At 42.0% G+C, this 144,179-nt stretch overlaps 1 protein-coding gene and 1 pseudogene across 5 annotated transcripts; one reads left to right on the top strand and one right to left on the bottom strand.

The window, feature by feature from the left end:
• LOC148357380 (general transcription factor II-I repeat domain-containing protein 2A-like) overlaps positions 1-541 on the top strand; it is a 578-nt pseudogene extending 37 nt beyond the window's left edge.
• A 26,370-nt stretch (positions 542-26,911) lies between these two features.
• LOC148357379 (chemokine-like protein TAFA-2) lies at positions 26,912-141,140 on the bottom strand. 5 transcript variants are annotated; one of them, XR_015852049.1, is made up of 7 exons: positions 140,823-141,140; positions 85,318-85,412; positions 69,707-69,862; positions 50,594-50,718; positions 50,067-50,123; positions 36,773-39,100; positions 26,912-27,592 (listed from the first exon to the last, which is right to left on the bottom strand). XR_015852049.1 is itself a non-coding variant. In XM_088347842.1 (6 exons), the coding sequence occupies exons 1-5, from the start codon at positions 140,840-140,842 to the stop codon at positions 50,094-50,096; spliced, it is 426 nt and encodes a 141-aa protein (XP_088203968.1). In that variant the 5' UTR covers positions 140,843-141,140; the 3' UTR covers positions 26,912-27,592; positions 50,067-50,093. The 5 variants fall into 5 exon arrangements, 3 of the variants coding, with proteins under 3 accessions (XP_088203968.1, XP_088203967.1, XP_088203966.1); XR_015852050.1 differs by having other exon boundaries at positions 36,773-37,330; XM_088347842.1 differs by lacking the exon at positions 36,773-39,100.
• Positions 141,141-144,179: the final 3,039 nt, after the last annotated feature.

Genomic DNA, 144,179 nt, shown 5'->3' with positions numbered 1-144,179 from the left:
AAGGCAAGTTAAAAATGCTGCCTGACCTCGTGCAATGTGTGTTTGCGTTTATCAACAAACTGAAACTGTTCAAGACGCAAATTCAAAAAAAAGATTTAACGCATTTTCCCACTCTTCTGAAAGCCAGTGAACATGTCACCAGTGCCGCCCTGAAAAAGAAAAGAGACAGGTATGCAACGCTGATTGAAAACTTGCACGAAAACTTTGTGACCCGCTTCCGTGATCTACAACTGAAAAGACCACATATTACGTTCCTTGTCGACCCATTTAATGCGGAAATGGACTGTTTGAAAATCCCGCTCGTCACAGATGAGGCTGCGGCGGAGTTGGAGATGATTGATCTTTGTGAAGAGGATCAACTGAAAGCTGTTTTCAGGGAAGGGACCATTGAGTTCTGGAAACGTGTGCCAATGGAAAAATACCCCAACATCAAACGGGCTGCGCTAAAGATCCTGTCGATGTTTGGGTCAACGTACGTCTGCGAGTCTGTGTTTTCCACCCTGAAACATGTGAAATCAAAGCATCGATCTGTTTTGACTGACACCCATGTGAAAGAGTTGCTTCGAGTGGCAACAACGGAATACAAGCCAAATTTGAGGAGGATCACCCAACTGATGTGTTGCAACATCTCATTAGGTGTCATTGGGTGAAAGATTCAGTGAAAGAAATGTACCTTGGCTCAAACAAGTTTGAAAAACACTGCATTGGTAAGTACATTTTGAGTGCTGCCTAAATAATTAGCTCAGATGACGCATCCCTTTCAAACTCGCACCGGCCACCCTAACATTAAGTTTTCATATTATGTCAGGGTCCCCAAACTACCTTGAGGGCCGCTAATGGCTCACGGGCTGCGAGTTTGAGACTTTTGCTGTATTTGGTCACTTCAATAAATGTCAACACTTGATGAATAACTTTCTTAAGTATGTGTTTTTTCCTTTTTAATATATTTTTATATATACAGCATTTTTAGTGTTTTTTTTAACCTAGACTGGCAAGTGACTACATTTTGTTATGGAAATGGTTATGTGTGCATATATGTAAGGTTAGTCATTTAACTTATCTATCGACCGACCGACCGACCGACCGACCGACCGACCGATCGATCGATCGATCGATCGATCGATCTATCTATCTATCTATCTATCTATCTATCTATCTATCTATCTATCTATCTATCTATCTATCTATCTATCTATCTATCTATCTATCTATCTATCTATCTATCTATCTATCTATCTATCTATCTATCTATCTATCTATCTATCTATCTATCTATCTATCTATCTATCTATCTATCTATCTATCTATCTATCTATCTATCTATCTATCTATCTATCTATCTATCTATCTATCTATCTATCTATCTATCTATCTATCTGATCTGCATGCATTTGATTGCAAAAAAAGGCAAGATTCAAAACCTTCAATCTCGTGTGTTTCAACCTCAGGTTACTCAATTTTAGTAGCACTTGCAGTGATCATTTCAGTTTTGGAAAAAACATCAGAGTGTTACTTTTCAAAAGAGACCAAAACCGTCCATATTCTTCAAACGGTTCAGGAACAGAATTCAATTTTCTTTGGCAGTGTCTAAAACTCATGACAAAAAGTTACCGGACACCAGGGCAGACAACTATGAAAAGTGGCCTGCCCAGCCATAAAGTTCCCTGCCCCATAACAACTTGTAACACAATAAGACGACTAGTCGCAGGAATAAACATTGTTACAAAGTATTGGAAAGGATTGATAATCAGAATATATAACAGAGCAACACTTTAAAATTAAGTTTATTATAAATCTACATGTACCGGTATTTACTCATCTTCATTCATGCAATGTTTGCGTTGCGTCGTCTGCTACAAGCCACGTAAACTCCTCTTTCCTCGATGCTTTTAATGTACGTTTACATTTTGTATCGTCATGAATCTTTTGAGCTTCTTTTGAATATTTCTTCTGGGGCTGAGGTTTTGGCTTGATTTCTAATCACCTATCCATTTTTCTTGTGTTCTCTGTGCGTCTTCTTTGGAAAATGATATGCAAATGCATGACCTTATAACGCTCGGGAAAGTCCAGAAGCAGGAAGTAATTCGATGCAGGCTTCTGATTGGCTGCCGAGTATGCAAAATGCCAAACGAAGTGAAATTTCAAACCGAACGAAGATTTCGAAATCGGGATAAAGCAAACGTTTGATTTGAAGGAAAAATCTGTCGTTCATTTTTTTTTTCCTTAAAAAAGTTGTCCGCCTGGCAGAGACGTTTTGTAAGTTGTATGCCCAACGTAAAAGATGCACACACCGGGCGTCCGGGCAGACGTTTTTTCAGACACTGACTTTGGATACATCTTGGATTGGCATTTTAGGCAAATTTTACTGGAACATTAGGGGTTTTAAACACTATTATTTTTTCTGTGCAGACCCCGTCTTCTTTTATCCACTTTAATTTGTTATTGCATTCAAATGGTAAATCACCTCGCAGTCACAATTTGTTTCAATATTTTCAGTCAGCGGATTGACCTATCATTTAGTCAAAGAAACTCTAATGTAATTTTACTCAATTTTACAAGGGATCGACTTCTAGAAAGAGAAATCAAACATTTACAACAAAAATTGGCCAGAGTAAAATACACGTTTGCAAATATTTGAGGGCTGTTAAATGTCTCATAATGGCTACTTTTGGAAACACCTAGAACTACCATTAGAAAAATATACATAATATGTTTAGTTTATCAAATTGAAATCAAATTTGACAAGGCTTCAAGCGATTGTCTTACCTGTTTTCTAGCTAAAATGCACATGCTACACGCATCTGCAGGCATTTAGTTGGAAAAAACCCCCCAAAAAAAACAGGCAAGATTCAAAACCTTCAATTTCTGTGTGTTTAAATGTCAGATTACTCAATGTTAGTAGTATTTGCAGTGATCATTTTAGTTTGGGACAAAACATCAGAGTGTTACTTTTCAAAAGAGAACAAAACCGTCCAGATTCTCCAAGCATTCAATTTACTTTGCATACGTCTTGGATTGGAATTTTAGTTGAATTTTACAGGAACATGAAGGGATTTTAAACACCGTTTTTATAGCACCCCTGGCCTGGTTCAGGCTTCTCTGCAGTTTGGTCGAAACGTGACAAAAATCTCTTCCAAAGTTGAAGATCTTTCAATCGATCTGTTATATTGCCTGCGCAGAAACTATTACCATGTCTTCTTCTATCCACCTTTAATGTGTTATCGCATTCAAATGGTAAATAACCTCACAGTCAGAATTTGCTTAAACATTTTCAGTCACCAATTTGCTGGCGTGCTCAAATCCATCTGACAGACGCCTTCAGGACATAAAAAAAACTGGCAGAAGTGATAAGACATATTTGTTCAATTGTGACACGCCTTAAAAACGTGCCAGCTATTAAAATGACGGGCTTTCATGGATAAGACTTTTTTCTCTCTGGCACTTTAGAGAGAAAAGGGGGTCTCAAACTCACGGCAATTGCTGCCCCCAGGATGTCAGTTTGAAGCCCCCACCTTAATGTAAAAGTTAAAGGGACAATGTGTTTTATTTGCCTGCTAGATGTTGTGGGGATTGTGATGTCCCGCTCACTACAGGAAAGAGTGAAGCACAACTCGATCACCTCTCAATTTCAGATGTAGTGATTGCCGCATGGCTGTTGCCTGGCTTGCCAGTCAGTAGGTCATCGCATATGGCCTCTCCTACGTTACTGTGTCTATAGCAAGGCCTTCCCGTGGCGTCCCTGTTTACACTGAGTTTTGTATGGGTGCGACTGACTTCCCGGTGGTATAACCAGATGGGCAGGCTGAGCCTGCAACATGAGTTGCAAATACGTTTAGGAGAGGAAAAACTCTCATTTCAAGTAAACTCAGTAAATCCGGAGTGGGGCCCCTAAGGCAGCTAGGACGACTACATGTCGCCCTTCTGGCAGCTTCTGCTGACAACCTTGTGCAAAATGTAGTGCTCTGCATTCCTTTGGACCACACCAGTAAGGCGGAGAGGGGCATTTTGGAGTCTGGGCAGCCCTGAGTCACCTTGCCAGGTTACTGCGCCCCAAAGAGGCCACTTCTGTGCCGCTGGAAGCGGCAAAATCAACACGGGAGGCAAACACTTACGAGTGATAAGTCCAATCCAATTGGCGTGAGGATACAGACGCTACTGGTTCGCCTCTGTCGGTGGAAGAACTTTTTTAATCCCATTGGTCAGCTAGCACCCACCTCAAGCCGGACAGCCCCTGGCTAGTGGGGTGCCGATTCGCCACAGTCCGCCTGCTCCAATCAGTGCTTGGTGCTTCGAGCAAATATCGACAAGCGGAGTGAAATATAGCACCAACTGGACCTGACCATCACAAGAAACGCCCAGCTGAAGAGCATACTCACCATACGCAACTTTCACAGTGCAGACTGCGATACGGACCACACCTAGGTTTGCAGCAAAGTGAGATTCATGCCGAAAAAGCTTCACAAGTGTACAGCACAAAATGTAACAATGCTGCACTAAAGTCTGACCCGGAGGTCTGCAGCTAGTCTGTCGACTCTTGCGAACAGGCCCTGAGGCACCAGCCAACAGCTGAGACTGCTCAAGAGATATGGAACTTTCTGCGTGGCACCGTTTACAGAACAGCTTTGTCTACATTAGGCAAGAAAAATTGATGCAACCCTGACTGGTTTGGGGAAAGCCTCCCTGTGATGGAACCAGCCATCAAGGCCAAGCACAATGATCAACTACAAAAAGGAGCTGTCAGCCAGCAATCTTGCCGCCTTGAACACAGCAAAGAACAACGCCCAGAGGACCATAAGACATTGCGCCAGCAAGTACTGGCTAAACTTGTGCAGCAACATCCAACAAGCTGCCGACAGTGGGAATACTCGAGGCATGCAATTTAGCAAGGGTAGCGATTTTTGATGTAAATTCATGATGTCATATTGTGGGGAAAATGCCATAGAGGGACTGAAAAAACATTATATTCCACAACGTAAACCAAAAACGCCATAAGGCGGGGTCACCATATCCCATAGGTATACAGTACTTTATTCTCGAAAGGTAATGGAAGTAAAGGATAAAACAAAATGTCAATAAAAAACCTTTACCAATTCAGATGAATTAAAATCATGTTACCTGGATAAAAAGAAAAACATTAAAGTTTGAAGGAATCCTCGATCAGCATCGCATGAGTTGCCCTCGCTATCCATAAAAACTCCTATTGTTGGGTATAGCAATTACCTGAAATGAAACTAGCAAGCGTTCAAGACTTGACAGCATGTCTGTAATGGAATTTCTATTCCCAGAGAATCGATGAGCTCCTCTCCCCCGGTACACTTTGTAATTACCAAAGCCTCATTAGATTATAGGCGCCATGGAACATATGGTAAGGAAGAAATTCTTTTGTTGTTCCTTTCTAATGACTGCACAGGGGATTTAAAAAAATAAGACAGCGATAGAGAGAGATTTTTACATTTACCTAAGATGAACGTTAACCAACGATGTTTGTCTAGGGCATTTTTGCCACTATTGTTTGAACTACATTTCTGAAATATTCACTTATCTTGTACAACTTACTATGTTGTTACTATGTCATTACTAGGTAATTATGGCAAATAGAAAGAAGAGAAAAAAGCAAACAGATGAGACACAAGGAAAACTCGTCCACTCTGAAGAAGAAAACGAAAAAGGCCGCTAAGCACTCATTGCCTTTTGAAGACTCTGAGGATAAGTTCGAGCCCTCTCCAAGTAAACGGGATTTGCGCGAAGCCCTCACCACAGCTGAAAGTGAGAAGCAGACCCAAGCGAAACTCTTAAAAGACGCTTCTGCAAAAATTAACCAATTGAAGTTGGAAAACACCAAATTGGCTGAGCGGCCCTCGATGGAAGATCTACACTCAATTTAAAGTAAACTCCACCAAACCAAGGTCCAGTTGACTATTGTCCTCTCAGAAGCAGGGCGTATCCGACATCATATATATATATATATATATATATATATATAACTATATATATATATATATATATATATATATATATATATATATATATATATATATATATATATATATATATATATATATATCGACTTACGTACACTAGCTGCCCAAAGTCACTGGAATGAGGAGGTGCTGGTCGACGCCTACCTCCACAGTTTGGCCGGTTACCTCAAGGATGAATTAGTATCCCACGCTCCTCCGGCAACGCTTGACGTAGCTATTGACTTGACCGCCCGGATCGACCGTAGGGTTCAGGCGAGACGCCAGGAGAGGGGAAGTCCCAGCCGATTCGTCACCAGGCCAGCTCAAGAAGCTGGTAATGTACCGAACCCCTCAACCGCATCCACCACCCCCTATGAGATGATGGAGGTGGATCGTACTTCCTTCTCGGTCGAAGAACGCCAGCGAAGGCGTTCCGAACAGCTATGTTTTTACTGCAGCGGCGAAGGTCATAGAGTGGTCAATTGTCCCTTAAAAGGCCAACGCTCGTCGGACATAGGGGACGTCCGATTGAGCTCGGCTTTAGTTTCGTGCCCCAAGACTGATAGACCGGTCCTCCAGGCCCATCTCCTTCTTCCCGGTTCACCTCAGACTTTACCTGCCCTGATCAATTCTGGCGCTGAAGCTAATATCCTTGATCTGTCCCTCATACGCAAACTAGGGATACCCCTGAAACCCCTTCCTAATCTGGTGTCAGCCCGAGCTTTAGATGGTCGCCTCTTGGGCACCGTATCTTAAATAACGGGACCCATAGAATTAAAGTTGTCTGGAAATCACCGAGAGAAGATCCGTTTCCATTTACTTCACTCCCCGAGCCAACCCCTTGTTCTGGGCCACCCATTGTTGGTCCAACACAACCCCCACTTTGACTGGCGTACTGGGTCAATACTGGAATGGGGCATGGACTGTCACCAAACCTGTCTGCGAGCCGCTCCTAATCCTGACCGTTCCACTTCCCCAAAGGCTCCATGCGATCTGTCCAAAGTCCCAGTTTGCTACCACCACCTACGGGAAGTGTTCAGTAAAGCTAAGGCCTCTTCCCTACCGCCTCATAGACCTTACGACTCCGCAATTGGCCTTCTGTCAGGGTCCGCTCCTCCTCGGGGCCGCCTCTACTCCTTGTCAGTTCCCGAGAGAGAGGCAATGGAGGAGTACATTTCCGATGCCTTGGCGGCTGGTATTATTCGGCCCTCCTCTTCTCCAGCGGGGGCGGGGTTCTTCTTTGTCGGAAACAAGGACGGGTCGCTCCAGCCCTCTATAGACTATCGAGGGCTTAATGACATCATGGTTAAGAATCGTTACCCATTGCCACTGCTTGCCTCTGCTTTTGAACTTCTACATGGGGCCACGATCTTCACTAAGCTTGACCTGCGAAATGCCTACCATTTGGTCCGAATCCGGGAGGGGGATGAGTGGAAAACAGCGTTCAACACACCCACCGGCCACTACGAGTACCTGGTAATGCCATTCGGGTTAACCAACGCCCCCGCTGTTTTCCAATCCTTGATTAATGACATTTTACGTGATGTGCTCAATCGCTTTGTATGTGTGTACCTGGATGATATTTTGTTTTTTTCGAAGTCCCTCGAGGAGCACCAAAAACATGTCCAGCTCGTTCTCCGTCGTCTCCTGGAGAACTCTCTATTTGTTAAGGCGGAGAAATGCGAGTTCCATGCTGAGACTGTTTCATTCCTGGGCTATATTGTGTCGGAGGGGAGCCTTCAGATGGACCCTGCCAAAGTATCAGCAGTTACCTCTTGGCCTGTCCCGGAGTCTCGCAAGAAACTTCAACAATTCCTAGGATTCGCCAACTTTTACTGGAGATTCATCAGGAGCTACAGCTCTGTGGCAGCTCCCCTCACGGTCCTCACCAGCCCAAAGGAGCCGTTCCGGTGGTCCCCCGCAGCCGATGAGGCTTTCAACTGTCTAAAGAACCATTTCTCTACGGCTCCTATACTCCAGGTACCTGACCCTGCACGCCAACTCGTAGTGGAAGTGGACGCCCCAGATATGGGAGTTGGTGCTGTCCTGTTCCAGCGGTCAGACAAGGACCAGAAGATGCACCTGTGCGTCTTCTTTTTCCGGCGGTTATCCCCGGCCGAACGCAACTACGATGTGGGGGATCGTGAGTTGTTGGCCGTCACGCTAGCGCTGGAAGAATGGCGGCATTGGTTGGAGGGGGTAACGGTGCCATTCTTAGTTCGGACAGATCACAAAAATTTGGAATACATTAGATCGGCTAAGCGACTAAGCCCACGTCAGTCACGTTGGTCCCTGTTCTTTACCCGTTTCAATTTTACCCTGTCCTACAGACCCGGGTCCCGCAACGTGAAGCCCGACGCCCTCTGCTGGCAATTCCAGAAGCCCGACGAGCTACCTCAGGGTCCTGCAACGGTTCTCCCGGCTTCCCGCATGGTAGCGGCTGTTTTCTGGGATATTGAAGCCCGAGTCAGAGAGACGCTACCAGATCAAGCCGGTCCCAGCTCCAGTCCCGTGGGCCGACTATTCGTCCCCGAACCCTTACGGTCTGAGGTCCTTCAATGGGGGCACAATTCTCGCCTGTCTTGCCACCCGGGGTCGGCTCGGACCCACAGTTTCTTGGCCCGACGTTTCTGGTGGCCTTCCATGGCCAAAGATGTACAAGGATACGTATCAGCCTGTCAAGTATGTGCCCAGAACAAAGCCTCTCACCAACGCCCGGCCGCCTATTACATCCTCTGCCGGTTCCCCGCCGGCTGTGGTCCCATATCGCCATGGACTTTGTGACAGGATTGCCAGTATCTGAGATGATGACGACCGTACTTACCATTGTGGATCGGTTCAGCAAGATGGTCCATTTAGTGGCACTACCCAAACTCCCCTCCGCCAAAGAAACTGCGCTGGCAGTTCAGCAACACGAGTTTCGCCTACATAGCATCCCTCAGGACATTGTCTCAGACCGGGGTCCCCAGTTTTCGTCCGGTTTTTGAAAGGAGTTCTACCATCTGCTGGGAGCCTCGGTTAGCCTCTCACTGGGTTTCCACCCTCAGTCCAACGGCCAGTCAGGGCGAGTTAACCAGGACCTGGAGACAGCGCTGCATGGTCTCTCGTGAACCGTTGTCTTGGGCTCGGCAATTGACATGGGTGGAGTATGCCCACAACTCCCTGGTTAGCTCCTCCACGGGAATGTCCCCCTTCCAGTGCGTATATGGCTACTAACCCCCTATGTTCCCTAGCGAGGAAGGGAAGGCTCCTGCCCGTCCGCTACTGCTAACGCCCGCCGCTGTCGACGAACCTGGGCTCGGGCCCGGTCCGCACTCCTTTGGGCAGGCAAGTCTCATTCAGTCGGGGCTAATCGACGGAGGAATCCTGCTCCGAACTACTATGTGGGCCAGAGTGTTCGGCTTTCATCCGCTGATCTGCCACTGAGGGTTGAGTCAAGGAAACTGGCTCCTCGATTTCTAGGCCCGTTTCCCATAGAAAAAAATTATCAACCCCTCAGCGGTCCGTCTCCGCCTGCCAAGGTCTAAGAGGGTGCACCCCACGTTCCATGTCTCCCGGATCAAGCCCTTTGGCCAGAGCCCGTTGGGCCCCGTAACGCCTCCACCCCCGGCTCCATGCCTTCTGGAAGTGGAACCTGTCTACACTGTGCGTCGCCTGCTCCGCTCCAGACGCAGGGGTCGGGGATTCCAGTACTTGTTCGACTGGGAGGGATACGGTCCGGAGGAGAGGTCATGGGTCCCCACCCGGCAGATCCTGGACCGTTCTCTCGTGGCGGAGTTCCATCAACTACATCCAGACCAACCAGCACCACGCCGTGGTCGTCCCCGAGGGTCCGATACCGCAACCCTTCCGCTTGCGGACCCACCCTCTGCCGCCCCTTCGGATGCCGACGATGGGGGAATTCTGAGAGGTACTGTAATGTGACATTTTTTCCTTTTTTCCTGTGGATTTTTTTTTTCTGTTCTGACCGGTGGATTGTTTATCCGTGCCTAGGGATCGCCGGTGGTGTACCTGTGGACGTTCTGTGGTTTGTCGGTGGACTACTGGACACTCATTTTTGGATTATCGGTGACATATTTTTTTGGGATTACTTGTGACTTGCCTGTGTTTGCCTGTGACTTCTTTTCCTTGGGTTACCTGTGTTTCCCTGTGACGTGTCTTGGATTAATTTTTTGGGGGGGGACTTCTGGAGCCGCCCCTTGAGGGGGGGTTCTGTCGTGATTGCCTAAGTGAAGTCACCTTGGGCAATCGTTTGGCACGCTTGAACGCACTTCCTGAATAGCTGACGTTCTCCACTTAAGCGGTCTGCGTCCAGAGATGGACGTCCGGGTATACTCTTTGTATCCATGAGTGTTTCTCCAGACTACAAGGTACCCATGACTCCTCTTGCCTGATTCATGCCTGCCTTCCGTTTTTGACCTGTTTCCGTTTCACGTTTTTCGACATACTCTCCCGCCCCGGTCATCGACTTACCTGCTAAGCTGTACAGTCTGTCCACCCGTCACGGAGCTGCCATTCCACCCGAAGAGGCTGACGACCGACAAGCGCCGACGTCCCAAGCCAGCTCCAACAACTCTTTCAAATAAAAGCACTTTTGAAACTATCCGAGAGTCCGTTTTTGTTCATGACATTCAGATGGATGCTGGGTGACCTCTCACAGCGCCACTCACCGGTAGCAGCAAAAGGAAGCACTACAGTTGTGTTCTGTACTCTGAAAAAGGTGGACACAATCCAAAATCTTACTTACAGCAAAGTCTGGATATTTTTCGACATCCCAGAATTTTTTGTTGTTGTATTGTAAGTCGAATGGTCATAAGTAGGGGAGCGTCTGTAGTTCAAGTGAGATCTTTCTGGGCCGAATAAGCTTTGATTGCTTCCTGTGAAATGTCAACTACAACGACAATCCTGTAGGTTCTCCTTACAGAATCTTCAATCTTTGTCGGAGTGAGTAAAGGGGGACTGGCTAAGCCATACGTCAGTTCTTGTGAGCCCCTTTCATTCTTTTCACTGAAGTCAAGTACACAATTACTAAATTTCAAATAATATAACTTTACTCAAACAGAATGAAAAATACATATTGTTGTTTTTCTTTTTATTATGTCAGATTAAAGAAAAGTCATTATATAGTCCAAGTATAAATATAATTATTGTGTAGTTTTGAAAGTTAATATTTGGGGGCGGCAGTAGCTCAGGAGGTAGAGCGATCGTTTTAGGATCAAGGGATCCCAGTTCAAATCCCGGCTTGTCCGTGTTACATGTCGAAGTGTCCTTGGGTAAGACATTGAACCCCCAATTACCCCCAATAAGCAGGTTAGCGCCTTACATGGCTGCACAGATCACGGCCGCTATTGGGAAATGTGAAGCACAATGTAAAGCGCTTTGGGAAGTCATGCAGATCATTTCATTTATTTTTATTTTAAAAATTCCAGTATGTAAACAATATTGTGATTTTTGTCACATATTATTGTGAAAAGTGTTTAAACCAGGGGTCTCTAATCAGGGCTGTTGATAGCCATTTAGGTGCCCTAAGCACATTGCTTTATGGTCCAATAGGCCAGTACGTCAAATGAGGCGACAAAATATAATTCAAACTAAGGAGAGCGCGCCCTTTAAAACAGTGCGCCAAATGGGTGTGGAAATACAGTATTATCATGAGCTTTTTAATTTTAAAATTGACTCAGCAAGCGACAGATGAGCGTCCTCTCCTTTTTTTTTTCATTTCTCTGCTCCAGACTTTTGTTTTGAGGCCATGTTCGCACCGGTTTTCACCAAATTACGAATGAGGCATAATCGAACATACCAATAGGAGGGGATGGGTGCACCAAGAGACTGGAGATAGGCCTGGACACAAAGCAGATTCACCCCTTTTCTCTGGAAATTTGGTTTATGCTGCTTCTGTGTTGTTTAACCATGTGCATTTTATTAACACTTTTAACACTTTAAACTTTTTTTTTTCCACGACCCTGATTCCATTTGGTTCCCTCCTGGGCACTTGATGCCATACGCAGTGCGTGTTATGTGCGTTTGCGGGGTTACGGCCCTGTCTCTAACCCTGTTCAAGCGTCGAGCTACTTTTTATAACTAATTAGCACAAAATGCGCTTAACGCAAAATTCGGACTATAAGCCGCGACATTTTTTCCCAAGCTTTCAACCCTGCGGGTTATGCAATGATGCAGCCAATTTATGGAGTAAAGGTAAGAGTGAGACAGGTTAAATGGATGTGTCAAGGGAGATGCTAATTAAATGTAGCTTTGTGCTTTTTGCATGAAAAAAATTAGAATGAACAGACCCTCATCATGGAAAAAAAGGATCATTCGAAAGCGGAGGGCTAACTACCATATCGGGAATAATTTTACCAGTCGGTTTATCCGTAAAGGGGAGTTTTGGAGCGAAACAAAAAAATTAGAAGAAGCAAAGAAACAGAAATTTCATGTGTTTTTGAGTAAATATTTTACATGGATGAATTCTATGGATTGTCCTTGATGTAAAAAAGCCATTTTCAGGGACATTCAAACAAGTTGAAGACGGCCAAGAGGATGTACTTGTGAGTTACCGCGGCTTTATAGCTGTCGGGTATCTTGTTTCACAGTAATCATGATGTTCCTCTGATGAGTATATTTTGAAATGGCCATATCTTGAATCCCAAGAGTTTAAGCTTTCCAATGATATGTGGCATGACATATTTCAGTGACTCGAGACATCGTAGAAACACGTATTTATTTATCAAAAGTCCGGCGGCCCACCAGCAGGCCGTCGGAACGATAAGGGGTTAAGGTACTGTATATGATTAAAACTCTTTCTGTGTGCCGTCTTCCTTTGTGAATATCTCATTTCTAATGTAGGCACATGCGGCTTTTAGTTAGTCGAAGGGCACACAGAGACAGACAACTCACTCGCTCATTCACACCTAATTTGAACTGGCCGATTAACCTGAAATGCATGCATTTGGAATTTGGGAGGAAACCGGAGTGCCCGGAGGAAACCAACGCAAGCACGGGGAGAACATGCAAACTCCACACAGGAAAGTTCGATCTCATGACCTCAGAAATGTGCCGCAAATGCGCTAAACACTGCGCTGTCGTGCTGCCCACTACAGTAATAACATGATACCAAAATATGATTACAGAAATATTTAAAAAATACCAGAAGAATACCAGTACAATAATATCTTTTTTTAAAAACTTTTTAAAGAAATACTACAAAGATACTAGTATGGACATACTTCAAACTACTTCTACAAAAAAATGACTTAAGTACCACTACAGTAAGACTCAAATATACTGCTACATAAATATTGTGACTGAAATACTACAAATATAATTCTACAAAAATATTACAAGAGAATACTACGCAATACAACTACAGTAATACTACAAAAATACTACAGTCATACTACTAAAAATATATTACCGTAAAACCTAAAGAATAAAAATGTATAAATACTACAGAATACGCCTAACTGAAAGTACTAAAAGTAATAAAAAGTATACTATGGAAAAATACTAGCAAATAAAAGAACATAAAATAAAATAAAATAAGAATAAATAAAATAAATACATAAGAAATTCTACAGAAATACTACACAATTCTGACTGCAGAAATACTACTAAATTACCACATAAATACAACTCAAGTAATATTACAAAAATACTACAGATACCCTACAAAGATTATACTTTAGAAACACTACAGGAATATAACTGCAAAAATTCTACGAAAATACTACAAAATTAAATTTAAAGCAATACCACATCTTTATAACAGAAATACTAAAAAAAAAACTTCAAAAGTACAACTCAAGTCAAATTACAAAAATACTACAGCTATATACAAAGATTTTACGATGGAAAAACTACGAAAATAGCTCTGCGGAAAAACTACAATGATACTACAGCAATACTACAAGATAATAACTACAGAAATACTACACAATTATACAAACATACAACTACAGTAATGCTACAGATATTTCAAAAATGAACCATTCCAAGGAACTGGAGTATTTTGGATGCTGCATTGTTTACATTTTGTTTTTGTTTGTTTTTTAGCTAGCGTTTTTCCTTTCGTTTAAGTCTATCCTGTCCTTTATTATGGAAAAAAAGTTTTTAAAATGCTATAATTTTTGGGGGTGCTTGGGTTGAATTTTGGCTGCATGAGCACCCCCCAAAACACCCTAGTTGTGCTAGTTCTGGGCTGTGCTTACGCTGGTTAAAATGTTCTAAAAACGTATGTGGTGCTCCAAAAAGGCGAGATAAGTTTTGAAATGAATAAACTCGACTCTTTAATTAAAGTATTTTTTTAAATACTTTAAAGTATTGTTAATATAATTTATTGACCACCCAAAATAAGCGACAAACTTGTTAATGTGTTACTATTATGTTTTTAAGGGCTGACGGATCCCTTAACCACCTAGCTGCAGGCTAACACAGACAACTCGAGTGTGACCCTCATTATAATTTATCCAAATTTCATGACAATTTGTGTGCTTATGCATATACAGTATAGCAGGAGTCTGAAACAACGGTAAGTAGCCGCAGACTCGATATTCCTCTGTAGAAGAAGTAGCGTGCGGTGCATTTTGGGATATGTATACCGACGTTTCATTTCGATTTGTGTGTTTTTGTAAAGGCCCTTTGTAAATTCCTGGGCTGATGTATCAGTCACAAGCTTTCAGTCGGAGCTTTCAGGAAGGTAGGAATATTCACTGAACTGCCAGACAACAACAGCAACACTGCCCCTATTAATGACGACTTTGAAGAGACGGAGCGTTTTGGATGCAGCATTCGCCCAGCTCTTAAATTCGGGCAGGGAAGAAGATTCAAGGGATTCTAGATGAAGAACTGCGAAAGCTAGATTTACATGTTTGTTTTGTGTGGTCACAACTTATAGTTTAAAGCTATTATTCTATTAGTTTAGAGTTATTACTGTTCTTGTTATTGCTTTGCACTATTACGTGTGTTACTATACTGGCATTGCTCTAATGCTTAATTTAACGTAACAGTATTAAGTGTTTACTAAAAGGAGGAAAAGTTAAATGTTATACCTTGCCGCCAATATTCCCTCTAATTTTCCACGTTTCTGAGCGTTCACACAAAGTCGGTGAGCAGCGCTTGAAACAACAGTGAGCAACTATAATCCCAAGTGTGGCAAGATAATTAATTATCAGACATGTCCAAAACTTGACATCAAGTTACATTTTGCTGAGTTTCTGGCAATGAAAAATTATTTTTCTCTTGTGAATGAATTGACTCATGTACTATTGCAAAGGTTGTACGGCCTACAACCGTCATTTGTTCTTACAATTCGTTCACAAGATATCCATTTGTTTTTATTTCCTGATATATTTTGTCGCAAAATATTAACATTTTTGGGGGCTTATTTAGTCGGTTGTAAGATACAGAACTGTACTTAATCACATTTTTTAGTGGAAGTACAATGCTGGCAACAAGATTCGCTTGATATAATTGGAAATTATTTGAATGCAACACAAACTTTTTCTTATTTTTTTTTCTACTTTTTTTTTAATTCCTTTAAAAAAATTCTCATTGTTTTTATTTTTTCCGAGCTGTTACTTTTTTCTTTTTGTTCTCTATTTACTGTTTTCCTACATTTCTTTCTTTCCTTTTTTTCTGGCTTTTTTCTAAATTTTTCCTTCTTTTTTCTCTTCCTTTTGTTTCTTTTTTTCTCAGCTTTTCACTACTTTTTCATTTTGGTATTTTTTTCTTTTTTGTTCTATTCCCCCCTTCCTTTAAGTCATTTTGTGCATAATTTTACATAATATTTGGTCATGTTGGGATTAAAGAAGCAAAAACAACCCAAAGAGCCGTTAAGGACCCGAAAGAGACGGTTCCTTTTAGTGAGCCGAGCCGAAGAAGCCGGTTCCCTGACAAACTCTACTAACTTTACTCAACTTCGTTTTCCTTCGACTCGACTTCAAAATACGGCATTTAGGACACAACGTCAAGGGAACCCGTGTATTTTTACCTTCATGCACTGTAACTTTGACTTGAGTCGCTTCTTAATTAGTAATTTTGAGCGCTGGCTAGATTTTCTTGTGCGCTGAGAATGTGCGAGCAGTGCGCAATTGCGCACGTGCGCAACTTAGAGGGAACACTGCTTGCCGCTGTTAAAAGATAGTTAAATGATGTTAAAGATGTGTCACAAAAATATTAATGCTTTACCTCGGAGAAAATAATGAAACAGCTTTTTATTCATTTAAGAGTGAAATGAGTTGTCAGAAAGCTGGTATGTAATCTATAAAATGTGACTGACCTTTTTGACTTTTTTGTTGAAGTTCTCTTTAGCACCGCACCATCTAACGAATGCGGTAACCCCAGGCTCTCGAATGTAGCGCTTTAAAGAGCGGAAAATATGGTACAGTATTTAAATCAATATTATTTTAGACTTTTTCATATTAGGTGTCATGTCGGGCGCGGTTGCCATGGCGCCCCGTCGGTCCCAGTCAGGTGGCGCTGGATTCTGGGGCGGTTGCCGCGGCGCCCAATTGGCCCCGCCCATGGACACCGGCTGAAGCGCATTGACTGATTGCTTGTTGGAGTACTTAAATGCGTTCCTTCTAACTGTGCTTTGCCTGAGCATTTGTTATACTTGTTTAACTTTTTGAACCTTCTGTGAGATTTCTGCAAGTTCTGTTTGACTCTGAGATATGCCTAGTCTGTAAATTTGCCAGCGTTTGATCCTGTTTTGTTTTTGGTCTGATCCGTTTGTTTGTTTTTGACAACTTTTCTTTTGTTTGGATGTGCGCACCCTCCTCATCCTCCCCTAATAAATTTTGAGTACGTCTACGAGAATGGGTCCTCATTTCCTGTTTCCCGCTCCGCTGCGTGACATTAGAAGGCACTGAATGTCACACACTTTACCGTTAAACTCAGCCCTAATGGATTATGGATTAATTTTCTTTTTTTTCTTTTTGATTTTAAGATCTTAGATTTTGTAAGGAATTTTAATGAATGATCTTTTGAAATAGTGGGATGTTTTTATAAAAGTTTTGGGCCCAACCCATAACTGACCACCGGCAGCTCCCAAATCAATTGAGTTTAAGACCCCTGTTATAAAAGTTGCTGTTAAGTTAGCTTTAAATTCATAGAGATAAAAAACAGGGTTCTTCCACATTTTTCATGGCCAAATTCAAGCACTTTTTAGACTTTCAAAGACAATTTCTGCATGACCAATGAAAAAAGAAATTAAGTGTAATTTGCAGAGCCATGAATATATGTGCAAATTACATATTTGACTTTTAATTTTGCGTTTGTATTTATCAGGACATGTTATTTTTTTAATCTTGAGTACATCGCAAATATATTTGTTTTTTGATGTGTTGGGTAATATGTGGCTTACATTTTCCGTTGCAGGAAGTTTTTCCCACCACATTTTAACACTGAGAATGCCACCTTATCTTTTTTTTTTGCATGGCCAATGATAAATGTACACAGTTGATACGTAATCGTTGCACAAATACACATTTAATAGTGCCCTATTTAGGTATAGGATGCACTGGTCAACTTTAACCAAGAGAACAATGTACTCCCAGGAGGTGACGCGTTTTCAAGGATTTTAAGCACCCGTACCAACCCTGAACCATTCAAGCCACCCTTCAAAAATGTAATGCAGCTTCGAGGAAAGTACCCTGCCATGGTTAAAATAGAAAGCCCCTTGTTCTTTAGATGCAAGATGGCGGCGCACATGATGGATCTCCAGCTAATCTTCTATTTATTACCGTTCTCTTGTCTTTTTTGCTTTCTTTTTTGGACACATGCGTGGCCAATAAGACTTATAGTCGGGAGGAACTTATTCAATTGGGTGGGCGTCTAAATTTTGACTTTTTGGGCACTTTTTATACCGCCTTTGATATCCCAAACGAGCTACAAAGGGTTCCGGGATCTCTGTGGTCAGCCACTCCACCTACGAAGCGACGAAGGCGCCGTAAAGACAGAAAGCAGAAGCGGGGTTGTCGTGCGGGGAAGTGTGTGAAGCGTGCGAAGTCGAAGGAGCTCCTGCGAATAATGGCGAGCCGAGTTTGTGGGTCTAGCGGGGCGGCAGGTTGAGGGAGGGCAGAGCCTAATTTAGCCTGCTCGTCTGCAAGGTCGTTACCCGGGAGGTTGCAGTGACCCGGGACCCAGATAAGTCGGATGCTCTTGGATGGGGAGAAAGCCGCAATTGAGGAGTTAAGGGACAGGAGGGAGGGGTCCGTTATATTAGGGTTGGAGAGAGGGACTTGCAATCCGTGATGATGGAGGCTTGAGGACCAGTCGTTATTGTGGTCTAGCCAGGCGATTGCAGCGATCATGGCAGACTTTGCGGCCTGAAAAGAACTGCTAAAAGCCCCGGTTGGCGCCTGCCAGGAGTGGATTAGTGTGTTGCCTTTAAAGATGAACCAGGGTCTCTAATCAGGGCTGTTGATAGCCATTTAGGTGCTATCAGGTGTTTCAGCACAGGCTGACAGAGGCACTTGAGGGGTTACCAGGCGTACCGTTGAGGGTGGAACCATCGGTGAAAATATACAAGTCGGTTGGGCCCAGATCCGCAAGTGTTTCCTCTGCAGTGGCAAGTTGTTGGGCAGGGGATGCGGACTATGGGACGGGGGTGAAATGGATGGGTGGTGGGGGCGCCAGAGGCCACGGAATATTAGGGTCATGTACAGACTCCGAGTCAACTGGCGTGAGGTTGAGAGAGGATAAAATGGGGGTTGTGGAATTACCCCAGTCCTCTCTCTTGAGGCGTTTAGGACCGTGCTTTTGGAGGAGTACTCTCCTGTGATCGTTGGGAGGGAGGTGGAACCATTCATCAGCTTTCCTAAGGCTGGCAAGCTGAAGTCGGGAGGAGAGCGGTGGGAGCTGGGCTTCATGGAGGACAGCGTCGATGGGAGTAGATCGAAGTTGGCCCGTAATTGCTCGAGCCGCGTCCGATTGTGCCCTCTCCAGTTTCTGGATATTGGTGTTGGAGGCCCAGGGTGCCAAGGCAGGAGCTGCATATTCAGCAAGCGATCTGACGGTGGCAATGTAGATCGTCCGCATCTCCAAGGGCCGCCATCCCCAAGACGTGCCGGTCAGTTGTCGCAGGAGATTGGATCGTTGCTTCATGACTTGGCTCAAGTGCCGGACATGCTCATTGAAGGTCAGTCGGCTATCGTATCCAACCCCCAGGAATGTAGGAGTAGGATTCATCTTGAGTCTCGAATCCCCTACAGTGATGTTTGGGCACCAAGAGGATTTCGCAGCGTCCATGGAAAAGAAGGCGACTTCTGACTTCGCCGTGTTGAGCGTGAGATGATTAATAGTGGACCATTGGTTGACTTTGGCCACCTCTGACTCTAGTCTCATCGCCACTTCTTCTTTATTACGGCCGCTACAGACCAGCGCCAAGTCATCAGCATAGCTGGAGACGAGGGTGGAGGATTCGGAAGAATCTAGAAGGTCGTTGATGTAGATGGTAAAGAGGAGTGGAGATAAAACCGAGCCTTGGGGGAGGCCTTCTTTGAACGTCCGGCAGCGTCCCGTAGTCCCATTAACCCTCACACGTGCCGTACGATTGGTGAACCAGGTCTTAGTCCACTCAACAAACCGGAGAGGTATGCCAATGTTCAGCATCTTTTGGAGGAGATTGGCACGCCACACTTGGTCATATGCCTTGCTGAAATCGAAGAAGGCAGCAATAGAGCGCAGACGTTGTTTTGACTGGAACCCATCCATGATGAATTGAGACAATCTGAGGCATTGGTCAGTGGTGCAGCGGCCTTTCCGGAAGCCTGCCTGCCATGGGCTCAGAATCCCATGATCCTCATGCCATTTTGACAGGCGGTTCACGATGAGTCGTTCCATAGTTTTGCTGATTGTTGAAAAGAGGGCGATTGGACGGTAACCCCCGATGAGTTGAGGGTCTTTGCCTTTTTTGTGGTACGGGATTATCTCCGCTGTGCGCCAGGACTGGGGGCACCACTGTGTGGTCCAGCTGGTGTTGATAAGTTGGAGAAGGATGGGGAGTGCAGCTGGGGGCAGATATTTTAGCATCTCAGGGGCAATTCCATCCGGGCCAGCAGCTTTTCCTGGTTTGAGTTGGTGGAGTACACGGCGTAGCTCATCAAGAGTAAATGGGCACTTGAGCCATTGCCGAGGGGAACCCTGTAGTCCACACGCATCTCTTCAAAGCCCTCGTACGGTCCTCCTACTCGACTTATCACTCTTGCGCCCACTCACTCTTGCGTATTCGATGACGAAAGCCGTCGCCTTGGCCTTGTCTGAGGCATATTCACGGTTGTTATACTTGAGCGATTTATTGGTTTGTCGTGATGGGAGACTGGATAGTGACTTCACCACGGCCCAAGCTTGTTTGGAGTCCTTGGTCTCCGAAATCTTTTGGAGGTGGAGATGCCAAGCAGTGCGTTTAGCCTCGATAGTTTTCTCTGCTACTTCTCTGCATTTCTGCAGGTAGGTCTTTCTGGTAGCCGCATTCAGGTTGTGTCTTAGCCGATTCCTTTCCTTGATGAGTTGTTTTAATTCCCCATTCATCCAAGGAATGTTGTTTGGGCTGAAGACTTGTTATGGAAAAGAGACGTGCTGACATCAGACTTTAAGGGAAAAGTCTTGGCAGACGAATTAAGTACAGCATTTGACCTGACAAGACTTTCAGAGAAAACTGAGGAAAAAACATTTCTGAAGAAAGATACGAAACACCTTTCTTAAGGGAAGCATTTTGCCCGCCAAGACTTTCTGAGAAAACTGAGGCGAAAACATTTCCGAAGAAGTTACGTAAGCCCTCTCGCGGGGCTGAACCCCCCTTTCAGTTTTACTCCTTTGAAGCTATAAAAGCTCTGTTATGTCTAAGATTCTCTGAGTTTTCTTGTAACGTGGAAGATGCAAAAAAAAGCAAAAAACTCCCTCTTACGTAATCTGCATTCCTGCATTTCTTTGAACGCATACGAGAAGAATTAATTAATTCTCGAACCTGTATTTCTCCAACAGACTTTTTTGGGGACAGCTTCTTCCGCTGCATTTTTGAGGAGGTCGGTGAATGCGTTGAGGAAGTCTTTTGGGGGCGCAGAGAGACCAATGTTGGGAAGGTCTCGAAGAATAGCTCCTTTGTACTTCCCCCAATCCCCTTTCTTGAAGTTAGGTGTGACTTGGCGCCTTTCCGGCTCGGTTTTGAACTTCTCTTTCCATTTAACCAGGAGCGGCAGGTGGTCAGAGGAGAGCTCGACGAGTGGGGTCCAGCTGCAGGATTCCGCGGTAAGCGGATCCGCGATTGTTAAGTCTGGGGCGCTTAGATTACTTCTCTCCAGGTGATGGGAGTAGCGTGTTGGGGAGCCATCATTCAGGAGATACTGATCTTTGTCTTCCAGCCAGTCGTAGATGGCTTGCCCTCTGGTATCGGCTTGTAAAAGGTCGTCCCAGGAAAGATGGTGGGCGTTGAAGTCTCCGCATATTAGGCCCCGGACCGTGGGTAGACAAGGTAGCCACGCCGCGTGGCTGTTCGGTGGGCCCGCGTAAGAGGATGAGGCAGGGGGGGGCATAAATATTGGTAAGGGAGAGTTGGGACCTCCTTGCAGTGGGTATGAGGATTTGTTGCATTTCAGCAGGACCGGAGTTGGCTGGTGGGGCTACAGAATATGGGATACCATGGAGAATGTACGTAAGGAGGCCACCTCCTCTGTGGTTTTTGGTTCCACTGAAGGGGCGGTCAAGGCGGATGGCATTATAGCCCGGGAGGAATGGGGTGGGATCCTCACAGCCAAGTTTTGTTTCTTGTAGTAGCAGGACATCGCAGCGGAGTCTTTTTGTTAGGGCCCTTAGTTCTGTGATCTTTGTCGCAAGGGTGTCACAGTTCCACTGCAGGATGGTGAGGTGGGATTGGGATTGAGGGGGAAGTTGCGCCTTTTTATCTTCACACCGTGCGCCCGCTGATGGCATTTGTGGTTTGGAGCAAGTTGGACATATCCAAGAGTTAGCACCCCTCATGACGTCAACTGCGGACTTTGATTCGGGAGCACATCGAGCGTGGAATCCTCTACTACACGTGCAGCAGAAGAGGGCACAGGGGATGGGAAGTTAGTTCTTACATACGGGACAGTTCTTGTTAGGGGCAGTTGGGTGTTGGGTGATGGCGCTATTTGTTGGGGGATTGGCGCTTGGTTGGCGGGGTAGAGAGCTGGAGGGGGTTGGGGGGATAGCAGTTGACGATTGCTGGGTGAAAGAGATCGCTGGGTTGAGGCAGTTGGAGCAAGTCCAGTGCGGGGATTTGTTGTACCGGCTGACCTTAGTGCAGGATCTGTGCGCCCAGTTATCACAGGAGTCGCACTGATGGGGGGCGTTGTTACGCCGTATGACTCGAGAACATAAGAAGCATTTGGTCCCTTCAGGCGGAGCGGTTGGGGTAGACAAAGCAGGAAGCGATGATGAAGGAGGATGTGATGATGGTGCAGATGGAAGCGATGATGAAGGAGGGATGATAGATACGGTAGAATTGATGCAGAGAGGGGGCTGCGACTGTCCTGTGCCGCCAGGCATGGCGGGGTGTGACCCAAACAAACCAAGCATACGAAGCCTCTGAAGTCCGGTGCATGATTTATGGAAGCCCCGTGGGCAGGCAGTACAGGTGATTGGGGTGTGGTCGCAGCGGATGGTTCGAAAGCACCACTGGCATTTGACTTTGGACTGGGGGCCAGGGTTGCTCTCGATGTCGCCCGCCCTAAGAAGAAGTGACCGGAGATGCAGGACGGGCGATGCAGCTCCGATCATGGAAAAGGGCGCCTCCTACGGCGCAAGTCTGAGTGGGTTGATTTGGATTCGTAAGGCTCCCCCGGGAGAGAGCCCTTCGCAGGACACCACGGGAAGGTTCCTGGTCTTTGTCCAGCTGGACCTTAGTGCTGCTTTTGACCCAGTGGACCATAATATCCTACTAGAACGGCTGAAAAATGGATTGGTCTCTCAGGAACCGTCCTCTCATGGTTCAGATCCTACCTCTCAGATAGGACGCACTGTGTTAAATATGGCAAAATTACATCTGAGCGTGTTAGTGTTACCTGTGGTGTTCCCAGGGTTCAGTGCTTGGCCCCCTTCTTTTCAACATTTACGTGCTTCCATTAGGTGATATTATTCGCAAGTATAGTATCAATTTCCACTGCTACGCAGATGAGACTCAATTATATCTCCCGTTTGAGGAATCTGCCACATAAATTGTGGAAATTTGGAGGCCTGCCTCACTGTGATAAAAGAGTGGATGTCACTCAATTTCTTGCGTCTTTACTCTGAAAAGACCAAAATGTTAGTTATTGGTCCATCTAAATGCTGTGACTTATTCTCAAAAACTGCTGTGAACATTGACAAATGTCACATCACACAGAGTAACTCAGTTAAAAATGTAGGTGTCATATTTCACCACGATCTGTCCTTTCAAACTCATGTGAAGAAAATTACTAGAACCGCTTTCTTCCATCTTCGCAACATTGCTAGAATTCGTCCAATACTGTCTCAGTCGGATGCGGAGATTATAATTCACGCGTTTGTTACCTCCCGTCTCAATTACTGTAATGCACTACTCTCCGGTCTCCCGAAGTCCAGAATCAAGATTCTTCAGCTGGTACAAAATGCTGCAGCGAGGCTTAACTAGGGCAAAAAAGTCCGATCACATCACGCTGATTTTGGCTAACCTGCATTGGCTCCCTGTTAGCCTAAGATGTGATTTCAAGGATACATGGACTTGCTCCCTCATATCTTTCAGATCTGATTTCCCCCTATGTTCCGGTTCGAAGCCTTCGTTCTGAGAGCGCCGGTCTTCTGGTGATTCCAAGAAGTGTTCCGCTGGTTCGAGAGCGTTCTCCATCCGGGCACTGGTGCTGTGGAATGCTCTTCCCCCTGAGATCCGTTCTGCAACCTCAGTGGATATATTTAAATCTAAGCTTAAAACACACTTCTACTCTATAGCATATGAATAACCTATACTTTTCTTGGACAATATCTCTGTATTATTTGTGATTGCAGCATCATCTGCTGTCTGAAAGGGGGATGCCACATGTGCAGTCCCTTCTCAAGGTTTCTTCATTTTCCTCATGTTGAGGTTTTTGAGTTTTTCCATGCCCTCATGTTGGTTCCAGATCAGGGGATTGTGTAATAATAGTATGAAAAAATAGTCTGTGTAATAACCTGTGAAGCCCTTTGAGACTCTTTGTGATTAAGGGCTATACAAATAAAAATTACTTGACTTGACTTGACTAGATGAAGCCCTTTCGGTGCTTCATCAGATAGATAGATAGATACATTATTTATCCCCGCAGGGAAATTCATATTTCCAGCAGCATCCCTTCGCTGAGAACAATACAATAATACAGCAAAAGGAATACAATATACAAACCCACTGTAGCGTGTTGTATAGAGTATTTAAATAGTGCTACATAAAATATACACTGCAATAAAAGTACGGTAATATGCAATGTAGGGGGTGTGGTTTAATGTGGGCCTTTACTCCACCTGGTGGAGTTAAAGTGCCTCATGGCATGAGGAAGAAAAGATTTCTTCAGTCTGTCCGTGGTACAAGACAGTGACAGCAGTCTGTCGCTGAAGCTGCTCTTCTTTCTGGATATAATGCTGTGTAGTGGATGTGATGAATTGTCCATGATTGACCGCAGCTTTTTCAGTTCTGTGCCCACAACAGAGCTCGCTTTCCCCGCCAGTTTATTTAGACGAGAGGCATCCTTCTTCATGACGCTGCCTCCCCAACACCCTGCTGCATAGAAGAGGGCGCTTGCTACAACTGTCTCGTAGAATATTTTCAGGAGCTTTTTGCAGATATTGAAGGAGGCCAGCCTTCTGAGGTGAGTCAGTGAGTCCTCTCTGAGCGCTTTTTGGTAGGATCAATAAACCGAAGAAAAAAAGTTATTTTTTAGAAGGATTAATTCTTTTTTAGAGAAAACATTGGGCTCAGGGGAGGTCAACGTGACACTGGCAGGAAAACAGACAATTTCCTCCGGGGACACGGCAGGGATGAGCGAGCGCGTGTGCATTTTTGAATTGACTCACTCCCATTTTATTCTCATACCCTCCGCAGCAAACCTCTCTTTTTTGATTTGATATCACGGGTGTCCCCTCTTAGGTGACAAGCCTGCAAAGCAATGCAGCTGATTGAACTTGCTCGATGTTTTCACAAAAGGAAGTGCTCGCTATTTTTAAACGGGGCGTTTACGCGGTAATTGGCAAACGCAGCAGGTACGCTCCAGATATTGAGCTTCAATGGAACAGAAATAGCAGTCAACTACATATGAGCTGAAAATGACTCATGTCAGTGGCAACTCGAAACGGGTGACTTGTGATAACACACTGCGCAAAAGGCTGTGGTTAACAACCTTGTGAATTAGAATTGAGAAAAACAGCTACATTCAAACTGAAGTCCTCAGCTTAATTTTCTTTTTGTTATACAGTATACTCTTTTTGTTCTTTCTCTCTCGCTTTCACGCTCTTTCGCTCTCTTGCTCTCTCTGAATGTCCATTCTAACGAGGAAAAATTGGGACACTACTTTGAGAATGTTCACTTTTTGCAGGTGGTTCTGGTCCCCATTACCCATTTTGCGGTGGGGCTCGCAAAGTAAAAAATTGGCGTATACCAGGAGAAAGAAACCTGTGTAGCCATTACGTTTTAAACCCCCGGTGCCCTAGATCAAAATCAATACAGGATCTCGTAAGAACTACTTATATGTAATACATGTATTATGATGAAACAACGTCATATCTAAATTAGTGGTTCTTAACCATGTTGGAGTTATCGAATCCCACCAGTATCATATGAGCATTCACCGAACCCTTACTGTAGTGTTATATGGTTTTGTTTTGTTTTTTTTCAAGTTCTAAGTTCCTTCTAAACTGTGTGTCTGTGAAATTGTGCATTGGTCTCACATCTCTGGGCACAAGAAATTCTACGCAGCGCAGTACATACAATTCTTCTTCTTTTATAAATAGATAAAATAATCAAATTAATTTTATTGTTGGTGATCGACAGGTGTCCAGCCTATGCTAGATAAGGTTAATTTGCGCAACGCAATATAAATTAGTTGTGAAGGCAGAATTTAAAAAAATGTTTTACTTTTACTGTCTTACTAAATTCTATGTGTTATTTGCGCACACCCATGTCCGACAATAATGGGGCCACTTTATCATGGAAATTCCGTCCCAAAGCACCTTGTTAATAAACTGGGTTCCAAATCAACCTTTTGTTCCTTCATATTTTCTTCTTTTGACTTTCTTGTGGCCAACAATTAGGCAGAGGTTAGTTAAAAAAATAAACAATAACATTATAAGACAAGTAAAGGCCTGAAACATCTCTCTTCTTGTCTTATTACTAAGCTGTTTTATTGTGTTGTTGTTTTAAAAATACCTGGAATATTATTGGAAGTTTTGCGTCACTTTAAGAGACAAACATGACTTGTACAGCATCAGACGGAAAAACTTCACAGAATCTTCAACACAGCCCAAAAATCACCTGCTGCTCTCTGCCCAGTCTAGAGTATATAGCCCCATTACAGGGCCCTTAAAACAAAAATTAACGTACTGGGACAGTTTCTTCCTCTGAGCCATCAGAACCCTAAACGTACATAAAACTGTGAAAGAAATAATTTTCCTATTTACAGGAAGATTTATATTCATATTGGATTATTTAATTCTTATCTTTGTACAATATTTCTACGAATGTCATTGCACTATTTTCACTGCACTATTTTAAAATGCACTTACAACTTAACCCAGTCAACAAGCAATATCTTGTGAATATTGCCCATCTATCCTAATATTCTTTTTATTCTTATGAGTATTTCATTGATAGCTTATCCTGATCTAATCTCGTTGGCAACAATGCATTTTAATCAATGACAAAATAACTATTCAATTCTATTCTTTTCAATTCTATTTACTGGAATATTTACACATAAAAACTTAAAAATAACAGCATACCATCAATGACACAACCACTGTTTATTACTGATATCACCTTTTCTCAGACAATGTCATTTTTGGGTTGGAAACAGTCATGTAAGTAAGTTTTTCATGTGGATTTTTTATTTTGTCTCGAACCTTGGGGATCGTTTGAATAAACTGCCAGAAAATTTTCATTTTCAATGACAAAAAAACCCATCAAGCTACTTTCGTCTAGCTTCTGCCAGCAAATCATATTAGTGCAACATTTTAATGCAATTGCCTTTGCTAAGTCACTTTTAAATGTAGATAAAGAAATGTTGTTGCATAATGACGTCAAACATTTAAATTCAGAGACATTGTGTACTTCTTTTCTGAGAGCCCCCTCCCCCCCAATACTCTCTACCCAGCAACAATACTTTTAAAAAATTTCATTTCTATTTGTCTGTGACGATTCCTGCCGTCGTCCCGCCCAAAAAGATCTGTAAATAGACGCATGACTTTTCAATTGAACATTTAGGCAAACGTCACCAATGTAATCCACTACAAGCTGTACGAGGGCAAATCTGTTGTCTGCTAAGGCTTCTTTCCACAAAAAAATCCTCCAATTGGAATCCACTTCTCTGATTGGAAGTCCAGTTCAGCAATTAGTTTTTCCAGGGATACACTTCTGTCTATTTACAGAAAAGTTCAATGCATTGGCCTTTTCTCCTTCGATTCACCTGGAAACAAGACAGAGAATGAACAATGAGACAAAAGGTGATCGTTTTTTCAGCACATAGCTTTCATAAATGTAATTAAAAATTATTTGGTATTAACTCATAGTTCTTCGTTTTCAGAAGCATTGTCCCTGAGTGCCAAAACATAAAAAATATTACTTTTATTCTTATTATTAATACATATATATGTATACATATATATGTAAGTACCTGCCGTGGGAATTATTTTAGTATAGTAAATTTACCATTAGAAGGCCCGAGTGGCTTTTATCAGATATTTGTACACCCATCAAGGGAGCCCTTACTTCATTGTTATGCTTCCTGTATCCAGCGGTTGAAGTGGGTAGGGGAACCATACGGCAAGTAGTTAGTGAAGCTGTGTGTGAGAGAAGCTAATATATTTGTATAAGTTCAGACAGAGCTTTTTTCTTTCTTTAAAAGATGACGAAGTCCCTTTGTCATCGTCGAGTCAGAGATTAATGACGTTTTGTGCACATCCACAGAAATGCAATCACTGGAAACATCTGGCGCTGAAATGTTCTTGCAAAGTTCCTGGATCGTTCATGCATATACTCAGTGTTCTTTCAATAATACTTTATTTTGCAAAATGCCCTTGTGTCCATGGAAATCATTGCTTACATCAGGGGTCTCCAACCTTTTTCAAGCTGTTAAGTTTCAGAAATGGGAAATCGTAAGATTTTTTTTCCGACGCGATGGATGACACGACGCGCGACCTTCAATGCAACATATGTGGTGCATTATTGCAAATTAAGACAATGACAATCTTTGAAGTGACTATTATATGAAAACACAACAATAAAATTCGTTTTTCAATCTACTTTATTGTTATTTTATGTTTACATGTGGTGGTGTTGTGCTATTGCCAGTAGACTCCGCCATGCTTATTCGTCTGCTACTCTCGAAGGAATGAGATCCTGTGGGGTTAGAGATTATGATTGCTGAGTCTTGATCAAAGCTTTTTCCAGTGCAGAACGGCGAAATAGACGATGATAAAGATTATGGATAATTCGGCTACATTTTAATCGGCAAAACTTTGTTCACATATCTTTTCGGTGACAAAACATTTTCGACGACCCAAAATAATAATAATAATAATAATAAATTTTTTGAAATCGTTAGATGTTGCTCTCAGATCGGTAGGCGGGAGAATCGTAGCCAAAGTGGTAGTCTCCCGACCAAATCGGGACACTTAACAATGAGCGCAAAAGGCACCCAGTTTGATGTTTAGATGTTGGAGGTATCACAAATGCAAAAAAAAAAAAGGCACGGATGCAAAAGTTCTGCTTGAAATGCATCCTTTTGCAAAAACGTTTTTTTCTCAAAGGTTTTCAAGAAACTTATCAATTATCATCTGTCGTCTACTAAACAATGGTCAGAACTAGAAACAGACTTTTTATTTCTAATGAAAGATAAGGGTCGACGCTTTCCCTCTCTTTTCTGTAGGCCTTCTCTAAAGTAGGCTACTTTTAGTTGTGTATTTCTCAGACTCCTATCCTATGAAATCAACTTGTTTAACCTGTTTTCTATTTTCAATAAGCAAGTAATCATCACACACACACACATAGTCACATTTTCAAGATTCAGTCTAATTCCATTGTTTTTAATATGTTTTTAATGTTTATCTATTGTATATAACGTAATATGTACGCGCGACTCCATCCATTCACTGCACATGTGCGACCTTTCAATAAGCCATGACTACTGACCCGGATGTTGTCAGTTTGGCCTGGGCGACCAAGCAAAATGGTGGCCGCGTCGGGCTCACTACATTTGCGCAGTAGTTTTCAACTTAATAAATGTCTTGGCCTGAATATTTTTGCCAGCAATGGAGATATATTAATATATAGCTCCGTCACCTTCAAAGGAGTCAAAATGGCAGATTGGGTGGCAAGGCCTCTTTCCATTTGAGAGAATCGTTTGGCATTGAATGAGTTAAAAGTCAAATGTATTCACACTTATTTAGAAGGTGAAAGAGCCACCAGATTTGAATTCTCATAACCCCCCTTTTTACGCGTTGGCTTTCAATTTAAAGGCATCCAAAGGGGATCAGCAGCGAGGGTGAACTCAATGTCTTTGTTTTGAAGGTAGAAATGTTTTCTGCCGCATAAGATAAAAACGGCGCTAAATTCAACGCTTGCGCTCTACTAGATTAAATTGTCTCCTGCGCCATCTTAGTTGGCTGACTGGCAGATCCTTTGCTATTGTTGCAAAAGAAAAAGAAAAGATTCCCAAGAGTGCCAAACAACTTTTTTGTTACGGCTTTCTAAATAGATACAAATACCAGTTGTCGGCCATGAGCAAGTGCTCAACTCAGAGAAATGAATCTATAACTAGGTATGGAAAAATTTAATGTTTTTTCTTTTTTTACTCGGATTGATTCAGATATTATTTCATAGATTTTGAAGCGTAATGACAAAACTTCCTCTGTGTGGTTGTTTTTACTTCTGGGTTATAAAACAGGCAACAAGGTCTGGAGTTAGCAGATCCATTGGGGTTTTTATTCAGAATAATCTGGACAGAATAAAGATGTTTGATTCACAAGTCCAACATGACTGACAATCACTTTTATACTAGGAGGGTGGGCTATGACAATAACAAACTTAGTGTACACATTCCTGCTTTGTATAGACAGGTTCTGGTAAGTACTCATAAAAACTTAAGGCCGCCTTCTAACTGCAAATAAAAATACCACTTGAAATATTGTAGAGACTAAATAACAACTGAATAAATGGATATATTAAGAAGTAAAAAATAACACACAAATAAATTAATCATCAAGAACTGCATTAACTATGACTAAACAAGTGAAAGAGTACTAAATGACTGAAATACCAAGTAAAAACGTGATAAAGAAGATATCAAACAATAATGACTATACATTGAGTGTATTAGATTATTAAAATGTGTCACTGAATATGTTCTCATGGTTGCGTGAGTTTTCCAGCTATTTTAGTTGTATTATTTGATAATTATTAATTTTGTTGTAATCATTGTACCCTATGCCTCTCCATATATTTGAATTAACTATTTACTTGCTGAATCGTATTTGATGTTTTATGTATCCATTTATTCAGTGCTTTCCCAATAATGTTTCTAGGTGGTGTTCTTATAAGTCTGCCATAATCTTACCATATCACCAGCAAAATATAGTTGGATCCATTCTCAACAAAAGTCCGTTGTAAAGATGTGACTCCCTACTGGAAAATCCCATTTCAGTTAAGTTTCATGTTTGTCATTCCATGCCCCTTGCCTATAAAAATAGTTATCAACTGTTACAACGTATGTGTTTCACCCGGTGCGGTTATAAGGGGGCACCAACTGTCAATGTTAACACTGAAGTTTCCGGTAAAGCTGAGTGACATACATCTGTGTGCTAGTCGTCATTAATTAATGGAAAATCTAACATAAAACATGGTGTCAGAAGTATTGTCGAACTCATAGACGCTAACGGATGTCGAGTGACGAAAGGGAAGTGAAAGAAGAAGCGGAGGACAGCATCAACGAACGTGAAAAGACAATGGATGCACTCGGTTTGAAACCTCCCGCCACATTGGATTGGCATTCCAGCTGCCTGGCGAAGACTTGGAAGACGTGGAAAGATGAGTTTTCATTGTATGTGGACATAACTTTGGCTGCGTCAGACGACAAGACAAAGGTAAAAGTGTTCAAATACTTGATTGGAGAAACCGGCAGGGAACTGGGAAGAACGTTGTGGGCAACACTCGGACCGGAAGAGCAGAGGGAGGAAACTTTGGACAAGCTAATAGCGGTGTTCGACAAACACTGTAATCCTAAACCAAATGAAACGGTTGAGAGATACAGGTTTTTCTCCAGAAACCAGAACGCGGGTGAATCGATTGATAAGTACGTGACTGAATTAAGAGTTCTTGCGGACACGTGCAACTTCGGAACTGCAAAAGACTCGTTGATTAGGGATAAGATAGTGTGCGGAATCCGGGACTCGCACGTGAGAGAGCGCTTGCTGCGCGAGGCAGACCTAACGTTAGAGAGAAGCGTCGAAACATGCAGAGCAGCGGATCTATCGAAGGAAAATGTGATGACAATCGAGGGAGGAGTAGGCGAAGAGGTGCATGCAGTAAAGAAGATTACTGGGACGCGGGGGTGAGGCCAAAGACAATTAGGAACTGTAGGTACTGTGGGAAACAACATGAGTGGAAAAAAGAGAGCTGTCCTGCTTATGGGAAAGTCTGCAGTAAATGCAAGAAACAAAACCACTTTGCTTCAAGATGTAGAACGTCAGATGCACAATCTAAGCGAATACACTGTGTGGCAGAAACTGAGGAGGAGTATGAGGAAATTATGAGCCTTCGTGCAGAAGGACAGGAGAATGCGCAGGGGAGACAACTGTTTGCGACCATGCTGCTGGGGGATAAGTCAGTGAGATTTCAATTGGACTGTGGGGCAAGTTGCAATATTCTTTCGTTACATCTGCTGAATCCCGACACAAAATTGGAGCAGACGCAACAGGTTCTTGTCATGTACAATAAAAGCACTCTGAAGCCTTTGGGCAAATGCAAGATTAAAATAAGAAATCCGAGAAACAGGAAGCTGTACAGACTAGAATTCATGGTGGTTGACGGGCAGGCATCTGTGCCCTTGCTGGGGAACAGAGCAGTGCAGGGCATGGATCTAGTCAGAATACAGAGAGAAAATATCATGGCCATTGATGACATAGTTCAACAAGCAGACGGCAAAGGACAAACACTGGAGAAGGAGCAGATCAGGGAGCAATACCCACAGGTGTTTGAGGGGGATGGCTGTTTATCGGGCACATATGAGCTGGAAGTGGATCTAAGCATAGCACCAGTGAAACTACCAAAGCGGAGAGCTCCAGTGGCTCTGATGGAGCACAGATTGGATCAGTAACATGGTCCTGGTTAGGAAACCATCGGGAAAGCTGAGGATCTGTATTGATCCCAAACCTCTAAACAGAGCACTGAAGAGACAGCATTTTCCGTTACCAACGATTGAAGATGTCCTGCCAGACCTGGCGAATGCCAGGGTTTTCACGGTGTGTGATGTAAAAAATGGATTCTGGCATGTGAAACTGACGGAGCACTCCAGTTACTTGACAACATTTGCGACGCCATTCGGAAGGTTCAGGTGGAGGAGGATGCCGATGGGAATCAGCCCAGCTCCTGAGGTGTTTCAGCACAGGCTGACAGAGGCACTTGAGGGGTTACCAGGCGTACGCATTATTGCTGATGATATCCTGATTATTGGAGAAGGGGAATGTCAGGACAGGGCAGTAAGGGACCATGACGAGAAACTGAAAAGACTCCTTGAGCGATGCAGGTCATGCAACATCAAACTGAATTTTGACAAACTGAAGTTGAGACAGAAGGAGGTTCCGTACATAGGTCACAGGCTGACATCGGAGGGCTTGAAAATTGACCCGGAGAAGGTACGCGCCGTACAAGAAATGCCTAGACCCACCAACATTAAGGGCCTACAGAGATTGCTCGGAATGGTGAACTATCTCGCAAAATTCTGCCCACACCTATCGGATAGCTGTGAGGTCCTAAGGCAACTGACACACAAGGATGTGATCTGGGAATGGACTGACATACAGGACTCTGCCTTTGGGACAATAAAAGGTATGATAGCCACAGCACCAGTATTGAAATATACAATCCAAGGGAGGAACTCACTCTCCAATGTGATTCATCCGAAACTGGGCTGGGTGCAGCACTTTTGCAGGGGGGCCAACCTATAGCGTACGCCAGTAGGGCACTAACCTCTACAGAAAGAGGATATGCACAAATAGAAAAGGAGTGTCTTGCCATTCTATTTGGAGTCGAAAAATTTCACCAATACACCTATGGCAGAAAGGTAGTGGTACAGTCTGACCATAAACCACTCGAAACCATCACACGGAAGCCTCTGCTTAGTGCCCCAAAGAGGCTACAAAGAATGCTATTAAGGCTTCAGAAATATGACGTGGATATAGTGTTTGTTCCAGGCAGGCTGATGCTTGTTGCAGATACGCTGAGCAGGGCATACCTACCAGAATGTGCAGTTGAGGGTTCAGTTGAAGCTGAAGTTGAAACGGTGAATATGATTAATTACTTACCCATCTCAGGGGAGAGACGAAGAAAATCCAAAGTGAGACTGAACAGGACCAGGCCCTCCAGGTGCTGAAACAGAGAATACTGCAAGGATGGCCGGAAGAGAAAGGACAGGTTGAGCTGGAGGTGAGGCCATATTTTTCTATGCGAGATGAGCTAGCTGTACAGAATAATGTAATCTTTCGGGGAGAAAGGGCTGTCATCCCAACAGCTCTAAGACAAGAAATTATGGAGAAGATTCATGCCTCACATTTAGGGATTGAAAACTGCATCAGAAGAGCAAGAGAATGTGTGTATTGGCCGGGTATGCATGAACATCTTAAGACATATATAGGGAAATGCCAAGTGTGCAGGGAAGTAGACACTCGACAACAGAAAGAACCATTACTGAGCCATGACTTCCCATTGAGGCCATGGGCAAAAGTGGGTACAGATATTTTCACCTTTAATAATAAAGACTACGTAGTGACTGTGGACTATTTCTCAAATTTTTGGGAAGTTGATTATCTGCCTGATACCAAGTCCACCACAGTCATCCACAAGTTAAAGGCACATTTCGCTCGCCATGGTGTGCCTGATGTGGTGTTTTCGGACAATGGCCCACAATATAGCTCACAGGAGTTTAAGAGATTCAGCCAGTCTTGGGAATTTGAACACATAACATCGTCGCCCACATATCCCCAAAGCAATGGAAAGGCAGAGTCTGCCGTCAAGACGGCTAAAAGATTAATGGGGAAAGCCCTGCGGGCAAAGTCGGACGCATATCTAGCCATACTGGCTCACAGGAACACTCCCGCGCAGGGTTTCCGGGCCAGTCCTGCACAAAGACTGATGAGCCGACGGGCAAAGACGCTACTGCCCATGTGTGAAAGTCTGCTTAAACCTGCGATTGTGGACACTGGTAGCGCTGTGCAGGAAAACAAGCTCAGACAAGCTCGTTATTACAATAGGGGGGCTAGAGGACTACGGCCTCAGCAGAATGGAGAACGGGTGCGAGTACAGTCACATGTGGCCGGACGCACTGTCTGGACACCTGCAGCGGTGGTACGACAGGACCGGAGAAGGTCCTATTCGGTGGAGCTGGATAACGGGACTGTGCTGAGACGCAACCGTAGACACCTGAGGCCAGCACCAGGGGTCTCATCAGCAGCAGAGACGGTCAGCGGGGCGCTGCCCACCTCAGCCCCTAGTGGTGGTGATTACGTCACAGACACACCTCAACCCTGCTCAACAGCTGCTGTGCCGGATCCTCAGATGGCCCAGACTGTTGTCACCACCACCAGATGCGGCAGGGTTGTTAGGAGGCCTGCACACCTCCGGGACTTTGTTTAGCACTATGTGGAAAAAAAAAAAAAAAAAAAAAAAAAAAAAGGGGAGATGTTACAATGTATGTGTTTCACCCGGTGCGGTTATAAGGGGGCACCAACTGTCAATGTAAACACTGAAGTTTCCGGTAAAGCTGAGTGACATACATCTGTGTGCTAGTCGTCATTAATTAATGGAAAATCTAACATAAAACATCAACCATTTTGTCGATGCTTCTTCTAGGGAGGACTTTGTTCTGTTAACAAGCCCAGAATGTTCATTGTCATGCGGTCCTCTCTAATGTCAATTTATGTAGTAACCATTTCTCGCGCACCAGGACCATACTCAGGTTTTTTAATTAATCCCCTGAACTGTTGTCTGACCTAGTAACCTATGCAGACAAAATTGTAATTATGGGGGACTTTACACAATTGTAATTATGGGGGACTTTACGGTCTCTAATTGACACATTTGGGTTTTAATCAACTGATTGATTCGCCGACTCATAAAGATGGAAACAAACTAGACTTGGTTTTGACTCGAGCAGATTCAACCTCAAATGGGACGGTGTTACTGTGTACTACAGTTATTTCTGACCATTATTTAGGTACATTTAAGGTGCTGGATAAATGTTGGATTAAAGAAACTAAAGGGTTTAGCGGCCACAATATTTGCACTGGCATAGTTTCTGAGCTCTCTGATTTTATTTCAGCAGTAGTTGCGTTGTTTCCTTTATATAAAGGTTCTATTGACTCATTCATGAATGAGTTTAATGCTACTCTGGCTAGTGTCCTGGATTCTGTGGTGCCCCTATGGCTTAAATCACGACCTAAAAGATGCACGCTTAGTTTACTGATGAAAATAGATCGCTTAAACAAGACTGCAGGGAATCTGAAAGAAAATGGCGTGCTTGAGGTTTTCCGTCAAACCTGGTGTGACAACTTGTTAAAGTGTAAAGCAGCACTTGCCACTGCAAAATCAGCCTATTTTTCGAAGGTGATTGCGGCAAAAAAGAATAACCCAAAATCTTTTACGATACTGTTGCATCGCTAACGAGGTAACAGATTATTCCAGATAGTTCTACACATTCAGCCCATGACTTTATGGTCTTCTTTGATAAGAAGATTCAAAGCATACGGGAAGAAATTTCTAAAGACAATGTTAATAAATCACATATTAAAGGTCTGAAATCTATAGATGCGCGACATGGTGGCTGTCAAGGGTTTTTTTTCCCCGATTTAGTGATCTGTCACTTGATTAGCTTAAACAGGTAGTGAATACCGGCAAACCGACTACTTGCCTGTTTGACCAGCATCCGAGTTTGCTGATTAAAAGTCTTTTTGGGATCCTTGGACCTTCAGTTCTAAATATTATTGACATATTATTCTCCTCAGGTGTAGTTCCACTGGCTTTTAAGTCCGCTGTTATTAAACCTACACTGAAACGAACCAACCTGTCACGACCCAGAATGGAATCTTGGACTCAATTGTGTTCGTTTTAAAGGAATCTTAATTGGATTGAGCTGACAGAGCTGGCTTTGGAAGCCGATGGTTGTCGGTCGCTAGCAGTCCAGCGCGCCATACGATTGCCACAGGTGTCTTCACTGCGGCAATCATGACAGAACCCCCCCCTCAAGGGACGGCTCTAGAAGTCCCAAGACACACAAAAAAAAAAAATCTAAGGGTAGGTCACAGGTCATCACAGGCAAACCAAGAAAGAGTCACAGGAAAACACAGGTAATCCACAAGTAAATCAAAAAATACGTCACCGATAATCCCAAGGAGCATCAATGGTTGTCCTCAGAATTCCTCCGAGTGGACGGGGACTCCCTCCCCGGCATCCGAAGGGGCAGCAGGGGACAGGTCTGAAGGTGGAAGAACTGATGAGCCGAAACCTCTGGAACGACCTCGGCGCGGAACAGGTTGGTCCAGATTCAGGCGGTAGGTAGACTGGCAGGCGGGCTTCATGGCAGACCGGTCTCAAGACACGCCGATGGACGATCCGGGATGGCTGGCACACAGACGTCGAGACCAGTGGGAGGGCAGGCGGACGGACGGACGTCGAGACGGGCGGGCGGACGCACTTCGGACGGACGGACGTCGGTACCGGCGGGCGGACAGACGTCGAGACCGGTGGGCTGGTAAGCAGGCAGGCGAACCGGGCGCCCCGACGGACGACTCATCAGGCAGACATGCAGACGGAGGATCGGGCAGGCAGGCAGACTGACGTCGAGACGGGCGAACGGACGGACTGGGCTGGAGAGCAGGACTGGCGAACCGGCAAGCTGATGGGAACCTCAGCTAGATTAGGCGTTGCGGGAGGAGACCTGGAAAGGATAGGATGAGAGGTTGGGTGAAAACAGGTTCGTTGGCATTCAACCCCCCACTCCAGGACCGCCCCTGTCCGCCAGTCCAAGTGAGGGTTGTGCTTAACCAGCCACGGCTGTCCCAGGACGAGCGGTTGGCCGGGGGAAGGAAGCAGGTAGAAACTAATCCACTCGCGGTGGTTCCCAGAAAGTCTCATTTCCACCTGCTCTGTAATTTGTGTTACCGTGCCCAATAGATGGGCAGGAACTGTGGTTGGAAGGGGAATGCCTCTTAACCCCATACTCCGGGTGAAGGCCGCGTCCAGGATGTTGACCTCCGCGCCCGAGTCCACAAGGGCGGACAGGGACTGGATTGACCCGGAACTTTGAAGGTGCCCCTGGAGCCTTGGCCTTCCGGTCGGGGGGCTCTGGGTATGGATGGAACCCAACCGGACGACCCCAATCACTTGGTGAGCTCCCCCCTTTGACGGGCAGGACGATGCCCGGTGTCCTTGCCCTCCGCAGTACAGACAGAGGCCGGTAGAGAGTCGACGCTGACGCTCCTCGACGGACAGCGACGTACGATCCACTTCCATAGCCTCTGGAGGGTCTAGAGGAATCGCGGGTGGCTGCTGAATTTTTGAGGCGTCGTCGACCCTCTCGGGCGAGCAGGAGGCAGGGTGGCTCTGGTGGACTATTTATTGGTGTCTCGCCTGAACCCGACGGTCGATCCGGGCGGTTTAATCAATTGCTTCGTCAAGCGTTGCCGGGGAAGCGTGGGACACCAATTCGTACTTGAGGTAGCTCGCTAAACTGTGGAGGTAGGCGACGACCAGTGCCTCCTCATTCCAGTGGCTTTGGGCCGCTAGAGTCCGGAAGTCAATAGTGTAATCGGCGATGGTACGTCTTCCTGGCGAATGTTCATGAACGAACGGGAGGCATCGACCGACGAAGAACCAGAATCAAACACTTTAGTCATTTCTTGGTCCAGGAGATCAAATGAAGTGGACACCATCGCGCACCGCTCATAGGCGGCCGTTCCCCAGAGACAGAGACAGATTATTTATCACAAAGTCCACTTTCACCGCTTCGGTCGCGAAGTTGTGGGGCTGGAGGTTGAAAATAAGCCGGCAGTTTACTAAGAAGGGGCGGATCTGGGCGGGATCCCCACATATCTTCCCTGGCGCGCCCACTCGCGGCTCCGCCGTTTCGATGACGTGAGAATTTACGAGTGGAGGGGGCGGGGCTTGCGGCGGCACGGCAGGCAGAGAATTACCAGGAAGCATAACCGATGCATGCAGCTGACGAGCAAGCATTTCTGGGAGGGCGTCCAACCTTGTTTGCTGGTGCTGAAGCATTTCTTGTTGTTGCCGGATAAGTCGGAAAATGGCGGACACGTCACTCGGCATCTGTCGGAACTCCACCTCAGTCCAATGCGAACGCGACATGGCTCCTTTCTCTGATCGGTGCTCGTGAGAAACGTTCGTTGAATCCTATTTCTGGTCAGACCGTTCAGTCACGACCCAGAATGGAATCTCAGACTCAATTGCGTTCGTTTTAAAGGATTCTTTATTGGATTGAGCTGACAGAGCTAGCTTTGGAAGCCGATGGTTGTCGGTCGCTAGCAGCGTTGGACGGAACGGCAGTTCTGTGACAGGTAGGCAGAATCAATACGTCTTAGCGGGCAGGTCGAGGGCCAGGGCAGGAGAGTAGATCGTAACGCTGGGCAGAAGCAGGTCGAAACCAAAGGCAGGAATCAAAACAGGAGAGTAGTCTTTGGTACTTGGTAATCTGGCAAAACACACAGGAACACAGAAGTACGGTCTGATGTCCTTGTCTGGACGCTGACCGCTTAAGAAGAGAACGTCAGCCAATCAGAGAGCGCGCTCCAGCGCACCAAACGATTGCCACTGGTGTCTTCACTTCGGCAATCATGACACAACCTTGGTCCAGAAAGCTTATGTAATTATAGACCTGTGTCAAACCTACCGTTTCTTTCTAAAGTACTTGACAAGTTGTGGCACAGGAGCTGAATGATTTTCTATCAGAGAACAATCTTTTTGAATCAATGCAATCAAGATTCAGGGCTAACCACTCTACTGAGACAGCCCAATGATCTTCGACTGGCAATGGACTCTGGCGCTTCATCACTCTTGCTGCTGCTGAACCTTGGTGCTGCCTTTGACAGTGTGGACCATAATATCTTACTAGAACGGCTGGAAAAATGGATTGGTCTCAGGAACCGTCCTCTTATGGTTCAGATCCTACCTCTCAGATAGGACGCACTGTGTTAGATATGGTGAAATGGCATCTGAGCCCTTTAGTGTTACCTGTGGTGTTCCAAAGGGTTCAGTACTTGGCCCCCTTCTTTTCAGCATTTACATGCTTCCATTAGGTGATATTATTCTCAAGTATAATATCAGTTTTCATTGCTCCGCAGATGACACTCAACTATATCTTCTGATGGCGGAATCTGCCACATTAAATTGTGGAAATTTGGAGGCCTGCCTCACTGAGATAAAAGAATGGATGTCACTCAACTTCTTGTGCCTTAACTCTGAAAAGACCAAAATGTTAGTTATTGGTCCATCTAAATCTAAGCTTAAAACACACTTCTATTCAATAGCATATGAATAACTTTAACTATTTTATGTTGACAATATCTGTATAATTTGCCCTCAGGGCCCGGTCACACAGCCGTTTGCGGCTGAATCACGGCCAGAAATTTCTGCCTGTGAGGCGGACGCTATTGGACGCTTTGAGATCGCCATACAGACGAGATACAGCAGTGCTTAACACGCGGTCGGAAATTCACGCGCGGTTGGCAGCGCGAAAAAGTTTTGCGCTGCTCAATACTTTAGAGCACCGGTACACAGCCTTTCACGGGCGTATCGAGGCTGAATCACGGCCAGAGATTTCTGGCCGTGAAGCAGACACTGTTGGGCGCTGTTGGACGCTTTGAGACCGCCATATAGACGAGATACAGCAGTGCTTTACCCGCGGTCGGAAATTCACACGCGGTTGGCCGCGCAAAAAAGTTTTGAGCTGCTCAAAACTTTGAGCATGTGTTAACCGCGGGCGGCACACGAGGTAATGACGCGGAAATGACGCAGAACGACGTGCTATGGCCGCGGCCAGGGCGTGGTTACACATGGGTAGGACGGGAAATTTCAGCGGGTAATCGTGGGTGGAGCATGGTCATAGCATGTTCTGCGCCTGTATCGCGGTGTTATTACGTGAAATTAGCGTGTTACGCGTGTGACGGTCAAACGCCTTTCTGTGCGTATATACAGCGCGATTTGCCGAGCACACGTCAGTTGTGCTCGAGACGTCAAGGGGTGGACATGGATCCCCGTCACCGTAGTGACCTTGTTTTAATCCATTTTTATTTTTTGACATTTCTTTTCATTTCATAACAAGATAATAAAATCAAAATGAAAAACCATTACAATAATAACATATTGGCTTCTTCGGTGCCATTCACGGGACTGTGTCTTGAGCGGTTATGATTTCTACAGCCCCGTGTTATGCCGAGAAATGCATCCCTGCCGAGATATGCATCCCCTCGCTACTACAACCACTTTTACCTCGTTTTATCTCACTTTTATATCACTTTTAGGGAATGTAATGGCGAACATATAACCAAAACCACTTCGTCTTGCATTTGTTGGGAATGTAATACAACTTAAACCATTCCGTCTTTGTTTTTGTTGTGAACGTAATCGAACGGTAATGCACACCGTATATAAAATCCTCCCCCCCTTGCGTGAACGCGCATTCTGCTGCGCTTCCAACAAAAGCGATCTTATTCTATATAAAATGCTTATTAAAACAATAAAGCGAGCTAATTATAACAATTGGGAGATCCTAGTCTATATAACGCGTTTATTTAAACAATAAAGTGCGATCGTATTCTACAAAATGCGTTTGTTAACGCGGATGAAAAAGTCACCAACGTCAATGCACGCTTCCAACAAAAGCGATCGCAGCAAAATGCGCGTTCACGCGAGGGGGGGGGGGGGGGGGATTTTGCGTAGGAGTCAGATTTGGGCACAACACTGGCTCGGGAGCTTTTATACCCGTGGTCCACACGAGAAAATGACGCGGAAATGACGCGATGAGGAAGCGGAACAGTCGCCGGCGTCTGTTTTGCGGGCATACCACCGATGAACAGCGGGTTGGCCAATTTTGCGCATTTTCCATCGCGGGCAACCACGGGCAAAAAAAAAACGCAAAATTTTACCCGCGATACAGACGCAAACGGCTGTGTGACCGGGCCCTCGGGTAGCTTTTAGATCAGGGGATTGTGTCATAGAAGTGTGTGGTTTGCAATAATCTGTGGTCTGTGCAGCCCTTTGAGACTCTTTGTGACTAAGGGCTATACAAATAAACATGACTTGACTTGACTTGACATTTTATTTCTTATTTTTTTCTCCGAAATAAAAATCCTCAACCGAACTGTTCCTTGGTCTAAATACCGAGAGTTAAATTAAACACACAATGGGACAAGGATTGTCTTCGCTAACATGTGACTCATTTTAATATTACAATTTGTAAAAAAGATCCACAATTGACTATTATAGCTGTCATTGGCAGTAAATGATTGGATTCATGTAAATATTTTAGGGGATTTATTCACAACAACCAACGACAAACGGGTTATAGACCTTAGCGGACGCAATATAAGCACTGGTGCAGTTTCTGAGCTCTCCGATCTTCTTTCAGGAGCAGTTGCATCCTTTCCTTCATAAAAAGGCTCTATCGACTCACTCATGAATGAGTTTAATGCTACCCTGGCAAGTGTCCTTTAATCACGACCTAAAAGACACACGCCTTGATTTACTGATGAAACTAGATCCCTTAAACAAGAATGCAGGAAATCTGAAAGAAAATGGCGCTCCACCAAGCTTGAGGTTTTCCATCAAACCTGGTGTGACAGCTTGTTAAAGTATAAAGCGGCCCTTTCCTCTGCAAAATCAGCCTACCTTTCAAAGGTGATTGCGTCACAAAAGAACAATCCCAAAATAATTTTCGACAATGTTGCATCGCTTACAAGGCTACAGATTATCCCAGATAGTTCCACCCATTCAGCCCATGACTTAATGGTCTTCTTTAATAAGAAGATTCAATGCATACAGGAAGAAATTGCTAAAGACAGTATTATATACAACACATACTAAAGGGCTGAAATCTATAGATGCGCAACATGGTGTCCAGGGAATTTGTCCCGTTTTAGTGAACTGTCACTCGATAATATTAAACAGGTGATGAATACGGCCAAACCAACGACTTGCCTGTTCAACCCGCTTCCAGGTTCACTTATTAAACGTCTTTTTGGCGTCCTTGGACCTTCAGTTCTAAATATTATAAACATATCACTCTCCTCAGGTGTAGTTCCAGCGGCTTTTATGTCCGCCGTTATTAAACCTACACTGAAACGACCCAACATTGATCCAGAAAGCTTCTGTAATTATAGACGTGTGTCAAACCTACCGTTTATTTCTAAAGTACCGTATTTTCCGCACTATAGGGCGTACCGGGTTATAGGGCGCACCACCAAAAAATAGTTTTTGGTCCTATATTTTTCATACATAAGGCGCACCGGATTATAAGGCGCTACAATGGGAACGTCGACAAAACAGTCAGATAGTTCAGTCAAACTTATTACCCCTTTAACATTCCGAAAGCTTGCAAAGAAGCAAATACGTGTCTCACACATATACGGAAACAGTGACTGTACAAGGTCACCAATCACTCAAATGCATCGTTCCAAATATCATTCGGAGGGTTAAAGTCTTGGGATTCAAGAAATGCCAAACATTTCTTAGTTTCCATTTTATTTTTTGCTGGCAACTGTGTGGACAGCAAAGTAAGAATTTTATTGTGCAGGGAAACGGGGTTCTTTACTGTGCATATGACAATAAACACTTTGAATTGAATTTAGTTTAAAAATAGACTCATCACAGAAATATCAAGATCGTTCTAAAACAAGGTACCGGGAAAATATAAAGTCGCATAGCTCACCTAAGTTCAGCCATCACGTTCAATAATAATACGTAACCATGGTCTTCTTACAACCGTGAGTGTAGTAAATCCAGGAGAGTAAAATATTTACAAATACAGAATAGTAGAAAATGTTTTCTCTATGCCGTAGTGCAACCCAACGTGTGATTCACATTCATCTTTTTCGGCCAATTGCAGGCTTTGTTTCGCCCCTTTAGCCTATGCGAGCCTGTAAATGATAAAAAGGATCTGCCCCCTTTACCTCCGAATAACTTTAGCCAATAGTGACTGATTCAAATGATGATTGAAACATTGGTTAGGAAATGAAACGCCGGTATATAAATCCCTGCATACACCGCGGACTACTTCGCCTTCGGGGAAAAATCTAGTCGGCGGCTGCTTGCCTTAGTTGCAAGACTTTGCGACTTAATATTGATCCATATATAAGGAGCACTGTATTATAAGGCGCATGGTCAGCTTTTGAAAAAATTAAAGGCTTTTGGGTGCGCCTTATAGTGCGGAAAACACGGTACTTGAAAAAGTAGTGGCACAGCAGCTGAATAATTTCATATCCGAGAACAATCTTTTTGAATCAATGCAATCAGGATTCAGGGCCACCTGAAAAGGTAACCAATGATCTCCTACTGGCAATGGACTCTGGCGCTTCATCACTTTTTCTGCTGCTGGACCTTAGTGCTGCTTTTGACACAGTGGACCATCATATCCTACTAGAACGGCTGGAAAAACGGATTGGTCTCTCAGGAACCGTCCTCTCATGGTTCAGATCCTACCTCTCAGATAGGACGCACTGTGTTAAATATGGCGAAATGACATCTGAGCGTGTTCTTTTCAGCATTTACATGCTTCCATTAGGTGATATTATTCGCAAGTATAATATCAATTTCTACTGCTACGCAGATGAAACTCAACTATATCTTCCGTTGGAGGAATCTGCCACACTAAATTGTGGAAATTTGGAGGCCTGCCTCACTGAGATAAAAGAGTGGATATCACTCAATTTCTTGCGTCTTAACTCTGAAAAGACTGAAATGTTAGTTATTGGTCCATCTAAATGCCGTGACTTATTCTCAAAAACATTGACAAATGTCACATCACACAGAGTGACTCAGTTAAAAATGTAGGTGTCATATTTGACCACGATCTTCCTTTCAAACACATGTGAAGAAAATTACTAGAACGGCTTTCTTCCATCTTCGCAATATTGCAAAAATTCGTCTTATACTGTCTCAGTCGGATGCAGAGATTATAATTCACGCGTTTGTTACCTCCCATCTTGATTAATGTAATGCACTACTCTCCGGTCTCCCGAAGTCCAGAATCAAAAGTCTTCAGCTGGTACAAAATGCTGCAGCGAGGCTTTTAACTAGGACAAAAAAGTCCGATCACATCACGCTGATTTTGGCTAACCAGCATTGGCTCCCTGTTAGCCTAAGATGTGATTTCAAGGTTCTCTTAGTATTATACAAAATCATACATGGACTTGCTCCCTCATATCTTCAGGGATGTGATTGAGGTGAGGAGAAAAAGTCTGAAACCTAGCCGGGGGTTTGGGGGCCCAGGGCAGAGCCCAGTGGGGGGGGGCGATGCCCCCCCAAAGCTCCTGGGTTTTAAGCAATTTACTTGTCCAAAACCATGCTTAAATTAATAATTTAACATCTTTAGAAGATTTAAATAACAAAATAATTTGCCCACATACCTGATTTTTTTGTAAATACTGCAAGGTCAGTTCAAATGCAGTTCAGACCCTGCAGCTTGTGCAACTATGTGGCCAATTTATGCAATTTTTCTAACGGCCACCAGGGTGCCCCAGGGCAATAAAGGAAAGAGTGAGACAGTCTGATTTGTTTGCTACGCAAGTGAAAAAGTCGGAATTCCGACTATAGTCGGAAAAATCACATCCCTGTATCTTTCAGATCTGATTTCCCCCTATGTTCCGGTTCGAAGCCTTCGTTCTGAGAGCGCCGGTCTTCTGGTGATCCCAAGAGCCAAGAAGTGTTCCGCTGGTTCGAGAGCGTTCTCCATCCGGGCACCGGGTGCTGTGGAGTGCTCTTCCCCCTGAGATCCTTTCTGCAACCTCAGTGGAAATGTTTAAATCTAAGCTTAAAACACACTTCTACTCTATAGCATATGAATAACCTATACTTTTCTTGGACAATATCTCTGTATTATTTGTGATTGCAACATTCTTTGCTGTCTGGTAATCCTGAAAGGGGGATGCCACATGTGCGGTCCCTTCTCAAGGTTTCTTGATTTTCCTCATGTTGAGGTTTTTGTGTTTTTCCTTGCCCTCATGTTGGTTCCAGATCAGGGGATGGTGTAATAATAGTCTGAAAAAATAGTCTGTGTAATAACCTGTGAAGCCCTTTGAGACTCTTTGTGATTACGGGCTATACAAATAAAAATGACTTGACTTGACATCATGAGAGGTTGAAATGTTCGTAATCACAACACAGGAATTTTGTGTTTATTTCAAAAAAGCTAAACAATTTTAATTGGTGCCCGACAAGTACTAATTGAATGCATAAAGCATTCTTTTTCCACATGCGAAACCTCGTGAGGCGAAACATAGTAGGTGAGAAGTGTTTGTTTATGTCATTGACAGCAACTGGGTTTATGATAATAAGACTGATGTAAAGCTGCTAGCGGGATTATTGGACGTAATACACCTGGAATATAAGACCGAAAAAAAAAACGTAATGCTGACAAGCTTCAAACCAAGTCCCTGCAAAAAATGCGCCTGTGTGAACATAGCTGGTGGAATAAGTTCCAATTTCTAGCTTCAGGTAGACGTCATTCATCTTATATTTATTTTGGCCATAAGTTTACATCTTGTCTTAGGAATCTTGTTTAAGCAATGAAGTTGCAGTTTTTTTGTGATTTATGACCCACTGATTTACAGTATGATTGCAACACAATTGGTATGTGGCGTAACCCTATATCAAATGTTGGCATATTTATGTGTAAAGTCTGATTTGCTGCTAAAAATGTGACAAAATATGTTGAGTCGGCCTCAAATATAGTGCAATCAACATAGCTTGGGTAAAAATCTTTTAAATTATTTTGCCATTTTAATATATTATATTATATTATAATATACCATTTGGAAATGTTAGTGGATTATTGGTTTGTGATATTTCTGACCACCTGCCAGTCATCACAGTGTATGATATTAAGGTAACTAGTCAAAAATCAACTATAAAATATATTTACAAACGAATGATGACACTCAACTGTATCTGCCACTGGAGACAACTGGTCAGTTAAGTTGTAGAAATCTGGAGGCCGGCCTTACTGAGATACAAAGATGGATGTCACTTAATTTTGTGCGCTTTAACCCCAAAAAAAAAATCATTGTCGTGTTTTGTCCCCAAACACCTCCCTGAACCTAGACAAATGTAATACAACCCATGGTGACCCAGTCAAAAATCGAGGTGTTATATTTGAACGTCATCTGTCGTTTCAGTTACACGTGAAACATATTACTAGAATAGCTTTCTTTTTATTGTGAAGATTCGTCCGATGCTGTCTCAATCAGATGCAGAGGTTATACTTCATGAGTTCCTGCACAGAGTCTGCGCCCGGAAAATGCCGGTCTACTTGTGACTCCGAGAGCCAAGAAGTCTGCAGGCTCCATCCGTTGTTATGGAACGCCCTGCCTCCGGAGATAAGATCTGCAACCTCAACGGAAGTTTTTAAATCCAGGCTTAAGACACACTTCTATTCCAAGGCTTATGATTGATGCCCACCTCATATTCTGTATTGTCCTGTCTTTTTACGACTGCCTGCCTGGCTGATACGAAGGAGAAGGACGATATAAGATGAGTCAGCGGACCAGCGTCTGACCTGAAGCATGTCAACCCCTACATCTACCAGCTGGCGGAGATGGGAAGCTGCGTCGTGGCCGTCATAGACTTTCTGGACTAGTTTACAGGCTGGGGGCGTCGTTGGTGTCATGCTCTTTCCGGACATTTTCAAAATCTTACCCAGTGTTTACTATTCTGTTTACACTAATGCTAATTGTGATTCACCCTGGTCAATCCTGGAAGGGGGATTACCACATGTGAGGTCCTTTCTCAAGGTTTCTCTTTTTTCCTCACACTGAGGTTTTTGAGTTGTTCCTTGTCCGCATGCTGGTTTAAGATCAGGTAATTGTGCAATTTTGTAATTGTAATCCTGTGCAGTCCTTTGAGACATTTTTGTGATTAAGGGCTATATAAATAAATGGGACTTGACTTGTGACTTGACTTGGACATGAGGCATGTCAACGCCTTCATCGACTAGCCGGCAGAGATGGGAAGCTGCGTCGTTGCTGTTAAAATATTAGAGAAACTATACAGTAATAGTAATAGACTACATAAATGTAAAGATAAGGATAAATTGATTCATGAAAATCAACATGGTTTTGGGCTATCAGGTAAACAACAATAGCAGTTATTGATGCGGTAAAAGAAATTACCAATAGCATAGAAAATAAGAGATACGCACCTGGGATATTTATTGCTTTAAAAAAACGCATTTTATACTATTAATCATAATTTACTATTAAAAAATGGAACGATATGGCATCAGGGGAGTGGCCTTGGGATGGATTCAAAGGTATTTGACTGGGAGGCAACAATATGTGAAAATGGGATAGTTGACGTCTGGATACTTGTACATCTGTTGTGTAGTACCACAGGGTTGCATTCTGGGTCCAAAGCTTTTCAATTTATAGATTAACAATATATTTGATGTTTCCAAACTATTAAAATTAGTCATATTTGCAGATTTTCTATTCCAATGATGATTATATTAATCAAGTGAACCTAAAACCGAAAAACATGGTTGGATATGAATAACTTATCTTTAAATTTAAATAAAACTAAAGTGATATTCTTTGGTTATCACAAGGCAAATCTGGACCTGGCGGTGAAAATGGATGGTGTTGCCATAGACATTGTATCAGGAATACAAATTTTACGAATTACAATATACAGTAAATTAAACTGGAAAACACACATCAGACACATACAAACTAAAGTATCTAAAAGTATTTTAATTATTAGTAAAGCCAAACTATTTTTAAACTACATTGTGCTGTACTTATTATATTGTTCTTTAGTTTTGCCATACTTATATTACTGTGCAGAAGTTTGGGGCAATAATTACAAAAGTTCACTCGATCCCCTTTCTGTACTCAAAAAACGTGAATTAAGAATTATACACAAGGCAGGATACTGTGATCATACCAATATTTTATTTCTGCAGTCCAAATTATTAAAACTGTTTGATCTAGTGGAATTTTTCTCTTCCAAACTACTATTCAAAGTGAAGAATGATATACTGCGGGAGAACATACAAAAATTATTCACACAAAAAGGACGCTATAACTTTAGGGGATGTAGTAACTTTAAAATCCAACTGGCGAGAACTACCAAGAAAAGTACGTGGTGTTAAACCTTGGAACAAATTACAGGATGAGCTCAAACAATGTCACATATTCAAAAAAATCAATATTGGCAAAGTACAGAGAGGAGAAAAATGGCGTCTGAATGATATAGAAAAAGGTAGATGTAAGCAAATCAACATTGTTATTATTAATATTATTATAGTGATATAATAATAATGGTGAATGGCAATTGGTAAATGGTCTGCATTTATATAGCGCTTTTCAAGTCAATGATAACTCTCATTAATTGTCATTATAGTCCTTATTGGTGACTGAATGATATTAAGATTACTAGCATTATAGAGTTAAAAGATGGGTAAAACTAAATTAATCTGATTGTATAAATACAGTGATGGAAGTAGTGATGGTGATGATGATCATAAAGAAGAGCTAATGTAAATATGTATATACGAGAGGGGTTTGTTTCATGTAAATACACAGAAGAGCTAACTGTGGGACACGATTATTAATTAAGTCAAATGGGTAGGATTTAATAAGCATGTGCTTCTTCCCTTAAAAACATTTAAAATAACATTGTTTGTAGTGTTTTTTTGTCCGATTTGTTGTTTTGTTTTGGTTTGGTCATGTTCAAAATAAATGTTTCATTCATTCATTCATTTTTGCATTACAATGTAAGTATTATATACAATGTAAGCATACAATCTAAATATTTTGGTCTACTTTCACTAGGCATCAGGAAAGGGGTGAGTGGCAGGGGTCAGTGCCAACCTACAGACACTCTCTGCCCACCTAAAGAAAAGTGGATGTAGTACTGACAGCATTTTGGGCTGCGTATATGATTCATATAATATTTAATATTTCGTTTCTTTTTAGAGAAGCGGTTATTTTGGCTTGGCTTACTAAAAACAGCTGACTCATTTAGCTCTTAAGCAGCTTTTCAGATAGTTTTTGTTGTTTTAGTCCATATCCATCATTAGGTAAGAATATTCACAAAATTACTTTAAAAGGTTAAACATACAGCCAAAAAAGAAAAACAATGACAACACTAAAACTTTTTAGTTCAAACAAATATCAATCTTATATGTTTTCATTTTTAAGACTTGAAAATTGGATTTAAGACATTTTACTGCCACTTAAGGCTTTATTTTTAGAATAATAAATTTAAAGTGCTTTAAGACTTTTCAAGGATCTGCGGGAAGCATGTGAAAATATGTCACTTCAGCAAAATCTCTTAATAGTTTGTCTTCGCACTTACTGTTCTAGCATCTTTTCAAATGAAGCTGCAAAATATCATCATCAATAGTACAAAGGTGTCAACAGATGCTATGAAACAAAATGTCTCACCTGGAGTCCCTGGTAAAGTATGTGATGTTACCAAAGTTGGTCCCGATCTGCAGAAATCTTGAGTTAAAAAAAGAGAAAGATTTTATCACCAATTCGGTACAATTCTTTATCTTGTTTCTGTATGCTTGGTGACAAACCTAAATAAATATCCCGTTTCCAGGCCCCTGGATCAATAGCCTCAGGCTCCAGGCTGCCAGCTCCAAGCAGGTGTGGTGTGGACAGTTTGAATAATTAAGCAGACGGAGAGAGGCAGGCGCAAAGTCTACGGCTCGTCATAACGCGCCGAAGGAGCCAAGCGTCGTGTTACGTTAAAAGCAGGTAATCGGAGCGAGTAATTGGCCAGTTTGGTTGATCAAAGTGTCTTGGAAGTGCTAAGGAGACATGGCAGCCCATTGATTAGACGCTCCCCGGAGGGGCCACCGACTGCTAAACATTAGCTGCTATTTCAGCAGGGGGGAAACGTGTCGACTTTGAGCGGGCGCGTAACGTCGCGTTTAGCAAGTTATAACGGCGCTTGGAAATCTCACCTTTGTGGTTTTAATTTTGTTCCCTGTAGCGCAGCTCCAGCCTTTCAGGTCAGGAAGGACTTTGCATTCCTCGCCGTCGAGGCACGGGTGCATCTGACACCACCACTTTTGCACCACGATGGAGGCTGCAAGTATTATGGAGAAAAACAGTCAACTTTGTGTTACCTTTTATAGCCATCTATAAAATAACACTTGTGTGATTACTATTCTATTGCTTCATACTGAACTTAGTGGCTTACATGCGAAGCTGAGATAATACATCAATTGAAATGGTTCAGGCTAGAATATATAGGACAAAATTTTAACTACAGTTTATAATTCAGGGTGTCAAACCAGCAGACCCTGTTTTGGCTGTAAATTGCTAAATAGTCCTTGATATCGAAGCCAATTTAGTTTCACTGTTAAAACCTTTATGTTAAAAGCTCACAGAACAAACTTTAACCCAAAACAAACCTTTTACCCCGAAAGCTTTAGTAAAGCGCCAAAAGCAATGTGATTGGGTAAGCCAGAGGAATGGGTGGCCAATACAAATTATTTGGTTAGAGGGTAACTGTTAAGGCAATTTTTAGGTTTTTGGTTTGAGGTTGGGGTTAGGGTTTTGGTTGGCATTCGGATTAATGTTGGGGTTAGGGTTTTGGTTGAAGCTCAGGTTAGGGTTATGGTATTTGTTTGAGTTAGGGGCATTTGTTGAGATGGTTCTGGTCCCCATAAACCACGAGGAGCAAAGGAATTCCAGTACGCCACGAGTGTCCAAACATTTCACAAAGTGGGCCAGATTTGCTCAGATAAAAATGTGTGAGGGCGTACTATTCAGCCTGGCATTCTTTGAGCAGTCTTTAATACATTTACCCTCAGTGAAAGGTTTTCAGTGGTTGACAATCAGTGTTGCGACCTCGTAGCTCACCTTTGTAGCATTTTCATTTGACTCACAGTGCCTTGTGAAAAAGCCCTGCTTGGTCGTGAAAAGAGCTTCAAATTGCATCACCTTTCAGTGTTTGTTTTCAGTGAGCTTTTTGTCGTAAGCATGTTTTGTGGCAGTGCTCCTTAATTTTATATCGTTTGACAATAGCCACAATCTCCTGGCACATTTGGCAGACGCAGTTGTTTCGGATTTCAGTCCAAAAAAAACCCCTCAATTTTCCCTTGTCCTGGAAGCGGTGGCCCTTTCCTTTTTTTTTTCTTCTTTTTTTTACAGTCACCATGTCGGAAATGGGTTGGGCTAAAATTCTCACAGAAAGCCAACGCTGTCATCTGGTGAGATCATTATTTTTTCTTGTTTGTACAAATGTATTTTATACTGTGGTTAACATTGCTGGCAGACCACATATTAATGTTTATGATATGCTGCGGGCAAGTGAAAAAAATTCATGACGGACCATAACTGGCCCCCGGTCTGGCCTTTGGACTTTGGTCTGGCCTGCAGTGCACCAAGACGCAAAATATCTAATTACAACCTCTCTTCATGTGACCTGAGAAGTTTGCAAAATCAATTACAGTATTCAGTATTGACTATAAAATTACTTTCTGAGTCAGTCTTCAAATTGTAAAAACACATGATAAGTCTAAAATAGTTTAATAAAACCCTGCTTTTCACGGATTCTATTTGTTTTGGTTCCAAAAGTAAGATTAGGATTAGGGATTAGTTAATTACAGGGGCAGATATTTTCTAGTGCATCGGTGTCAAACTCACAGCCTGGGGGCACACATTTTATTTATATTTCAGTTTTCTTTTTTTTAATCATTTGAATTTGTGTAGTTTTGACAAAGTACGTCCATCCATCCGTTTTTCGCACCGCTTATTCTCAGTAAGGTCGCGGGTGTGCTGAAGCCCATCCCAGACATTTTAGGGAAGTGGGCAGGGGACACCTTGAACTGGTTCCTAGCCAGTCGCAGGCAAGCAGAGACAGACAACTCACTCGCTCATTCACACCTAGGGACAATTTGGACCTGCCAAATAACCTGACATGCATGTTTTTTGAGTTTGGGAGGAAACCGGATTGCCCGGACGAAACCCACGCAATCACGCGGAGAACATACATACTCTGGACAGGAAGGCTGGTAGATAGATAGATAGATAGATCTCAGAACTGTGCCACGGACGCGCTAACCAATCAGCCGCTGGGCTGCCCGAACAAAGTATATAAAGTTATTTAATGTTTATGTATATTCTGGATTCATATTCTTGCCTGGTTTTATTTCACAATTATGTTGAATTATGGTGAAATTCACAAATTTGATTTACATTAATATTTGTTCATATTTTGAGTTTGGACGGAATATATTTTTATGGAGAACAAAGTATGTTAAGTTATTAAATATTTAAGTTTGTTTGTTTTGGAATAATATTTCTGTCTGTTTTGATTTCATGTTCATATTAAAAAAAAACGTCAAGTTCTAGTGTATTCAGTAAATGTTTATCTTGTTCGGTTCGCGAAAGTGTGGTTTGAATTTCGGCCCTCTATCCAAATGAGTTAACACCCCTGTTCTAGTGGCTTGACCGCTCCAACATCTTCAGTTAGTCAAGTCAAGTCATGTTTATTTGTATAGCCCTTAATCACAAAGAGTCTCAAAGGGCTGCACAGACCAAAGATTATTGCAAACCACAGACTATTATTACACCATCACCTGATCTAAAACCTACATGAGGGCGAATCATACACAGATACACAGATATTGTCAACATAAAATATAGGTTATTCATATGCTATAGAATAGAGGTGTGTTTGAAGTTTAGATTTAAACATTGAACCTGCTGATCTCTTCTTGGCTCTTGGGATCACTAGTGGACCAGTTGTCAATTTTTTTCCACTAAAAAATGAAATGATATAAAAAACACTTTGATTGTATTTTTTATTCATTTTTATTTTACTCAGGTTTTTCTCACACATCAACATAGATTACATTAATCAGCATTTTGCAATATTTTAAATAAGCTAGAAAATGTATTTTTCAGGGGCAATGGCAATGGTCATTAATAGTGTATTTCAAAATTATGTTTATCACATTTTGGTGGATTCTTCCAATTTTTTTTGCATGTTTTTAACTTTTTAACCATAAACGTTCCAATCATGCAAAATATAGAAATAACAGAAAAATGGGGTAAGTATTTTTACAATAGCAGCGATGTATTATGCTGCTCTTCGTTGAGCATATTTTGAGGGTGGGTTGAATATCAATTTTAAATGGGAAAAAAGGTTCAGTGTATCTAAAACATTTTTTTTTATACAATCTGCTACTTCCTGGTGAAAGATTGTTATTGGCCACAAATAGCCCCTAGGGCTAGGCCATAATTTGATTCTTCTTAATTTTAAAGTTTGAATAGGTTTCACTCATGAGGATACTTTTTGGTGTCAAATTTGGAGAAATGTAAGTTTTAAAACCAAACGAGCTGAGAAGGCCATCATCCTTAAGCAAAGAAAAAAACTAAAAGGGACAAATGTTTATTTAAATGAACACTTAAGCAAAAAAAAAAAAATTCTGACATTGCAAGACAGGCTCGATTTTTGAGGAAAACAAACAAGATACAAGGAACTTACTTCAAGATTAGATGACTTCAATCCTGACTAGCTCAGACAATTGCAAATATTATACTGGAAATGAATATAATACTTTTGTTAAATCTGAAGGGAAATTCTCAATAATACACTTTAACAGTAGAAGCATGTACACAAATTTTGATGACATCACTGAATGCTTACAGCAATTTGAGAACCCGTTTAGTGTGATTGCAGTTTCTGAAAAGTGGTTCAGTGAGGAAAGGGGTGTTAATTTTGAATTAAACGACTATAATTTAAACTATGTACCGTATTTTCCGCACTATAAGGCGCACCTAAAAGCCTATATTTTTTTCAAAAGCTGACCATGCGCCTTATAATACAGTGCGCCTTATTTATGGATCAATATTAATTCGCAAAGTCTTGCAACTAACTTGCTGCCGCCGACTAGTTTTTCCCCCGAATGCCAAGTAGTCCGCGGTGTATGCTGGGATTTATTTACCGGCGTTTCATTGGCTAACCAATGTGTCAATCATCATTTGAATGGATCACTATTGGCTAAAGTTATTCGGAGGTCAAGGGGAGGATCCTTTTTATCATTTACAGGCTGGCATTGGCTTGAATGGCAAGACAAAGCCTGCAATTGGCCAAAAATGACGTGTCAATCATCAGTTGAATCGATCACTATTGGCTAAAGTTATTCGGAGGCCAAGAGGCGGATCCTTTTTATCATTTACAGGCTGGCATTGGCTTAAAAGGCAAAACAAAGCCTGCAATTGGCCGAAAAAGATGAATGCGTATAGCACGTGGCTGACGGCATACAGAAAGCTTTTTTTTACTATTTTGTATTTGTAAATATTTTATTCTCCTGGATTTACTAAACTCACAGATATAAGAGGACCACGGCTGCACATTACTATGAACACAAGGACTTCGGTGAGCTACTTCGGCTTTCTATATTATCCCTGTATCTTGTTTCAGACTGAACTCGATGTTTCTGTGATAAGCGGTGCAGATAATGGATGGAATGGAGTGTCTATTTTTAAATTAAACTCAATTCCAAGTGTGTATTGTCATATATACAGTAAAGTTGCGAGCGAAAAAGAAAATAGAAACTAAGGAATGGTTGGCATTTCTTGAATCCCAAGACTTTAACCTTCCGAATGATGGAACGATGCATTTGAGTGACATCGTACGGACACCGCATCCGCACGTGTTCTCGACACGTATTTGCGACTTTGCAAGCTTTGGGAATGTTAAGGGGGTAATAAGTTTGACTGAACTATCTGACTGTTTTGTCGACGTTCCCATTGTAGCGCCTTATAATCCGGTGCGTCTTATGTATGTCAAAAATAGGACCAAAAACTATTTTTTCGGGGTGCGCCCTATAACCCGATGCGCCTTATAGTGCGGAAAATACGGAAAATAGAACAAACAAAATCGGAGGAGTAGCTATATATATGTGCACAAAAGATTCAAATCGAAAATAATACAAAACATGTCACTTGTCATTGACGATTTACTTGAATGTATTCCAATAGAAATTATAAATGAAAAAAGGAAAAATGTTAAAGTCAGGTGTGTATATAGATCACCGGGCTCAAATCTGGAAACCTTCACAAACTGGGCTGAACAATAGACACCAAAACACAATTAATTTGTGGAGATTTCAACATTGATCTAATGAATCCAAACAAACATAAAAACATTGATGACTATATTAATATGATGTACAGTATGAGTTTGTACCCAACTATATTGAGGCCTAGTAGATTCACTTCACACAGTGCAACTCATTGACAATATATTTACAAATAATATGGAATTTACAAACATCAGCGGATTACTGGTTTGTGATATCTCTGATCACCTACCAGTATTTACAGTGTGTGATGAAAAGTTCACTAGACAAGAATCAACTAAGGATGTTTACAAGCAAGTTAGAACTGAAAAGACTTTTATATCAATCTATGATGACTTAGTTAAACAAAACTGGAATGCTACATATGGTACAGAGGATGTGGATCGTGCGTTTGATATATTTTTGGAAATATTCACCAACAAACTAATATTAAGAATAAATCTGTAAACCGTCCATGGATAACTAAGGGTTTATATAATGCTTGTAAAAAAAAAACACCTTATATAGAAAATGTATTAAACTAAGAACTGAGGAAGCCGAATCCCGATATAAAACGTATAAAAACAAATTGACAGGAATATTAAGAGCAAGCAAGAAATGATACCCTACCAATTTATTACATCATAACAAAAGTCATATCAAAGGTATTTGGGATATATTAAATAGTATAATAAAAGGAAAGAATGTAAGTAATGCATATCAAAACTATTTTATTGATAAGAACAGCGAAAATTATAATTTTAATCAAGTTGTGGAGAATTTCAATAGTTATTTTGTAAATGTTGGACCAAAGCTCGCTGCAAATATCCCAGAGTGCAGTGGTAAACAATTTGAGTCACTGATGAAAATGAACTCCAAGACAATATTTTTATCTGGGGTTACGTAATCAGAAATCTTAGACGTGGTTAAGAACTGTAAAAACAAAACGTCTATGGATTGTTTAGACATTGATATGGTACTAGTTACGCAAATTATAAATAGCATTGTGAAACCATTGACCTACATCTGTAATCTATCATTTCTAACAGGCAAATTTTCAAATCAAATGAAAATAGCAAAAGTTATACCAATATACAAAAATGGAAACAAGCACATTTTTACAAACTATAGACCGGTATCTCTGCTTCCTCAGTTCTCTAAAATATTAGAGAGACTTTACAGTAATGGACTAGAACAATTTGTAGATAAACATAAATTGATTAATGAAAGTCAATATGGTTTTAGAGCAAACAGATCAGCAACAATGGCAATTATTGATGCAGTAGAAGAAATCACCCATAGTAGAGAAAATAAGAGATACGCAGTCGGGGTATTTATTGACTTGAAAAGCATTTGATACCATTAATCATAATATACTATTCAAAAACTGGAAAGATATGGCATCAGGGGAGTGGCTTTGCAATGGATTCAAAGTTATTTGACAGGGACGAAGCAATATGTAAAAATGGGACAGTCATCTGAATACTTGGACATCTGTTGTGGAGTACCACAGGGTTCTATCCTGGGACCAAAAGTTATTTAATTTATATATTAACGATATTTTTAATGTTTCAAAACTATTAAAAATAGTAATATTTGCAGACGACACTAACATTTTTTATTCAAATGATAACAATATTGATTTGGTAACCTGTATTAATCGTGAACTAATTAACATAAAAGTATGGATAGATATAAATAAATTATCTTTAAACATAAATTAAACCAAAGTAATATTCTTTGGTAATCGTGAGGCAAATCAAGATTTAGAAGTAAAAATGGATGGTGTTGCAACGAAATTAATTGAAATGAAATGAAGCAAAATGAAATGATCTGCATTTTATATAGCGCTTTTCAAGTCAATGACTTCCCAAAGCGCTTTACAATATTCTCCACATTTCCCAATAGCGGCCTTGCAGCCATGTAAGGCGCTAACCTGCTTATTGGGGGTATTAGGGGTTCAGTGTCTTACCCAAGGACACTTCGACATGTAACACGGACGAGCCGGGATTCGAACTGGGATCCTTTGATCCCAAGACGCTCTACATCCTGAGCTACTGCCGCCGCAATAGACATTGTATCAGAAATTAAGTTTTTAGGGGTCATAATAGACAATAAATTAAGTGGGAAAACACACATCAGACACATACAAACTAAGGTATCTAAAAGTATTTCAATAATTAATAAAGCCAAATTTATTTTAAATTATAATGCATTGTATTTATTGTAATGTTCTCTAGTTCTGCCATATTCAACATATTGTGGAGAAGTCTGGGGCAATAATTACAAAAGTTCACTACAGCCCCTTTTTATCCTTCAAAAACGTGCAATAAGAACCATACACAGGGTAGGATATCGGGATCATATTTTATTCATGCAGTCCAAATTATTAAAATTGGATGATTTAATAAAATGTTTTACTTCACAACTGTTATTTAAGGTCAACAAAAACATAGTGCCAGAAAACATACAAAAATTATTCACTCGGAAAGAGGGAAATTATAACTTGAGGGGCTGTAGTAAATTCAAAATCCCAAAGGTGAGAACAACCAGGAAAAGTATGTGTGTGTCTGTGTGTGGAGTCAAACTTTGGAATAATTTACAAGAAGAGATCAAACAATGTCCAACTATCCATGTGTTCAAATTTAAATACAAAAAAGCATTACTGGCGAAATACAGGGATGAAGAAAATGGGATATGAGTGAGATTGGAAATACTGCGTTTAAAACTATGGTTAACTTGTTGTTATTGTTGGTATTATTATATCAGAAGTGTTATTATAAATAATATGTTTATTTTTATTGTTGTTATTATCATTGGTGCCGCAGTGACATTTGGTAACTAGGCGCATTATGACGTTGAGGGATGGGTATTGCGAAGATTAGTGTATAAAATCTGTGATTATTGTAATTATTATAATTATTGATATCTGACCTATGTAGTAAGCATACCTATGAGATTTTGTTATATTAGACATAAGAGGAAAGGAGGATTTGTAAAATGTATTTAATAGGGAAGATAAAGGGGTAGGAAAAATAAGCATCTGCTTCTGACTACCCCTTTTCGAACATGTTATGTGACATTATTTTGTTGTTGATTCATTGTTTTTGTCCTGTTTTTATTTTAATGTACGAGATAAAATATATATATATAAATATATATATGATATATATATAAAATGGCGGCGCCCTCTATGGCTGCGGCTGGATCTGCTCCCGACAGTTTCTCACATTCTAGTCAAAAACCCCAATCTTCGACTCAGTTTATGAGGGCGAACAAAGACAACTCTAACTGCAGATTAATATACGATCGCAGTTTTTTGCTGGATATGCAAACATCCAGAAATCCAGCGCAAATTTCGACGATCACTCTGGAGTGTTTACTTAGCCTCGGAGTGCTACGTCAACAGAACACAGCGGCCTACAAAGCAGCGAATAAAAGTGGCAAGCGGAAGCGCTGTGACCGGGGAAGGAAACGAGGTTGTCGGGCCGGGCTAACGGCTCGGCTGAAGGCCAAACCCTTCAAAACGCCTCTACCATCCATTTTCCTATCCAACGTCCGCTCCCTGGACAACAAACTGGACCATTTACAAGTGGAATTTACATCGAACCGCGAGTTGACGAACTGTTGTGCTTTAATTCTGACGGAGACATGGCTAAACTCATCTATCCCGAATGACGCTGTTAGCATTGTGGGGCTAACTGCTTTCCGCGCTGATAGAAGCGGCGAGCTCACCGGCAAAGGCAGGGGTGGCGGTCTATGCATTTATACCAACAACAACTGGTGTAGAAATGCGAAGATAATCTCGAAACACTGCTCACGTGACATTGAACTTTTGACGGTGATCTGCAGACCCTTCTACCTACCGAGGGAGTTTAGCGCGACCATCATCACTGCCGTGTACGTGCCCCCCAGCGCTAATACGAAGGAGGCAATGGACGTTCTCTACCGAACTGTGAGTGAACTGCAGCATGCTTACTCCGAGTGCATTTTTATTGCGGCGGGGGACTTTAACCAGGCCAATATGAAAACAGTTCTCCCGCACTTCCATCAGCATGTAAACTTTGCTACAAGAGGTAGGAACACATTAGACCTGGCCTACACAAACATCAAAGGTGCATATAAAGCAGCCCCCCGCCCCCACCTTGGCTCATCAGATCACCTTTCTATTATGCTAATTCCAGCATACAAGCCTCTGCTGACCAGAGAAAAACCTACAGTGAAGCAGGTGAGGGTGTGGTCTGAGGGGGCAATGGAGGCACTACAGGACTGCTTTGATTGCACTGATTGGGACATGTTTAAATCGGCTGCCACTTACACCAACAAAATAAATATAGATGAGTACGCCATTTCTGTGTCAGCCTACATCAGTAAATGCGCAGAAGACGTCAGCAATAACAAAACTATATGCACCCGTGCCAATCAGAAGCCCTGGATGACTGCTTAAATACGCAAACAACTAAAAGTACGGAACCTTGCCTTTAGATCTGGTGACAAGGAGGCGCTGTTATCAGCGAGGGCTAACCTGAACCGGGCTATCAGACTAGCAAAGCGAACGCACAGTCAAAAAATCCAGGAACGTTTCCTCAGCACAACCAACACCAGGGATATGTGGAAAGGCATTCAGGCCATCACCAGTTACAAGCCAACCACCGCCCCAGTGCAGAACACTAGCATGGACTTTCTGAATGACCTCAACAAATTCTTTGGAAGGTTCGAGGCACAAAACGGCACCCCTGCAGCGAAAGCGGTTCCAAATCAGGACGAAAGAGCACTCCACCTGGACTCATCTGACGTGAGGAAGACCCTGAGAAGGGTCAACACAAGGAAGGCTCCAGGCCCGGACAACATTCCGGGGCGGGTACTTAGGGAGTGCGCCGATCAGCTGGCTTGTGTACTAACAGACATTTTCAACACCTCGCTAGACCAAGCCAAAGTACCATCATGCTTCAAATTTGCCAACATCATCCCAGTGCCAAAGAAACCCCAGATCTTATCATTCAACGATTACCGGCCCGTTGCACTGACTCCTATCATAATGAAGTGCTTTGAGAGACTGGTTAAAGAGCACATCACCTCCAGTCTCCCCTCCTCATTCGACCCCTTTCAGTTTGCCTACAGGACAAACCGCTCCACCAGGGATGCCATCTCCTCTGCGCTTCACCTGAGCCTGACACATCTAGAGGAGAAGAACACCCATGTGCGGATGCTGTTCCTGGACTTCAGTTCAGCATTCAACACCATCATCCCACAACATCTGGTAGACAAAATGAGACTCCTGGGTTTCAACACCCCCCTGCGGAACTGGCTGCTGGACTTCCTCTGTGACAGACCCCAATCAGTGCGGATAGGTCAGAACAGTTCAGATGTCATCTACCTCAGCACGGGCTCCCCCCAAGGCTGCGTCCTAAGCCCCTTGCTGTTCACCTTGATGACACACGACTGCGTCCCTAGGTCCGCCACAAACCACATCGTGAAGTATGCTGACGACACAACAGTGGTGGGCCTCATCAGGGATGACAACGACCTGGCCTACAGAGAGGAGGTGGAGCAGTTGGTGGGCTGGTGCAGGGACAACAGCCTGGTCCTGAATGTTGACAAAACTAAAGAGATCATTGTCGACTTTAGGAAAAACCAGCCCAACCATGCCCCACTTTGCATCAACAACAAGGCTGTGGAGGTTGTCAGCAGTATCAAGTTCCTAGGGGTGCACATTACAAACAAACTCACCTGGTCCGTGAACACTGCATCACTGGTTAAGAGGGCACAGCAGCGCCTGTACTTCCTGCGGAGGATGAGGAGAGCCCACCTGCCCCCACCCTCCCTCATCACATTCTACAGGGGCACCATAGAGAGTATCCTGACCAGCTGTATCTCTGTGTGGTGTGGAGGCTGCAGCGCTACCGACTGGGGTAGTGTGAGGAGGGTAACGAGGACAGCAGAGAAAATAATCGGGACTACACTTCCCTCCATTCAGGACATTGGCCAGAAGCGCTGCCTATCCCATGCTAAGAACATTACCGGGGACCCCTCTCACCCCCATCATGGACTGTTCACTCTGCTAGCCTCTGGGAAGAGGTACTGCAGTGTGCGGTGCAGGACCACCAGGCTCCGCAATAGTCTAGTCCCCCTGGCCATTAGACTGTTAAATGGTCAATCTAACATATAGTTAACTTAATTCTAAACGGCTGCTAATCTGACTTTTTGCACTACTGGCAGTTTTTTTTTTTTATAGCTTGCCACTCCTTGCACATTGCTCTCTGCACTATTGTAATTACAGCGTTATTGTTACAGTGTTAATGTTACTGTGTACCTGACTTGTTAACCTGACTGCCCATTTTGCACATCTGGTTAGCTACTCTTCTTGCACTATCGGCACTATGGTAAAATACTATACGTAGCCATAATACAATACAACTTTATTTATATCTGTACATTCAAGGAAACTGTGGGGGTCAGATGCATCGACATTTTGTTCTGTATACACGTGTAGTAGAATGACAATAAAGTAGATCTGAATCTGAATCTGAATCTGAAAAGTTTTCATTCATTCATTCATTCATCCTGGTATCATTAAACTACATTGTTGAACAAAAATCAAACTTATCTTTTTGAAAGTGACAACTGCAGCTCCTAACCCTGCACGCATCCTGCACAAATTGTTTTAAATAAGCCATTATTTATTTAAAACTGTAGGTCCAAATCTTGTTTTCAACATTAGTAGTCAACAAAGAATGATGGTAATGGCCTATAGGCTGTGTAGCTAATTACAAAAGCCATTATCTATATACCAGAAAACGCTTTCATTTAGCTTTAGCAGCAGATGGTTTGCAGTAATTGACACACAATAAAGTCAATTGCAAAATGATACTGGAATCAATTTGCATCATGTTTGATAGTTTGTGTAGCGGTCACATGGTCTGAAACGTACACATTATAGCAGATGGTTATTAAAAACGCCACCAAAGTCCCTTGTCAAACAATACCTATGAAAAGCTCACTCCACTTGTTTCAGTAAACGGTTAATGATGTGGAGATGATGGCTGGAAACATCTGAAATCTAGCTGTTATTCATTTGTTTTCATGGTGGCACTCGGAGAAGCCAGTGAACGGCTTTGACCTTGAACCTGTTAATTAACGAGATACGCATTGTGTAATGAGCGGTGGATTATTGAGTTAGAAATTTTTGTCTGGAAATTAACCCATTTGGAATTTGATACAAAAATAAACTAAGCGGGGTATTGATTGTTTTAAAATGTTCACAATGTCATAGAACAAAGTCACTGCAGTATCCACCCGCCGATTTGCGGTTCAACTTTGGCGTCCATGGTGCATTGAGAATGTACAACAATCCCATGGTTTACGTGGTTAATGGGGACTAGAGCCGTCCGCGAAAAGTCTATAAAGAAGTGTTGCACCTTTTTTCTTGGGTGGCCAACTTGCCGAGAGAGAGAAAGAGAGAGAGAGAGAGAGAGAGAGAGAGAGAGAGAGAGAGAAAGAGAGAGAGAGAGAGAGAGAGAGAGAGAGAGAGAGAGAGAGAGAGAGAGAGAGAGAGAGAGAGAGAGAGAGAGAGAGAGAGAGAGAGAGAGAGAGAGAGAGAGAGAGAGAGAAGATTAATATGGTTCCTACTTGGATTAATACGAGCGGTTATGGAACGGATTAACAACCAACATTGAGGGAACACTTAATATTTGAAGCACTCTTTACATTTCTCTCAGGCTCAAGTGATGATTTATCAGGAGGAGGCTCGGTTGAGAGTAATTCCATTTCAAAGGGGAAAAAAGGGAATAATTAAAAGGTTAAGTGCTGGTCACTTTTGCTGAGAACGCCTGCCGTGCGCTAAACTCAGGCTGGTGTCTCACAGCCCTAATTTGCAGAAAATGTCAATACTCAAATGTCAAGGAATAGGTCAGACACAATTGGATCCTGAGTTTAGGCGGAAAAACAGTCGCTCACAGCTACTGCTGAGCTTCAGGTCGAACATATTAGCATGTTAAGAGAGACAGTTGTCGTTTAAGGAAACCATCAAGAGTTTATGTTGGTGTTTTAAGATCAGCATTGAATTTATTTTTAGTGCAGTCCTATCTAGTGCTACAATAAACCTGTATGTTAATAAATATTTAGTGAAAAGTAGAACATCTAATAACTGAACCATGGCCAAGAAAATTTGACTTCCATTGGATTGGGCAAGTTTATATAGAATACAATGTTATTTACAGTTTACAGTCAGGAGGTCACACAAACCAACCCTGTTTTGGCTGTAAATTGCTAAATAATCCTTGATATGGAAGTTCATAAAACAGTTTAGGTTCACTATTGAGACACTTTATGATGAAAACTCACAAAACAAACTTAAAGCCAAAACAAACGTTTTACCCAGAAGCTCTTGTAAAGCACATTGAGCAATTTGATTGGGGGAGCGGTAGGGATGGGCAGAGCGATACACAGCTTTACACTCTTTCTCCTTTGCCCAGCACCGTCTGCACTGAAGATAAATACGTTGGAATCCTTCTTTGCAGTGTTTTGTGAACTTTGCTTGCAGCACCTTTATTATTATTATCTTATATTTATTTTCTTAAGTGCTCGTGCTGCCCACCTAGCCCGCGCCTGAAACCGCCGCTGGCCACCATCATCATCATCATCCTCCAAAATTCCAACAATAAGATAAATGATTTGGGGAGAAAAATGATTGTGAAAAGGTTTTTCAGTTTCAATTAAAAATAATTAATAAAAAAAAAACAACAACAAACATTTACTGTCGAGAAACTATATTTTGCAAGTTTTGGAGAAATCTATGCTGCCACAGAAGACAATGATTCATTTAAGACTGGCATTGAATGCCATATACACTACTGTTTAAAAGTTTGGGGTCAAGAAGATTTTGTCTTTTCCATTAAAAAAAAAAAGACTTTTAATTATTAAATAAGTTGTCCAATGTCAATATTTTTTTGCCCATATTAATAATCCCTTCCTTTTGTTGGCCAGTCTCTTTGCCACTTTGGTGTCTCAATCTCGCTGCCTAGGAGACAATTGTGGCCCGCAGGAGGACAGATTGAGGCCCCTGCTTTTATTCTAAAGTTTAGGGCCCGGTCACACAGCCGTTTGCATCTGTATCGAGGCTGAATCACGGCCATAAATTTCTGCCTGTGAAGCGGACGCTATTGAACGCTTTGAGATCGCCATACGGACGAGATACAGCAGTGCTTTACATGCGGTCGGAAATTCACACGCGGTTGGCAGCGCGAAAAAGTTTTGCGCTGCTCAAAACTTTAGGGCCCGGTCACACAGCCTTTCACGGGCATATCGAGGCTGAATCACGGCCAGAAATTTCTGCCTGTGAAGCGGACGCTATTGAACGCTTTGAGATCGCCATACGGACGAGATACAGCAGTGCTTTACATGCGGTCGGAAATTCACACGCGGTTGGCAGCGCGAAAAAGTTTCGCGCTGCTCAAAACTTTAGACCACGTGTTAACCGCGGGCGGCACTGGTGGTACATACGAGGTAATGACGTGGAAATGACGCGGAACGACGTGCTATGGCCGCGGCCAGGGCGTGGTTACACGTGGGTAGGACGCGAAATTTCAGCGGGTAATAGTGGGTGAAGCACGGTCATAGCATGTTCTGCGCCTGTATCGCGGTGTTATTACGTGAGATTAGCGTGTTACGCGTGTGACGGTCAAACGCCTTTCTCTGCGTATATACAGTGCGATTTGCCGAGCACACGTCAGTTGTGCTCGAGACGTCAAGGGGTGGACATGGATCCCCGTCACCGTAGTGACCTCGTCTTAATCCATTTTTATTTCTTGACATTTCTTTTCATTTCATAATATAAGATAATAAAATAAAAATGAAAAACTATTACAATAATAACATATTGGCTTCTTCGGTGCCATAGCTTGAAATCTTGATCTTCACGGGACTGTGCCTTGAGCGGTTATGATTTCTACAGCCCGGTGTTGTGCCGAGAAATGCATCCCTGCCGAGATTTGCATCCCCTCGCTACTACAACCACTTTTACCTCGTTTTATCTCACTTTTAGGGAATGTAATGGCGAACATATAACCAAATCCACTTCGTCTTGCATTTGTTGGGAATGTAATACAACTTAAACCATTCCGTCTTTGTTTTTGTTGTGAACGTAATCGAACGGTAATGCACACCGTATATAAATCACTTTTGAGAACTGTTATGCACTCTACCGTAAAGATTATTATGCAATACGAGCGATTTGAATAGAAAAAGGCAAAATAAACATGTTACCTGCTCAAAAGTGATTTGTATACGGCGTGCACTACCGTTTGATTACATTCACAACAAATACAAAGACGGAATGGTTTAAGTTGAATTACATTCCCAACAAATGTAAGACGAAGTGGTTTTGGTTATATGTTCGCCATCAAATTCCCTAAAAGTGATATAAAAGTGAGATAAAACGAGGTAAAAGTGGTTGTAGTAGCGAGGGGATGCAAATCTCGGCATAACGCTGGCTCGGCAGATTTTATACCCGTGGTCCACACGAGAAAATGACGCGGAAATGACGCGGAAATGACGCGATGAGGAAGCGGAACAGTCGCCGGCGTCTGTTTTGCGGGCATACCACCGATGAACAGCGGGTTGGCCAATTTTGCGCATTTTCCACCGCGGGCAACACCGGGCAAAAAAAAAAAAAAAACGCAAAATTTTACCCGCGATACAGACGCAAACGGCTTTGTGACCGGGCCCTTAAAGGGAGTGTGTATTATTGACATTGATTGAATTGATTGATTTTCTGCCTTTCTTTTTTATTTCCCCTTTCCCGTTTCCTTTGTGAAAGGCTGGGCAATAAATTGAGTAGAGAAATGCTGCGTTTTGGTTACTTTGAGTCTCCATAGTTTGTATTCTTGTTTGTGCTTTTTAGCACTTCTTTTTGTCTGTACAACACAATACAACATCTAGTGGTCAAATAAAGCACATTGTCCCTTTAATGCAAGTGCAGCTTATGTAAATTTTTATCGTGATTTACATTTTTAATCTTGATGGGTCTTTTAAAAATCCTATCCTATGTAGTATTTCTGTGGTGTAGTGGTTAGCACACTGGCCTATCACGAGAAAGGTCCACAGTTCAAGACCTGGGATGGGTGCCACCAGGCTGAAAATGCCCAAGACACACTAGAGCTAAGATCGGGCCTAAAATCAGCCCCACCGGCCCTGGGTCGCGGGTATATACCGTAAATTCTGGACTATAAGCCGCTACTTTTTCCCCAAACTTTCAACCCTGCGGCTTATTCAGTGATACGGCCAATTTATGTCATTTTTCTAACGGCCGCCAGCGGTGCTCTAGTACAAAAGGGAAGATTTGGACCGGTGGAATATATGCGCCGAGGAAGACTGCAACTTCTTGGCTTGACTAGAGGCGAGAAATCTTTCACTAAAACTGGCCGCATGCGAAAGGCAACTTTTTCGCAAGTCAACCAGTGGATCCTGACAGCGTGGGGCAGCATCAAAAAATCCACCATCACCAACTGATTCCGAAAAGCCGGTCTGCTGCGTGACGGAGAGGAGGGCACAGAATCAGGAGTGGATGGGAGCGTGGGACGACGTCTATAAGACAAAGTTTCTTTCCGACACTGAGGGAGATGACTTTGATGGCTTCAGTTCTAAGGAGGAAGATCAGGACGGTTTACCGTGATTTTTACAAGTACGGTATGTTTTTTTAACAGACCCGTTTACTGTGTTGCGAGGGTGTTGCTAGCGTGTTGTTACCATTAACTGCCCAGATGAAAGTTATATTATTATTATTAAAGCTTTGAAAACTTTCTCGGTGTACCGTCTTTCATTGTAAATATGTGTAACCATGTATAATATGTACTTGCAACTGTATTTATTTGTATTTATTTTGGACACTTATACTGATATGTTTTGGACGGGCGAATTAAAAAGAAGGGGCATAACAAACGCGGGCTGACGGGAAGTGGGGAACGGTAAAGGTGAGTGTTTGTGGACACGGCGGACAATAGTCGATACATATTTTTCCCACCCTTACCTTTAGAAATATACACTTCCTTGGATTACTTTCAACGGGACCCGGACTCTGCAGGTCTGCATCAAACCTTAAGTACCGGTATCATTTTCCATTCATTTTGCCGGCTGTGATTTTTGGACTGTGTACTTTAATGAAGGATATTCAGTTACAATCGCGGGACTTAAATTCGGGTCTGGGTTAATTTTGTGTTTGTGTCACATTTTTTTAATGTGGGCGCATGCGGCTTATATACAGGTGCGGCTTGTGTAAGTCCAAAATCGTTTTTCCTCTTAAAATGTGGTGGGTGCGGCTTATAATCAGTAATCTATAGTTCGAAATCTACGGTAGATAGACCCGAACCCGATGGATTAACTTGATTTGATGAACGAGCCCATAATAAACCCGAAACTTTACTCAGGCCGCGTGTCCTTTACCCCAACACAGAGGAGGAACATTTCTTTGGATTTAGTGATTTTGAGTTAAACTGATAATTTGGGGAGCATTTTCTTTATCGAGATAATTACTTGAGTAAAAGTGAGTGCATGCTGTGTTGATCCTCCAAGAATGACAGAAGAAAACAACAAAAGAAGAAAGCTGGCGAAAGAGAAGTCCGACCGGCCCGACTTGTTTAATGACATTTTAAGCCCAAACCTGGCCCAAATTTAGGCCGGTGTTCAGGCCCAAGGTCTTACCTCTCACACACATACATATATATTAGAGAATAGAGGAAAAATAATATTAGCGGTTTTATTGTGGAAAACCCGATTCGGCCCAATGTCATCCACACCCTAACTCAGGCGGCTCCCCAAGTCAATTGAATTTGAGATTTCTGCTAGAAGGTAACACAGGTGTTTTTGCTGGTATTATTTACTGAAGCAGCTAGTTGAGGACCTGTGAGGTGTGCATCTCTAGAGACTCTAATGCACTAGTCCTCCTGCTTAGTTGTGCTGCTGGGCCACCAACTTCTCTTTCTACTCTTTGCTGATCTCTGTACTCTGGTAAACAGAAGAACTATTAGAACACTGGAGTGCTGGTTGCTGGAAATTGGCCTCTACACACTTATGTAGATATTTCCAAAAATCCCAAAAAGCATCTGCAGCAAAAATTGTCCTCTACCACATTAACAATGTATGAGGTGTATTTCCTATTACCGGTAGTTTAATATCATCGATTGATAATAAGTGTGTTTTTCTTTTGAAAAAATAAGGACATTCCTAGCGACCCCAATCTTTTGAACGGTAGTGTACGACAAATATCAATTTCATCTAGACCCGCATGGATGGCTATCAACATCAATGTTAGCCTGCCATAGACAGCTAAAAATGTCAATCATCATTTTATCAATTGTGGCCTGTGCAGTCAACTGAGCCATTTTGTGATTAAGGGCTATACAAATAAACCTGACTTGACTGACCTTTTGGACAATTTTATATACTACCTATATTTTATTTGATTAATGTTCACTATGTTTTGTGTATCGTTACTCAATGCAGCATCTATTGCACTATGGTCATTACCATTGATTGCCCCTTCTCAAGGTTTCTTATTTTCCAATCGTTGAGGTTTTGAGTTTTTTATTGCCTGCCTGTCGGTTTCAGATCAGGAATTGGTGTAATTGTTGCCTAAACCGTCCTTTTAAACATTTTGTGATTAAGGGCTATACAAATAAATGTGACTTGTAATAAATGTGACTTGCATGTTCTCTCCTTGCCTGAGTGGGTTTTCTCAGTGCACCCTAACTTTTCTCGCATTTTACAAAAACGTGCATGACAGTTTAATTGGAGACTCCAAATTTTCCCTATTGGTTGTCTTTCTATGTGTGCCCTGTGATGGGCTGGTAAACGGTGAAGGGTCCCTGCCCACTACCCAAAGATAACTGAGAGGGGGTCCAGCACCCCCCGTGTTCCTAGCGGGGCAGGTAATGGATGGATGATGGATGTGACTCAATCTCGGCTAGCATTGAATGGGTTAATTGTTACATGACAAAATCTTACCGTCTACACATGAGGGTGCAGCCCTGGTTGTGCCGGCTACTTGTCCCGGAAAGCAGGAGCACTTGACGGTTTGTGAGCGCTCCTCAATTTTGTTTTTGTTGCAGCACCGGTGCAAGGCAACCACTTCGCAAGTTCCTGTGTGGACGTGCTGCACTGCTGGAGAAGGGAATACACCAAAAAAAAACAGTCAGTGTTTAACCCTATACTCTGTAGTAAGTTATTGCCTTATCGCAATGATGGCCTTGAAGGGAGTTCCGTAAGGGCATCTCTCAGAGGCTTTACAACGCCATTTTCATCACTTTGAGGCGCTAATACTCAGTTAAAGAGTTATTTTCTTTTAAGGACTCTCCTTTATTACAAGGCCCGAGTTCCTTGTAAGAGTCATTCAATAAAACACTGCTACCTACTCTGATTCTGGTAATGCTTCGGCATTTTTTATCTGACTGAGAGGTTCGAGCCTTTAGCAGAGGAGTCAAGTATTTAATCTTTCGCTTTTAAAGCCGAGATGTGCACTTAAATCATCTCATCTCATCTCATCAGCTGCACCGCTTATCCTCAGTAGGGTCGCGGGGATGCTGGAGCCCATCCCAGCAATCATCGGGCAGTGGGCAGGGGACACCCTGGACTGGTTGCCAGCCAATCGCAGGGCACACGGGGACAGACAACTCACTCGCTCAGTCACACCTAGGGACAATTTGGACCGGCCAATTCACTTGAAATGCATGTTTTTGGAATGTGGGAGGAAACCGGAGTGCCTGGAGGAAACCCACGCAAGCACGGGGAGAACATACAAACTACGCACAGTAAGGCCGGGAGCTGGATTTGAACCCACTCAGGAGGTTCCCACGACCTCAGAACTGTGCCGCATGTATTAAATTTAATTGTCTTTACTGTTTTTGATAACAACATATATTAAAACATGGCACTCCAAGGCAAAACAATAAAAAAAATAGAAAAAATAGAAAAAAGACAGTCAATAGATAGGCAAAAAAATTACAACGCACTAGATATGTACACATCGTTGTACCCAAAGCTGGAAAATTTCAAACCTATTTCCAAAAAATAAAAAAATATATAGTATTGTTTCACTGATGTGCAAAGCTTTGGGAAGCACATGAGATTCAGAACTAAATAAAGAGAGAGAAAGGCATTGTGGGAGGTAGATCACCCAATAGAATATTTGAATTGTAATGATGCCTCATACACACGATTAGCAAATAAGTATATTATATGACGTTGATCAATATCAGAAAGGGATCTTAGAGACATACCTCCACATATGAACAAACACCACAACATTTTTGGGCATGCTAAATACTATATTGTTGATGTAGTATTATGTGGGAAATGTTTTAATAAGGATCTGAAAAAAACCCCTCTCATTCCACAGGGTAAATTACAAACGTTCTGAGGCTAGGATGCTGTATACCAGTTATCTACTGTACTTTCGCTAAAATAAACGTCAATTTGATCGTAATTCTCTGGTCTTTCAAGAACTTTCTGTAATTATAGTTTTCTTAGCTTACAATGGGATAAAATTATTATCTGGTTTCTCAGAATTTCCAAATTTCCTTACTGTGTTTAAAATAAGCATGAACACTCTTGAGACCAATTAGCAAAAAAAGGTAATTAAAACCAGCGTCGGTCGAGACAGTTCATTTACAAGGAAATGAATGCTTCTTGGAAGCGTCTGCCAATTTATCCCTAGGCAAGGTCAGAAAAGGGCACGTCGGATAAAATAATTTAATTTTTTTCCCTCAGTATTGTGAATAAAATAGTTCGTTATAATCATTATATCCTTTCTGTTTATTAAATAATATTTGACAGACTTGAATGTATCACCAAACTTTCTGAACTGTAATTAATGGTTGAATTGAAATGTTGGCAAAAATGCAATTAAATACAAACATTTCAAAATATGTAGCACTATTTTGAATGTGTGTGTGTGTGTGTGTGTGTGTGTATGTGTGTGTGTGTCTGCGGTGTGCGTGTGTGTGTGTGTGTGTGTGTGTGTGTGTGTGTATGTGTGTGTGTGTGTGTGTGTGTGTGTGTGTGTGTGTGTGTGTGTGTGTGTGTGTGTGTGTGTGTGTGTGTGTGTGTGTGTGGGGGAAGGTATTTAGAGTCGTGGGCTGCATTGTGTCAATAAATTTGACCAAGGGGCCCAATCGTAGATGCCTATCGGATTTTTTTTCTTTTTTTTTCCCATTTTCTTTTTTTAATTGAGATATTTCTTCAAATTTATTTCTAAAGTTTGAAAATAATATTATAGCCCCCTGTTTTAAGCACAAAGGTGATATTTAGTTAGTAGTTAGTATTACTGTTATAGTTGTTTTTTTCTAAATATCTTTGTATTATTTCTAAAGTCAGATTTTTGTAGCATTTCTGCAATAGTATTATTGTACTTAATCAATAAAAGAAATGTTGTTATTTCTGTAGTATTTTCATAGTGTATTTTTCTGTATATCTGTAGCATTTTTATAGTATTTCAGTTGTAGTTTTCTACAATTTTCATTAAAGATTTTTACAGTATGTGTAATTTCTTCACAGTATTACTGTAGTATCGCAATAGTATTTTGTGGTATTACTGTAGTATATTTTTGTAATATTTCTGTCATAATATTTTTCTGGTAGTATTTTTCTGTTATAGCGTTCTTGTAGTGGTATTTCTGTGGTAGTTCTGTATAATGATTTTTTTTAAGTATTTCCATCCCAGCCATCTTCTGGCAGTGGGCAGGGGACACCCTGAATTGGTCGCCAGCCAGTTACAGAGCACACAGAGACAGACAACTTACTCACTCATTCACACCTAGACACAATTTCTACCAGCCAATTAACCTGACATGCATGTTTTTGGAATGTGGGAGGAAAACAAATTCCACATAGGAAGGCTGATATTTGGATTTGAACCTATAAGCTTAGAACTTTACCGCGGATGCGCTAACCACTCAGCTGCCGTGCTACCCTGGTAGTTACTAGTCAAACCAATATTGTGTAGCTGCCGAATGAGGTGGCTAACCTTCTTGGACAGTGCACAGCACGGTATTTAAAAAAAACTGAGAACAGCATTGCTAACTAATGGCCCATACCTTTTTGAGTCGATTCTGCCCAACTGTACCACGTTGGGTGCCATTTAAATGTAGGAGAAAATGCAGGTTCGATAATCTTTTAAGTCTTCTTACGTGATTTAATCAAGTACAGGGAGGCCTTGTCATGAGGGGGAGCTCTTTATTGCGTCATCCCAAAGAACTCAGAGAACTCCAGACATAACAACGCTTTTATAGCTTCAATTTGAGTACAACCCAAAAGGCGGCCCTAGTCCTCAGTAACAACAAGGAAGATGCTGTCGTACCCTTATTAGGGCATGTTGTTCGCCTCAGTTTGCTCAGAGAGTCCTCGAAGGTCCCATGCCCTTTTAAGGCTGCCAAGGACCTTCCTGAAATGATGTCAACATTCTCTCACAACTGTAAGCAAGTCTTTCTACATTTCTTTCTAAATGTATGCAGATCTATTCTACAAATGCAAGTCTATTTTCCACAACAGTAGCTGATGCGATGCTGAACAGGAAGCCAGTGTAGCTGTTGGAGAATGAGGGTGATGTGCTGCTTGGAAGATGTTTTTGTAATGATGCGAGCAGAGGCGTTTTGAACCAGCTGAATTTTATGGAGGGACTTTTGAGTAAGGCCGAAGAGGAGAGCATTGCAGTAGTCAAGGCGGGATGTGACAAGACTGTGGACAAGAATAGCAGTGGTGCGGGGGGTGAGGGAAGGGCGGAGTCTGGTAATATTGCGGAGGTGGAAATAAGCAGTGCGGGTGATGGTGTTGATATGTGAGTGGAAGGTAAGCATGCTATCCAGGATGACACCCAGACTCTTGACCTGGGGGGGAGGGGGACACTAAGGAGCTGTCGATGTTGAGAGATAAATTGTTTACTTTGGATAAAGTGGATTTGGTGCCAAGAAGGAGGAATTCTGTGTTATTGGCATTTCATTTAAGAAAGTTTGTTGTGAACCATGTTTTGAGTTCGGAAAGGCAAGAGGTGAGGGAGGGAGGTGGGAGTATGGAGTTTGGTTTGCAGGAGAGGTAGAGTTGGGTGTCATCAGCAAAGCAGTGAAAGTGGATATTAAATTTGCGGAGGATATGACCAAGAGGCAAGAGGTAGACGATGAAAAGAAGAGGACCTAAGACAGATCCCTGGGGTACACCTGTGGTGACTAGGGAGGGCTTTGAGGTGAAGAATTTCAGCTGGACAAACTGAGTGCGGCCAGTGAGGTAGGAATGGAACCAACTGAGGGGAGTATGGCTGAGACCAATGGAGGAGAGTCTATTGAGGAGGATAGAGTGAGAGATTGTGTCGAAGGCGGCGCTCAAGTCTAGGAGGATGAGGATGGAGACTAAACCGGAGTCAGATGCTATGAGGAGATCATTTACAATATGGATTAGGGCAGTCTCTGTGCTGTGGCGGGGGCGGAAACCAGACTGAAAGGGCTCATAGAGAGAGTGGAGGGACAGGTGCGAGTGGAGTTGAGCAGCAACAGTTTTTTCAAGGATTTTCGAAATAAATGGAAGGTTGAAGATGGGGCGGAGGTTGTCAAAGTTGTTGGGGTCAGCACCATGTTTTTTCAGTGTAGGGGTAACGGCAGCGGTTTTGAAAAGTGATGGGACAATACCAGAAGAGAGTGAGGAGTGGATAATTGCAGATATGAGAGGAAGCAGGGAAGGGAGGCAGGATTTAACAAAGGATGAAGGGAGGGGATCGAGCTGGCAAGTGGTGGGCTTGGATTTGAGTATGAGGTTGGATAATTCAGCAGTCGTGGGTGGAGCAAAACTGGAGAAGAAGTGACAAGGAGAAGGAAATTCAGATGGGGAGGGAGCAGACAGGTTTTGATGGAGTTGGTGATGAATCTTAAGGATTTTGTGATTGAAGTACTCCATTATGGAGTTGCAGGTTGTTGTAGAGTACAAGTGGAGGGGGAGAGAATTTGGTGGCTGGAGGATTTTGTTCATGACAGAGAAGAGAGTTCTTGAATTTCCTTCGTTGGAAAGGATGAGGCCGGAGTAGTAGCTGGATTTGGTTTGTTCAATTTGGTCCTTGTATTTAGCAGTATGGGTAATGTACATGTCCTTATGGATGGTGAGGCCGGTTTTCGAGTTGGCGGTTCTTTGATTTCATTGACCTAAGAGCGGGTGTAAAACCAGGGGGCAGATGTGGAGAATGAGGCAGTCCTGGTTTTCAGGGGGGCAAGAGAATTTAGAATATTTGTGAGGCAGGCATTGTAGTGAGCGGCGAGGTCATCCGGGCTTGAGAGAGCTTCTGGGGGCGGGGAACGGTCAATAATGGAGCAGAGGGTGTCAATGTTGATATTTTTGGTATTTCGAAAAGAAATGAGACGGGAGGTTTTGACAGTAGATAGACAGAGTACGGTGTTAAAAGTGAGGAGGACATGATCAGATTCAGGAAAAACATCAGCAGTGGGCTTGGAGGTAGAGAGGCCAGAGCAGCAGACCAATGTGTGGCCTTTAATGTGGGTGGGGAAGTCAATAAGGCTGTGTATCCCGAGGCTCTCTAGGCAGGATGTGAAGTCTCTGGTGAGTGGCAGGTTGGGGTTGTCCATGTGAATATTGAAATCTCCCGATAAAATTAAATTTGGCGAGAGAGTGGATAAATGTGTAATTAAGCTGGAGAATTCATTGATAAAATCACTATGTGGCTTCGGGGGGCGATAAATTGTAGCAATAATGGTTGGCGAGGGTCCGGGGAGCTTAAACACCAGGCATTCAAAAGAGCTCGATGCAGTGACGGAGACAGGCAAGACTTTCCACTTCTCGCGGTGGATTACCGCGAGACCTCCTCCACGGCCGTTGCCACGGGGACGGCAGATGTAAACAAAGCCAGGAGGAGTAGAGTCATTCAGAGCAGCGAAGTCGTTTGTTTGTTGCCAGGTTTCTGTTAAAATGAGGAAGTCGAGTTTTCGTTCGGCGATGACGTCTTGGATGAGGTGGCCCTTGTTCCTGAGTGAGCGGACGTTCAGCAATCCAAAGTTGACGGTGGAGGTGTCTTGTTTGACGGCGGCAGTGCTGTTAGCCGACCTAGCTAGGCGGGCTAATGTATGGCAGTTAGCGCTACGGCCGCAGTTAATGGGAGGGCGTCGAGATGTGGACCAGGTCGAGGTGATTGAGCCGGGGTTTTTATACTTGACATGTCTGCGTGATCCGCGGTGAATGTAGCGGCGTCGAGGCAGGCGAGCGATGTCAGGATGGTAGCAGCTCCGGTGGCGGAGGCCCCAGTGCAATCCACCGGATCCGGAGAAGATCCGCGACAGAATAGTGAAGCAATCCTGTCGCTGGATGATGGCAGAACGTCAGGAGTATCAGAAATAATCCAAAGGCGGCGAGGTTTTGGCACGCCATGACGAGGGAGAGAGGCCGGTGCAGTGACAGCTGGTATGTTTAAGCTAAGTTACGAGGGTTTGATTGATTAGGTGAAACGTTGGTTCATCAACCACAGTACCCACAGTCCAAAACAGAAGGGCAAAAGAAAGATTTAAAAAAAAAAAAAAAAGTATCTGAGCTTCGAAAAAGTTTTGGAAAAGTTTTGGAGTGAGAAGCGGCGACATACACGCCAGCGTCCTCTCACCCCGGATGAAGGTGGCTCGCTTTTCTGACCTTAATTGCAATTTTGATACCGTTTTCAATTTTAAAAGAAAAGTGCATTTTCTGTGCTAGTTACTTTTTTCCCGGGGAGAACATGAACACAGTGACATACAAACATAACTTGAGATGACGTACTCAGAGACAGAGTGTACGACTGTAACAAAATATCAACTATTAATGTAAAAAATAAAACCGAATTGGAGTTGATTAAATGGTCCCAGCCGGGTAGCACCGGATTCTTTTGCGGTTGCCACGGCGCCCAATTGGCCCCGCCCATCGACACCAGCTGAGACGCGTTGACTGATTGCTCCTTGGGAGTACTTAAACGCGGTCTTTTGAGCCGTTAGTGGTCTGAGCGTCTGTGATACTTATGTGAAACTTCTGCAAGACTCCTGTTAAACTCTGTGAAATGCCTAGTCTGTGAATTTGCCTGCGTTTGATCCCGTTTTGTTTTTTGGCCTGATTTGTTTGATTTTTACTACTCTTTTGTTTGGATTTCAATTCACTTCTGTGACCATCGTTCCCCAGGTAAAGTGTGCGCGCATTCTTTCTCTCCTTAATAAATTGTGTTTCCTGCCCCAGTCCGTGACATCAGTAACAGTAATGGAATTGTAACTGCATTAGTTAGACTACCCAGCTACTGAAAAAAATAACGTTGTTACGTAACGGCCATCCATCCATTGTCTTCAGCTTATCCGAGGTCGGGTCGCGGGGGCAGCAGCCTTAAAAAGGAAGCCCAGACGTCCCTATCCCCAGCCACCTGCTCCAGCTCATCCGACGGGACCCCGAGGCGTTCCCAAGCCAGCCGAGAGACATAGTCTCTCCAATGCGTCCTGGGCGGCCCCCGGGGCTTCCTGCCGGTGGGACATGCCCGGAACACCTCCCGAGGGAGGCGTCCAGGAGGCATCCTTATTAGATGCCCGAGCCACCTCAACTGGCTCCTCTCAACGCGGAGGAGCAGTGGCTCTACACCGAATCTCTCCCGGATGACTGAGCTTCTCACCTTATCTCTAAGGGAGAACCCAGCCACCCTGCGGAGGAAACTCATTTCGGCCACTTGTATCCGGGATCGTGTTCTTTCGGTCATGACCCAAAGTTCATGACCATAGGTGAGGGTAGGAACATAGATCGACCGGTAGATCGAGAGCTTTGCCTTTCGGCTCAGCTCCCTCTTCACCACGACGGACCGGTACGGGGTCCGAATGACGGCAGACACTGCACCGACCCGTCTGTCGATCTCCCGTTCCATCCTACCCTCGCTCGTGAACAAGACCCCAAGATACTTGAACTCCTCCACTTGGGGCAAGACCTCCTCCCCCACCCTTTTCCGACTGAGAACCATGGCCTCGGACTTGGAGGTGCTGATCCTCATTCCGGCCGCTTCACACTCGGCTGGAATCGCTCCAGCGAGAGCTGAAGATCACGGCCTGAGGAAGCCAACAGCACCACGTCATCTGCAAAAAGCAGTGACGCAATGCTGAGGCCCCCAAACCGGACTCCATCCCCGCCAAGGCTGCGCCTAGAAATTCTGTCCATAAAAGTTATGAACAGAATCGGTGACAAAGGGCCCTGGCAGGCCCCAACCCTCACCGGGAACGAATCCGACTTACTGCCGGAAATGCGTACAAGACTCTGGCATACAGGGACCGCACAGCCCGGATAAGACTGTGTGGTACCCCATACTCCCGAAGCACCCCCCACAGGGCCTCCCGAGGAACACGGTCGAATTCCTTCTCCAAGTTCACAAAACACATGTAGACCGGACAGGCAAACTCCCATGCACCCTCAAAGACCCTGCAGAGTGTATAGAGCTGGTCCAGTGTTCCACGGCCAGGACGAAAAACCACACTGTTCCTCCTGAATCCGAGATTTGACTTCCTGGCGGACCGTCCTCTCCAGTACCCCAAAATAGACCTTACCAGGGAGGCTGAGAAGTGTGATTCCCATGTAGTTGGAACACACTCTCCGGTCCCCCTTCTTAAAGACGGGAATCACCACCCCAGTCTGCCAGTCATGAAAGCAATGTCCCCGATGTCCACGCGATGTTGCAGAGGCGTGTCAACCATGACACGCCCACAACATCCAGAGCCTTAATGAAATCCGGGCGGATCTCATCGACCCCCGGGGCCCTGCCACCGAGGAGCTTTTTGACCACCTCGGTGACTTCAACCCCAGTGATACGAGAGCCCAACCCAGAGTCCTCAGGCTCTGCTTCCCCAGAGGAAGACGTGTCGGTGGGATTGAGGAGGTCTTCGAAGTACTCCACCCACCGATTCACAATTTCCCGGGTCGAGGTCAGCAGCGCCCCATCGGCACTATACACAGTGTCTATTCATACTATACACAGTGTCGATGGCACACCGCTTCCCCCCCTAAAACGCCGGATGGTGGACCAGAATTTCCTCAAAGCCGTTCGGAAGTCGGCTTCCTTGGCCTCGCCAAACTCCTCCCATGCCCGAGTTTTTGCCTCGGCAACCGCCGAGGCCGCATTCCGCTTGGCCAGCCGATACATGCCAGCTGCTTCCCACAGGCCAGGAAGGCCCTATAAGACTCCTTCTTTAGCTTGACGGCATCCCTCACCGCCGGTGACCAGCAACGGGTCTGAGGGTTGCCACCGCGGCAGGCACCGACTACCTTACGGCCACAGCTCCGATCAGCCGCTTCGACAATGGAGGCGCGGAACATGGTCCAGTCAGACTCAATGTCCCCCGCCTCCCTCGGGACATGGGCAAAGTTCTGCCGGAGGTGTGAATTGAAACTTCTTCTGACAGGAGATTCTGACAGCCGTTCCCAACAGACCCTCACAACACGCTTGGGTCTGCCGGGTCGGGCCGGCATCTTCCCCCACCATCGAAGCCAACTCACCACCAGGTGGTGATCAGTTGACAGCTCCGCCCCTCTCTTCACCCGAGTGTCCAGAACATGCGGCCGCAGGTCAGACGAAACGACGACAAAGTCGATCATCGAACTACGGTAGAGAGGCCAGAGCAGCAGACCAAGTCCAATGTGTGGCCTTTAATGTGGGTGGGGAAGTCAATAAGGCTGTGTATCCCGAGGCTCTCTAGGCAGGATGTGAAGTCTCTGGTGAGTGGCAGGTTTGAGGTTTCTCTGATCCAATACAGGTGATTCCAATCACCAGTATCGTTAACGAGCACTTGCTAGCTTGCTAACAAGGTTATAATTTGTATCACCTGAGTTAAAGAAGAGCAAACTTCAAAATCTGGCAGGACGTATGGCCCTCCAGGACCGGATTGCCCAGGTCTGGCCTAGGGTGTCCTGGTGCCAAGTGCACATATGGACACCCTTATGTCTGAACATGGTGTTCATTATGGACAAACCATGACGGGCACAGAAGTCCAATAACGAAACACCACTCGGGTTCAGGTCAGGGGGGCCAATCTTCCCAATCACGCCCCTCTAGGTCTCACTGTCATTGCCCACGTGAGCGTTGAAGTCTCCCAGCAGTACGAGGGAGTCCCCAGGGGGCGCGCTCTCAAGCACACCCTCTAAGGACTCCAAGAAGGGTGGGTACTCCGAACTGCTATTTGGTGCATAAGCACAAACAACAGTCAGGACCCGTCCCCCCACCCGAAGGCGGAGAGAGGCTACCCTCTCGTCTACTGGGGTGAACCCCAACGTACAGCCGCCGAGCCGTGGAGCAATTAATATGCCCACACCGGCTTTGCGCCTCTCACCACGGGCAACTCCAGAGTGGAAGAGAGTCCAACCCCTCTCGAGAGGACTGGTACCAAAGCCCAAGCCGTGCGTAGAGGTGAGTCTGACTATATCTAGTCGGAATTTCTCAACCTCACGCACCAACTCTGGCTCCTTCCCTGCCACAGAGGTAACGTTCCATGTCCCAAAAGCCAGTTTCTGTAGCCGGGGATCGTCGCGCCAAGGGCCCCTCCCTTGGCCGCTACCCAGCTCTCTGCGCACCCGACCCCTTTGGCCCCTCCTACAGGTGGTGAGCCCATGGGAAGCGGGTCCCACGTCGTCCCTTCAACCTGTGCCCGGCCGGCCCCCGTTACGTAACGGCGTTATTTATAAAGGTGTTATTCCCAACACTGCTGATAACAGAATCATAAACACTGGCTTCCGCCATTCATGACTCTCCTGTGGAGAAATTGGTCTTTGAGGATGGCGCTATGAATAATTCACCAATGCATAGCGATGAATGCTAATATTGAACAAATATGGATATGTGTCTTCTGATCTGACAGAATCAATGTTAAATGTTATGACCCAATAAAATATAGTACAGAATGTGAAATAAACATTTTTATGTATTGTGGCTACAAAGGCTTCAAAAAAATTCAAATGATTAATACATTTATACTTCTGTATATATTTGTGTATTTAATATGTTGCTTTTATTTGACGAATCAAAAGAAAACCTCAAACATTTTGTCAACAAAGGTAACAACTCCAAACCCCCAAATTTTGGTTGTGTTTTACTCTTTTCTTTTACTTAGCATAAAAAAAAAAGAAAACCTCAAAAAAATGGGTTAACACAGGTAACAACCCCAGAACCAGTATATATATAATTAAATATATACATATTTTTATTTCTTTATATCTTTATTTTTTTATCTTAAACCAAATGGATGGTTATTTTTTTGAATAATAAATATAATTTCTTACCAAACAAAAAGAAAACCCTAAAAAATACATGGAACAAAGGTAACAACCTTAGGTCCAAAGATTTTTGTTGTGTGTGATAGTTTATACTGTATATTATAGTTTTAAAACGAAATGGACACTAAAACAAATGCAGTTAAGCAAGGTGACCACCTCGGGTTCAAAGAGGTTGGTCGTATTTGACACTTTTCTGTTATTAATTAAAACCAAAAGAAAACCAACAAAGGCAACAAAGGTAACAACACTATAACCAAAGATACTCTTTTCCTATTTTTTTTCTTTTTTTTAAACCAACTTGACAAAAATTGAAGTTAACAAGTATAACAACCTAAGGGGCCGGTCACACAGACATTTGCGGCTGAATCACGGCCAGAAATTTCTGCCTGTGAGGCGGACGCTATTGGACGCTTTGAGATCGCCATACAGACGAGATACAGCAGTGCTTAACACGCGGTCAGAAATTCGCGCGCGGGTGGCAGCGCGAAAAAGTTTTGCGCTGCTCAATTCTTCAGAGCGCGGGTACACAGCCTTTCACGAGCGTATCGAGGCTGAACGCTGTTGGGCGCTGTTGGACGTTTTGAGACCGCTATATAGACGAGATACAGCAGTGCTTTACTCGCGGTCGGAAATTCACACGCGGTTGGCCGCGCGAAAAAGTTTTGAGCTGCTCAAAAGTTTGAGCACGTGTTAAACCGCGTGCCGCACACGTGGTCAACACGAGGTAATGACGCGGAAATGACGCGGAACGACGTGCTCTGGCCGCGGCCAGGGCGTGGTTACACATGGGTAGGACGAGAAATTTCAGCGGGTAATCGTGGGTGGAGCATGGTAATAGCATGTTCTGCGCCTGTATCGCGGTGTTATTACGTGAAATTAGCGTGTTACGCGTGTGACAGTCAAACGCCTTTCTCCGCGTATATACAGCGCGATTTGCCGAGCACACGTCAGTTGTGCTCGAGACGTCAAGGGGGTGAACATGGATCCCCGTCAGCGTAGTGACCTCGTCTTAATCCATTTTTATTTCTTGACATTTCTTTTCAAGATAATAAAATAAAAATGATGCCATAGCTTGAAATCTTGATCTTCACGGGACTGTGTCTTGAGCGGTTATGATTTCTACAGCCCGGTGTTATCCGAGAAATGCATCCCTGCCGAGATTTGCATCCCCTCGCTACTACAACCACTTTTACCTCGTTTTATCTCACTTTTAGGGAATGTAATGGCGAACATATAACCAAAACCACTTCGTCTTGCGTTTGTTGGGAATGTAATACAACTTAAACCATTCCGTCTTTGTTTTTGTTGTGAACGTAATCGAACGGTAAATCCTCCCCCCCTCGCGTGAACGCGCATTCTGCTGCGCTTCCAACAAAAGCGATCGTATTCTATATAAAATGCTTATTAAAACAATAAAGCGAGCTAATTATAACAATTGGGAGATCCTAGTCTATATAACGCGTTTATTTAAACAATAAAGTGCGATCGTATTCTACAAAATGCGTTTGTTAACGCGGATGAAAAAGTCACCAACGTCAATGCACGCTTCCAACAAAAGCGATCGCAGCAGAATGCGCGTTCACGCGAGGGGGTGGGGGGGTAGGCTAGTGTTGCGTATGAGTTGGATTTGGGCACAACACCGGCTCGGGAGCTTTTATACTCGTGGTCCACACGAGAAAATGACGCAGAAATGACGCGATGAGGAAGCGGAACAGTCGCCGGCGTCTGTTTTGCGATGAACAGCGGGTTGGCCAATTTTGCGCATTTTCCATCGCGGGCAACCACGGGCAAATAAAAAACGCAAAATTTTAGCCGTGATTCAGCCGCAAACGGCTGTGTGGCCGGCCCCTTAGGTCCAAAGATTTTGTTTGTATGTATTACTTTTTGGTATTATTTGTCTAAACCAAATAGAAACAAAAAACTGATTTACCATGGTAACAATCCCAGATCCAAAGATTTTTCTCTTTGTGTTAGATCCAAGGTAAAAACCCAAAACAGGATTCGGGAGCATATGGCCAGACATGGCTCTTATCACAAGTACATATGGCTTGGAGATAAAATTCTGATTAGGCAAATATCAATTTGCTATTTCTATAGCACTCCAACTCTGATGAGGGCAGAGTCGTGTTTGGTGCTTGCATAGCTGGCGTAACACTAGTATTTAGTGCAGTTTGGTCCAGTTAATAAAGAGCACAGGGGTGTTCAAACTTTTCAGAAAGCGGGTCAGATTTGGTAAGCTGAAATTATGTGAGGGACGACTATTACGCCTGGCATTCTTTGAACAGTCTTCATAAGGTCTAATGAATTCACATTCAGTCAAAGATTTGCAGTGCTTGTTGATCAGGGTCGTGAGCTCGTAGCTCATTTTTGTTGAATTTTCATTCGACTTGCAGGGTCTCGTGAAAAAGCGTTCGTTTCCAGATAGCTTTTTGTAGTCAGCATTTCTTATCTATTATATTCTTTGAAAACAGCCACAGTCTCTTAGCAAATTAGGCAGACACAGTTGTTTCGGATTTCGGTAAAAAAAATACATTCGCAATGTCAGAAATGGGGCAGCCAAAAATTCTCTCAAAATGCAAGGACTAGGTGGCCAAACGGTCTCTGCCATCTTCTGGTGATTTTTTTTTTTTCCTTCTTTGTACAAATGTATTTTATACTAGTTGAACGCATTATGGCGGGGCGTATATTATTAATTCTATGATGGAGGCCGCAGGGTAGTAAACATTTGATCAGAGGCCATAACCGGCCCCGGATTTAGTTTGTCAAAATCCCAACTTTTTATCTTAAGAAGCATAAAACCGATTTTTCCAGAAAAGAGGAAACATTCGTTTTTCTCTTTCTTTTAGGAGAGGAAAACAAATCAACATGGTGTGTTTTGGTTTTGTTCTGAGCTGCTCTCATGTCTTCATGCTTACAACAGATTTACATCCACGGACACGACGCACTGGGGAAATTAGCTCGCCGCGGCAGATATCGCAGAGGGATCGTATAGAAGACGACTCCCTGCAAAAAAAAAAAAAACAGTCCTTGCCGGCCATCGGGTGTTGCTGCATAATTGGTCAGCAAAGGGAAGTCAGGTGCGCATCTATCATGCTTGCTAATGGCCACCCTGTCTGCCAGGATCTTTTACAGGCTGCCGTGTGTCGCCATCAAACACCAACTCCACCCGTAATTGATCTCGCCGGGTTTGCAGAGCTTGACAACACTTTTAATGAGGAAGGGATCGAGTGGAAATGGACGCGATACAATTAAATCAAATTAGTAAAGCCTTAGTTACTGTTGTGGAATTCAAAACATGTACCCTTGGTAAAAAATAATAGACTTGTGGGACCTTGTCAATAAAATTTGTTTTTTGGTATTGAAAAAGGGATTTTTTTTTTCCCTTTTCTTCTTCGTTCAACATCTGGGTTGTTAGCCGGGTAAAACAGGCGATTGAGCTGAGTGTTTTGTTCAGGTTTTATTTATTTTTTACACAAAATATTCCAGGCACAGGTGAGGTATAGAACAAGGCTGTTGAGAGGACAATGTTGTACACAGGGTTCGTACACATTCTTCATGGCCAAATTAAAGCACTTTTTATCACTCGAAGTTCCAGTAATTTTCTTACCCTTCCGAAATGACCAGTGGACAGCCAAAAGGCAGTGTTATTCAAAACTAACAACTCAACAGCCGATCTTGTTCGGTAAATGTGGCAAGGTGGAGTTGTTCATATGGAATTTGGTGGTTGTGGTGTTGATATATGCATAACGAACTTGTGCACAGGACCTTTTGTTCAATAAGTCACTCAACTACAGTAAGAAGTGAAGAAATCTTATGTGCTTCATATGGAGTATTTAGCAATAAGCTAATTCGCATGCCTTGTCCCGGAATGGGCTTTTTAGATGCTGAAATAATAGCATAGCAACAAACATTATTTTCTTCCTTTTAGCATGCAAAGAGTCATAACTGAGTTGTATTGTGCACACGAGTATTATTCTTATTTGCCGATTAATGGTGAAAATAATCCAGACAGTTGGTTGTCCTTTGGACATTATCTCTAGAAAAGCCAAATGGCTTAGCTGTGGTACTTCTAGTGTTACTTTCAAAGCCAATATTTAAATTTCTCCAGTACCTTTAAATTAAGAAATCTAGTGTGAATACGTTTTTTTCGTACCACTCCCGTTCAGGCGTTCTGTAGGAATTTAGGTTATATTTAAATGTGTATACAGAGATTTCATCTACCAAATATGAATGAATGAATGAACGAATGAACGAGCTGAAAGTGTTTTCACGGTAGTTTCGAATAAATAAACAAAAAAATAAATAAAATAATAAACATATATTACCTGTCGTGCCCTCTGATACATCCCAGAGACTGATGGTGAGCACCATGACAAGTAAAAGCCCTTTGCCTCCAACCGCCACATGTCTCTCACTCATCCTGTTAAATGGAAATACATTGTTACATATTTTAAACTGAAAATCAAATTTGAACAACTTGCTGGATGAAAAAAGAAAAAAAACCTAGTGGTCTTACCTGAGTAAAAAACAACAACAAAAAAACAGCCCCCAATGTAAAATCAACACTAAATGGTTCGACTTTATTTTCTGGACTAAAAGGCGCTCCTAAAAAAACAAAAGTAGAAAGGAAATATAGTACTGTAAATACAATCTAAAATGCATATTTACAAAAATGCTACTAAGTATGATAATCATTTACAAATGAATGAAGTTAACTTAGTTGATAAAGTAATTTTCTTAATATTATACCTATTTTTTTTGTTTGTTTGTACATTCAATTTTATGATATTTTTTTAATGCAACCCTCACTTTTTAGTTTTAAACTCATGCAACCTAATAGTCTGGTGCGACTTATGTATGAAACAAATAATTCAGGAAGAAATGTTTTGATAATCATTCAGGAAAATACGGTATTTTAAAAATGCATTGTATTAAACTTACAATTATATAACTTAATTTGGGTTGCAACAAAAAAAGAATGTTTTAATAAAGATTTAACTGTTTGTTAACCAGTGAATCACATAAATTGCATCCTTGTGTTCTAAAAGTGATCATTACTTAATATAAAACTTGTGAAAACATATGTAATCAAATTTCAATAATAGTTTGGCCCACAGTGTGTCAGAAAATTAGCAACAATGGGGATATCTTTTTACAACCCAAAAATACCTTAATGAAGAAAGAAAAGTGTCATGCATTCTGGATTAATTAAAACTCAACTAAAATAAATACATTTTAGTATATTTTAGAGTATATTTTTAACCATATACTTATATGGTTTTAATATTGCTGATTGTTATCTCAAAACACTTATAGATCATGAAAGGGTATACGAGTAAGCTGTAAGCCATAATTGGCAATATTAAAATAATAAAATGCTTGCAAGGTTTCAGTTGATTTGTAATTAATCAAGAGTGTATGCCATTCTTGCTTTTTAATTGCATTACAAAAAATAAAGAACTTCATCACAATAATCTAATTTTCTGGGGGGGCTAGGCCAAAGGTTATATACTGCATTTTTATTAATATTTTTCCCAAGGTTTGCACAGTGCTGGGAAAAAGCATATGCCCCCTTGCTGATGTCTGTGTTTTTTTTTTGGCATATTTATCACTCACAGAGGTTTCAGATCATTAAAGCAGTTTTAATATCACACAGAGACAACCAAAAGAAATGAAATTGCTTTTTTGAAATGTTGATTCCATTTTTTAAGGCACCAAAAAATCAAAACCTAGCTGGCCCTGTGTGGAAATAGTAATTGCCCCCTGAACCTAATAGAAAGTTGGGGCACTTTCGGCAGCAATAAGAGAAATGAAACGTTTATGATAATTGGTAATGAGTGTTTTAAAAGGCTGTGGAGGAATTTTAACCCACTCTTCTTGGCATAATTGTTTTAAATCTGCCATAATGATGGGTTTCCTAGCATGAACTGCCCGTTTAAGGTCACACCACAGCATCTCAATTGCCAAAAACATACTTAACTGTTTTTTGTTTTTCTTTCAAATGTTTGGCCATTTTTACACCAGATGTAACAGGGTTCACACCTTCCAAGAAGTTTACATTTTGACTTATCAGTCCACAGAATGTGTCTCCAAAAGTCTTGAGAATAATCAAAATGTTTTTTGGCAAATTTAAGACGACTCTCTTTGTTCTTTTGTGACAGCAGTAGTTTTCTGCTGGGAAATCTCCCAAGGATGACATTTTTGGCCAGTGTCTTCTTTATTGTGAAGTCATGAACAGCTTTGCTTCCTCAGGACTAGAACAACTTGCTGTGGTTGATGAAATCATGAATTTTGGTGTTTACCAGAAGATTCCAAAGGATACCTTTTGGCCATCAGTTCATGCCTTTAAACTCAAACGCTTTTGGCTAATGCAGCAGGACAACAATCCGAAACACACCATCAAGTCCACCTCTGAATGGACTTAAACGAGCAGTTATTGTAGGATTCCTGTTTTATCTCCAAAACGTGCCCAGTGATACAATGCACCAGTGTCCGAGCGTGCCCAATAAACAGAATAAAGTCATCATCACTCGATCACTGTAAGATTGAGTATGGTTTGCCTTGTCTATTCCTATATGTCTATGGTCTCATGTAGTCTTTGACAGACAGCGATCAGCTTTCAAACACCGAAAAAATGTCGAACGGCAACAGCGCAGTAATTACTGGCATAGGGTTGGTATCGGATGGTGCGAGCGTGCAAAATTACAAGCTGCGTTTGCGCCTTACTCGCCGCCTCAGCCTCTTATCTCGCCTCGCTCATTGACATATAGATCGCCCGAACCTCAAAGGGATTCTCGGGTTATTTACATAGCTAATTACAGTTACTTTGGACGAGTAATCGAGCGCTTTGGTGACGATTTTGGATGCCTCTCCCGGACTATGGATCGAACCCTGCGTCAAAAAAGGAAACTCCGGATATGAGCGCATTCTTAAACGGGATGCGGATATATGTCATTATGGCACGACGATACAACTGTAAAGAGGCTTAGGTCCCGATATTGTCTAAGACTAATCAATAGTTGTTATTTCAGCCTCTGAAGCACCTAGAACAATTATTCCCCCAAAAATTGTAGTTTACATCATTGTATTTTGCAATTATTGCATTATTACAAAGACATCAGATATTATTTACAAATTTAACAAACCGAAATCTTAAAAAGATGACAAAGAAACATTAAGTGTATGCTCTCCCATTTTCAATGGAGGAAAATAGCCAATACTACATGCAGTGACATAAACCATTAGCAGATGAGCATTTTATATGACTTGACCAATAGCAGACAGGCATCTTATAGATGGAACTCTACATACATACAAAGATAGTTTTTGGGCACGCAAAAAAATTTGATGTTGACGTTTATAACGGTAAAAATGCCGTAAAAAGAAGCCAGAAAATATATTCTTCCTCACCGTAAATTGAGAACATTGTAAGGCACCGTCTCCCAGGGTCGACTGCAGGGGTGTCCAAACTTTTCAGTGAGCGGGCCACATTTGGTAAGTTGGTAATGTGTGAGGTCCGATTATAGAGCCTGTCATTCTTTTAACAGTCTTTAATAAAAGTTCCCTCTGTTAAGGGATTTCAGTGCTTGGCGATCAGCATTGCGACCTTATAGCTCACCTTTCTACAATTCTAATTTGACTCGCAGTGTGAAAAAGCCCTGCTGTGCTGTTAAAACAGCTTCCAGGTGCTTCACCTTTTTTACAGTGTTCATTTTCAGTTAGATTTTTGCAGTCAGCATGTTTTGTCCAGAATTGGCTCTTTTGGCTTAATTGGGCTGACGCAGCTGTTTTGAATTTTGGTGAAAAAAATCCTCCAATTTCCAGTTTTCCTCACAGTCAACTTTTCCTTTTTTTTTTTTTAAATCGTAATGTCAGTAATGGATTGGGCTAAAATGTTTACAGAAAGCTTTGGGCAAGTTGGCTAAAGGGCAACTGCCATCATCTGGTGAAATTGTGATTTTTTTTTTGTGGTACAAATTTTATACTGCCTTCAATTATTGGCCACATTTTATTAATTTTATGACAGAGGTCGCTGCCCATTAAAAACGTGGCCGTAACTGGTCCCCCGTCCGGACTTTGGATGTACCTGATCTACTGTAATTGGAGGGGAAAAAAATTAAGATTTTAAATATTTTGTTACTTTTGATGATAAATGGACGTTTGGCATTAATAGCCACTGAATGCCACTGAAAGCTTTAATTGTAATAAAGATAATTGTTGAAAAAGCTTCCTATGTATCATTCACCTATAGCAGATAGCAACGTTGTTTTCTGTCGGCATTCTCCTTCACACATACGAGATTTATAGTCAATGAGAGCTGGTGTGACAAAAGGGTTATCGGTGACAAAGTGGAAAGTTATGCTCGCTCTCTTTGTTTAGGCCTAAACGTTGTTATAGGGGGCATCTCTAGCAACGGATTTCGGTAGCTCGTCCGAGCTTGTCCTTGTAACGCAGCTTATATTGCTGATCCCATAACAAACATTACTGTTATTAAAGACAGCTGCACGTTTCCATAAAAGAAATGTCCTCGAGTTTACATAACAAGCTAAAAGAATCAATCGAGTTTTGATGGCACGCTGAACTCCTTGAGCTAAATCGGCGCTCTTTATGTAAACTAGTAAATATGACAAGGTTGTTTGAAATGAACTCGCTCAACTGTATCTCAAGATGTTTCCTGAAATAATATTTTTTTTCTCTTTTATTTTCTTTATTTTAGAACAGTAGTCCCAAACTGAATTGTGTCAGGTCTGCTGGGTGAGGCTAAATGGGGTTTTCCACAAAAACAGTGGTGATAAAAACATTCCACTGCTCTTAAAGGGACGGTGTTTTATTTTTGTCCACGAGATGTCGCTGTAATGTGTAGTTCTACTGAAAATTAGTCCAAGGAAGACTACAAACTATGGAGACTAAAGGTGAGAAAAGCGCAGCCTTTTACTTCATATTTTTTACTGAGCCTTTCACATAGATAGACAAAAAGAAGGGTAAAAGAATATATTTTAAAAGTCATAAGAAAGGGGGAAGAAGAAATAAAAAAGAGGCAAAAACAGAAAATTGGAATCAAAAGAAAAGTAAGGTAGAAAAAAGCAAAAAAGAAAATGGAGAAACAAAAGTAAAAAAAAGTAATAATAATAACAAACAAAAAATATAATTTTCGGTCTTTTTCTTTTCAAATTTTTAGTATTCTCTTTTTCACTATTTTCACTTTTCTTTTCCTTTTTTTGAGTTTGACTTTTTGTCTTATTTGCTTTTTTCATTTTTCTCTTTTTTTGGTCCTTTTTTTTTCTTTTCCTGATTTTCTTATTTCTCTTCAAAATTAATAAGGTGTGCTTTGGTGGCTTTGAGTCTCCCTATTTTGTCTTTCTTCCGTTGTGCTTTTAGCACTAATTTTCAGTGGCACGACAGAATACAGAGACATCTAGTTTGCAAATAATACACAGTCCTTTTACTTTCATATTAAGGCATGGGGCCCCAAACTATCGCACTGGGGGCAGCAAAATTTGATTTTGAGACCCCTGTTTTAGACGAACTTAAAGAAAAATAAGATTTTGCTAAGGAATGGGTGGTACTAGGTATCGATGCCAATACAATATAATACAATACAAGTATTCACATTACAGGTATCAGCTGATTTTTTTTAACTGCAATTAATTAAATGCAATATGGAGGAAAAATATTTTGTTAAGATTTTAAGGTATATGTCGGTCATTTTTGCAGACGGGAGGACAAATTATGTAATCGGGGTATTGGTTGATCGAGCAAGAAACCCCACCCTCTGTATCTCTCCCACGATTGCAAAAATTCATAAAACGGCTGCAGCATTTTTAAATTGCGCTCTGTCGGCTACCACTAGCAGCAATAGCCAACCGTCAATACTAGATCTTAGCCACACAGGTGCCACTGCTTTTAGGCGGAAAAAAACTTAAAATATAGCCACCACGCATGACGTGCACTCCCTCACTACCTGCTCTCAGCAATAGTCGACTGGAGATAATGGATCACGGCCAAAGAAATGCAGTTCAATTTGAGGGGACCACAAAGGCACGCTTCAGGGGTCTTAACTGAAAAAAAGAAAAAAAAGAAAAAGATCTGCTGCCCTTGCACTTAGTATTAGTTGATTGGGTATTATGGATCACGGCCACAGCCATGAATTCTAGGCATTCCCCCCAACAAAAGTGCCCTCTGCCAGTCCCAGCTCATAACAATAGTCAAGTGGGGATAATGGATCATGGCTGAACAAGTGCTATTCATTTTTAGTGGGAAAAAACAGAAACAAGAGCTACAACGCATGACACAAATGTGTTCATTCAGCATCTGCTCTAAGCAAAGATCAAATAGGAATAATGGATAATGGCCAAAACAGTGTAGTTAATTTTAGGTGGACCACTATGGCAAACCTTAGTGGCCAAAGTGAAAAAAATGCACTCTGCCTCTCCATACGCTCATCATTGGTCAACCAGTGATAAGGGATAATGGCCACAACCGTGCATTTAATTTTGGATAACGGTTTGTGACCATACTTTCTGGTGGAAAGAGCGGTAAAAAGAACCGCCAGGGCTGCCAAAATTGCGTTCTGCTGGCCCCCACACACAGCAATATGGGGATAATGGATCGCAGGATACTTTACAACCCACTATGTACCGAGACTGCAAAATACAAAGCAAAAAGTAGCAACAGATTACGGCAGTCATGTCCATTGTCTGGCCTGGGGGCCAGTTAAGGCCTGTGATCAAATTTTCATTGGCCCGCAGCCTCTGTCATAACATTATGTTGTATGCCAGTAATGTTGATGGCAGTACAAAATAAATTTGTATAAAAAAAAGGAATACTAGTAATTAACAATTTCACCTTGCCCTTGGCTTTTCTGTGAGAATTTTTATTCACTTTCCGATAGCAGTCTGTAAATCAAAAAAAGTTGACTGTGAGGCCCATCGCTTCCAGGAATAATGGAAATTGGAATATTTTTTTCACCGAAATCCGTAATAACTGTGTCTCCCTAATTTGCCAATAGAATGTGGCTGTTTTTTAAAAAACATATAGATAGATAGATAGATAGATAGATAGATAGATAGATAGATAGATAGATAGATAGATAGATAGATAGATAGATAGATAGATAGATAGATAGATAGATAGATAGATAGATAGATAGATAGATAGATAGATAGATAGATAGATAGATAGATAGATAGATAGATAGATAGATAGATAGATAGATGGATAGATAGATAGATACTTTATTCATCCCCGAAGGGAAATTCACATTTCCAGCAGCATCCCTGAGCTGAGAACACTACATTAATAAAGCAAAAAGAATACAATATACAAATACCCAGTGTGACGTGCAAATGCCCACTGTAGCGTGTTATATAGAATATCTAAATAGTGCTACACAGAATACATATTGCAATAAAATTCGATAATATGCAATGTAGGTGGTGTGGTTTAATGTGGGCTTTTACTCTGCCGGGTAGAGTTAAAGAGCCTCATGGCATGAGGAAGAAAAGATCTCTTCAGTCTGTCCGTAGTACAAGACAGTGACAGCAGTCTGTCGCTGAAACTGCTCTTCTGTCTGGAGATAATGCTGTGTAGAGGATGCGATGGATTGTCCATGATTGACCGCAGCTTTTCCAGTGCCCGTCTCTCAGCTACTGTTGTTAGGCTGTCCAGCTCTTTGCCCACAACAGAGCTCGCTTTCCTAGCCAGTTTATTGAGACGAGAGGCATCCTTCTTCTTGACGCTGCCTCCCCAACACGCTGCCGCATAGAAGAGGGCGCTTGCCACAACTGTCTCATAGAATATTTTCAGGAGCTTTTTGCAGATTTTGAAGGAGGCCAGCCTTCTGAGGAAGTAAAGTCGGCTTTGCCCTTTCCTACATAGAGCTTCTGTGTTGGCAGTCCAGTCCAGTTTGTTGTCCAGCTGCACATCCAGGTATTTGTAGGTCTGGACAAATTCTACACATTCTCCTTTGATGGTTACAGGAACCGGGGGAGTTCTGGTTCTCCTGAAGTCCACCACCATCTCCCTGGTCTTGGTGGTGTTCGGGTGCAGGTGGTTTGCGTCGCTCCATCGGACAAAGTCCTGAATCAATTTTCTGTACTCCTCCTCCTGCCCATTTCTGATGCATCCCACGATCGCAGTGTCGTCGGCAAACTTTTGCACATGGCAGGACTCAGAGTTGTACTTAAAGACCGATGTATACAGAGTGAATAGGAACGGAGAGAGCACATATAATCAAGAGGCACCTACAGACACAAAAAGCTAAATGGTAAGGAACACTTTGAAAATGTGTAGCAACTGGAAACTGTTTTAACAGCAATGCAGCACTTTTTCATGAGACCCTCCCAGTCAAACAAAAATGTTAAGGGGAGCTACGAGGTCAATATGCTGATCATAAAGCACTGCAAATCTTTGACTGAGGGTGATTTCATTAAAGACTGTTCAAAGAATGCCAGGCTGAATAGTCGGCCTTAACACACCAAATCTGTCCCGCTTTCTGAAAGGTTTGGACACCCTTGGATTAAAAAAATGTGCTTTTAAACATCTCTTTTTGATCATGTTTGCCAATATGATGAAATAAAATTAACATGCAAAAGGGTAAAAAAAACTTCACATATGGTATATTTTCCATAAAATCCCCGTAAGACAAAATAATGTAAACCAATTGAGAAAACAACTCATTCAATGAAAAATCAATTATCATAAGTGTTCCCAGCAGCATCACATTTCCTCTTTTTGCGGGGTATTGTAAACTGCGCGGTAGGGAATCTTCAAATGAAAATTATAGGCGGTACATTATGCGCATAGAATCGAGTAAAAATTGGTTGGACATAATCAGTTTGTCTTTGATTTGTGCCGCTAATACAGAATCCACTTTATGTGGATGGATATCGTGTCTGGTAAGGCGCAGTCAGATTTACAAACAAATGAACAAACCTCCTATTCATCATCAGTGATGGAAATAACAGCAGTATTTTATTTCAGTATCAGGGTGATCTAACTAATTCCTTTTTCTGCCGTTCCAACGCTGTTACCGTTGCTGATAGTGCGTTCACAGAAGTGATGCATTACTTTGAATAAATTGAGACGAAAGGTGTTGGCGTGAAAGAATGTTTACTTTTGTGTCACTCACAATTAAAACATAACATACAACTGTAGACATTAGTGGACACGCCGCACGTGCACACTAAATATTGTGGCATTGTGGGTAATACAGTTTTAATGTTATTAAGAAAGAGGGATTGGATAGTCACTTTTGTTGTGTATGTAGTAGGGTTGTAGTAGGATCGTAGACAGGCACGGACGGTACATTCATAGAGTGTTTACTTAACTTCTTCCTCGGTAGTTCTCAAGCACAAGTACAAGGCTGCACATTAGTATACAGCGACACCGCAGGAAGGGGAGTGTATTACACGACACCACATATTCCTTTTTTGTTAGAATAGGACACAAACAGTAGCATTAATCTGAAATACGCAATAACTCTTCTGTAAGTATGAGCTTATTCAGGAGGGGTGTACAATCTTCTTCCCGACGGATCACCACCTTATCGTGGTGGGGCACTTTGCGCATCTCCATGACCCCTAGAGCTATGTCGGCGGGAGTCTCGTACTCCTGGTAGGGTTACCCAAGCCGAACAGGTCGAAGGGTAGAGTCCAGACTAAGAGTGATCCCAAAAGCTGGTGGCGGCACGCTTTGAAGCGGTTTCCTACAGACCTGGATCCCGTTAGCCGCCTGCAGTTGTAGAAAGAAGCCGGTCGTCTAGGGTCTCCCTTGCCACTGGAACCATCTTCTATACAATCAAGATAGTGGCGTTGGGGAAAGCGCACCCCTTACGCCACTTTAAAAACCATCATTGCGCAGGTATCCTCTTTTACCTGAGTCTCCGACCACAATCCAGGATCGTACTGTTCAAACATCAGCAGACTCACAAATAAAAGAAGATGGTCATCATCGAATCGATGGACAACCCCAACGAACATTTCAATATTCATTACCAGATTAGAGGTAAATATTTATCAAAGGTAAGCAATATTGTAAGGAACTATACTGTCAATATCGGTAAGCAAAAGTGTGTAAACCTTGTAAACTTAAGCAGACTGTATAAGGATCACATCATAAACAAACATGACAATTTTTTTAAACAATGAACATTCATCATGTCTTTTTTTTTTTTTTTGAACATCACCACATCTTTTCTGTGTCTTTTTTTTTTTTTTTTTTAAAGTCACGTAATCTTGAACCCATGCAGGAGCATGTCGTATTCTCGGTGCACTCGGAGAGGGATGTGGTGAGGGCACAGTTTCAGGTTCAGGTGGCTCAGCACCTTGGTTGCTTGGCAGGAGGCAAGCATCAGCATCAGCAGGCTGTGACGCTGAAGCAGCAGCTCAGGTGGAAAAATGGGCAAGGTGGAAAGCATTCCACACCTTTCCATCAGACAGCAGATAAGTGGCTGGACCCTTTTGTGCTACCACTGTCAGTGGCTTGGTGAACTTTGAGTGTCCTTTGGCAATGATTCCAGGTTTGCAGATGCGAACCGCAGAGCCAATCTGGAAGCTGGTTGATTTTGCACCGCAACGTTTGTCGGTGTATTGTTTTGACTTCCGTTGTTTGTTTTGTATGTTTTGTAGCATGTTGCCTTTGTCAGCAGTGGGGCGCATGGAGTTAAGACCTGTGATGTGAAGCTTTGGATTCAGTGGTCTACCATGCAACAGTTCAGCAGGGGACACTGAAGTTACGGCATGTGGTGTGGCTCTGTAAGTGTGTAAAAACTCAGTGAAGAAGGCTTTCAGTGGTTTACCTTCGATGTTGGCTGTTTGTAGACAGTCCTTGAAGACTCTGTTGAAACGCTCAATTTCACCGTTGGCCTGTGGGTAGTACACAGAGCTGCGACGGTGTGTGATGTTCTTGTCACTAAGGAATGCTTCAAACTCGGTCGACACGACCTGAGGGCCATTGTCAGTAACAATTTCCTGTGGAGTACCTTCTCTGCTAAACACAATGGAAAGAAAAGTCATAACAGAGGCAGAAGTAACATTTGAGCAGAAGGCAATCTCAGGCCATCGGCTGTAATAGTCAATGAGGGTGATGGCGGAGCGGCAATCAGCAGGTGCAGAGTGAATAGGACCAACAATGTCCACAGCAACCTTTTCCCAGGCAGCAGTTGGGGTAGGCACAGGCTGTAACGGGGCACTAAGTGTGGTTGCAGTTTTGTCATGCTGCAAGCAGGTGGTGCATGATTTGATGGCGAGCTCAACGCAAGAATCCATTCCAGGCCACCAGTATAAATCTCTCAGTCTTTGTTTTGTGCGGACGATCCCTTGGTGTGTAGCATGAGCAAGTTGGATCATTTTTTCCTGTAGTTGTTGTGGTATCACAACACGATGAGTGCCACGCACAATGACACTGTTCTGCAAGGCAAGCTCATTTTGCACACGGAAGTATGGCACGATGAGGGGGTCAAGGCCTTTTGCAGTACGAGGCCATCCCTTCTGCATGTAGTGTCGCACCTTCTGTAGCACCAGACATTCCTCACACGCACTGGAGAGCTCATCAGCAGTGACTGCAGCAAAATCAGGAGACACAGCAGCCACCATCTCCAACTCCATCTCCTCGTGGTCATCTGTGATGGGGAGAGGCAAAAGTGACAAGCAATCTGCAGTAACATTCTAATGTCCCGGTTTGTATTCGATTGTGTAGTCAAAACACAGCAGTCGAGCAGACCAGCGAGCTATTCTCATGCCTGCACGTCATTGTAGCACCACGGAGCTCAGTGAACACCTCCTCAATGTGTGGCAGCGGGTGACTGTTGATCACCACAGCCTTGTTTGGTTCACGTAAGTCCACACACATACGAAGGCCACCTGTTTTCTTGCTCACGACCACCAGAGGCGACACCCAGGCAGACGCGTCGACTCTCTTGATGATGCCATCAGTTTCCAGTTTCGTCAGCTCCTCCGACACCTTGTCACGCACGGCATATGGGAGTCTGCGTAGCTTTTGCTGGACTGGAGGCACATCAGCACGCACTTTAACTTTGTGTATAAAACCTGTAGCAACGCTTAAAGCATTAGTAGTGTTGACAGTGTGACTCATCTCTGATGCGGCAGGTGTTGCAATCTGCCCATCTTGTATGTGAAGGCGAAGTGCAGTGAACAGGTCCATTCCCAGTAGTGGAGTACCGTCAGGAACTATGTAGAAGTCAGTATGTGCACTCTGGTTGCAGTATGTAGCAGTAAGTTGAAGACAGCCCAACACTGGAATTGGCTTCTTCATGTAGGTCACCAGGCGTACAGTAGACTTTGAGAGAGGCACGTGCATGAATGAATGTCTGTAAATTCTCTCTGGCAGAATTGAGACTGCTGAACCAGTGTCCACAAGCAGGTCAGTAGTAATTGACTGTTCATCATTTGCATGGAGAGCAACTGTACACGTAAGGCGCTTTGGGACTGCAGCTGTAGGGGCTACATGACACACAGTAAGGTCTGGGACAGTAACTTCTCTCACTGATCGAGCAGGAATTGCGCTGCGGCACACTTTACCAAAATGTCCCATTTTCCCACATTGGTTGCATTTTGCATTTTTAGCAGGGCATTTGGGGTCATTTGCTAGATGAGAGTTGGAGCCACAATGGTAGCAGGTTTTGTGTTGATTCCTTTTATCTCTCGAGCGCTGTGTATGCGTGCTGCTCCGATTCCTTTTATCTCTTTGTTGCATGAGCTTCACAGGGACGACGGGCACGTGCACAGGAGCAATAGCATTAGCTTCTGTCATAGCGGATTCGATCTGTGTAGCAATAGTGATCGCTTTGTCAAGTTCTAAGTCCGTTTCCAACAGCAAGCGTTCTCTGATCCTCGAAGAGGATATCTTCTCAATGAATTGATCCCTAATCCTATCATCAACAAACGTGTCAAAGTCACAGTTAGCAATTAATTCCCTCAATGCGGCAATGAACTGAGCAGTGGTCTCGCCCGGTCTCCGAGCACGCTGACGGAACTTGCTACGCTCAGCCACGACATTCATCTTCGGTACAAAGAAAGTTTTTAGCGCATCACAGGCGGATTTGTAAGAAGTGCCAGTGTCGGGAAGGGAAAGAAAAATTCTCTGCCCTTCTGTGCCTAAACAGTGCAGCAGTAGTGCGCGTTTTTGTTTGTCCGGCATGTCGTTTGCAGTCAATGCTAGCAGGTAATTTTCGAACATCTGAATCCACGTGGTGTACAACATCGTAGGCTCACCCGGGGTTTCAAGCAAAGAAGGGGGTTGTGAGATTCCGATCCAAGTCATCCTTGTCGCCAATATGTTGTGTATGTAGTAGGGTTGTAGTAGGATCGCAGACAGGCACGGACGGTACATTCATAGAGTGTTTACTTAACTTCTTCCTCTGTAGTTCTCAAGCACAAGTACAAGGCTGCACATTAGTATACAGCGACACCGCAGGAAGGGGAGTGTATTACACGACACCACAACTTTGTATTGTTTTACTGTTGACTTTTGTTGGGGACAAAATATTTGAAGTGCTGTGGGCTATTTCTACTTGATCATTTGTCTCAGGTTTTGATAGTTTGATTTTTTTAAAACTGCAATAGATAGCAATGAGAAGATAACAACTGCAGGACTTGACTTGCTTTTAGCTTGCTATTACTGTTTTTATTGTTTTGGACTGAACCCTTGGTTTCACTATCGCCCGCTGCCACAAGGCAAGAGAAATACGTGCCTCACTCTGCATCCGCTGAAGCTCAGCAGTTATATTTGGGTCATACTAATTGCATTAATAATATTCAGAATATATAATTTTGAATGAATACAACTTTATTTTTGTATTCTCATGTTCGAAATAAAAAAAACAACAAGTCAAAAAACCAACACAATGTGTGTATTTAATACTTTGTCAATAATTGTGTCTTACAGCCAAATCTCCTGTCTATTTACATACAACAAACACCTCAGAAATATACATACAGTATAGACTGTGGGTGCACATTCACTTCATCATCATCATCATCATCATCATCATCATCATCATCATTGTTATCACCATCACTATTTTCGAGTCAAGTGAGGTCACATTTATTTGTATAGCCCTTAATCACTAAAAAATGTCTCAAAGGACTACACAGGATTACAATCACACCATCGCCTGATCTTAAACCAACATGCGGGCAAGGAAAAACTCAATACCTCAGTGTGAGGATAAAGGAAACCTTGATAAAAGACCTCACAAGTGGTAATCCCCCTACAAGGATGACCAGAGTGGAATAGATTTAGCATTGGGTAATAGTACAAACATAGTAAACATCAATAAAAGAGAACAATAGGTAACGTGTTGAAATTTGTCCGGAACGCCTTAAGCCTGTAACATAGTTCAAAAAGTCCATAAAAGCAACGACACAACGACACATCTTCCCATTGTCATTATCATCATTGCTGTTCCTGTACATTTTCAGTATACTATATAATAAGAGTATCCATCAATTGTTTTGTGGTGTGTGTTGTCCGTAATACAAAGCATAGTTGGACCTGCTGCTAGAGTGGGGCAGCCCCCAAGTAGCAGGATCACCCATTATTTACTGATGCGGCACAGTTCTGAGGTCATGGGATCAAATCCAGCTACCAGCCTTCGTGTGAAATTTGCATGTTCTCCTCGTGCTTGCGTGGGTTTCCCCCAGGAACTCCGGTTTCCTTCCCAATTCCAAAAAACATGCATCTCAGGTTAATTGGCCGGTCCAAATTGGAATTTTTTAATTTGCACTTTCTGTCAGAGATAATCATTATTAAGACTCTTTGGTGGCTGTATTTACACAGATAAAGTACATATATTGTTAAAAACTACATCGTGATAGCAGGAGCAAAAGTACTCACGGCTTCCATGTTGGTTGAAAGAGAACAAAAGAGAGAACGCCCAAAGGGCGGGCGTGGTTTATTATTCGTCAGTGAAAACAGCACACACATGAGCACGACTTCAAAATAAAAGAATATAAGATTGATAAACGTACAAGAGATATAATTAGACTGATTATTGAAACATTGTTTTATGTGTGTGTGTGTGAGAAGGATTGTTTTTGTATTTAGGAATATAAAAACAAGTTATTTTCACTAGACAGAGAGATTTACATCCAAAACGGCCACCTTGACATTTTCAAAAAAAAAAATCATTTTTATTTGATATATAGGCAGTGTTGGGAATAACACCGTTATTTTTTTAAGTAACAGGGTAACATAACTAATTACTTTTTCTGCCGTTACTGTGACTGACGGTCAAAAGTCAAGTCAAGTCATTTTTATTTGTATAGCCCTTAATCACAAATAGTCTCAAAGGGCTTCACAAGTTATTACATATAAGAAGTTTAGGATTACTCGTATGCTATAGAGTAGAAGTGAGTTTTAAGCTTAGACTTAAACATGTCCACTGAGGCAGCAGATCGGATCTCAGGGGGAAGAGCATTCCACAACACCGGTGCCCGATTGGAGAACGCTCTCGAACCAGCGGAACACTTCTTGGCTCTTGGGATCACCAGGAGACCGGCGCTCTCGGAACGAAGGCTTCGGGCCGGGACATAGGGGGAAATCAGATCTGAAAGATATGAGGGGGAGAGCCCATGCATGATTTTGTATAGTAATAGGAGAACCTTAAAATCGCATCTTAGGCTAACAGGGAGCCAATGCAGGTTAGCCAATATTGGGGTGATGTGATCGTACTTTTTTGTCCTAGTTAAAAGCCTCGGTGCAGCATTTTGTACCAGCTGAAGACTTTTGAGTCTGGTCATCGGAAGACCGGAAAGTAGTGCATTACAGTAATCGAGACGGGAGGTAACAAACGCGTGAATTATGATTTCCGCATCCGACTGAGAAAGTATAGGACGAATTTTAGCAATGTTACGGAGATGAAAGAAAGCGGTTCTAGTAATTTTCTTCACATGTGTTTGAAAGGACAGATCGGGGTCAAATATGACACCTACATTTTTAAGTGAGTAGCTCTGTGTGATGTGGCAATTGTCGATGTTCACAGCGGTTTTAGAGAATAAGTCACAGGACTTAGATGGGCCAATAACTAACATTTCAGTCTTTTCAGAGTTAAGACGCAGGAAATTGAGTGACATCCACTCTTTTATCTCAGTGAGGCAGGCCTCCAAATTTTTTTTATAATTTTGTCTACATAGGTTACCAGTTCAGACAAAAGTTCAGCAAATTCGTCTAAGAAAGTTGTGTATGGTCCTGGTGCGCGCTAGATAGTTATTACATAAATTGACAATGGAGAAGACCTCATAACAAGAGCCTAGAACAAGGTCCGACCGTAAAATCAAGAGGGCTATCAAATTCAGAATACTTAATGTCTCATTTGGGGAAACTAGTGTAGGGTTCTTTCTAAGTGGTACCTACGTTTTCAAACATGAATTGTTCCAAAACTGTGGGATAAAGAGATGGAGAGAGAGGATGAATAGAGACAGGCATAGAGAGAGATTGGATAGTCACTGTACGTTGTTTTACTGTTGATTTTGGTAGTCAAGAACAAATATCTGAAGTGTAGTTGCAGTTTTCTACTTGCCCAGTTGTCTTAGGTAATGAGAGTTAGATTTATTTATTTTATACAGCAGTGTTAAGCAATGTGCTTTTTACTTTTTACTTTTGTTTTGAGAAAATAGCTGAAATACACTATTATATCTGTACTTGAGCAGTTGTCTGACTAGTGATTCATTGTATAGAGAGAAACTCAATTAATATTCTTTTACAATTGACCTTTGTTGTGAACAAATTACTTAAAGTACAGGAGGCTATGTCTACTTGAGCAGTTTGTCTCAGGTTGTGAGAGTTAGATTTGATTTATTAAACTCACTTTATATTGTTTACTGCTCATTGATACTTTATGATATTGTTTACTGTTTTTTTTGTTGCACTTCAAGTAGAGGATAAATCTGTTGCTGGTGAGGTGCAATAAGTACGGCAAGGTCTTATAACGCAACTACCTGTCTGTTCTTCTTTATTCAACAGACTCAAATACTGCTCAGAAAATTTTGAATGAATTGACATACAACAGTTTTAAAGTGTTTTTAAAAAGTAGCAGAAAAGTTACTTTTCCTGATATTTAGTTAATTTTACTAAAAAGTAACTCAGTATTAATTCAGTTACTTTTTAGAAGAAGCAATGAGTAACTATAAAGAAAGACCTTTTTAAAGTATTGTGCCCAACACTGTATGTAGAATAGTTGAAGACCTCCACAGAGCTTGCCGGTGATTTGCAGCTGTGTTGGAAGAGGGAGACATGAAACTAGAGTGAGGTGAAGCTGTGTGGTTAGGACGAACGCACCCAATTGGGAGCCAGTGACCTCTTTTCTTAGTTGTTGTCCCATTTGTGTCACATAAATTCCTTCACTGATGTTTTTCATTAACCAGAAATTGACTCAGTCGACCTTGGCCTACAAATAGTGCATTTTTTCAAGGGATGATGGGCAAATCAGGGAATTCATTTTTTCTCCCTGCTTTTCGTTTGGCTTGGTTAAAATTCTTAAGCATATTGTCCTGTTAATCATTTCAGCTCTTTTGATACGGATACAATTGGGTATTTTGGTCTCACAATAATATGAAAGTAAAAAGGGGGATTCCTCTACATCACGGTTGTAAAACCTGCGGCAGGCCAGATCAGGCCCGCCATTGGTTTCCCAGCCCACAAGACAACACTGAGAGAAGCACAAGATACAAGTAGTTGAAAAAGGATCTGCAGATTTAAATATGTCCACTTGGTGTTGCCTAGGCCAGGCACCATTCACAACTGGAGCCGGATTTCTCTCTCTCTTTCTCTCTCTCTCTCTCTCTCTCTCTCTCTCTCTCACTCACTCCTTCATTATCTCTCTCTCGCTCTCTTTCTCTTTCTCTCTTGTTTTCTCTTAAATATACTAGCCTGGCCCCCATAAGATTTTTTAGCATGAGGCCCCCAGCTATAATCTGTTTGAAGCCCCTGCTCTACATATTTACTTTAGACATTTTAAATGACTAAGAAGCACTCCATTTTTGAGTAACTCCTATCATGGAATATTGTAATTGAAATATAATTGTCACAATATGAAAACAGCTCAAATATTAATTACATATTTTCAGTAACAGCACACTCTTGTAATGTTTACTAGTGCGTTCTAAATTTTAGGAGGCAAGTTTTATTTTTGCGAATTTTCGTCACATCTAGTAGATTGATTCAAGAATTGTGACGGTCATTTCGAAAAATACCTTGGTAATTGCTAGTATATTCAAGAATATTTCAGTAATCTCTAGTGAAAATTATAGTATGTTTTAAGAAATCCAGGAAGTATGCTGTTGACTAAAATATTTGGGTAATGTTTAGTATTTCATTATAGTCATACCTGTCAAACTCAGTCAATTTCTTCCCTTATTTATGATTGCAATTCCCCTTTTAAGGGAGACAGACTTTGTAGAATAGAAAAAAAGAAATGCGCAAAAAAAATCATGCTTGATATAGGGAGGATTTGTTAGTGTACCGTGACAATATTGGCAATATACAATGACATTGTCTGCTACCAGTGACCGAAACGATCTGGATTAGAGAGAGCTCGGTCTAAGTAAAAAAGATTTTGTTTTTAAATTCCCATGGAAAAAATTTTATACTGTGTACACAATTTAAAGTATTCAAAAACATGTATTAAAAGTCAGGAAAACGTATACAATGACAGGTGTTGTGTATTATTCTGTAAATAAATAACTTTTATCAAATGTTATTTAGACTTAAACGTTTATTGGTAACTCCAGTATTTCAATACAGTGAATCATTTTTAGTTGTTTACTTGTATAGTAAAGAAAATTCTTTAAATAAAACACTGTAAAGCCGTGGTCTGGTAACTTCTGACCCAAAGAGCCAAAAATGCAGAAATATTTAGATTTTTTTTTTGAGAGAGAGAGAGACCAACACCATATATTTAAGACAAAATTCAACAAAACCCCCAAACGCGCTCTCCAGACAAAATTCTTCAGCACAGTTTATTTCACTGTGTGACGCTAGATGATTTGATAAAATCTATGAAATTATAGTAATGCCAGAGGCTGTGTCCCATATCAATGAAAATATACCACTAAATATTCTACTCCCCCTGCAGTGAGTGTTGAGGCTCATTTTGTGTCATATTTGTCCCAAGTAATGGTTTCTAAAGAAGGTGTTCTTTTCTAAAAAAAATCACAAAATACTTCAAACGAGGATACCAACGATTTATCTTTCAGTGCAGACGGTGCTGGGCGAGAAGTAATGAACATACAGTAGATAGTTCAATGAGCTTCCATGTCAAGGGTTATTTAGCGATCTTAGGCCCAAACCGAACCATTTGAGCATCAGTTCTCTCTCACCTTAGCATGTGTGACAAGTTCTATTTAATCTCAGAGCCATATTTAGTCATGAAAGAGCCATATATGGCTCGTGAGCCATAGGTTCCTGACCCCTGTTAGAAATATTTGAATTGTTTTGCCCATTTTGAGAAGACTAAGGTTTCCTACCCCTAACGAAAAGTGAAAACGCTGTATCCTGAAGGTGTACAAGTATGTCACTAAAATAACTATTAGACTTGTAAAATATCTAAAAGGTTTTAAATAGTTGTATAGAATTCTGTCCTTGTTTGTGACGAATCCCAGAGTAATGCCTTCCACAAGCTCAACACAAAGTCGAGTGTTACACAACGTATTTCTTTTTTTTTTTACATTTTCGACACGCTATCTAAAAATATCACGCTCGCAAATCAGCTTTTCCCGCAACACCCCATTCCACTTTTAAAAATGTGTAAGATTCAATTTTTCATATGTGCTCAATGGTTAGAGATCAAAATGCTGAAAACGCACAAGTCGAGTCTGTAATCTGCAGTAGCCTCGAAATGGCGAGCTTCCTGCGGACGGATTTGGCACAGGGATTTAGCTCCTCCGACCTCTCCGTCTTGTATCTGGATCTAGACTCGAAGCATGACCAAGGTGACAGCCTTGGTCAGCTGCGAGGAACCAATTACTCCATCAGAGAACAAACCATAAGCGTTGGCAAAAACACAGATGTTGCCGTTTGACAGCCCAGGACTATGTCGCAAATAATCGGCAATCGAAGCTGCTGCTGCGCTTTTTTTCAGAGTCTCGACCTCCAGTCTATGAAAGGAGCAAGCTTTTAGCTCAGGGTTGTCAAACTCTTTTTATTTGGAGGGCCCCCATTATAGAAAATAAAATCTCACTGGGCCCAGAATAGAGAGGAAAAAAGTGAAAGAAAGAGAGGAAAAGAAAGAGAAAAAAAGGGAAAGAGACAAAAAACAAGAGAGAAAGAAAGAGAGACAAAATGAGAGAGGGAGAAAAACAGAGAGGGGGAAAAAGATAAAGACTGAGTGAGAGAAAAAAGGAAAAACAGAAAGAGAGAGAGAAAAAACAGAAAGAAAAAGAGACACAAAGAGAAAGAGGGTGAGCGAGAAAGAGAAAGAAAGAAAGAAAGAAAGAGGGGGAGAAAGAGAGGATGAGCCAGAGAAAGAGAGAGAAAGAAAGGCAGAAAGAAAGAGAAAGAAAGAGAGCAGAATAGAGAGAGAAGGAAAGAAAGAGGAGACGAGAAAGAGAGAGAAAAGGAGAGAGACAAAGAAAATTAGAGAGAGAAAGAAAGAGAAAAAAAGGGGAAAAAGATAGATGGAAAGAGTGAAAAAGAAACAGGGAGAAAAAAAAGATCAAAAAGAGAGACAGATAGAGAGAATGAGAGACAGAGATAGAAAGAGATAGAGAGTGAGAGGGAGAGAGAGAGAGAGAGAGAGAGTGAGAGAGACAGAGAGAGACAGAGAGTGAGGGAGAGAGGGGAGAAAGAGAGCAAAGTTAGGAAGGGAGAATACGAGAGAAGAAAAAGAAACCCAAAAACAGGGGTAGAGAGGCCCCACACCCTTTTTGATTATATGTTTTTTGCATGTTCAGTAAGTACTACCAAAATACCAGCACCTACCATGATTCAGGAGAATAATCCCCTATAAGATTATTGAGATAATAAATACTAGTTTTTTTTGGTTAACAATCTGCCTATGCTAATTCCATTCTCATTCCCCTTTTAGTTTTTTGGAAGATAGGCACTGACATCAGTGAAACTACATCCGGTGAAGAAAAATTAGCAGGGCAAGACCACATGCTTGTCAAACCCAGCACTCAAGCCCCCTAACCCCCTAATTATATTGCACTTTCAGTTTCAGAAGGCTTAGTTGATGAGGATAAGGTCAGGTGTCACACTGAATCCGATAGGAGTTAAAGATGTGCGAGAATGGCCCAGAGTATATGAAGAGATTTTCTGTAGAGCACATGCAAACATGCTATATAACACGTTATAATGCAGGGGTCTCTAACCTGCCCTTTGAACACAACTGAAGTGCCCGCAGACCTGTTCTGAAAATTCCCTCTCGTATGATTTCTAGTAAGATTATTTTTTTCTGTGATTGACAGTCTAATTAATCATACTTCATACTTATCTGTTTTCTTCTCTTTCTTTCTGTTTCTCATCTTCCCTTTCTTTTTCTCTCTTTCTCTCTTTGCTTTCTCTTTCTCATTCTCTTTATCTCCATTTCGTTCACTCGCTACCTTTCTCTTTCCTTTTTCTTTCATATTCTATGTCTTTCTCTCTTTCTTTAACTTGCTGCCTCTCTTTCTTTCTTTCTTTCTTGTTTTCTTTCTTTCTCTTGTTTTCTCTTTCTTTCTTCCTTTCTTTCTTTCTTTCTTTCTTCATCTCATTTTATTCCTCTATTTATCTTTCTCTCCTACTTTCTTTCTCGCTTGGTCTCTTTTCATCTTCCTCTCTTTCACTCTCTCTTTCTATCTATCTATCTCTCTCTTTCTTTGTGTTTTTTTTCTCTTTCTTTATTTTCCTGCTTTTCCCTTCTCCCTCTTTTTTTTCCTCTTTCTGACTTTCTCTCTCTCTCTAGCTCTTTTCTCTCTCTCTCTGTCTCACTCTCTCTTTCTGTGTGTCTCTCTCTCTCTTTTATTCTATCTTTGTTTCTCTTCTCCCTTTCTCTCTCTCTCTCTCTTGCTCTCGTTCTCTCACTCTATACAGTGGGACCTCGCTACTTCGCGGTTCGACCTTCGCGGCTTCAGAGCTTCGCGGTCTGTAATGGTTATTTTTTCTAATTTAATTTTATTTATTTATTTATTTATTTGAAGGGGCATCGCTACTTCGCAGATTTTCATGATCAGGTGCGTGATCGGGCTATCCCCGTAACTGGGGGAAGCCCGCTCGTCCGACGGCCCCAGTAGCGCGGCGTCACGACAGGCGGCCGTCCGCGCGCGGCAGGCGAAAGGAGGCGGACGTGCACGGGACCCCCGTAACTGGGGAATCCCCCTCGGCCGACGACCCTAGTACGGCGCGCCGTTCACGTTTCCCAGCGCGCGGTTTCGGTGCAGCTTCCGCTTCACCGCCCCCCTCTAACCCCTCAGGTCCCCCCAACTACCGGGTAGGAGACACCCGGGGCCGAACTCAGCGTCCAGCCACCGACCTACCGGGCCCAGTCGGCCCTCGGGTGCCATTGCGGCCTGAGCGGGAGACGCCGGGCGCCGGCCTCCTCGCCGAGCCCCCGACATGCTCAGCTTGTCGCGGTGTCGTGCGTATCGCGCCCAAAAGTACGCGCACCGCGGGTTAGAGGCTCTCTCGCGGGACCGACCGAACGGCACCCGCGATGCGGCGCAAGTATAAACCCTGTTGTGAATTTGTCTCCGATCGTCCCGGGTGGACGTAAAATCGCCCAGCTGTACAACTCTTAGTGGTGGATCACTCGGTGTCGTGTGTCGATGAAGAACGCAGCTAGCTGCGAACTAATGTGATTTGCAGCTACGATTGGCTGGCAACCAGTTCAGGGTGTCCCCTGCCAACTGCCTGGAGATGGCTGGGATGGGCTCCAGCCCCCCCGCGACCCTAATAAGGATAAGCGGTGCAGATAATGAGATGAGATGAGATTTTTTTTCTTTTTTTTTTTTTTCTTTGAAGGGGCGTCGCTACTTTGCAGATTTTCACTTTTTGCGGGTAGTTTTGGTCCCCATTAACCGGGTCTAAAAATAATAATTAAAAAAAAATTTTTTTTTAAGGTGCGCCACTACTTTACGGATTTTCACTTATCGCGGGTGGTTTTGGTACCCATTAACCGCGATAACCGAGGTCCCACTGTATCTCTTTTTATTTCACTCTTTCTTTCCTTGTCTATTTTCTCTCTTTCTTCATTCAACTTTCAATAATTTTCACGGTCATAACATAGTACCAATATAGTAAGTAGTACAGGATAAGTTATTATTCTAGGTATGTATTTCAAACTGGGTGACCGTTGCACTAATAAGTAACTACATTTTGCTCTTTGCTTGCAAAAGATTGGAGGCCCCTGCTAAAATGTATGATCTGAGATCAGATACACTGAGCTCCAGAAAAAGACAAAACAAACAAAAAACTAACTGGTCCCAGTCATACCAGATACATCCATCCATCTATTATCTGTACCACTTGTCCTCAGTAGAGTCACGGGGATGCTGGAGCCCATCCCAGCTATTTTCGGGCAGTGGACAGGGGACACCCTGAACTAGTTGCCAGCCAGTCGCAGGGCACACACAGACAGACAACTCAGTCGCTCATTCACACCTCGGGACAATTTGGACCGGCCGATTTACTTGACATGCACGTTTTTGGAATGTGGGAGGAAACCGGAGGACCCGGAGGAAACCCAAGCCCTAGGAGAACATGTAAACACCACACAGGAAGGTTCGATCTCATAACCTCAGAACTGTGCACACGTGCTAACTACTGCGCCGCCGTGCTGCCCATACCAGATACAGATAAATAAATGCTCGAGCCTGTAAAAAGGGTCTGTTCTGTGGTTTCAATGTACATTATAATATTCAACCCCTTCCGTTCCTGTACAAGTCGGATAAAATCACAATCTGAGACGTATAAAAGTAAATTAAATGATGTTCTTGAACCGTTTGGAGAACTTCGACAGTTTTGGTTTCTTTTGAAAGGTAAAACTCAGAGTATTTTTCCCAAACTGAAATAATCACTGCAAGGAATAGGAGTTAGAACACACAGAAATAGAATGTTTCTATTTTTGCCTGAACTTTCAGGTGAGACAAAAGCTTGAAGCCTTATCTAGTTGTTGTACCTTGTTAAAACTTGATCACAATCAAAAAAAAAAAAAACATTGTATTTTACCCATTTTTCAAATTGTATGTCTAGGCATTTTCAAAAGTGTCCATTTGGAGACGACGAGTTCACAGCCTTAAAACTTTCCATTCTTGTATTTTACTTTGGCCAATTTTTAGACATTGTGAAACAGTTGCCAATGTTTGACTTCTCTTTCTTTAAGTCTATCCATGATTCTGGGTATTACTCACGCTTAAAAATGGATCCCGGGTTGCATATATGCACATTTATTTTGGGCTTTAAATTCAATACAGATCTTAAAATTTGGGAAGTTACATTGTGAATTTAATTGGCTAACTAATGTGTCAATCCATATTTGAATCGATCACTTATGGCTAAAAATATTTTTAGCCGAATTGGTCATGACATTTCTTTTTCAATACAGGCCCTCGTGGGTTGTCACAGGCTTAGGACCGTAAATAAAAAAACTTGCAATTGCCCAAGTGTGGTGTCAATCAAAAAGTCCCGATTTTTCAAAGATATGTGGCAGGACATATTTTGGTGACGGGTGACATCGAGAAGACACGACTTTGTTTATCAACAGTCTGACGGCCCATCAAGACCGTAATCAAGTACAATTTTGTAATTTGTGGATTTGGAATATCGCGGGTTCTTTTTGGAACACAACCACTGCGAACAAAGGATTACTGTGTTACTTTTATAGACTATCCTAATTTCCATTTCTGTTAATCTATCATACATGTTCTGAGACCACCTCACAGGCTTCTGGCTGTGAGATCATGGTGGCCCTTTCATCCTCTGTGCCTATGGAAGGAAAATTAAATTGATTCTCATTTGGCCAGAGAAGCCGTCACCCGACACCAGTGCTGCTCGCCCTTACCGAGAGTGCAGCCACCAAGACAACCTTCCGTGACCCAGAGGTCATTTGCCTCCAAACCACAGCAGTCAACATTCTCCACCTTTGAGTTTGCTTTAAGGGGATACAAAAGACCTTTTTTTCAATTTGGCACAAAACGTGCAGTGTTCCTCCCCACAATCATGCAGATATGTCCCAAAATATCTACGCACCATTCTCAAAGTATTCTCAAAGTTTACCGATTTACCTCATATTCCATAGAGCTGTGACATCACAGGAAAACAACAAGGAATAAAAACAATGCTGGGTCCCGTTGAAAAACAGACGAGAATGTAGTAATCAGCGAATATATAGCGCTCATTTCAGCTTGGAGATATTGTTACCTTGCATACCGTGTCGCAGGGGGACTTCTGACTATTTTGTCAGAGTTGCATGCTTTTATCATCAAAAGATAATTTTACCTGCTGTCCTGTACAGCGCACGTTCCTTTTTTGCCTTCGCCGCATTTTAGGTATGTGATTGTTACGTTTCCTTTTGTGTTTTTTGCAGCATGTCTTGCACTTAGAATAAGATAGCTTCCTTTTAGCATTCGGGCTTTTTAAGGCTTCCAGTTTTGTCTGGTCTAGGATCTCTTTCTATTCAGCAGTCCGCTAGCTGGCTAACCTGCCATGCTTATTGTTTTTTCTCCTGGTTGGGTTCGTGTTTGTTGCCATGGTAGTTTTTTTGTTGTTGGCTCACTTATCCTGGCTACTTACAGCATGAATCTTTTTTTTTCTGACGATCTGTCCTGGTGGGTCCTCTATATAATCCAGCTAGCCTGCCATGCTCATTTTGGATATTTACGGCTGGGTCTGTGGTTGTTGCCTTGGTATTTGTTGTTGGGTCCCTGATATCCTGGCTGCTTACCACATGCTATTGGTCAGCCAACCTCCCGTTTTTTGAGCGGTTTGTTCTCTAGAGATCAGGCTAGCCTGCCGTGCTCATTTGGTATATCCACGGCTTGTTTCATGATTGTTGTCGTGGTAGTTGTTTTGTTAAGAGCTCCAGGTTATCCTGGCTGCTTAGTGCATGTTTTCAGTTAGCCAGTTAGCCTGTTTTTTTTTCCTCGCCGTTTGGTTTTTAGCAGCCGGCCAGCCTGCTTTGTCCTGGCTGGTTATGCCCCTGTTGCTTGCCATTTGTTGTACCATTGCTACATTATATGCCTGTGAAACAACTTATTGACATTTTTCACAAAAACCAGAAAACATTGCTTAAAACAGTCAAAAAACACTCGTTTTAAAACACTCAAAAACTTTTCAACTAATTAACATGTGAACCAACTTGAAAGGGTGCTGCTGTTTTTCACATGCCATCACAGTTTAGGAAGTCAAATACAAGAAAGACTGTCTTCAAAATGCATTATTTCAGAAAATACTTTAGAAATGACATATATGTTTATTTATGCAAAAACATGTACTATTTTCTCACAATTCGTATCTTTTAGAATTTTGGTATCCCTTTCAGTCTATAATATTTTCCGGAAGGTCTTAAGCTTTCAAGGCTGTTTTCGAATGGACCATTGGCACCAACAAATAACTAAAAAATACGACTGAAGTACATTTTGGAGGACAGGACGAAATAAAAGTTTGAAGAGCAATGTTGTGGAATGTTTCTATGAAGGACATCTAGCCCTGCTGCATCAAACCCCACCCCCCCACAAAAAAATAAAACACTCGGTGCTGTCACTTTATTCCCCCCAGAAATGAAAGGACAGACCATGCTGGATTAACACCTCATCAACGGAAAAATGTATTTAGTTTAGAAAATTCAAACGTTTCAAACTCATGGCCCAGAGGCCAAATTTGGCCAGGCACATCATTTTATGTTGCCCGCAAGATATTAAAATGTCTGAGCATCTAATAAATCAGGGTCAAAATAATGCTTTAACAAAATACTACATTTCCCACAATTTCTGCCGACTATAATTTCCATAAATTGATAGCTAGGTGCCACTCTATGCCAGTATTCCCATGTAAATACCAATAGGTGGAAAGGAGAAATGCATAATTAGGGGGCGGCAGTAGCTCAGGAGGTAGAGCGATCGTCTTAGGATCAAGGGATCCCAGTTCGAATCCCAGCTTGTCTGTGTTACATGTCGAAGTGTCCTTGGGTAAGACACTGAACCCCCAATACCCCCAATAAGCAGGTCAGCGCCTTACATGGCTGCACAGATCACGGCCGCTATTGGGAAATGTGAAGCACAATGTAAAGCGCTTTGGGAAGTCATTGACTTGAAAAGCGCTATATAAATGCAGATCATTTCATTTCATTATCCCAAAAAGTTTCAAGAAGATTCTGTGAATTGGTTATATTTAATTTAAAACATGGATGTGTTGTGCCTTTTTTTCAATTCTACAGTAATGTATGTGACTTGTATAGCTCATTTTACATTAAGGAGTTTATTTACGTTTACTTACATACTGTATATAAGTTACATCAGTCCCTTTATGAACAGCCATTAAAATTAAGTGGCCTTCTGTAAAAATGAGTTTGACGCCCCTTGTCATGATTTGCCAATTGCCCTCACCTGCGCTCACTCGTTCAGCCCCAACTGCCACTCGTTCCCTAATTAGTCATCCTCCTATTTAAGCATGTCATTCTCGTTCACGCCTTGTCAGTCCGTCAGCGAAGTTCCGCACATGCAGGGCAAGCATTTCTGACTCTAAGTTGTGTAAATTGAGCCCCAATACTAGTTCTGTCCATTCTTGAACAAATAGAGTTAAATAGAGACTGCCTAAAAGTGTTACTTTATTGTTCCTATCATTGGTGAAAGTCCTTGAAAGTGTAATTGTTCTTGTAATGTAGCTTTGTCAAATCCATTTTCACTGAGAGCCAGCTTAATGGCTGTAACTGAGAAATATACTAAACATATATGTAACTTTTATTCAAAATAAACATAATTACTCCTTCAGGTAAAGTAACTATGTTTATTAATAATTCAGGTCGCAAAAATTACAATTGCATTGAAAAAAGTATCCCTACACATATGAAATCTAGCGAGACCAGGGGTCTCAAATTTATGGCCCGGGGGCCAATTGAAGCCCCCAAGATAATAGTTTGAACCTTCTGCCTTAATATGAAAGTTAAAGGGACAGTGTGTATAATTTGCTTACTAGATGTCATTGTATTCTGTCATGCCACAAAATACTGAGACTCACAGTGACCAAAACGCACCTTGTTACTTTTCAAAAAAAGAGAAATAAGAAAAGAAAAAAAGAAAAATGAAATATAAAATAAAATAAAAAAGGACACAAAAAATAAAATAAAGAAAGAAATAAGACAAAAAGTAAGACTCAAGAAAAATATGCAAATGAAAAGGATAAAAAGAAAAAAGGAAAACAAGGAAAAAAAAGAGACAAAATTGCATTTTTTTCTGTATTGTATTTTTCTCTTTAATTGATTTGTGACAATCACTTGAGCTTAACACCGCTAAAGATATCACAGTCCTCACATCTCCGTAAGAGATTTAAAAACAAGAGAAAAAAGTACGCAAACCTAATATTTTTGATTGCCAATTCTTATGAAACTCTTATAAAACGTGAAACGCACAAAATATCATTTTAGAAGTCCAACAAACATCTGGGAAGCCCCGTAACGTACTTTCCAATCAGGAAAGACCCAAATGCCTGGTAAGCGAATTCTAGAAAGTTCTTTTCATGATGATCTTTTCAAGCTAAGCTAGTGTACTTCTACAAGTATTTTATACGTTTATATTTGAGTTATTGGAGCTTTATTTTTTCAAAAAGCATTTATGTTGTATAGAAGAAAAAAATGAACTTGTATTCCAGTAATAGACTCGGCAGAGCTTCTTCTCAGCCAATCAGATCGTGAGGATGACGACCGCCGTCTTTGTATAACATGTGATCCACACGCTTGTACAATGGTACCTCTACTTAGGAATATATTTCGTTTTATGAGTAGCTTTATAAACAGAAACATTTGTACGTAGATCATTTTGTATCAAAAATGGTTCGACGATGTGTCTGGGGCACTTGAAGTATCCGGAAAGATTCGTAGGGGTGAGATTCCTCCCATTCCCTCAGCCTGTGACTAATTTGGAGAAGCATTTGAAGTGGATAAAGGCATGGTGTCACCATCACGTTGAACGCAAAGTAAAGATGATTGATGGGAACCGAAACAAAGTTATTTCTTCTAAAGAAAGTGTTTTGTTTTTATTAAATTATGTTTATGCTGCTGTCGGGTCAGTTACAACATCAGCCTCACAGCATGATGTGTAGCGCCTCCCTGCCACATTAATATATATTATATGGTATATTACTATGAAATAGAAACCTGGACATGCCTTCTAAAATTCCGGAAAGGGTTCATTTTCTCATAGGTTATGAACTTGAAGAGTTATCTGTAAAGACAGCCTAAAAAAAATGTTTTTTCTTTATAAAATTAAATGCACCAAGAAATAAAAGTAAGGTGACATATCTAAAACCCATTAAAGTCTTTTAGAAGGGAAAACAATAAAGTGTACATACCTGCTTTACATTTGCAGTAGGAGTCAGCCAGAGCTGAAAAATCAGAATCAATTTCTATGTGAAGTTGGTACAGGCCTGACGTCTCTCTCATAGATCATCAACATCACTAGGTTATTAGCGTCTTTGGCCACCTTTTTGCCATGAATTTAACTTTGTATACAATAATTGAGATCCTTTTCTCCTGTCTTTTGAGATAAGTTTGCAATGATACGGCTATGCTTTCAGGAATAGCGACTAAGGAGTTGCTCGCTGTTGTCTCGACTGCCCTATTTCCCCCCGCGTGTGATACATAAAGTACGGTGGGCCTTGCCTAGCGCTCTCTGTTGGATCTATTAATATACTTCCTTCAAGGTGATGTGTTTTGTAAAAATTGACATTGTTATATTTTGACTGCATTTGTAAATGTAAATTACACATTTTATACTTGGGAAACAAAATTCTTTGGTTGTACAATATCATAATTGGATTTTACTTGAACTTAGAACTGGATCCTTGGACTCGAGATTGATGGCGGGCCACTCATTTGGAGGCTTGAACTCTACCACCGTTCACCACTAGTGATCTTGTGATAGAGTTTTTCCTTTCTGGATTCCCTTGACTTGACTTGGACTGATGAGACCCGAACTGCATTATTTTTTCCCCTTTCAGAGAAATTCTACTCAAAGATCACTCAATTTTCTTCAGATAATTTGAGCCAATATTATGGAAATATTTTATGTTGTTGGAAATGTTTAAAGGTTTTTACTATTTTTATATTTTTCCAATTGTGTCGTTTGGTTATTTGTTTCTCCAAGCTCCCAGAAGATCCTAGAGGTGTACATACCTTAAAGTGGGTTACATAATGGTAGGGATGAACGTTAGTTACTCGGCTGATGACTCCAAAAAATCGAAAATACTGAAAGATGCCATGCTTTTTTGCTAAAATAAAATTGGGCAATTTCTCGCAGCACACTATTCAAGGTCTGATGACAGACTAGCGTGCCCTGGCCCAGGGGATGAAAAACACTGTTTTAGACACCCCCATTCACGTTTTGTTGCACTGACGACATGTTGATGAACTTCGAATCGGATTGGTAAAATCCCAAAGTCGGATTAGCAGTTGATAGATGTGGGAATCGGCAAAGAGAGGAGGGGCGCTTGGTACACAGCTTGCCTGCTGTCGCACGCGTTGATGAGGAGAAAAGGTGAATTGTGAGGTGTCAGGGCACAAGGGAATTCTATTTTCAGGCGACACAGCAACAACAGGAGAGACATTGACAGGCAATTATGATGTCCCATAATTAGCTCAAAAGATAGGGTGTAGGTTTTATCCCATTGAAATCAGATAACACCACATTTCAGGTGTCGCACAAGCCCAATTTTGTACCGTGCTTGATTCCAAACATTTGAAGAATTCCGTCAGTGCTTGCATGGATTTAACTTTTATTTCCGACAGTGATTGGGAGTTGCATATGTAATCAAAGGAGCCACTAAGGGGAATAGAATGTAAGTTGAAATGTCAACGCGTGTGTGTCGTCGTTGGGGGGAAAAGTTTGATGTGAATATTCACTGAACATAGCTTCAAATATCAACCGAGTGATAGTTAAGTGTTTTTCAACCAGTGTGCCAGGGCACACTAATGTGCTGTGAGATCTTGTCTAGTGTGCTGTGAAAAAATAGCCCGATATTATCTTTTAAAAAAGCATGCTATTGTTCAGTATCTTTATTTTCTTCGAGTCATCAGCCGAGTGTAGCCTTCATCCATATCAGTAGGTGGCAGAAGCGTGGTGTTTTTTCATTCCTATTTATGAGATAGCACAGGGAAACTTATTTTATTTTAAAAATAAATGTAAAATCCAAAATTACGGCCCAATTAACCAAAATGACTAACCTGTATTACATCCTGAGCCATAGTGACCACAAAAGATAAAAAAATAAAATAGAAAACAATACTGTAAATTTTAGCAATATGACAATTCAAACTAAAAAAAACGAAACCAACATGAAACTGGTGCTGTGAATGCATTTTTAAACATTTTCGAAGTGCCTCTCTCTCTCTCTCTCTCTCTCTCTCTCTCTCTCTCTCTCTCTCTCTCTCTCTCTCTCTCTCTCTCTCTCTCTCTCTATATATATATATATATATATATATATATATATATATATATATATATATATATATATATATATATATATATATATATATACATATATATATTCATTCATTCATTACAAATGTTATGTCCTTAACCTCAAAATATTCCACTTGCCGACGCCATCTTCTGGTTGAAATCCTCATTACTGCCTCTTTCAAGCTGTATGGCGCAAGCACCTACGTATATTTTCAGCTTTTTTTGTTTGTGTTAGGCATTTGGACTTTATTTGAAACGGTCCTTTTCTTACTTTCACCATTTGCATCTTAGAATGAAAGAAAACCACAGGCATTCACGTGAAATTACTGATACGTAGATCAAATAATGTGTATTTAATTCCTGTCAACTTATATGTTTTCTCCATATTTGATATGTTTTTTGGTCTTTTTCAACTGTGTACGCCATATAACAATTTCCGTACGGGAAAATGACATATTTTGAAAAACTTTTCTTTGTTAAACCAATCTCATCTTGCCCATTTCAGCCAATGGCATCAGACGATAATGTCAACATATTTTATATACTGTAGTCTTGAGTAAATAGATGCCATGTTCAGTTTGTAAGGCTTTACCAGCTCGGTAGCCTAGATGGTAGGGCGCCCGCTTTGAGACTGGGAGGTCGCTGGTTCGCGCCTCGGCCGAGTCATACCTAAGACTTACAACATTGGTACTCATTGCCTCCCTGCTTGGCGCTCAGCATTAAGGGGTGGAATGGGGGGTTTGCTCACCTAATGACTAAAAATGGCTGCGCCCTGTTTGGCTTTTTTGTGAGCCCGTCAACGAACTTCTGCTCCATAAGACGTGGATTCTAACTTGGTCCTGTTTTCCTGTTGATATCTTCAGTCCGGTATTGTTCCCATTTATTTCTGTCCTGTTTAATTTCGGGTTCCATTTTTGTTTCCGTCTATCTTGGTCCTGTTTCCTATTTTCTCCAGTTTTCATTCCTGGCTAGTTTCTCCTATTAGTTATCAATATCTTTATTTGTTGTCAATCCTGTCGTCCCTTCCTGTCCAGTATCGATCCTATCCGTCCGATATCAACTCTGGCTTCCTGTCCTTCCACGTTAGACCGGCTTCCTAACGTGCATGACTCCCCATTTCCCGTAAATTAAAAGGCTTGTGTGAGAACGTCACGCGATTGGGTCCTGTTTCTGTTTTGTTTCTGACAAGACGGGCTGACCACAAAATGAACCCAGCGAACACTCACACAAGCGCGGATTGGGGAGAGCTGTCAAGTGATGTCACCGTCCTTAAGCTGCTGTTCCAGCAAATTGAACAGATCGTGCGGCGTTGGCAGGAGAAATTAGCTAAGCTTACTGAGTTCCTGTCGCGTCGGCTGTCGGCAACGGCCCCGCCTCCTGGGGATTCTCCTCCTGCCGTGCTGTCGTGTTTTCTGCACATTCGGCCCATGAACTCGCCCGCCATGGGAATTGCTGTGCATCCAATGGGATTTTTGGGAAAATTTGGCACTGATCTGTCCGAGGTCCTCTTCGGCCTCTCCGCCGCACAGGTCGGCCTCCCCGGCCCGCACGTCTCAGCCTCCCCGCCCCGCACGTCGGCCTCTCCGCCGCGGCCGTCTGCTTGCCTGACTTATCCGTCGGCCTGCCTGACTCGCCCATCTGCCTGCCTGACTCGGCCGCCGGCCTGCCTGAATCGGCCGCCGGCCTGCCTGAATCGTCTGCCGGCCTGCTGAATCATTCGCCAGCCTGCCTCAATTGTCCGCCGGCCTGCCTGAAGCGTCCGCCAGCCTGCCTGGCTCATCCGTCTGCCTGCCTAAGTTGTCCGTCTGCCTGTCCGGCTGCCTGCCTGACTTGTCTGCCTACCTGCCTCTTCCGTCTGCTTGCCCGTCTTCCAGCCTGGCTCGTCCGCCTGCCTGCATGCCTTCCAACCTAGCTTGTCCGTCTGCCTGTACGTCTTCCAGCTTGGCTTGTACGGCTGCCTGCACGTCTTCCAGCCTGGATCATCCGTCTGCTTGCACGTCTGGCTGCACGTCTGCCTGCACGTCTGCCTGCACGTCTGCCTGCACGTCTGCTTGCCTGGGTCGTCTGTCTGCCTCCCTGGTCTGTCTGCCTGCCTGCCTGGGTCATCCGTCGGCCTGCCTGGCATGCCCGTCTGCCGGCCTGCGACGCCTGCCTGCCCGCTTAGCCTCTTCCTGGTCCTGCTTTAGCCCTTCCCTACGGAGGCTGAAGTGGAGCCGCCTTCCTCGGGGGCATCAGCCCATTTTGGAGAACACTCAATTTGTTTTTTTTGGGACTTCCAGAGCCGTCCCTTGAGGGGGGGTTCTGTCATGGTTGCCATGGCGCCCAATTGGCCAAGCCTGTGTGTGTGTCACGGTTGCCATGGTGCCCAATTGGCCCCGCCCGTGTGGTGCCAGCTGCGGCTCGTTGAGAGACTGGCTTTCTTTCTATATTGAGCTCAGCGCTCTCTTGCTTTTTTGTCAGCCCGTCAAACGAACTTCTGCCCCACAAGACGTGGGTTCTGACTCGGTCCTGTTTTCCTGTTGATATCTTCAGTCCGGTATTGTTCCCATTTATTTTTGTCCTGTTTAATTTCGGGTTTCAGTTTTGTTTACGTCTCTTTTGGTCCTGTTCATTATTTTCTCCAGTTTTCATTCCCGGCTAGTTTCTCCTGTTAGTTATCGATTCTTGATTTGTTGTCAATCCTGTCTGTCCCTTCCTGTCCAGTATTGATCCCATCAGTCTGATATCAACTCAGGCAATTGGAATCGGTCTCGTCGGTCTCTGGCTTCCTGTCCTTCCAAGCCAGACTAGCTTCCTAACGTGCATGACTCCCCATTTCCCGTAAAATAAAAGGCTTGTGTGAGAACGTCACGCGATTGGGTCCTGTTTCTGTTCTGTTTCTGACAAGAACATGAGCCTCACGTAGTGGGAGTTGACATAATTGTCCGCCATCTTGCTGCAAAGAGTACCTCCAAAACCCAAAACGTTGTAAAAGAAAAAAAAAAGTACAGTATTTTTTGGACTTTATGTCACTACAGAATACAAGTCGCACTGGCCATAAATTGCTTTAATTAGAAGTAAAAAAAACTTATGAGTCGCACCAGAGTATAAGTCGCATTTTTGGGGGAAATTGTTTTGATAAAACCCAAAACCAAAAACAAACGTGACCTTGAAAGGCAATTTAAAAAACAAGAGACAACCGGTGGTATAATAATGTTACATGATTGGCACGCTGGTTAATTTCAGTCACAACAAAACATATTGAGTGTGATTCAGACAACTTGAGCATAAATAACATGCTTCCCAAACCACTCATATTCACTCTAAATCACTAAAATCAATGCCATTTTCATCCTTGGTCTCATGGCTTCTGTCTTCCAGTTCTATGTTGCTGACGCCAGACCCGTCACCTCTGCTTTCTGCTTTCCGGCCACATGTTTCACTATTTGCAGCTTGTAATCTACAGAATATGATTTTCTTTTTAACGCCCATTTTTTTCAGTTGTTTTTATAAATTAAAAATCCCTTTGAGCAAGTTTGAAATATTTACTTTGGCGAAATGAAAATTCAATTACAAACCATCAAAGGACTAAACTAGCAAAAACCGAAGCGCGAACTCGCGAGGGGTCTTTGTATTTGGATTCCCTTGAGCATAAAAAATATTCAATTGTATCCCTTCTCCTCAGTTTTACATGACTGAGTTATTTCAGCCGCCGTCCCCCACGAGGGTTATAATCCCCAGTTAAGTGACAAGCTAATTTGGACTATTAGATTGCTTTCATGGAGGTTGTCGGGGCCTGTTTCCAACATTAGCACTGGGAAAAGACCGCTTTGCCTCAGCGGACACATGAGGGTCTTTGAGGGGCGAGGGGCTCACTCCCCAGAGGCCATCAATCAAAAAAAAAAAAAACATAAAAGTAAGGAAAAAGTCACCAGTTTATAATAAAAAGTTAGAAACAACAGCATTGTTTTTTTTAGTAACAAGGTAGTCTAACAAATTATTTTTTCAGCCATTACAACACCGTTACCTTATCTGACAGTCAAAAGCCGTGCGTTATATATGTATTTATGCGTGCTTATATACGTTTTTGTGTATGCGTTCGCGTACGTTTTTGTCTGTATTCACGTACATTTTTCATTTTTGTTTGTACGTTTTTGTATGTGTTTACCAACATTTTTTGTGTGTTTACGTACCTTTTTTATGCGTAGGTTTTTGTGTAAGTTTAAGTAAGTTTTTGTGCATGTTTACGTACAATTTCGTGCACATTTACATATGTTTTTTTGCGTTTTTACGCACGTTTTCGTATGTTTTATGATGCGTACGTTTACACATGTTTTAGTATGCTTTTTTGTACGTTTTTGTGAGTGTTTACATTTTTGTGTGTGTTTACATACATGTTTGTGTGTTTACGTAACGTTTTTGTGTTTTTACGTACGTTTTTGTGTGTTTACGTACGTTTTTGTCTGTGTTTTTGTACATTGTTGTGTGTGTTTGCGTACGTTCTCGTGCGTGTTTTGTGCGTATTCGGTTTTGTACGTTTTAGTCTGCGTTTTTGTACATTTAGTGTTTGTTTTTGTATGTGTTTCCATACGGTTCTGTGTGTTTACATACATTTTTTGAGTGTTTGAGTACGTTTTTGTGTGTTTATGTACATTTTGTGTATTTAAGTACGTTTATGTGTGTGTCTTTGTACATTTTTGTGCGTGTTCGCATACATTCTCGCGCGTGTTTTCATGTGTGTTTACGTACGTTTTTGTCTGTCTTTATGTACATGTTGATTATTATTTACTGATAATATTTACGGAAATAGTTACTTTCCCTGGTAACTTGTTACTTTTACGATATTAAGTAATTAAGTTTCTAACTCGGTTGCTTTTTGAAATAAATACTAGGTAACTATAACTACCGTATTTTCCGCACTATAGGATGCACCGGGTTATAGGGCGCACCCCCAAAAAATAGTTTTTGGTCCTATATCTTCCATACATAAGGCGCACCGGATTATAAGGCGCTACAATGGGAACGTCGACAAAACAGTCAGATAGTTCAGTCAAACTTATGACCCCCTTAACATTCCGAATTCTTGCAAAGAAGCAAATACGTGTCGTAGACACGTGCGGATGCGGTGTCCGTACGATGTCACTCAAATGCATCGTTCCAAATATCATTCGGAAGGTTAAAGTCTTGGGATTCAAGAAATGCCAACCATTCCTTAGTTTCTACTTTATTTTTCGCTCGCAACTTTACTGTGCATATGACAATAAACACTTGGAATTGAGTTTACTGTAATTTAAAAAAAGACCCATCACAGAAACATCGAAATCACTCTGAAACAAGATACTGGGAAAATATATACCCCGAGTAGCTCACCAAAGTACAAAAACACAGACAAAAACGTACGAAGAATAATGTGCAACCATGGTCCTCTTATATCCGTGAGTGTAGTAAATCCAGGAGAGTAAAATATTTACAAATACAGAATGGTAAAACATGTTTGCTCTATGCTGTAGACAACCAAACTTACCAAGCTATTAACATTTATCTTTTTCGGCCAATTGCAGGCTTTGTTTTGCCCCTTTAGCCTATGCAAGCCTGTAAATGCTCCGAATAACTTTAGCCAATAGTGATCGATTCAAATGATGATTGACACATTGGTTGGGAAATGAAACACCGGCATATGTATCCCAGCATACACCGCGGACCACATCGCCTATGAGGAGAAATCTAGTCGGCGGCTGCTTGCCTTTGTTGCAAGACCTTGCAACTTAATATTGATCCATATAAAAGGCGCACTGTATTATAAGGCGCATGATCAGTTTTTGAAAAAAATAAAGGCTTTTAGGCGCGCCTTATAGTGCGGAAAATACGGTAATTATTTTTTTAAAGTGTCTGTCAGGACCAGAACAGGAAACAGGACCCACTTGCGTAACGTTACTCACAGTTTTATTGGCGAGAAGGAAAAGGAGCGCACACACGATCCGGAGATTGCTGGTCATGGGGAGTAGGTTGCTCAGACGCGGAAGTGGAACTTCCGTGGCGAGCGATGGCAGTAACGGAAAAAAGTCGAAAACAAGGAGAGAAGAGTAGACGTGGTCGAGATGAAACAGATCATAGCGGGAGAAAAACAAGAGAAAAAAGTACAGTACAGGTGAAAAAAGGTTTGCCGTGTAAAAATGGAGATTTGCAGACGGACCGACAAAAGGGGACTGACATGATAGAGTTTAAATACTGACAGGGAGCCAATTTGTCAACAAGCTGCAGCCAACGCCCACTGGCAGGGCCAATTGGGCGCAATGGCATCTGTGACAGAAGCTGGCGCCACACGGCGGGGGCCAATTGGGCGCCATGGCAACCGTGACAGAACCCCCCCTCAAGGGACGGCTCCAAAAGTCCCAAAAAAAACAAATCACATTGCTCTCCAGAGGAGGGTGGCCCCACTTCAGCCTCCGAAGACATGGAAAAGCAGGACCTTGGAGAGGCTGGGCCGGCAGACCAGCTTTGGGTCAGGCGGGTCGGCGGGCGTCAGATCGACGGACGAGCCGAGCGGGCAGACAGACGAGTCTGGCAGATGGACGAGTCGGGCAGGCAGATGGACGAGTCGGGCAGGCAGACGGAAGAGTCGGGCAGGCAGACGGAGTAGTCAGGCAGGCAATAAATACTGACAGGCAGGCAGACAGGCGAATCAGGCAAGCAGACGGGTGTGGCAGGCCGGCCAACGTGCGCAGGGGAGAGGCCGATGTGCGCGGCGGATAGGCCGGCGGCCGCGGCAGAAACGCCAATGGGGACCTCGGACAGATCAGCGCTAAATTCTCCCGGAAAACCCATTCGAGGCACAGCAATTCCCATGGCGGGCGAGTCCGTGGGTCGAATGGGAGGGAAAGGCGACAGCACAGCAGGAGGAGAGCCCCCGGGGGCGGGGCCATTGCCGACAACCAACGTGACAGGAGCTCAGTCAGCTGAATTCATTGCTCTTGCTGACGCCGCATGCTCTGTTGATTTTGCTGGAACAGCAGTTGAAGGGCGGCGACGTCATTTGCTGCGGTGTGTAGGGAGTTTCCAGCTCTCCCCAATCCGCCCTGGTGTGAGCGTTCGCTGGGTCCATTTTGTGGTCGGTCCGTACTGTCAGGGCCAGAACAAGAAACAGGACACACTCGCGTAACGTTACTCACAGTTTTATTGGGGAGAAGGGAAAGGAGCGCACACACGATCCGGAGATCACTGGTCGCGGGGTGTAGGTTGCTAAGACGCGGAAGTCCCACTTCCGCGGCGAGCGATGGCGGTGTTGGGAACGGAAAAAAGTCGAGAACCAAAAGAGGAGAGTAGACGTGGTCGAGATAAAAAATGGATCGTTATTTGTGTCGGGAGAACAGACGTGATCGAGATCAAACAGATCGTAGCGGGAGAAAAACAAGAGCAAAGACACAGGACAGGCGAAAAAGGGCTTGCCGTGTAAAAACGGAGATTCGCAGACGGACCGACAAAAGGGGTCTGGCATGGCAGAGTTTAAATACTGACAGGGAACCAATCTGTCAACAAGCTGCAGCCGGCGCCCATGGGCGGGGCCAATTGGGCGCCAGGGCAACCGTGACAGAAGCTGGCGCCACACAGTGGGGGCCAATTGGGCGCCATGGCAACTGTGACAGTAGCATTCCCAACATTGGTCATTAGACAACAAGAAAAATGAATTCCTTTCACGGTTCAGCCTAAAACCCATTAAGTACATTTTTGCAAAGTAGGAATTATACATATTAAACAGTAATCCCTCACTGTATTGCGGTTTATTTTTCGCGGTATCATTCCTTGAGGATTTTGGATTGAAGTCTCTTTATTGTAATTTTTAACAATACATAATGCATTGTGTTCTACAGCAGACAGCACATAGCAAGGGGGCAATTTACGTGTGTGTGTGTGTGTGTGTGTGTGTGTGTGTGTGTGTGTGTGTGTGTGTGTGTGTGTGTGTGTGTGTGTGTGTGTGTGTGTGTGTGTGTGTGTGTGTGTGTGTGTGTGTGTGTGTGTGTGAGAGAAAGAGAGAGAGAGATAAGTGGGCGTGAATTTATGCACAACTGTCATAAGCCAGTGTATGCTGTTAGGGTGGGCGCAAAGGTCAATTTGTGAACCCAAAGAAAATTGCGAAGCACGGCTACAAGTACAGCTAGTATTTCAGCGTCTCGTTACATTGAAACAAACTTTAAATTAAATCCAACTCTGGGGAAAGTCAGAAGAGAGCTAAGAAATTTTGATCACCAACAGGTGCTCTGCGGATTGTTATCGGGTCCTGGAAGGAACAGGGGCTGCGTCGGAAGAGAAAACAATAGCTGTCCTGCAGGTCTGTCCTATTGGTTACGTACCAAGCTGCACCTGCCGGGCCTGCATATCACTAACACCAGATCCATTACCCATGACCTAGAGCTAAAACTTGTAGGAAACTGCTTCATTGTTTTGTAATCACAGAGACCTGGCTGTTTTTGAGGATACCTGATGCTAGCGTGCAACTAGCCATCCGCTCTCTAAATCGCTTTCTTACAAAAGAGAAGCCCTCCAATTTTATTGTACTTCTGTATAATGACAATAAAGACTATTTAACTTTTGTGTTCTGTTTTTTTATTTGTAGAGTTAATACTTTTTGTCTATCGTTAATACTTTTTAAAAAGTGCATAGAGTACTTTCAGTCCGTGAGGACATCAACTTTAGGTATGTTTGACCGGCCTGGATTACAGTATTTGTTATCAGTCATGTAAATGATTCATTCATATTTCTCCAATCCGCTCCCAGGAAACAGAAGACAATTCTACCATTGCTAAGTGTACTGTTGCTCTTAAAGTGGTTCCAGAATTTCTCGGTGTACGCAAAAATCCACAAATCTAATTAGCCCCTTAACGTTTCTGTAATATTTGCCTAAAATCCCAATCTAAGTCAAACCCAAAGTAAATTGAATGCTGTTCTTGAATTGTTTAGACAATATTTTAGTCTCTTGAAAGGCATGTCTATAATGTTTTGCCCCAAACTGAAATAATCACTGCAAATGCCACCAACATTGAGTAAATTGAGTTGGAAGACACAGAAATAAAAGGTTTTTATTTTTGCCTGAGTTCTTTTTTTGCAATAAAAGCCATAAAATGCCTGCAAAAGAGTATAGCCTTTGCATTTTAGCTGGAAAACCGGCGAGACAATGGCATGAAGCCTTACCTAGTGCCTTCTCAAATTTGATCGCAATCTGAAAAATATTATATTTTACACATTTTTCTAATGGTAGGTCAAAGCATTTCCAAAAGTGGCTATTTAGAAACGACCAGTTCACAGCCCTAAAAACTGCATTTATTTGTTTTACTTTGGTCAATTTCTAGACAATGTGAAAGCATTGTAAATGTTTGACTTCTCTTTCTAGAAGTCAATCCATGGTTGTGCACTATTGCCCGTAAAAAAAATTCACGAATGGTGTTGCGCATGTATACCTTTGTCTCTGATTGGAATAAACACAGAAAATGTGTACAGTTAATATCTAAAAATCCATAAAGCATTGACGACGGAAAAGTTTGTCAGGGAAGCGAGGTAAGACAAGAAATCCAAGCACGGTGAAAAGGTGGCAATTCAAAATCAACCTGCTGACCAATCGAGGTGTCAAAAGGCCACAGCTAATTGACTTCAAGAGATTAGTTGGAATTAATCTCCAATTTTCTCACAATGGTGGAAGGATGCGGAAATATAGCAGAGGATATCATAAATAATGGGTTAGGCCCCTCACTCCCGCCCCCCAAACTAATGAGGGCCCAGACAAAGATGGGTGAACAAGATCGTGAGCAGAACGGGCACATGTCTCCCTCTTTTGTCCGAAAAATATGAAATGTACAAAAATGGATGTCAAACTTGACGTCCTTGTTTGCATATGATTCCGATTATTAAGTCCATAATTACCAATATCAAAGTTTACGCCGTATGTTGTTGCTGTCGTCATTAAATAGGAGCCAAAGGTTTTTAACTTTGAATTCCAAATATAAGTGAATTTAGGAAACTTGTATTTTCAGTTAAGATATAATATGTATTTTTTTAGTTTATGTTTGAATACATAAAATTAAAAAATGGTTTGGAAAATGTATTTTATTTCTGAACGTGATTTCATTTAAATAGTGCTAATTGTTATCAAGATGTGCATAACTGAACCTTAGGGTATCAAACAGAGTTCCTACAGTTTAAGGCAAGTAAATTCAAGACTTTTTTATTGCCTTTTGAAATCAAATTTAAAACTGAGTTGACAAAAAAAAAAAGACACAAAACAAAAAACACAAATGTTTCTTGCACACAATTATCGTACAGCCACTTCTCATTAAGTTTACACTTTCCCATGGTCCAAAGTAAACTTCTCTGTCCGAAGTTACCGGGTTTATTGTGAGTCAACCTGAGACATGCGTCTGCTCTGAAAGCCCCAATTGAAACCCTATCACCGGTTTGATAGTTCATTATTGTGGTCACGTGAGGTTGCCACAAAAGTAAATCGGTGAACTATTAAAAACGAAATTGATAAATGTTACTAAATATTTAATAAGACCTTATTTTTAGTCTAATTGGTTTAATTCCTTTAAAGACTTTTCAAAGATCCGCAGGAACCCTGATTAAAGCAAAAACATGAGCATTTGTGACTAACGTCCATTCCCACAATGATAGCATGAGGAGTTAACATCAGCTACTAATATAATTGCATTGAATACTAAAGTGATGCTAGTAGCTAAGTTACTGCCAGTGGTTAAAGTGAAGTGAAGTCATGGAATTTGCTTATGCTAATGATTTTTAAGGGTAGGTGATAAAATATCTGACATTTTTTTATATGAATTTACTTTCTGAACAGAGTGTCATGTAGATAGTGCCATTAAAAAATCATTATTAAACATTAGGCATGAATGCAAAGACATTAGTATTGGGGAATATTGACCACGTACAAAATGCTAGTAGCTAAATTACCATATTTTACAGTAACCCCCTTTTAAAAATGTCAGTGTAAACGACAGACAGGAGACAGTATCTGAAATGGTCAATAGCAATCGTTAACAAGACATTGCTTGGAATTGGAAAAACTAATCTCTCCTTTTCTTCATTTAACTCCACCGGTGATCATGTAATTCTAATGGACAAAAACATTATCTAGACAAGTTTTGTCCAGATTTGTTTTCCTCACCGGGAAAATCCCTCAATTCTTTGTACGATGGGAAATCTCTGTGATCCAGTTGTGAGCTACTTCAGACCAAGAATCCAGCGAGGTTCTGATTCATAATAGAGCTCTGCTTTGTGGTTGCGTTTGGAATTGGATTATTCCTTGATCTTGACTCTGACCTCATAAACTTTAAGAGACCAGCAATACTCATGAATTTGTGATTCCCTGAATTGAAAAACATTGGAAATGTGTTTTTTTTTCTTATTTGATGAACCTTCATGTCTTTCTTTGCTTATTTGATTAACCTTGATTAACTATCAAAATGTGAATTGTATTGTGTAACTTTGAGTTCTGACACAAAACAGATTTAAGCTGATTCCAAAACAATATCAGTGCACATAAATGTAAATTTTGTGACTAATAATAGGTTATCAACCGAAATTTGAGTTAAAGATGATTCATTAAACTGAAATAGATATAAAACAGGGTTAGTAAACCAAGATTAACCAAACTTATGATTTCTCATCTAAAACCCTAAACCAAATAAGAGTATTCTTTTACTGTAATTTCTGTTTAATTTTGTCAATCATCTTCTCCTTCGTTCATTAAATCGCTGGCTTTCTTTCCAATTAATTTTGACTATGGTGTTTCCTCTATTAATTTTGCCACTCGCCAGACCTAGAACTAGGCCAGTAACATTTCTTTCCTATGCTTAACAGCATACTGGTAGGTGCTACACTATCCATTGTGGTCAGTGACATTTTTTGACTGATCAATCATTGCATTACGATATACCGAAAGTGTTTTAAATGTACAACTGTTATACACGAATATATACAGTAGGTCTTACTGTAGTCCGTTGTGCCTAATTGAGCGGAAAATACAGTACTTGAATCAGATTGGCACCAAAATTCCTTTTTTCACCCACCCACAAATTGTGCAACAGGGGTTTGGCACGTTTGACCATTTGGACAGATGCCGGCAACTTAACCCAGAATAAAACAAGATGTTGATTCCTGGTCCAGCTCAATCGTGCTCGTGAAATGTAATATAACTCAGAGTGACTGTCAAAAATCTAGATGTCATATTTGATCTTAATCTGTTCTTTCAATTTGTAATATTGCGTAGATTAGCCGATGCAGTAGAAATCAGATGCAGAGATTATAATTTATCAGTTTATTAATTCTAGGCTTGATTACTGTGATGTAGTTTTCTCTGGTCTTCCGATGTCTAGCATCAAAGGCTTGCCACTGGTTAAAATATGGCAATGATACTTTTGACTAGGACAAGAACATTTGATCATATGACTCCAATTTTCCTAACTTGCACTGGCTCCAACTTCGGTTAATGTGTAACTTTAAAGAAAAATTTGCTTGGACTTGCCCCCTCTTATTTTTCTGATTTAGTCGTGCCCGATGTTCCTGCTCGAGGCCTCCGCTCTGAAAAATCTGATCTACTAGTGACTTCAAGAGCCAAGAAGAAATGCTTTTCCCACCCAAAGAAAACTGGGCGCTGTGGTAGGGCATACTAAAAAAAAGAGGAAAAAAGGACAAATAAAAGAAGAATAAATTAAACCATACCATGAACAAAAACAAAAGACAAGAAATAAAAAAGCAAGAAAAAAGAAGTAAAAAGCTTGGAAAAAAAAGTATGAAAGAAAAAAGCAAGAGAAAAAGAAAAAGCTAGGAAATAAAAATGTGCCATGGTTGCCATGGCACCCAATGGGTCCCCGACGTGTGGCGCCAGGTTCTGTCATGGTTGCCACGGCGCCCAATTGGCCCCGCCCACTGACACCAGCTGAAACACGTTGACAGATTACTGCCGGACTACTTAAACGCGGTCTTGCGAGTTCCATGGTGTCAGAGCGTCTGCGAAACTTCTGCTAGACTGTGAATCTCCGTTTTTGCCTGTGTTTTGATCCTGTTTTATTTTTGGCCCGATCTTTTTGATTTCAATCTACCTCCGCGACCATCAATCCCCTGATCGAGTGTGCGCGCATTCCTCTTCTCCCCAATAAATTGTGAGTAATGTTACGGAATTGGGTTCTCATTCCTGTTTCCTTTCCTGGTTCGTGACAAAATGCATTTTTTGGGGGAGGAAATTCAGGTATATTTTGGTAAGTTAAAAGAAAACATTTTACCATTTTAACTCCTAGGAAAATTATACAATGATTCTGAAAATGAGTTGAAAACATATTGACTTATGTACTGTATCATTAATTTGAGATCGTAATTGCATTGGCCTTCCCAAAAGATTTTTAGGCTTCATCCTGAACTCTTATACCTTATGAAGTAGCTTCACTAAACAAATTTTAAGAAGGCTACTTAAAACATCAAAATCCTCCTAAGCAAAACACTGGTCTCTGCAACTTTGTTGATGACAATGTCAACGTCTATAGACATGAGAATTTCCTTTTCGTTGTTTATCAGCATGAAGGCCTCCAGAAGTTCTTGAGACAGTGAGCTTAGCCTAGTTGTCACACATTTTAAAGTAGAGAAGCTTTTCTCTCATGCAACCTGAGTACAGGAAAGGCTCAATAGGAACATACTGTATATATAACGTTCTCACAGATGCCTATCATGTCTTAATGACATGATAGGCATCTGTGAGGACGTTATGTTGTTAGAGGACCTGTTTTTTTTCTTTTTTATATTTTTTTTCCTTTTCTTTTTTATGTTTTTATTTTTTCCCCAAGCTTTTATCTTCTTTTTTCTCCTATTTTTCTCTTTTTCTTTTTTTTCTTGCTTTTTTTTCCTTTTTCTCATTTCCCTTGTATTTTTTTTATTCTTACAGCCTTTTACTTATTTTATGTTCCTTTATTATTGGTTCTTCTTTCATTTTTTTCTAGCATTTTTCCTGTTATTTATTCCTGTTTTTTTCTTCTTTTTTCTGATTGTCCCTGTATTCTTTTGATTCTTCACCCTCCATAAAAGGTTTGCAGTGCTTGGTGATCACTGGAAGCAACAGCTTCCAGTTGCTTTACCTTTTCACCTTTTGCTTCCAGTGAGCTATTTGTAGTCAGCATGTTTTATCTGGAATTGCCTCTTGATATCATATCACAGTCTCTTGGCAAAATATACAGACGCAGTTGTTTCAGGTTTCGGTGAAAAAATACTCCAATAAATGATAACAGTATTTTTTTGTTATTGTGTTTCTCTTCCTGGCTTTTTGGACCTTTTTTGCCCTCCATACGACTCATATCATTTGCACAGTTCTGTGTTCATTTTACTGCTACAGAAAAGAAGAGTGGTGGTGGGCCAAACCAACTGAAAATTTGGGAGGGGAGAATTTCCCCAGATGGTAAAACTCACCTATTCTGCTACGATTTTGGGCTTTGGCTTAATGTGGCCAAATAGCTGATTAGAGAATGAATGCATTAGTAAGGTTAGATTGTGCAGTGACAGAAACATGTTTAAATATTTTTTCTCATCCAGCCAGGCCAAACTGAGAGAAGGCTCTTTGGGAAATCTGTTTTTCCCAATTAGTCACTCCGGCTTTGTTCATGTCTGGAAATGGCCCTGGTTCGGGATAATTGGGTACAGGTGTGTAATAATTGAACACATCTTTGCCCAGTTGGAGCCCTCTGGTGGTGGGAAGTATGTCAGACCCTAACAGTGGCACTTATGATCCAGTGCCCCCATAGTGCGAAATATTCATTCTATTGTACATCATGGGTTGGGCACGCTTGACCATTTGGAAAGGTGCCGGCAAATAATTGGATGTTGCGCAACCTCCAGTTGCCCGCCTCTTCTGTCTCCTGGAGCTCATTATTATCGCTCAAATTGACTGCTTGTAAAACCCCATACCATACTACAAGCGCTACGAACATTGACATTAAAGGTCTTGTACTCTTGCACACTTTTCCCGAGGTTTAGCCGGCTGTTAAATCATTGTTGTAAATATGAGGTTAGGAAAAGCAGTGATAGGCTTTATATCCTCCTGACCAGTAAAAACAGATGAAAGTTTGTTTATGCAGCTTGCTCGGTCTCCTTTGCCCAGCACCGTTTGCATTAAGGGTAAATACGTTAGTACCGTCGCCTGTAGTATTTTGTGAAATATTTACAGAATAACTTTACTTGCATCTTGTTTTGAAACCATTATTTTGGACATAAATGTCAGTCAAAAAAGGCTTCAAAATGACTGAGTAAAATTTTAAGTGGTATATTTACATCCATATTAGACACAGGCTGTGGCATTATTTTTATATCATAGAGTTAATCATATAATCTAACATCACGAAGTGAAACAGAATGAAGAATTAGCTTTTCTATGATTTATAACATTATTTATAACGGCTTTATTCCCAACACCTAATTGAACATCCAAAATCCTCCGGTGAGTCCAGTAGCCGGAATTGGACCCGTGACCTTTGATCTGTCGGTCAGATGTCCTAAGCACTCAGTCACTGTGCCACCCTAATATTAAATGAATACATTTTGCTTTAATTTTCTGTGATATTTTTTTAATATTGCAGTACAGTTTCTCAAGATGACTCAACAGTTTAAAATGAATTAAACTTGGTAACTCATTGGACAAAAACCTTGAAACAAAATCTATTTTATCCACTTCATCTTTCCGCTCACAACACTTTATATTGTAATTAGCCTCTTCCAGAATGATTCCTTGTCACTGTTCCACTTGCACTTTTATGAGGCTAAAAGGAATATTTGTATATAATAAGGTGAAGGTTCCCTAATAAGACCTATTAAACGGTGCCCAACTTTTCAGTCCGTGCACTGGTTTGATAGCTGAGTGGCAGTGTTATAAACAGACAGCAATTACGAATACAGTAGTTCCTGGTAAAGACGCATTAGTAAATGCGGCAGCAACCGACTCGTGTCGTTTGTGAACGAACGGCTCTATGAGTAGGACCTTGAAAGTGGGAGCTAGCTACTTACTATTCGAGAGCCGGTTTCCTTTGAGACGCTATTTTTCTGTTGCGCTTTCTTACAATGCTTTTTTTCAGGGATTCTGTGCTGTTGACTTGTTGACTTTGAACCTAAGTATAAAAAAGGTTAAAATTGTTTTGATTTTGTCATTGTAGATTTATAAATATTTTAATTTATGTGTCCTGTGTTTATAAGTGTAAACGTTGAAGTGTTCATTTTTTCTTTATTTTCACCCTTTTTAAGTCATTGATAATGATACATGATAAACGGTAATATATAGATTAAACAACAAAAACAACCTAAAGAGCCGTTTGGGAGCTGAGCTCTTTTAAGATAGTCAAGCCAAAAAAGCTGGTTCTCTAAAAGAATCGGAATTCCCACTCGAGTTAGATTTAATTTATCAAACTCGCTTTATATTGTTAGCTGTTTATTTTTGTTGCAGAAGTGTAGGGTAAATCTGTTACAAGGTTCTATAACCCAACTATTTGTCGTGTCTATTCAACTGACTCGAGTACTGCTCAGAATATTTCAAATTCTGACATAGAAAAATATATTTTTAAAGTAACGGAAAAAACGTACTTTCCCTGGTAACTCGTTACTTTAACTATAGAGTAACTCAGTTAATAATACAGTTACTTTTGGGAAGAAGTAATGAGTAACAAAAACTAGTTACTTTTTAAAAGTAACTTCCCCAACACTGCTGAGCAGTTCTAAACGGACATACAAACATCTAATAGCTTGATAATTTTCCAAACTCCACCGTTTCAATGATGCCTTCAAAGTGGCACATACATCTGAGAAGGAACCCAACATTTCTCCACTCATTTTTTTTTTCTAATGAGCTGCCCGTACCTTGAGCTCGGCAAGCGTAATTGCTTCCTCAGCCTTCGACTCTTTCAACTGGACTATCTGAGAGTGTTATTTGTCGAGCGTCCTTGACGGAGAATCAAATTGAAATATTCGGCGGGAGATGGAGACCCCCACCCTTCCCATACAGTCATATCCCTCTTCTGACAGCCACAGGCCTGGAATATAACTGGAATATAACGGTTTATTTTTGAACCCAAAAAAGAAGAGTTTCACTCATTTGCTACCAGCTCAGTGAAAACTTTTGTTTGAATACATGTGTGTGTATATATATATATATATATATATATATATATATATATATATACAGTGGAACCTCGGTTTTCGAACGCCTCTCAGTACGAACAAATCGGTGTTCGACCAAAAATTTCGAGAAATTCTTGCTTCGCTGTTCGGTCATAAATTCGGAGTTCGAACGTCGGTAATGCGTGAGTGCGTACGCTAGAGTGCGATGCTGAGCGGCGTACGGGTGTAGATCGCCCCCACCCCTCGTGACTAACTGTTATCACGTGCGCACTTGCCTCTTTTTGCTTTCACTTTTAATATCGGTGAACGGAGTGTTTTAGCCCCTAACTATGCCTCCGAAGAAGGTCGGTGCAAGCAGGACAAGTGAAAAAAGAAAAGTTGTTCGAAAACTATTGCCTTTAAGAAAGACATAATAGCTAAATATGAAAGAGGTGTGCGAGTTTCCGATCTTGCTAAGGGAATACAGCATGTGCCTTCTGCTGACCACCACAAAGGTAAGAAATCCTATTCATAATTCTTTTCTTTATCTTTTTTTTTTTACACGTTCGTGTTAGCGTAATCTTTCGTACGGAAGATTACGAGAACGCGAACGTACGATTAGCCTGGGTTAGCTTTGTGATTCGAAGTAAACATTCAGGGTGTTGGAACTGAGCCCAAAATTCAGGGTGTTGGAACGGAGCCCCCTTTCCAATGAAGCGCTAGCCACTTGTGGTGCTAAATGACTTGTAAACGACCTGATTTTTTTATTTTGACACATTCATGTAACGCGAACGTACGATTAGCCTGGGTTAGCTTCATGTTTACGTTAAACATTCATGGTAAACATTCAGGGTGTTGGAACGGATTAAAACGATTTACATTATTTTTAATGGGAAAATCAATTTCGGTGATTGAACAAATCGGTTCTCGAACAGGGTTCTGGAACGGATTATGGTCGAGAACCGAGGTTCCACTGATGTATATATATATATATATATATATATATATATATATATATAAATGTCGGATGGAATGAGCTGATCTGACGGCGTCCTCTTGAAAGCCGGGGGTTTAATAGGAGTCTCTTAGCCAATCAGCTCTCAGGGCTGTTGGCGCCAATTGGGCAGTCACAGGTGCCTTGAATCGGCAATCATGACACTTCGTGGAGGATCTGCAAAGTATGCACTTACTTTTGCTCAAGTTGTTATTTAGATAAAGAAAATGCTTACCAAGCTGTCAGTTAACTCCAAATCACTTAATCCAAAGAAATTTGTATTCTCTGTGTTAGTGTAAAAGACGTGCCGCTTCCTCCTTCCACCTGCATCACGTCAGACATCATTCCCACTTCTTGTCAATAGCTTACAAACTTTACAAACTTTCTTTCTGCTTATGTGGCCAAATATTACATTGTTTGCAGCATTTTGATCTGTTTCACTTTTACTTTCGTTAACTCCACGTCGCAAAAATGCACACTTCGGCGCCAAACCGTTCAGTTGATTTGAGGGACTGGGCCTCATGTAAACCTCCTGCTGTGTAGTTCAGCCGAAATGCACAGTTCGGCTCCTAAGTACGCACAGCCGAGAAAAAAGCTCAGCAGATAAACGTCTTCAACATTTTTCACTTTTAAACAGAGCAAAAACCACAACATTTACTACAACCAATCTAACAAAACCAAACACAAAACGTCCGCGGGCCAAAGACAAATAATGCCCCCAAGTCCCATCTGGATCTCCTTCATAACATCTGGCAGAATGCTAATGAGGCCCTGCGACAGTGTCAGCGCTCTTCTTGGTCTCTGGTCTCATTAGCAGCTGAGTGGAGCTGACATTTACTCAACCGCCGCGCTCACTAGTTCCTAATACGGGTCAAAATAATACACGTTGATATACTGCAGCCGTTCCCCGACACCTTTGCCGTTAGTCGGTAGCAAAGGTGCGTCTTGACTTAGAAATATAGGGATACCTTGGTACTCGAACGGCTCTATATTCCAACAAATCAGTGTTTGACTCAAACATTTAAGGCCCTCATAAAAGTCTTGGAACTTTTAAAGTTATTTTTAATTCATGTAAAGTGGCTGACATAAACCAGCTCAAAGGCCTTAAGGTTGGCCAAAGTGAAATACACGTTTGCAAAGGTTTTAGTGTAAACTGTTTGTCTTAGTTTTTGGAGCGCCTAAACCTACCATTGGAAAAATGTGTAAAATACAATGTTTTGTTTTTCAGATTTTGATGAATATTAGTAGCACTTGAAGTGATGATTTTAGCTGGAGAAAACACTTCAGAGTCTTATGCTTCAAGAACAGCATTCAATTTAATTTGGATGTGTCTTGAAATGGGATTTTAGGTGAAATTTAGAGGCTTTAATTTCTTTGACCCCAAATAAAGTCTTGTCAGTCAGTTTGTGTGTCTGTACTACATAACATAAAAGAAATCCTATTACAAATGATTGAAAGCAAACACTTCTCAACCTTGCGATTTTATTCGTGCCCTGATGCCAACTTCCCTATGGCATGATTAATTAAGATTCAGGATTAAAAGCAAAAACGTTTTAAAGTCATTAACGGTGAAATAGATGGCCGCCTGGCTCGGAAATAAATACGACCAGTTATGGCTATTTCTTCCCTCTCTTCGCTCGTTTTTTTTTTGTGGTCCTCTCATTCTGTTACTCACGCCTGATCCAGTTTAAGGCTTATCTCGGCTACATGGCCTGATAGGGCTTTTTCTGTAAGCAATTATAATGGCTTATTTTCCAGATAAGTGGGCTGGAGTGAGCTATTGAATCACTGGGTTACTTGCCCACCCACCCCCTCACCCCGCCTCCCGACACTTCCGCCTTCCTCTCCCAAGCCAGAAAAAAAACATACCAAATCTGTATACTTTGCACATTCAATTAATTTTTAAATAGGGTGAGGCTTGTTAAGATGGGCCCTCAAAAGAAACTTCAATCCCAGTCAGAAGAATGAGGCAAATATTCACAATTTTCTTCTAATGAGCGTATAGGGGGAGCTCATATCTGAGCATCAAAGCTAACAAAGATGTCCAGGTGTAATTGCCTCCCTTTACAGTCTGTTTGGAATGGAAACTTTTCTTGTAATTTGTACAGCTCACGACAATCTGCTTGGAGAATCGTTTTCATCATGTTTCAAGTGAGGACAACAGTCGAAAAAAAACAAAGGGACAGTAAAAAAAGGTCATTTGTTCAAAAAAATTATGTACTTTCTTGAATAGGATGCTTTTATTGTCATGACACAGTGTCATTTAAATTCAAAGCTGCCTCGTATAGTGCACATCTACGCATATAATTTATAATGAGTGCAATTCCCAATATGATTTTTACATATACAGTAAACCTCGGATAAGTCGGATCCAGATGGACCGGTCATTTTCATCCGACTTATCCGAGGATCCGACTTATCCGAGGTCGCAAAATTTCGAACTAAGAAGAAATTTAACTCTTAGAAAAGTGCATACTTGTATATGTAAAATGAAATACCAAGCAATGATATCTTGCCGCGATGTCTTTTTGCTTCATGTGCTGATTCTTTTCTTGGAATTCAATGATAGCGAGCTTTTCTTCATACGTTCTAGTCTTGAGACTCCTGCCTTTGGTTTTAGAACTTGAGGCCATCGCCACACCGTAGACCGCACAGACCGCAAGGAAGTCCAAAGAAATTCACACAAATTCAATTTGAATGCTAGCACTACTGTAATAAGAAACAATGGGATTATGATTACGAGGCTTTGTTCTATGACCGCGTGCTGTGATTGAGAGTGCTATCATTCAACACTGAGGAGGAGTTTGATGAATAGCCTCTGCCAATCACGGAACGCCACGTCACATCAAGAAATCTTCCCGGAAAATCTGGGAGGGGTGAAAATCTTCCCGGAAAATCTGTGAGGAGTGAAAATCTTCCCGGAAAATTCCATCGCTTACTGCCACTGGAGGCTGAAATTTAGAGCATTTGGGAGATGTCCTAGGCGACCTGATACCGATCCGACTTATCAGAGGCGAAAACCATTAAAAAGGGTCAATTGTACGGAAAAATCCATCCGACTTAGGCGAGGATCCGACTTATAAAATCCGACTTATGCGAGGTGTAATACTACAGAAAAGCCTAGAGAACAAACGTTCCACGCAATTTGTCCGACTTATCCGAGAATCCGACTTATGCGAGTCCGACTTATCCGAGGTTTACTATATATATATATATATATATATATATACATATATATATATATATATATATATACATCCGCCCATCCATTATCTGCACTGCTTATCCTCAGTAGGGTCGCGCGGGTGCTGGAACCTATCCCAGCTATCTTCGGGCAGTGGACAGAACACACCCTGAACCAGTTGCAAGCCAGTCGCAAGGCACACAGAGACAGACAACTCATGCTCATTTACACCTAGAAACAATTTTGACCAGCTAATTAACCTAAGATGCATGTTTTTGGAATATGGGAGGAAACCTGAGTGATCGGAGGAAACCCACGCAAGCACGGGGAGAACATGCAAACTTCACTGGAAGGCTGGTAGCTGGATTTGATCCCTTGACATCAGAACTATGCCGCGGACGCGCTAAACATTTATTTGCCGTGCCGCTCATATATAAATATATATATATATATATATATATATATATATATATATATATATATATATATACACACAAGTTACACAAGACAGGACACAATATAAAAACAATATAAAAACCCAGTATCAGCAACTGAGATCAATGATAAATGTTGGTTGTTTACAGTGTAATTATAGATTACATGATACGACCAAGGGGGGAAGTTCAGTGCAAAATATAATTAAGTATTGTGACAGCTTTAGGGAAGAAACTGTCTCTGAGTTTATTTGTTCTGGCACAAACTTATTGGTATCGCCTACAAGAGGGTAGAAGGTTGAACGAATGGAAACCGGGGTGAGTGAGGTCCTATATGATGGATTTACAACTTCTGCATTTATTTAGTCATAATCATGTAACTTAAGTTGTGTTTCATTTTACAATATCATCTTAGTCCTTTTAATGAATTACACAACAACAGACAAGAAACAACGATTTCAGTTCATGAGATGTCTAAAAAAGAAAATTCCTAAGAGGATCACACTAGCTAAAGTCCAGCTTCTGTCCATTTTAACAAAATGCAATATATTTTCTCATCTGTTTAGCATCTAGAGTAAAACCTTTCCAAAGATAATGTGGTGGTAGAAAAAAATCTAAATACTGTAGTTTTATTTTTACGGCTCTTTAGGTCAAAGGGGTTCCTGAACCCTGGTGTAAACCTTCATAGGAACTGCTCATCTGTTTCATTCGATATATTTTGAAATGATAGCACAGGAGGTAAAGTTCTCCTCTTGGGACAGAGAGGTCATAGGTTCAATTATTGGTTTCTCCTTTGAGTTTTTCTTGCCTTTATGTAGGTTTTAGATCAGGGGATGGTGTAATTATAGTCTGTGCGGCCCTTTGAGACGTCTTGTCATTAAGGACTGTGCAAATAAGCAAGACTTGACTTGATATATCATTTTGTTGAATCTTATTTTGTGTCTACTTTTATCCGGAAAAACACTATTCCAATACAATCAGGGTGTTTTTGTTGGTTTGGAGTTTTTTCTACCTCCAAGTTAGCAAAGCACAATTTTATGGAGTCCTTTTTCATTTACATATCTACAAAGTGTGTTTTTGCTAATCTGTAGTATGAACAAAATAAATAATAAGGCACACAACTTTTTCTTCCTGTTATTTATCAAGGCTATTATACGTGTGGCACAAAGTACAGCAGCTGCTGCAGCCTGCCTCACATTTCATCATCAGAGGACTCATAATTGCTTCCCGGACTGGAGGTGAAATCACTAAATCACAATTCGGATGAATGGACAACATCGCTGGATTACAACTTAATTTGCAAGACATGCCGTCTTTTCCATGCATGATTTATTTTACATTGCGACGAAAAAGCAAGTAAAGTGTGAGCTTGTCACTTGCTATGTGAATAAGAATACACTTGAGAGCGAGCCTTGAAAAAATTATGTTTGTTTTTGTTTTTCTTGTTTTATTTGAGAAAAGGTCAATCCCATGCAACTGATGAACCACTTTTCCTGTTTGTAAGTGTGGGGTAGCCAAACTATGCATGCATTGTTGAAGCAGAATGGCAGAATTTGTGTCAGTTTAGAGCAGACAATTTACAGGGAAAAATGATGGGTTGTAGATAGTAATATCTCAAATACAGTAAGCACAAAGTGCATGCAAGCAGCAAGATAGCAACTTTATTTTAGTGATCAATCAATCAAAAAAGCCACATAGATTGTCTAAGCCACTGTGTGAAGTTTTTGTGTGTGTTTTTCACATCATAGACAACGCCAGTCCATATCGGGTAAATGACGAGTAAAATACATTTTTATGCCAGCAAGTTAAATGAATAAAAATAATGTGAAAAATAATGTCACATATCACGAGTTCATATTTATAGTAGCTGAGTTCAAACTAAAATGTGCTACTGTTGTCATTATTAGTTTTCAGCTAAATTACTTTTGTTATTTAATCAGCAAATCATTACTTTGATGACCACACGAATAACTAACTTAGTTGTTATAAATGCACCTTATACTTACTATGAATGTAGTACTGTATATACTTCGTATTCTTTCGAGATTGCATATCAGATTTTTCCCACCAATGTTCTTCCGATGCGTCAGCCTTATCTTATCATCCAACCTTCAAAATCCAGCTCTGTTCAGCCCTTTGTTCATTGAGTTCCTTTCTTTTGCCTTGTATGTTCCATTTTGTGAAATTGTGCTTCTTATAACTGTGATTTGTGCCCTACACAAAAAAATAGCTGAGCATGTCTTTTTTGTTAATTGAGACTCTAAAAACGCAATTTAACGTACAAAACCATTTAAGCCCGTACTCCTACTCAAGCTGTTTTGAACCAGTGCGCACGCATCCCGAGGTGATCCGGTGATGACATAGACTGGAAAATTGTTCTATAGATAATACTGTAATATTCTTGTTGTAAACGCTCGAAATTTATTTCAGTATTGATTCGACGTAGTTGTCAAGCGCGACACGCGTAAACAATTTAACACAGTTTAATGCAATGCAAAGCAATGTTTCTTACCTGGAAATGTCCCACTCCATCCCACGGACAGGGCGCTTCTAAGCGGTTACGTGGGCTGATAACATCCCCGCTTGCAAAATTTAGACCAAGCACAAAAGCTGCTAAGTGTTTGCGGTCCTTTTAACCCGCCACTGACGACATCGCGTCCAAGCACAGGAGAGAATGCAAGTTTTTTTTTTCTTTACTGAAGATATTCCAAAAGTGGGGTTTTCATGCGTCTTGATACCAGTTTCAGACTGGTTTGGGGTTTGCATGGGGTCTTTAGTGCCCCAGTTGTTGACTTATTCGCGTCTCGACGTTGTTAGACTGCTCCACAGTGCGCGCTGCAACTTTTATGAGCGCGCCTGGTGCGATCCGGGTGCAACGTCATACGATTTTTCATTGCCATCCTTTTATAGTTTAAGAGATTTTTTCAAAGGGACAGTGTGCATTATTTGGTCACTAAGTGCACAGTATTGTGTCGTGCATGCTAAAACCAGTGCTACAAAGCACAAGGGAAAAACTACAAAGTAAAAGTGAGCAAAACTCACTCTTTTTCTTTTAATTTTGTTGCCCATCCGTTTCACAAAGTTTTTGGGGGAGAAACTACGAGTTCTTGGAAGGAAAAAAGCAAGTTTATATAATAGTGTTTTGCTTATTATTCAAATCCAAATTGTTTTTTAAATTATTTCTAACCACTAGGAGGCGCTGAATTATACACACTGTCTTTTTATCAATGTATTGTTTTTAAATATATTACTGACAGACGATTTTAGCAGTGGCGACATATTAAAGGCATAGGGGGCACAACTATGAATACACTATTTACTCTTATTGCCCTGAAGGTGATACAGTATATTTAATTGACATTTCATTGTGTCACGCAGGGATTCCAGTCGCTTGACTTTAAAGTTGCTTAGTACAGACGCTCCCCCAACTCACGAACATTCAACTTACGCAAAATGGTAGATACGATCATTTTTTTCGGGATGTCGAAAAATATCCAGACATTGCTGTAAGTTGGATTTTGTATTATGTGCATTTCTCTCCGAGTACAGGACAGTGCTGTAGTGCTTCTTTCCGCTGCGTGGCGGTGTGAGAGATCACCCAGCATCCACACCGAAGAAGAAATCCGGTTTCTACTTCCTGGTTCGTGTGTATAACAACTGTACTGTATCACTAGCGCGCTAAACACTTTGACGTTTTTATTGTTTAATATCTGGTGCAGCCATTCAATAGAGTTGGTGTAGTGTAAAGAAGAGACAAGCCATGTTTGCGTCCACTTTTTACCACTGAGGAGGACCTCTTGGAGCGCAAATAAAAAAAGTAAGTAAAACCTCACTTTATTTATCTTTATAGAGCATATTATTTTATCAAATGTTTATTTTTAGTACAAAACAATACAGGTTATGTCATGTACGGTAATTGATTGTGCCCGCGCAGCAGACGCGTTATTACGGTACACACAGGAAGACCGCGTGGGATCTGGAGACATGTTTGTAAACTAGCAAAGACGCTATATCGTGTTCTGTAAATAAACAAGTTCATGTTGGGTTTAAAGAGGACTCCGTCCATCTTTTACATGGTGTCAGAAGTCTGAAAGGATCCAGATAAGGAGACAAGTCATAATGGCCAAGTTTAATCCTCCATCGAACTTTGCTTTCGAGAAACCGTCAGAATGGCCGGACTGGAGGCAGCGTTTCGAGCGCTACAGAATCGCTACGAAACTAAACAAAGACGATGGACAAGTTCAAGTAAGCTGCTTGATATACGCAATGGGAAGCGAGGCGGAGAATGTGTTCAAGTCTTTTGTTTTTGCTAATGACGGTGAAGAGGATAATTATGACGTTGTGCTGAAGAAGTTTGATGATTACTTCGTTCCGCGGAGGAATATCATCCACGAACGCGCGTGTTTTCATCAGCGTTTCCAGAAGCCTGGGGAGAGGGCAGAAAGCTTCATAAGGGCTTTATATGAACTATCAGAACATTGTGATTTCGGCACGAGCCGTGGAGAAAACATCCGAGACCGGATAGTTATTGGAATATTGGACAAGGAAGTGTCGCGTAAGCTTCAGTTGATGGAAGGCCTGACATTGACTCAGACTGTGCAAGTAGTTCGACAGGCGGAAGAGATTACTGCGCACGTCAACATGCAAGGAGAAGCAGTAGGGACGGTGCATGAAGTTACAAGGCAGAGCTACAGATACCCAACGTCTAAACCACAAGGTGGGGAGAAAGACAGAAAATGGGGAAATGTGAGAAAATGTCTTAAATGTGGAAAAACACAGCATAACAAAGATGAAAACTGCCCTGCAAAGAAATCATATCTGTCACAAAGCCAGGCACTGGGCTGGAGTGTGCAGGAATAAAAAGCAAGTGAATAAGATTAGTGAGCGGGCAGAACAGTCAGGACAACCCGAGCAGTCAGCATACTTCCATGGTGTTGTGTCACATGTGAAAAATGTAAAAGAACAGTGGTCAGTTGAGCTCCGGCTAAATAAAAAGCCAATAACATTCAAAATCGACACAGGGGCAGATGTGAATGTAGTCAGCGAGGCGACGTACAACACATACACTCCAGAAAGTGTGTTGGAGCCACCAGACATTCCACTGGACGGCCCAGGTGGAGAGCTAAAATGTCTAGGGAGGTTCCAGGCCACAGTAACCTACAAAGGAAAATCCTATCCACTAACAACTTATGTAGTAGAGGGGATCACTAATAATCTCTTAAGTCGCTCAATGTCAGTGAAAATGAATCTTGTGAGGAGAATAGACTAAATCAGTTTGAACATTCAGCAACACGCAGACTATGGGACATTGAAAACAGAGCCAGTGAGAATACAGCTTAAAGACAATGCCCAGCCGTATGCTGTACATACTGCACGCCGGGTACCACTCCCGATGCTCCAGAAGGTAAAAGAAGAGCTAAAGAGAATGGAGAGTAATGGCATCATTGAGCCCGTGACACAACCTACTGAGTGGTGTGCACCTATGGTCCCTGTCTCAAAGAAGACCACAGACAAAGCTCGCATATGCGTTGATCTCAAAAGACTGAATGAATCTGTCAAAAGGGAGCGATACATCCTACCTACTGTGGATGAGATAACAGCCAAGCTAAGTGGAGCAACTGTTTTTTCATCACTCGATGCAGCCAGCGGGTTTTGTCAAATTCCACTGCATCCAGACAGCATCAAGCTCACAACCTTTATAACTCCATTTGGTTGGTACAGCTTCAAACGCTTGCCATTTGGAATTACTAGTGCACCTGAAATCTTCCAGAGGAAGATGATGGAGACTCTACAAGGGTTGGAAGGTGTAGAGGACTTCATGGACGATATTTTGGTCTACGGGAGCAATATGGAGCAACACAACAGACGT

The sequence above is a fragment of the Urocampus carinirostris genome, chromosome 11 (assembly GCF_059441175.1).
Source record: "Urocampus carinirostris isolate Australia breed hairy pipefish chromosome 11, RoL_Ucar_1.0, whole genome shotgun sequence".
NCBI classification, from domain to species: Eukaryota; Metazoa; Chordata; class Actinopteri; order Syngnathiformes; family Syngnathidae; genus Urocampus; species Urocampus carinirostris.
This window is presented reverse-complemented; position numbering and strand designations above follow the sequence as displayed.

Bases quoted from the DNA above. Each gene is read 5' to 3' on its own strand.
- LOC148357379 (XM_088347840.1), bottom strand. From the start codon at position 140,842: ATGGAGTGGGACATTTCCAG. The intron at 50,719-69,706 runs GTAAGATTTTGT...TAATACTTGCAG, and splicing joins TGCACCCTCATGTGTAGACG to CCTCCATCGTGGTGCAAAAG. The intron at 50,438-50,593 runs GTGAGATTTCCA...ATGTCTCCTTAG, and splicing joins ACAAAATTAAAACCACAAAG to CACTTCCAAGACACTTTGAT.